Here is a 142,433-nt window from a genome sequence, read left to right on the forward strand (position 1 = left end):
CTTGTTTCACTCATTTCGGACATCCGGACATTGACAGACAGACAGACAGACCAAAAGTGGCCTAGAAAAATTCATGTCTGGGGTGACGTTGGCGCGTTTTTGGAAAAGGAAAAGTCGTTAATGAAGTCGAGCGGTTGGCGTGCCTTCAGCGCGTTTCTTTTCTTTGTTTCACAAATTTCGGACATCTGGACGAACTTTACAGACAGACAGACAGAAAAGAAATCATAAACTTTTATGTCTGGGGTGACGTTGGGCGCGTTTTTAGAACACCGAGATATTCGAAAAATCGTTAATGAAGACGAACGGATGGCGTGCCTTCAGCGCTTTTTTTCTTGTTTCACACATTTCGGACATCCGGACCAGGGCTGTGCGAAAAAAAGTTTCCGAAAAACTTTTTTTTCGAAATCTTGGTACCGAAAAAACCGAAAAACTTATTTTTTTCGAAAACTTTGGACCGAAAAAAATCGAGAAACATTTTTTTTCGAAAAAATTTGACCGAAAAAACCGAAAAAAAGTTTCCAGAAAACTGTCTGAAAAATGTGTTTTCGGAGGCAAAAATCTTGAATTTGTGTGAAAACTGTAAGTATTTCGAAGAAAGACTGATAGAAACCTGTTTTTGAGTACAGAATTTCAGGAAAAATCGAAAAATCACTATTTCTGTAACTTAAATTTTGAAATTTCAGGAGAAATTTCCAACATTTTTCGAACGGTTTTTTCGAAAATTATCCGAAAATTTTTCGCCCGAAAAACTTTTTCGAAAAGTTTAGACCGAAAAATTTTTCGCCGTAAAATTTTTCGGAAAATTTGGCCCGAAAAATTTTTCACCTCAAAATTTTTCGAAAACCACCGAAAAAACCGAAAAAATTTTTCGTCCGAAAAATTTTTCGCACAGCCCTGATCCGGACATTGACAGACAGACAGACAGAAAATCAATCATAAAATTTTATGGCTGGGGTGACGTTGACGCGTTTTTAGAACACCGAACACATTCGAAAAATCGAGAATTTCCGAGTTTTTTTACACGGAAGTCTGAAGGATTTTGAAAAAGTTCGCAATTTGTTGTAAAATCTAATGCATTTGGTGTTTGCAAACAATTTGAAGTACAGTAACCCATTAGTATTGAGAAATCTTTCCAAATAAAACTATTGAGATTACTGTAGTTTCAAAAAAAATTCCGAATTTTCAAAATATACCAGATCTTGCGACAAATTGCAGAATTTTGAAAAACAAACGATTTTTCAAACGAAAAAAGCTGAATAGGGGTAAAAAACTTGAATTTTTTTTGGACATGATAGACACGAATTAAGTGAAAATTTGGATATCCGGACAAACAGATACTGGGAAAAACGGACATACGGACAGACATACATTTCGATAGACATCTGGACACATGAAAATGGACAGACAGAAATCCGAAAATTCAAGATTCTGATACTCGGAATCTCACCTCATTTTCGTATTTTTAGATAATTAGATAGCAGATTCTGAATCCCCAGAATTTCAGCTTCCGATTTCATCTCGGCTTTAACCGGAATTTATGATTTTTTCAAGTTGAAATTGAGAATTTTTCTAAAATTAAAAATTAACAATTTCAGATCCTACTCGACGCCGTTCCATACACCTCACTAACACTCGACGAGATAGTCACCGCCCGTGATCTCCAAAAAGCCGAATTCAAGACTTTGATGCAATCGATAACCTCCAAGTTATTCTCGACATACTGTAAAGTCAGCGACATACGACTCGGCTCGGATCGTGCCTATCGTCGATACATTGTAATCGATAAACTGTCGGCGATTCTTGTGGAGAATCCGACGTCTTCTGAGCTCAGAATCGAGTGTGATGAGCCATCGGTTCTAGAAATTTCTGAGGATTCTGAATCCCATGACGTCTTCAGATGCACGGGACATCTGGAGTCATGTGAGGTCCACGGCGCCGCGAGAGACTCAAAAACCCGCTGGTCCTATATCAAAAACCGCGAGCAATTCGATGAATTCGTCGGTTCGCTGAATGCACGTGGGCTCCGCGAGCATGAAATGCTCGAAGAGCTTCAAGAATACCGTCTGAATCTTCTGGAGCTTCTCGAGGATACAGAAGACGCTTTGGGGGACGCCACGTGGCAGGAGAACCTGATGACTGAGGAGACGGACCCGGCGGATAGCTATAATATCGATTGGGACGCGGAAATTCGGGATTTGTTGCTTGATTTTGAGGAGAAATTGGATCAAGGACAGATGGGATCTATTGAGAAGAAATTCAAGATTTCTAGACCGGCATGGCGGGAAAAATTGAAAGAAAATGGGGATGTTAGCGCGGTTTTGACGGAGAATCTGAAGATTTTTGATGAAGACGTTGTGGAGATGAATGACGTCATCGGGATGAGTGACTCCAGAAAATTGGCCATCGCTTTCTTTATGATTATCAGAAGTATTCAGTTGAAATTCATCAAACCACCGTTTATTAGTCCGAATAGGGATGAACGTGAGTTTGAGGGGAAATGTTCGAAATATGACTTTTTTCATTAAAAAGAGACTGAAATTGCTCGAAAAAGTGCTAATTTTCAGTAAAAATCGAGGTAAAATCACAATTTTTGATCAGAAAAATAGGCTGAAAATGTGAGAAACTAGAACCTATTTTCAGAACTATTTTGCTTTGTAATTTAGGTTTTTTGAAGTTTTGAGAGTCATTTTGGCTGAAAATGGGAAAAAAAGTAGCTATATTGAAACGAAATTGTTCGAAAATTGGTTGTTTTTAGCTGAAAATGCTGAAAAAAATAAGAAATTTTTCAATTTTTAAGGATTTTTTCACAAGAAAAACTCATGTTCTCCGGATTTTTTTGAAAGTCGTATGTTTTTTGGTTGAATTTTTTTAAACTCATCATTTTTTGTGATAAATTTTCAAAAATTGCAAAAAAAAAATTTGGTTACGGGACGTTTCGAAACCGAGACATTTCCAAGGTTGCCAAGCGTCTCGGTTTTCAAACGTCTAGTTTCGAAACGTCACGGAGCCAAAATATTACTTTTTTGACTCCAAATTCGGAAAAAAACTCAATTTTTGAGTAAAAGTCGTAAATTTCGCATCAAATCTGTCTGACTGGAAAACTGACGTCATGCGGATTCTGAATCTGTATTCAAATTTTGTCTACGGTCAAAATGAATTGAGTTACAGCGATTTTTAGACTGAAATTCTTGAATTTCGATTCATTTCTATCGTTTTCCCACAGTTCGCTATTTGATTCAATTTTAAATTTTTTTGTCAAAAGCTATTAGCACGACAGGCTTCTTACAACTGCGCTCTACCGAAACCGATGAAAATAGTGTGTGAAATTGAGAGACTCCGAGAAAAAGAGACATTTTTCAAGGGAATTTCGGTGGAGCGTAGTTGTAATCACTGAACAGAGCTAATATACGTTTTTTCAAAACTTTCAAAAAATAATTCAAAAATAATTTTTTTTTCGGCCTGATCCGTGACAAGTCTGGAAAAAATCACATGGTACCCATCAGGGGTGTGCGGACAGGAAAATTTCGGAATTTCGGACACTAAAAAATGTCCGAGTTTCAAAATTTCGGACTTTCGGAATCTCGGACTATTCCGAATTTCGGATTTTCGGAATTTCGGAATTTCGGAATTGTCCGAATTTCGGATTTTCGGACTTTCGGAATGTCGGAATATTCCGATTTTCGGACTTTCGGAATTTTTTTTCAACAGATTGTCCCATTTACCCATATCGAATGCTGAAAACCGTTTTTTGTTTGAAAAAAACACTGCGAAAAGACGAAAATTTAAAAAAAAACCGCCTGAAAACTGCGGAAAAAAATCTGTTCGAGACCCGTCATGAAAAGTGCGCATGCGCCTTTAATACAGTACTTTCTCTTCCATTCCGAATTTTTTTCGGAACGTTCCGATCGGAATTCCATTCCGAAAATTTTTTTTCGGAATATTCCGATCGGAATTCCGTTCCGAAAATGAGCCGATTTTCGGAATTTTTCGGAATTCCGAATTCCGTTCCGCACACCCCTGGTACCCATAGACTACTGTTACACCATCTGGCACTCTCTCTCATCTTCTGTTTGGTGGGTAGATATAGAAAGAGAGAAACAGTTAGAGAGAAGAGGGCGCCTCCATGGCTCAGTCGGTTGTAAGTAGTGCCACCAGACCGCAATGCGGTAAATATCCTCCCCTCCGACTCCCATGTGCGTCCTATTTTTTTTCTTTTTTAAATCCGAAAATTGATAATTTTTGGAACAAAAAAAAAAGAAAATTTCTTGAATTTTCTCACAGTTAACTGTAATTTCCGTCCAAAATTACACTTTTTTAAGCGAGAAACATCGAGAGAAACCCAAGCTCATGAATTCTAAATTTTTAATTTTGTCTACGGTCAAAATGAACCGAGATACAGCAATTTTTAGACTGAAATTCTTGTATTTCGGTTCATTTTGATCATAGACAAAATTTGAATACATATTCAGAATCCTTGTAATTTTTACATTTTTTGCCTTTTTTCTGATCAAAAACTGTGATTTTACTTTGATTTTCACCTGAAATTGGCATTTTTTGAGTATTTTCAATCTTTTTCAAGTGGAAAAAAAACACAATTTTATCGATAAATCGTAGATCAAAAAATGAAAAATTCTTCAATTTTCTCTCAGAAAACGTTAATTTATGTCAAAATTTCTCCAATTTCCGATTTCCAGACGGCAATCTGAAACCGTCGGAGCTCTTCATCCGCTGGCAACGTGCTCTCCTCCAAACAGACTCTCACTCCGCCCTCTCCCTCTTTATCTCCACATTCGAAGGCGCCATCAAATGGGACAAATCACGTCTTCAAGGCAAATGTAAGAGTTGTCGTCGAAAAGCGGTGGCTCACGAGCTCATCTTGTGCTCCGAATGTGACAATTGCTATCATCTGAAGTGTGCGAAGCTCGCGGAGCCGGAAGACGATTGGATGTGCACGACGTGTCGAGCACAGCACCGAAAGACGGAGAACGAGGCGAAACGGATGGCGAGAGAGGAGTTGAACAATATAAGTATAAATGAGACGGACTTGTCGTCGTCGGAATCACAAGAAACACCGTCGACGTCTTCTGAATTACAACCGACGACGTCGATGATAAAGACGGCGAGTGGACGATCGGTGAAGAAGGTGCATTACTCGGAAGTACATGAGGGATTGAGTTTAAAGAGTCGCAAATCGAATGGAATGATACCGGCGGCGGTGACGGCGACGACTCCGACGACACCGTCGGAACGACCGCATCGCAATGTGACGATGAGAAAGTGAGTGGGACGGTTTGGAAATAAAAAACTAGTTGTACCGTTTAGTAACCGTTTTTTTGAGAAAAGGACGTTTTGAAACCGTTTTTTGAGAAAAGGACGTTTTGAAACCGTTTTTTGAGAGAGGGACGTTTTGAAACCGTTTTTTGAGATTAGGACGTTTTGAAACCGTTTTTTTTTTGAGAAAAGGACGTTTTGAAACCGTTTTTTGAGAAAACTACGTTTTGAAACCGTTTTTTGAATAAAAGACGTTTAGTAACCGTTTTTTTGAGAAAAGGACGTTTTGAAACCGTTTTTTGAGATTAGGACGTTTTGAAACCGTTTTTTGAGATTAGGACGTTTTGAAACCATTTTTTGAGAAAAATACGTTTTGACACCGATTTTTTTTTGAAAAAAGGACGTTTTGAAACCGTTTTTTGAGAAAAGGACGTTTTGAAACCGTTTTTTGAGAAAAGGACGTTTTGAAACCGATTATTGAGAAAAGGACGTTTTGAAACCGAGTCACTTCGAAACCCGGATGTCTTGAAACTGAGAAATTTGGAAACCGGGACGTTTTGAAACTGAGACATCTGAAAAACGGGTCGTTTTGAAACTAAGACACTCAAAAACCGGGACGTCTTGTAACTGAGACATTTCGAAACCAGGACGTTTCGAAACCAAAATATTTTACTTTTCCCGTTTCGAAACGTCCTGAAAATTTCTAGGTCACCAAATTCTCGTAAGTGAGAGTGTCCGGATGTCCAAAAAAGGAGTTCTAAAACGATCCGGACATACAGACAGACACGAATTGAAAAAAACAACGTTTTGACTGAATTGAGACATCTGGAAATCCGGAGTCTGCCTGTCCGGATATCCGGATATCCTCATCCCCCTCTCAACTCTATCCCTCTTCCAGCTACGACACCGACAACGAGAACAATCACTCGGACGACGACGAGGGCACCTTAGACGCCTCAGACGGCGAAAACACTCGAAAACGTAAAATCCCCGTCGCCGCTGCCGCCAAGTCGAAATCACTCGTCGACTCGCCACGTGTCATCATTCCGACGACAAAAGAGAAGATGTCATCGATTGAATCACTTCTGAAGGAGGCGATGCGTCAGGAGTGCTCATGGCCATTCTTGCAACCTGTGGATCCGAAAGAAGTTCCAGATTATTATGACGTCATCGAGCGACCGATGGATTTGAGAACTATGATGAATAAGATCAAACAGAGGGTTTATAACAAACCGGCGGAGGTAAGACCCGAGATGACTGGCGTGACGTTTGGCGCGCTTTTTTAGGAAGCCTGGGGTGCCTTTGGCGCGTTTTCGACATCCAGACAACTTCCCAGGTAGACAGACCAAAAGTCGATAAGAAAATTTAATGTGTGGCGTGACGTTAGGCGCGTTTTTGAATCCCGTGATATTCGAAAAATCGTTAATGAAGCCGAGCGGTTGGCGTGCCTTCAGCGCGTTTCTTTTCTTGTTTTACAGATTTTGGACATCCGGACAAACCTTACTGACAGACTGACAGACAAAAAGTCGCTTAGAAAGTTTCATGGCTGGGGTGACGTTAGCGCGTTTTTAGAACACCGAAATATTCGAAAATCGTTAATGAAGTCGAGGGGTTGGCGTGTCTTAAGCGCGATTTTTTTGTTTTACATATTTCGGACATCCGGACGAACTTTACAGACAGATGGACCAAAAAACGGTGGAAAAATTATATGGCTGGGGTGACGTTGGCGCGTTTTTAGGAAACTTTAAGAATTCTAAGCTCCGCCCACTTTTACAATTTCCCTTTTTTCCAGATTCGTGTCGATTTCGAGCAAATTCTGACGAATTGTGAAACGTACAACGAGACTGAAAGTGAGATCTATCAACTGTCACGCGAACTTCAAGACTTTGTGACCGCCCGTCTCGACGCAATCATCGATCAATAAATCTGAAAATATCGATCAATTTTTTTTTTGAAAAAAAATATTTTTGTTAAATGATTTAGCCTCTTTCTAATTGTTGATTTTATATCTATAGGATATATTCATTTTTGTTAATTTTCTTTTTCCTTTTTGACTGTAAATCCTACTTAAACTCATTCATATCTGAAATATTACCAACACTTTCGTATCTCACTTTCCCTCTTTTACTCATTTTGAGAATTTTCGCTCTGAAAATTGATTCATTCTCATATCTATCTTCCACCCCCCACTTTCCCAATGATCTTACCTCATTTCTGTCTGAAAATCTCGGTTCGAGTCGGCAGACTCCGCCCCCTTCTTCACATATTGATTATTTTGTTATTTTGTGTGTCCCTTTAAATGGATGAAGAAAAAAAAAGAAATTGCATTTTTCTGTTTTTAGAACTATTTTAGTGTATAATTACCGCTATGAATGTATTTATTTTGAAGTTTGGTGGCCGAGAAAAAGCTAGGCGACTGATTTAGGAACATTTTGAAAACCTTATATTTGGTGGCCTAGGAACAGCTAGGCCACACAATATGTGCCGTTTTTCTTATTTTCGCTTCTCCGCTGACCGCGGCCTAACTTTCCCCCACGGTGGCCTGACTTTACTGCCTCCCTCGAATCTCACTTTTCTTCCATCAAAAAATAGTGGCCTAACTTTCCTGCCATGGCCTAGTTTTTTGTTTTCAGACATGACCGCCCGCTTCACAAAATTTCTTGCCAACACATTCAAACTCGCCACCAGCGATGTGGCCAATCAATACGCCCTCCCTGTGAAATCAATGACCGGCGCATTCGTGAGCAGTTATGGAGCCAAAAAATCGAGGAGGCTCAACGAGAAAGTGGTGGAATCAATGGGAGTGGGAAGAGACGATTTCGTGTTTGAAATCGGATTCGGAAGGGGTGATGCGATGGGAATGTGCTTTGAGAAGGTTAAAGAGGGACGGGGAATGGTGAGTTGTGGGGAGTGGATTACTGTAACTGAGGGAGGAGCTCCGTGGAGTCTTTGAGTGTCGTCGGTCGCGGGGCGTACGTGCGTCACGTACAGTAGTGGCCATAATTCTAACAGCTTTGACCGCTTTCAGTAGAAAATATCCAGTTTTGAGAATGTGTCATGGTATTACGAGTATGTTGCGAGTTCAATTTGTCAAATTTTCAAATTTGCCGCCAAACCTGTCGAAGCACGATAAATCTATACCCCAACACTTCCAGATCTTCGGAGTGGAACGTTCCGGCTACATGAACGAGCGAGCCTTCAAACGATTCGTTCTGGAAATTGCTGAAACCGACAAAATCCGTATCGACTCGGCGGTCGACCTCCGCAATCTACCGTACCCCACCGATCTATTCAATCATGTATTCCACGTGGATTTGTTCTATTTCTTACAACAAGACTCGCTAGTCGATATCAATCGGGAACTTTTGAGAGTACTGAAACCAGGTGGTACACTGACATGTGGAATGCAATTTGATCGATTGAAAAAGCTGACAGAGCATCGGATTCTCGAAGAGACTCAATGGGATCCGATGAGATATTTGTGGGCGTTAGAAGCAGCGGAGTTTAGTGATGTGAAGGTAGGAAACTGCGCTCTAATCGGAAAAAATTCCAAATATTTCAGATCAACTACCACACGGATCCTCAAATGGGTGAATATCAAATAATCTCTGCACGAAAATCGACGGACCCTCTAGACGGTCAGGATCCGGAGGAATTGATGGAAAAGTTGTCGATGGATATGAAGAAAGAGAGATTAGCTGTGGCGATGATGAATGATAAGAAGGATGCCGAGGACAGTTTATAAATTGTTCTTTTGTTGTTATAATTAGTGATTTTTCATTGGATAATTGTTTGTAGATCACTTCTGTTATAGAATAATAAACTATTGCAAGATTTTCAAAAGCTTTACTATACTTTACCATGATAATTTTGAAGTTCTATATACCATTTTACATATTTTGTTTTTAAAACGTTTAAAAATGATAAAGATCATTGGCCATGCAGGCTTAGAAACTTCGCTTCACAACATTTGGCGAATGGAACTTAATGAAGATCAATCTGCAGCACGTCAGCTTTCAATAGGTTTGCATCGGCAAGAATTCAAGTAAGCGAAAAAAGACCTGATCTGACACGGAATTCGCTCCACTCTCATCTAAATTTTACATGTTTTCAGGATGCGCTTGAACTCCATCTTATTGTCAACAATCAAAAAGCGTAGAATTTATTCACTCCATATGCAACATGTGCAAAGTCTACCAAGCTATTTCTGAGATATCCATTCCAAACGCACTGATGTTTGAAACAATAACATATAATAAGATTATCTTCAACAAATTTGAGCGAATGCGGCAAGTATCAATAACAAAAGGCGTTCCGTCTACAAAAGTTAGCTATTGAGAATTCTCTCTTTTAGAACGACAGTATCAACAAATCAGGGACTGCCGTTCTTTACATCTTCTCTCTTTCTGTCGCGCTCAGTAGACCGCTTCTTTTCTAATTTTCATACCTTCATTATAATCGATCTATGCGAGTTTTGGAGCGATATAGAAGGATATAGTGCAAGGGAAGAATTGGAATGGTCCAGAAGACTGAGCCCTGAAGAAGCGATGGTGTTGATATCGAAGTTGGGATTAAGCAACATTGACGTATCGAGACTCAAATGTGACTTGAAGGCGACGAGACTCGACATTTTTCTCAATTTTAGAACGAATAAGAGATGCGCGGAGATTGAAAAGAAGCTGTCGTTGGAGTTGTTGAGTTTGAAAAAAGAGAAGCTTTCAAATCTCGATGGGAATTCAGTTGAAAAACATCCAGACTATTTTCTCACTGGTGACTACATGTATTTATGTGCTTTTCACGGTCACAAAGGACCCCCAACTGCTTATTCCCTTGTATGATTGCTATCAATCGAACAACTGGAAATGTAGTAAATAGACACTGGAGGAATGGAATTTCGAATCCATCCCAGAGCTGAGAACAATCGTCTTCCTACAAATGGAATAGTTCTGTGTGTCCGTACGACGCTTCTCCCTGAATAACTTTTTTCTCTCTGAACCGTTTCACGAGCAAACATGGTTAGAGTGTGTAGAAGAAGATCTGAAACTCCCACAAATAATTCTAGACATTTGGAACACCTCTTTTGAAACGAATCTTTTTCATACGCCTCAGCCTGAATACGGTTGTGATAGCAGGTTTTGTCTAAGAACAGAATTATTCATGCGTGGACACCTGCAGTCCCCCCGGTTGCACTGGATGCAAAAAAGATTTTCAGTTGGAGTGTTGTGGAAACACTTCGAGATCTCAGAAAAATGAAGCAGAAGAGAAACCAGAAACAATTGTTTGCTTCTCATGTCGCAATTTGAAATTTCACTTCCATATTCTGCTCACTGTCCAGAATACTTCGAATTAAAAAATCAGACGATCGGAACAATTGAGAACATCGAGACAAGTATTAAAACTTTGACCAAAAATGATCCTCCCAAAGGTGAATGTTGTCAGAAATTGGATGAAGTCATATATGGGGATCTAAAACTAATCAGAAAGTCATATCATGGCGGCACTTTCAATCGAAACGACGTCAGAAAACTTCTTATTCCAGCAAACATCGACAAAATAATATCTATTTTCGAGACGAACCCTAACTTGCAAGCGCCTGATTTTTAATCAGCCATAGGTTCTCTGAAAATCATAATGAAATGTTTGAGTGGCATTATGTCAAGTTCTTCGTCATCTCATCTTAGTAAGACTCAGATAGATGCCCTACCCGACACTATATCGCTAATGATAAGAGAACTTTAAAAGTATAAGCCTACTGAGACAGTTACTCCAAAGCTACATATGCTGGGTACTCATGTCATTCCATTTCTCCGAAGACATGGAGCATGGGGAAAAATGTCGGAACATTCCATTGAGCATTTTCAAAGCGAATTCTAACTTTTAGAACGACAGTATCAACAGATCAGGGATCCTAGGATGAGGTACAATGCTATCGCTCGGTATCACGTTATCAGGAACTTCTCACACGACTGCCGCTCTTCACATCTTCTCTCTTCATGTCGAACAACATAGTTTTCCCTCGTTTATTAAAATGTTACCTCTGCTTTTTTTTGAGCTCCTCTAACAGACTTTTATTTCTTCAGAAAACGGACGCTACCATCTTCGTTTTCTCCTCATCTTATTGTTGATACAGATATATTGTCTAATAAATTATTTTTGCACTCGATGCACGTCTTTTCAAATTTCCCTCATATCTACAAATGCAAGAGACTCCTGACCCAAACTCACACGTTGCATACCAAATAAGAAGTTTCGAAACAAGTAGAGAGAGGCTGAACGTCAAACGTTTGTCATGTAAATTGAATTTTAAAGTTCCCTTTCTTTTTGAGTTCAACTCGACAAGTGTATCAAGGTCAAACTTTTTTTTTGTTTCTAAGAAATCAATCGATAGTTATATTGTTCATCCAAACGCACTGGAAGTCATTTTCTTTTTTATTTCCTTCGTTTCCAAGTTTGTAACAAAGAAGAACCAAGTTTGGCGAGACAGCAGTTAAATAAGCAGTGGAGCGGCTCGGCGAGCCGTTTGGAACATGAACATGACATGACACAAACTTTGTATATTTGTGCACATTCTTTTTTGTTTCGTCATCTTTTTTCTCTTTCTGCATTTTTCTGTCGTTTGAAGAATTCAGATGCTAGTTATTTCCGACAATGGACACATTTCGATAACGGATTCGAAATAATTAGGATTTCAGCTTTCCAGCTGTATATAATTTGGTGGTTACTACACAGGTTTAAATTTATGCTTGCTTCGCCTTTCCTTTCTTCCTTCAAAAACTTAAGTACATTCGTTCTCTCTGTCCCTCAAGTAAACGAAGTGGTTGTTTCAAAAAGTGTGATGATGCATCCCCCCTCCCCAACAAACATTTTTTGCGTGCAATATCCGAAAAAAGTTATGAAAATTCTTCCCTCTACAACTGCTCTACAACTTTTTCATGCAAAACCCGGAAATGACGAATATTTGAGGAGTGGGGATAAAAGTGCAGTTTTTTTTAGCTTTATGCTGAAACTGATGAGTTTTCGGGGTTTGAAGAAAATATGCAGTGACAGTTGTGATTTTTAAAGGTTTGAGTTGTTTTTAAAGAAAAAAACCAGTCTGCTAAAGAATTTTTTGTGTTTTCTGAAGCCAATAGAGGAGAGGAAGAAGGGAGACTTATAACACTTTTTCTTTTGAGTTTCTAGATCAGTGTTGAAAATACGGACAGCAAGTTAGCAAGGTACTAGCCTATGAAAAACTTGGCGGCGCGGGTCGCTCTGGTCGGCTCGGATAAAAAATATCCGCAAACCGATAGTAGTCTTGGAAAATGATTTTTATAAAAGCCGGTTAAGCCTGATCTGACTTGCAACCAATAATTTCAGACCTATCTGTTTTTTAAGTCTATCTGTTTTTAAGGCTGTTTTCCATGGAATGTTGCATAGTTGTCAAGGCCCAGGCCGGTAGAAAATTTTCAATGCCCGGCTTCAAAAAATGACCCTTTTTTCCAATTTTTTTCGAAATTTTTTCAATTTTTCATCGAAGATGTGACCAATTTAGACTATTTTTCAGAATTTCTTCTAATTCTGACTGATAGTCAAAAAATTACTTTTTCGCGAAAAAATTCAAAGAAATTTGAAAAACTTGAAAATTTGACTTTCGCGCCAATTTGCCCGGGCCTTCGGGCCGGGACGGGCCGGGCCCTGATTTTGCTGACAAGGCCCGGGCCTTGACAACTATGGAATGTTGTAATTTAATTTTACATGGATCGCGGAAAATGTCTCATTTTTCAGCAGATTTTTTTAAATGTCCCTTTTACAAAATGTTCTGGAGTCTACTTTGAAGTCTTTTTTGAAAAACATCCCAACTTTTTTTCAATTTCTGACCTTTTACAATTATAAAAACCCACTCAAAGCGCAACTTGCTCTTTCCTGATTGACCACCAGCCAGCCCATTGTCCCCACTACAAGGCTATCCACTTTTTTGACTGCTTCGTCATCTTTCAGAGCAATTTTTTCTATTTTTTGTGCTCTCAATCCAACAATAAAAAGTCTAGTTTGTTTCCCCCAAGCAAGAACCAATTCAATAATATCTGCCTCCAGAAGAGTAGTTCCTCCTGAATGTTTCCCCCCTCCTCAAAACACATTTCTTGTTTTTAGTTTGACACCCTCCTTCTTTTCTTCTTTTTTTCGAAAAGAAACTTTTGACCGGAGGGGGTAGAGGGGATAGACAAATGACCAAAGGGTGTTACACTGCTTTTCCTGATTTTTCTCTTTTCTTTGAACTCTTTTTTCGTATTGCGAAATGTAAAAAAAGTGGTCTTTTCATCTGGTGGCCTAGGTTTTCAGTATGGGGATTTCTAGGCCACTGCTTTGTTAGAGCGGTGGTCTAGCTTTTGATTTCTAGGTCATCTCCTGTTAAATTGAAGAAGTACACAGAAAAAACACGATATTGAGATTCTCGGGATGGTGGCCTAGCTTTTGCAAATTTTGGATTTCTAGGCCACCAAAGAATCTTTGGTCGAATCGGCTGGTGACCTAGCTTTTATGTTATTGGTTTTCTAGGACACAAACCGAAAGTATGAACTCTTTGGTGTTTTTCACGTATTCAGGATGGGTGGCCTAACTTTTGCATTTGGTGGTTTTCTAGGTCACCTCAGAATCTTTGGTCGTATCGTGTCGTGGCCTAACTTTGCATGGCTTTGGGTTTCTAGGTCATCAATCAAAATTTTTGGAACCGCCGCATTGGAAAGTTAGGCCGTCAAAGTGAGGCCACCATTTGGAAGCCTAGGCCACCAAAGTTTGACCACGTTTTTTGAACGTTGTCCCACTTTTCCTCCAGTTTTTTTTTGATTTTTAATGCTTTCTCTCTCGATCATTGTGAATTTCCAACCTCAGCCTCTCCCTTTTTCCTCCATTAATCACTTTTTTCTTCTTCTCTTTTTTGAAATTTCACGCAGAGCACTATTTTGCTCTTTTCTTGCTCTCTCTCTCACTCCAATTCAAGCGATGGGAACGGGAGAGAGGAAAAGCAAAAAGCAGAAGGAAAAAGGGGGAATCGCTTCTCTTTTTTGTTTTTTGGATTCAGAAGATTTTGGTTTTTTGCTGGGAGAAGAAGAAGAACGTCTTCTGATGCAGAAGACGTCGTTTTTTTGGAATTGGATTGAATTTGGGATTTTGTTTCTGCAAAAAAACCGTTTAGGACGTTTCGTAACACAACGAACATGAGGTGTCTGGTTTCAAAAAGTCCCAGTTCCAAAGTGTTCGGTTCAAAAACGTCCCGTAGCTAGCTACTGGCATCAGGAAGTTTTGAAACCATCCACTTTGGAACTGAGACATTTCACAATTTTCCCGTTTTGAAACCATCACATTTCGACACTAATTTTCCTCATTTTTCAGTGATTTTTTTCATGATAAGTGCCGAAATGTCATGGTTTCAAAACGGCCGGTGTCGAAATTCCAGGGTTGCCAAATGTCTCAGTTTTAAAACGTCCCGTTTTCGAACCGTCCCTACCTTCAACTATGCAACCCCTACAGCAATGTAGCTGCAAGAGTAGTAGATCAAATGACGAATTTTATTTCCCGAAAAAAATTCAAGGATGTCCAAAAAAAAAGAGAAAAATGGATGTCCCTTTTTCCTTTTTTAGTACGTTATCTGATGGAGAGAGAGGTACTTTGAGACTTCACTCTTTTTTGTTTCTATTTTTGAATTTTTTCTGAATTTTCAAAGTTTGTCACAACTTCCGTGTGTCCGGATGTCCAGGCTCCCGATTTAGTAGATTTCCGTAAATCGGTGTGACTAGATGTCCAGATTTCGAGAAATGCATAATATACATTTCTGAAATTAGACCTATTTTTCTGAAACGCTTACATCTCAAGGATTCTGAATCTGTTTTCAAAATTTTTCTAGCGTCAAAGCGAGCAGAGCTACAAGACTTTAAGTTTAGGGGATTTTAAACAGCTTATTGTTTTCCGGCTTCAAGCAACACTAATTCGCGTAATTTAAACCCTGGAAAAGTTTCAAAAACAGATTTAGAATCCTCACGTCTTCAGCTTTCCAGTCATATAAAATTTGACCTACCTTGTGATACGGTATCTGACAGAAAACACTAAAATTGGCAAAACCCCAATGTGATAAGACCTCTTTGAAGGGAAGAACCGTACGTGCTGGAATTGGGTTACTGTAGCTGTGAGAGGGTACTGTAGCTAAATGAGGTACTGAACCCTAATCTAGCTACAGTACCCCAAGACACTCAGGGTAGCGATATATGCAGTTACCACTTGTGCGAATTACTGTAGCCTGAGGTAATGTAGGTATTGTAGCTTTGAGATACTGTAGCTACTAGTTAGAGGTACTGTAGGTAGAAGGGAGTATAGTACCCCCATTTCAAATCCAAGACACTTCAAAGCCGGACGTTTTGAAACCGTGTCATTTCTAAACTAAACGTTACCATAATCACTGGATTTTTCAGCGTCGAAATGTCGATTTCAGAGTCGAAATGTCATGACGGTTCTGAAATGAGTTGGTTTCCAAATGTCTAGGTTTCCAAACGTCCCGGAGCCAATTATTCTGCTCAAGCTAGGGACGTTTCATAACCTGATAATTTTCACTTCGTTACAAAACGTCCGGTTTCGAAACGTCACCCATTTAGAGACTATTGGTTAATGCGAAAATATCTGAAATGCGGAAATATATCAAGCTTTTTTATCACTCTGTTTGTCCGGATGTCCAAAATGCCTTTTTCATAAAGCAAACCACTTAAAAACTTATGTTTCCTACTCCCATAGTTAGTTATTTTTTCTGATTTCTGGTTTTTGGAACACTCCTTTAAAAAAAGAATAAATATTCCCTACTACTACTACCCCAAAGTGGCGGGGGCAGTCCGTTTTCAAATGTTCCCCATGAGAATTTTCAAGTGGTCCCGGTCCCCTTTTTTCAACTTTTGACTGGTGCTGACTCAACTTTTTATTTTGAAGTTTACTGAGTGGCAGTAGGAATGATGGCCTAGGATTTTTCTAGGCCACGGAGTGAGGGGACTAGTCTCCCATTCCCCCTTGCCATGAGGGACATTTCGAAACTGGGACGTTTTGAAACCAATGATTCAACGGGACTTTAAGGCTTTTAGGCTTAAATCTTATCTACATTACTTACGTTTCCAGCAAACATGGCTCAGACAGGACTAATATGTAACCGTGTGGTTTTAAAACGTTCGGTTTCAAAGTGTCCCGGTTTCAAAACGTCCCAAGTCCAGTTCCCTGTGTTCTGACCCTTTCTTCTTAGACAAAACGTCATTCCTAAGTCTCTGAATCATTTTTTCATTCAAAAAAAAGGGGGGGGGGGCTCAGTGATCCGTGAAAATATGTGGCTCTTCGTTCCCTTTTCTCCATTCTTTTTTTCATTCCATTCCATTCCATTTATTGTGGAAACACTTTAAGTTACTTTAGTTTGTTTCAATGGTCACTTTTTGGTTTGAAGATGAGGTTAAACAATTTTATTGATAGGGTTATATGGAAAATGAAGTGGTTAGTTGAATTCAGGGAGTTGAGAGCTTTCAGAAAAGTATAATCATGACTAGGTTTGAGGTAAGTTGGGTCTCACCACGAAAACTACAGTAACCCGAAATTTTGAAGATTTCGCGTCGTGACCCAATATTCTTTAAACTAGTCTTGATTATACTTTTTTGAAAGCTCTCAAGGAGCTTGTTTCGATGGTAACCAAAATTTTCAAAAATTTCTCGAAAAACAGTTTTTTGGAATTTTTTCCATTTTTGTCACAAACCTATAACTTATCATTTCCATGTGAAATCAACTTAATAGTGACACCCAGCTCACCGAGATCTTTCAGAAAAGTATAATCATGACAAGGTTTGAGGCAAGTTGGGTCTCGACGCGAAATTAGATTACTGTAGTTTTGGCGTCGAGACCCAACTTGCCTCAAATCTAGTCATGATTATACTTTTCTGAAAGCTCTCGACGCGCTGGTTATGAAAATAACATTTATTTCTGAAAAGGGGAAACACCAAAAATTTTGGGTCAAGTCTGTGTGAAAATTTTCCTGACCCCGCCCAAACCACATCCCCTCTCTGTTTGTTGCTATTTTGTGGATTTACATTCATCTCTTTCTAAGAAATGGATAATGATTCACTATTGTTGTGGTGGTCCAAAAGACAGGCCCACCAAATTTGGCGATGTTTTCAATTTTTTGCTTCTCTTTTTTCTTCCAGAGAAGCAAAAAGCACATCTCTCTTTTTGACACCCCCTCTCTGGATGTAGTGGCCCAAAAAAGGGGCGGAGCTTCTTGCTCGAGTGTTTTTCGGTTTGGACACTTCTTTTTTAGAAACACTTGAATTTCTTCAGTTGTCTGATTACAAATTAGGTATCGGATTTCTTATACTAGAGGTTTTTGAGGGATTGAAAACCAGTTGGACGTTTTTTTTGAAGTCAGGGTTAGTTTTTCATATTGTGCTCACTGAGAGCTCTCAGAAAAGTATATCATGACTAGGTTTGATAGAAGTTGGGTCTCGACGCGAAATCGGGTTACTGTAGTTTTTGTGGTGAGACCCAACTTGCCTCAAACCTAGTCATGGTTATACTTTTCTGAAAGCACGTGACTTTCTGAATCTGAATAACCGTGTCATTTTTCATAATACCCTAACAATAAAAATGTTCATCCTCTGGCATCTTTAAACGTGCCGCAATCTTTATATCCCAGTTTTGACCTTCACAACTCAATTTTTTTTTTGGTTTTCCGTTAAAAAAATGGTGTCAGAACATTTCAGTTTTTTTCTCTCGCCTAAGTGTACATACACAGACATAAATGTCATGGCGACAACTACTATTATGTGCCTTTTCACCTGCCACGGGTACCCAGCGTGATTTTTTTCTTTTAAAATGTTATTTTCATGATACAAACTATATATGACTCGAATGCTGAAGACGTGAGAATTCTGAATCTGTTTTCAGATTAAAAAAAAAAAGGAAAATGGGCGGAGTTACATTGGTTTGAAGATTAGTGATTGTTTTTCAGCCAGGGAATCGACTGTGCTGGCTAAAAACAATCATAACTCGGTCAATTTCCACCCAAACTGAAAAATTCAAACGAATTCAGAATCCTCACGTCTTCAGCTTCCATATTCCAACTATTTCAATCCAAAAACCGCTTGACCTACCCCAGATCTCCAGAGACCCCTCTCCTCATTTTTTCTTCGTTTCAAACTCCACGAAAGAGGGGACATATCAATCATTTCGTGCCATCTTTCTGTCTTTTTGAGCTCGAGAAGAGCCATATTTCGCGACTTCTGACCTTTTTTTGGAATATTTTATCGATTTTGGGAAAGCCACCAGTTTGGAAATTTAGGCCATCAAAGTTATTTTTAAGGTTTTAAGAGTTATGGCCTAACTTTTGCAGATGATGGTTTTCTAGGCCACCACATAAATTTCGATCAAATAAAAGCGTGGCCTAACTTTTCACAGTAACGGGTTTCTAGGTCATGCACGCAGAGCTCCAAAGCAACATATTTCTCGATTTTTGAACTTTTTGGGAAATTGTATCGATTTGGGAAGTCAGGCCACCCAAGTTAGGCCACCAAAGTAAAGTCATCATTCTAAAAAATTAGCACATTAAAGTTAGGCTACCAATTATGGAAGTTAGGCCACAATTTAAAAAAAAGTTAGGCCACCAAAGTTAGGCCACCCTTTGACCTTCTGACCTACCCTCCCAACCCACCTTTTCAAAAATTCCAAAAATCCGAAAATACTTTTTCCCTTTTTCAAAAATCTGACCTCTGTCCTTTCCGTCTCCTTCCCCTTTTTCCTTTTTTTCTTTCGAAAATAGGTGAACTGGAACAAAAAAGAGAATGTGTATGTGTTTCTCCACTCCTTTTTCCTTCGGTTAATTAATTTTGTTTTGTTGAAAAAAAGGGGAGAAAAGGGAGCGACTCTTCCTCACACTTTTCAATTTTATCCTTTTCTTTTTTCTCCATTCGCATTGTTTCAGAGTTCGAATAAATAATGAGTTTTTTTTAATTCGAAATATTTATTGACAAATTTTATCGACATTTGAAATTTTTCGATCTTTGTCGATAAAACTTCGATTGACAAAGTCTTTGAAAATTGTCGACAGACACATAAAGTTTCGGATTATTGACATTTATCGACAATTATCGACAAATATGGAATATCGATAGTTATCTATGAAATGTCGACTGTTTATCGAACATTTATCGATAAAACTTGGAGCTGGTCAAATATTTATCGACAAAAAATTTCAACTCTCAGATTTTCACGATTTTCACGATTTTATCGAAAACTGTCGACAAAACATCGATAATTGTCGATAAAAATTCAAAATTGTTAGCTTGTCGACAGTTTTTCAAATTTGTCGATAATTGTATTTTTGCGAAATGTTAATGGTTTTATCGATAAAATGTCGACTTTCTTGAAATTTATAAATAATTACCGATAATTATCGTAAAGCACACGTTTTGTTCGTGGCCTAACTTTCTTCCATTCTAGTTTTCTAATCCCCTCCCGGTTCTTGATCCTCCTCCATTTTATAATTAACTTCCATTCTCTCAATTACACTTACATGGAATGTACTTCTGTTGCTACCCCTAAAGTACCGATTTTTTTTGCTCATTCGATGAGTTTTCCAGAGAGAAAATGACCCATAATGGGTTTTCCTGTGACGTGACCTCGTTTTTGAGAAATTGAGATTTTTCAAAAAATGCAATTTTTCATAAAAAAATTTTCATTAATTTTTTTCATTATTTTGCCGGATTGTTCAGAAAAAAGACTTTGCACATATTTATTGCAAATTTTATGTAGTTTTTGACAAAAATATGAACTTATGAAAAAATAATTTTTTGGTCCTGAAAAAGGTAAAAATGTGACACCCTCCAAAAAAAAAATTTTTTTTTCGAGAGCGGCAGAGGTGACATATATAAGGTAAAAAGTACAACTCATCTGGATCATTTTTCTATATAGCACTATAGTCGCTCCCTGGCAAAAATTAAGGAAAAAATTGGTCTGAAAATTTTCATTTTTCGAAAAAATGTGACATGTCAGAAATGAGTTCGAATTTCTAATATTGAATACGTTCCAATTAAAATCTTTCTAGAATAAAGATTTTCAAAATGTGTTCTATAATTTTCAAATAAAAAAGTTCATCCCAGTTGACTTCTCTTGTCATAGCACTCGTTCAAATATTGCAAGTTTTCTCATATGGTGGAAATTCAATTGCTCATAACTCCTCTAAAACTGAAGCAAACAGGCTCAAAAACGCAGAAAAATTTAAAAATAATTTATGCTTCTCAAAAATCATATTTGGGCTGTTTTTCGAAAAATTATTTTTTTCGACTTTTGATAAGGGGGGACCACATGAAATTATTTCCAAAAACTTGAAAAAAAATTTTTTCGAAAATAAACAGAATCAATAGTTTTTAGCTTTTTTGTAGCTGAAAAACTAGTTTTGAGTTGTTTTCGACAAAAAAAATTTTCAAGTTTCTGGAAAAAAATTCATGTGGTCCCCCCTTATCAAAATTCAAAAAAAATAATTTTTCGAAAAACAGCCCAATTATGATTTTTAAAAAGTAATAGTTATTTTTAAGTTGTTCTACGCTTTTGAGCGAGTTTGCTTCAGTTTTAGAGGAATTATGAGCAATTGAATTTCCACCACATGAGAAAACTTGCAATATTTGAACGAGTGTTCTGACAAGAGAAGTCAACAGGGATGGACTTTTTTATTTGAAAATTATAGAACACATTTTGAAAATCATTATTCTAAAAAATTCAACTTTAACTTCTACTATCGAATATATCCTATACTATATACTATTCTGTACTCTGAATTTATTTTATGGTTTTTAAACCTATGGTAACGGAAGGTAAGAATATCGATCGTCCTCTTAAAAGAGGAAGCCGTCCATCTCCGGAAATCGATCGCAAGCGGTCTAAATCCGTATCTTTCTCTGCCAATATGGATGACTCTGCTGTTTTTACGTTGGATAACGGTCTGTTTGACCCGTCTATCCTTTTGGACCTCAAGTCGAAGAACCCGGATTCACCCAGTGAACTCCTCGTAGTGATCAAGTGTATGGCGAGCGCGCTAACCGAGATCCACAAACAGAATTTGTCGCTGCTCTCGCAGAACAAAGTGTTGAATGATAAAATTGTCAAGTTGGAGAATATTATGGACAACCTTGTTGAGAAAGTCCAGTCACCCTCTACCATCAACAAGGTTGATGAGAAATCGTATGCCAGTATTCTGGCTAAATCTATTCAAGCTCCAGCCACTCAAGTGGCTCTCATTCAGGCGGCTCAATTGGCAAACTCCTTGGAGGAACGCAAGCATTCTGTTATTATCAAAAACTCCAAATTATTGAATGACCCGAATACCGATATGGACACGTGTTCAGCACTGACTGAAGCTTGCAATGTCACCTCTGCATCTTCGGTTTTTCGTCTGGCCCAAAAAACAGGGCCTCCGCTTTTAAAGCTGTCATGGAGCTCGGCGGCGGACGCAAACAAGGTCCTGGCAACCTTCGAAAAACGCAAGGCGGAGGTAACATTCTGCAAAAATGCCTCCATTCGACCGGATCTGTCAAAGCCGGAATTGATCAAGTATCGGAATGCTTGGAAGAAAGCCATCGAACTGAACAACCAGGAAAAGCAAAGAATTTACACCGTTCGAAATCTGGAAGTTGTCAAGATAACCTACAAAAAAGATCAGGTGCCATGGGCTTGGGAAATCAGAGAGCAAAAGGCAAGCCCTGCTCATTAGCTTATGCCAACTGCTTCGCTATCTCCAATAAAATATCCTATCTGAATTATCTTGCTTCTTTCTATTCATTTGACGTCATTGCACTCACAGAAACCAAACTGAACGATACCTTTCCCGATGCTATTTTGTCCCTTGACAACATGTTCACCGTTTTCCGCAAGGATAGAACACGACATGGTGGTGGCGTGGCCCTACTTATATCAAAATCTGTGAGATGCTCTCTTATTACTATTCCAGAAGCCTTAAGTGCTGTCGAAATTATTGCTGTGGATGTATTTATCAATGGGAAGTCAACCCGTATTATATCATGTTATCACGCCAATCATAGTTCTGATATCGGTCCAATCATTGAAGCGCTGGAGTTCTTATTGTCTACCCACAAACAGACTATTATTACTGGTGACTTTAATATGCCACACATAGATTGGTCGAGTATGACGGCATCGGACAGCAAGTGTAATGAGTTTTTAAGCTTTGTACTTCGGAATGGATTATGTCAACACGTCCACTCTCCCAACCGCCTTAATCCAGACCATATACTTGACTTATTGCTGACAAATACTCCGAGTGTACGTGAAGTGGTGGTAGGGGAATTATTCAGCGATCACAAGTTGATAAGAGCAACCCTGAATTTATCGCTAAAGAAACTACCCAATCATAAAACCTTGCTTAATTTCCGGAAAGCGGATTATGATAGTATCAATTTTGTATTGAGCAATACGAACTGGAACTCTATATTTCGGGAACTATCGGTCGAGGAGATGTACAGTCAATTACTTGAGATCGCCACTAATCTTATCAATACTTATGTACCTACTGTCACCCGAAATTTCTTACTGAAGAAGTATCCTGCTGAAGTTAGACGGTTACAAAAGTTGAAGCTATATATATGGAGGAATGAGGGTAACACTGAACGTTACAAGGCCATTAGTGCGTTATTGAAAAAATCCCTCACTGATTATGATACATCGGAACTCGAGAAAAAGCTTACTACTGGTTCATCTAAAACCTTCTTCAGATTTATGAAAGACCACATGAAACCGTTTCATGAGGTCGGTATCATCAAGAACAATGGCGAAATTATCTGTGATGACATAACCAAAGCGGAGCTGTTTGCTGACAGGTTTTCGGAAGTGTTTACGCATGATGATGGCAATGTTCCATTCTTCAAACCAAGGTCCAACTCTATTATCGATGGCTACGAATTCGAACCGTATATAGTGGAAGCCGTGTTGGCAAAGCTCAAGCCCAGACATAATCGAACTCCGGACCAGATTCCTGCTATATTTCTGAAGAGAGTTGCCACCGCCATCGCGTTCCCACTCACTCTAATTTACAACAAATCACTGTCAACTGGCAACATACCTCATATCTGGAAAAAAGCCATTGTTGTACCGTTGCACAAAAAAGGTCTTAGATCAGACTGTAACAACTACAGGCCAATTGCACTTACGTCCAGTGTCTGTAAAACTATGGAAACCATTCTGAGAAGAGTTTTGGTCCAACACCTGAATGTCAACGGCCTATTGAATGGGAGTCAATACGGTTTTCGCGCTTACCGAAGTTGCGAATCTCAACTTATTCATTATCAAGGCTCTCTATTACAAGATCTGGAAAGGCACAAAGCCAACTTTGCCATCTATATAGACTTCAGTAAAGCGTTTGACAAAGTACCGCACAACAAATTATTGACCAAACTCGAAGGATATGGTGTTCAAGGAAACCTTCTTCGTTGGTTATCCACGTTTCTGACTAATCGTAATCAGGTAATTTCTCTAAATGGAATTTACTCGAAACCTATGGATGTTATTAGTGGAGTGCCACAAGGCTCTGTCCTTGGTCCTCTTCTCTTCCTCCTATACATCAACGATATTAGTGACAACGTGGAATCCATTGCGTTCAGACTCTCGACACGCAACCTCAAAAGCAAAACTTCCCCGGATTTCCATATCTCAGGTTTGAAACTCCCTTTTGTCAGGCATATTCGAGATCTAGGAATATTCTTTTCGGACGACCTGTCATTTACACATCATGTCAATATTATTTTAAGGAGATCTCAATTCAGAGTGAATATGCTTTTCAATATTCTGAAGAATTCGACTATGGAAGTGTTTATTAGATGTTATATTATATATATTCGACCTATCTTGGAGTATGGATGTACTATTTTCTCGCCCTATCTCAAACTTCACATTCGGAAGATTGAATCTATTCAGAAGTCATTTGTTCATCGAATTTTCAAAAAGTTTGGAATAGAATATACATCCTATTTCAACGCTCTGGATATATGTGGACTGGACTCTCTGGAGCTCAGAAGATTAGTTTTCGATTTGGTATTCATATATAAATCAATTATCAGCAGAGAGATCTATTGTGCAAATGCCTTATTTACATTTATTCCATCTGTTAAATCTCTAAGAAGACACCCATTTTATTTGCGTTGTAATATTAAAAATAGTCACAAATCCAGCTCCCAGTTCTTGACCAACCGTACTTTAAACTGTTGGAATTCTCTACCCGTTTCTTCTTTCCCGGTTAAATCCTCCTCCCGTTCGTTTAAAACTAACTTGAAACATGTTGATTTGTCTAAGTATCTAACTCTTTCTCCCCTCAACTATTAATGTTTCTACTTGTCTCCCCCCTCCCTCTCTCGTTTTTGGCCTATTCACGAGGTAGCAAAAAAAAGGGCAAAACTATTTTTCTCTTTTTTACTACTTCCAAAGGGAAAAATAGTTTTTTACCACCTAATTTTGCGTCCTCCAGAATCGGCCCATCAAATATTTATTTATCTTTTTGAATCCTCTTCGGTTGTATCAGTGGCTCCTTGCCCTTCATATCGAATTAAAATAAATAAATTAAAAAGATTTTAATTGAAACTTATTCAATGTCAGAAATTCGAACTCATTTCTGACATTTTTTCGAAAAATGAAAATTTTCAGACCAACTTTTTCCTCAATTTTTGACAGGAAGCGACTATAGTGCTATATAGGAAAATAATCCAGATGAGTTGTACTTTTTACCTTATATATGTCACCTTTGCCGTCCTCGAAAAAAAAATTTTTTTTTTGGAGGGTGTCACATTTTTACCTTTTTCAGGACCAAAAAATTATTTTTTCATAAGTTCATATTTTTGTCAAAAACTACATAAAATTTGCAATAAATATGTGCAAAGTCTTTTTTCTGAACAATCCGGCAAAATAATGAAAAAAATTAATGAAAATTTTTTTTCGAAAAAATTGCATTTTTGAAAAATCTCAATTTCTCAAAAACGAGGTCACGTCACAGGAAAACCCATTATGGGTCATTTTCTCTCTGGAAAACTCATCGAATGAGCAAAAAAAATCGGTACTTTAGGGGTAGCAACAGAAGTACATTCCATGTTAATTGTACTTATAATCACCTTTAAATGATGTCACCCTTTCCCGTTTTCTCTGCAAAAACTGAAAAAAATTGAATTTTCAGACCGGCCTTCTCAAATGTGGATGATACTAATTTTATGATCTACGCCCTCTGAAAAGTTTCAGAAAAAGAAAAGAAGCGATGTCTTCAACTAACTTATTTCCCCTATTATTCATCTCTACAGTATTATGGTGAGTTACCGTAATCCGAGGGGTACTGTAGTTCTGGTAGGGTACAGTACACCCCTCTATCTACAGTAACCCGAAAACTGCTACCTTTAGCGTCTTCAGGGTTACTGTAGACGGCTAGGGGTACTGTAGCTCTGGAAACAGTACCCCCTCACCGCTACAGTAACCCAATTCCAGCACGTACGGTTCTTCGCTTCAACGAGGTCTCATCACATCGGGTCCATGCACATTTCCACTGCCGACTTCCGCCAATTTTAGTGTTTTCTGTCAGATACCGTATCACAAAGTAGGTCAAATTTTATGAATTTCATATGACTGGAAAGCTGAAGACGTGAGGATTCTGAATCTGTATTTAAAATTTTTCTAGGGTTGAAATTACGCGAGTTATAGTTGTTTGAAGTTGGAGAACTTTTCCGCGTGAAATAGCCAACCCTGCTTGAAAGCTTGTAACTCGGTTTGTTTTAACGCTAGAAAAATTTTGAAAACCGATTCAGAATCCTCGCGACGTCAGCTTTCCGGTCATATGTTTTATTTTCAAAAATTATGCACCTACCACTATTTCCAGACCCCATACGTCTGCGACCCGGGCGGTATCCTCTCCAGGACCGAAGTGGAAATGCTTCAAGCAACCGCCACCAAGTTAAATATGACTTCATGTTTCTGTAATAAATTTGGAAATTGCCAACCTGGTATTCGGATTGCCGTCGTTTTATTACCATTTGTTAGTTGGAATAGTATTCGAGAATGCGATCCGACTTACACGTCTTCTTCGATCTCCACGTCAACTATTCTATATGCACAATTGTTGTCGGTGAGGTGGCAAGGTAAGAGGGTTTTGCGAATTTTGAATTTTGAAAAGTAGTATGACTAGAAAGCTGACGTCGTGAGGATTCTGAATCTGCTTTCAGATTTTAGCTATTGTAAGAATGAAGAGAGTTACAAGACTTTTTGTGAGAATGACTTTTTGAATGCGAAGGTCGGGAGCGGTTTTCTAAATCAGTTTTGGGACATTAACCTCACAATTTTTATATATCTGAAAAGCTGAAAACGTGAGGATTCTGAATCTGTTCTCAAAAATTTTCTATCATCAAAACAAACCGAGTTACAAGCTATCAAGCTGGCTAGGCTGTTTCACGCTGAAAAGTTCTCCAACTTAATACAACTCTAACTCGCGTAATTTCAACTCTAGAAAAATTCCAAAAACATATTCGAAATCCTCACTTCTTCAGCTTTTCAGTCATATATAATTTGACCTACCTTGTGATTCGGCATCTGACAGAAAACACGAAATCTGGCAGAAGTCGGAGTTACAGGCATGCTAATTTTGGCACTGTTTTTTCAACCGGGCTGAAAAGATCACTATTTTCAAATTGGTGTAACTAAATCAATTTTGACCCAAAAAACTTATGAAAACAGATTTTAAATGCTCATAACTTCAGCTTTTTAACCTTGCAAGAGAGTTACGAGACACTTATAATGCGGAACAAATACTGGAGACCACAAGTCCTTGGCTAGTATTTTTACTCTTTTAAGAATATTTTTATTACACAAGTTGTATACCAATAAATAGCAGAAAATACGAGGATTCCAAATATGTTTTTAGATTTTATCTATAACAAAAACTAAGCGAGTTACGACGCTTTTAGCTCCTCCCTATCCTCCCCCAGCTGTAAAAATTGTCAATGATAAAGGCGTTCAAATTTCCGATTCCGAATTTCCGACCCTGAATTCCAACTTAACAATTTTAACATATCTGAAAAGCCAAGGTTATGAGGATTCTGAATCAATTTTTGGAATTTTTCTAGAGTTGAAATTACGCGAGTGAGCGTTGTTTGAAGATGGGTAACTTTTCAGCGTGAAACAGCCCAGACAGCTTGATAGCTTGTAACTCGGTTTTTTTTGATGATAGAAAACTTTTGAAAACAGATTCAGAATGCTCACGTTTTCAGTTTTTCAGATATATAAAAATTGTGAGGTTAATGTCATAAAGCTGGTTTAGAAAACCGCCCGTCACCGCCGACCTTCGCATTCAAAAAGTCATTCTCACAAAACGTCTTGTAACTCTCTTCATTCTTACAATAGCTAAAATCTGAAAGCAGATTCAGAATCCTCACGACGTCAGCTTTCTATTCATATAACACATACCACTAAAAAGCCAATGTTATAAGGGTTCTGAATCTGTTTTCAAAGTGTTTCTATCGTCAAAACCAACCGAGTTGCGACACTTTAAAATAGCTGTATTTCTGTTCAATTTCATTTTTTTTTGAAATTTTAAAATATATTCTGAAACCTCTTATTTTAAGCTTTCGAACCATATCAGTTTCATTTTCACATCCTCAAAGTTACATCCTCCCGAACACTATTTTCAGAGTACTGCGACGCCGATGTCATATTCGTCTATATCCAAAGTTGGCAGACCGAGAGACTTCGTACTCCTCTATTGATTCCATTATTTGGGTAACCAGCAAACGCGCTCTATTGACAATTCTCAATTCCTTATATATTCCAGTGACCAATGGCCTCATCTCCGTCGATTTTCCATTCCAATCGTCACAACCGCTCGAGAGACCACTCTCATTTCTCTAGAAAACGCAATGTCCCACGCCAGTCGTCTTATCCACGTGGACTTATCACCAGTGAGTTTTCTAGGCCACGCTTTGGGTTCCTAGGCCATCGTTTTAGTTTCAGGCGCACGCTGCGATCCCTCGTTGGGCGCTGGCATTCGGTGGGATAATGTTGTCTATTGTGGCGGCGGCGATGTACGTGGCAAATTGTATCAGCCAAAAAATGGGACAACGGCGACAAAAATCGTTGGTACCGAAACGTGGAAACGAGAAGTTCCGTGCCGGTTTTGGAGGCGGAGTCATGATGAACAACTCGGGAAGTCAGAAGAAGAAATCGGTGATGATGTTCAGAACGTTCTCGAAAAGTAATCATAATAACAATAATAATCGATTATAGTTTTGACTCGGGTTCTAAGAATAAATTATTTTTCTTCTGAATTTGTTTTCATATTCATATTCAGCTCGTTGAGAGCGTTCAGAAAAGTATAATCATGACCAGGTTTGAAGTGATTTGGGTCCCGACGCGAAATTTTAAAAATTTCGGATTACTGTAGTTTTCGCGGTGAGACCCAACTAGCTTCAAACCTAGTCATGATTATACTTTTCTGAAAGCTCTCAAGGTGCTGGAAACGTTTTAGTTGTAATTTAGAAATGAAAATGGAAAAAAGTTTAAATTTGAGTTTAGAATTTAAAGCAACATGGACTGAACTCTTTATCGCATGTCGATGACTACGCAGCCGGTTACTGTAGATGTTGGCACCGTGCCAATTTTCGAAGAGCTTTCCATGAACTCCTCTCGGACAAAATTTCTGTTCAATTCTTCGTTTTCTCACTTTTTTCCAACACATTTCGTAGTTTTCTCCTATTTTTTTTGGATACAAATGTTAGAAATATGAAGAAAGGCAGCGCGGAAAAACTCTTCCACCAAAAGTTTATTTTTAAAGCATCAAATCCGTAAGTATCGAAAATCACTTTTTTTCGAACTTCGACAATAATGAAACCCCGGAAAATGAAGTTCCTTGTGTGTCGATTTGTTTCCCGTTGTTTATCAGAAGATGACAATAATTCGTGTCTTTTTTCATATTATTCATTAATTCGTGAGAGAAATTGAACCGTATAAAACATGAGGGCATCTCGAACTTCTTCACTGCATTGGGTGACAATGCATCTCTCTTTTTGTCTTCTTCTCTTCGCAAGTCTCTTCGGAGCAACAGTCCAAAGTGAGTCGAACTATTCAGTCAGTCAACCCAATTCTCAATTTCAGAGTGCTGTCAATATCCTCTTTATATTCCACCAAAGATGCCACTTGATTACCAACCGTTCACCATGCCCCATAAGGTTCAGTGGAATGGTTGTGATCAGCCAATGATTATGGGATGCGCCATCAATGGAGGATATTCTAAATACTGGTTCAGAATATTAGGAAATTTCTCAAGTATACCCGATAACATCGAATCGTTTTTTCCTAAGATGGTATGTTTTGGCATGCGGTGAAGTGCATTAATAACAATAATTACAGCTCTTGAACCACGAAAAAAAGTTCGGTAGTCCTGATTACATAGACATCAAATGCGATACACAAACTGGATTGTGGTATTGGGATAATCCTTATAATACATGGTTTAAAACCCGTCAATACAAAGAATTCTGCTGTAATTGGGCGCGGGAAGTACATGCTCCTGGATGGCCTACTAAATTCTCGATACCTCAATCGAGTCCGGATTTTCCTGAAAGCTCTTTGGTGTCACATTGGAATTAATTCAGTGACACCTCTTCTCGACGAATAAATCATATTCATTGCATTAAACTCTATTCATTTTGGCACATCAATATTCTGAACCATCTCTGCAGATACAGGTGTACAGACCATCTTAAAGAAGGACTGAAGGCATATTTTGTTTCTTGTGCAGGGTCCGATACTTTAGAAAATTAAAACCATTTTCATTATTGGAGCATACAGTGCGCGTCATAAGTTTGTGCCACGCCACAGGACAAAGTTCCCGGTTGATAATATTCTGGTTTTTGAACTTTTGTGGCTTTCCCGTGAAAACTAGAGAAATTGAAAAGAGTTCATTAAAAAAACACACGGAATTAAAAGAAACAAAACATGTTTTTTCGGGAAAAGTCGCTTAACCCGAGCCGACCAGACCAGCGGTGGGACCCAACTTGATTCGAAAGAGTGATAATTATACTCTTACGTACCGTCTCGATGAACTCTGTCTATAGGTGATACTCAACAGCCGATAAAATCGAAAATTTATGTTTCAGAACCCAAAAACCAATATTTTCTTACTATTTTTTCAGAGAACGCAACATTCGACATTGGCTTTGCTATGTATTCTTTCAAATGCATTACAAATTTGAAGACAGTGATGAAAAAAAGTGTATTAATTTTGAAAAATAGAATCTTTCAAATAATGACTATGTCTAAAAAACAGGTTTGCTGTCCAAATGTCAGTTCGCAAGTTTTGACTGCTGTTTAGTGAGATTGGCTCAGTTTCCAGTCCAGGCTCATCTAGATGTGATTTGGCCATTTTCAGATATTTAAACTCAGTTTTGAGCAATTTCACTTTGTATTTTCTAAGTTTTTTTTTCGACAAACAATAGAACCAGACTTGCAAAATATCGGCCCTGCCCGGGCCGGGCCGGGCCGGGCCGGGCCGGGCCGGTAGAGAAAGTTGCCGGCCCGGCCCGGCCCGGTCGGCCCGGAGTCAAAAAATGAGCACAATTTTTTCACAAAATTTTTCGAAATTTTTTGAAATTTTCATCAAAAATAGTCAAAAATCCTATGTACACTCGAGTTTTATCGATATGTAAAAACATAGTCGAAAATTCGACTTTTTTGCGAAAAAATCAAAAAATTTTCAAAAAAATTCAAATTTTCAAATTTTTGTACTGTGACCCGGGCCGGTGAAAATTCTCAAATCGGCCCGGCCCGGCCCGGCCCGGCCCGGCCCGTTGCAAGTATGAATAGAACTGTTTCAATCTATTGATTTTTAACTGATGTTCTCGGTGTTCCGTCCCAAAGACATTTTTATTCCGTTAGTTACTACTTTTCCTCTCTCATTTCTATCTTTATTCTAACTCCAAGCGAGAGTTAGTTGACATGTGAAGATGGGGTTACGACATGTGTTGTTTGTTCGCAATGGGAAATAATAATAATAATAATACTAGGGGTCAGGGAAAAAAAGAGAGCAAACAACCATAACTTATACCGGAAACCAAAGATTTTAAAACATTTATCATCATTAAAGTCGAAACTTAACAAATCGAACTTTGAAAGTAGATTTATATTCTCATCAAGCTCAATCTTACACTCCTTTTGTCAACCGTTGTTTTTATTTAATTTATTTATAAACTCACAGTCTCCCAGACTCCGAGTAAGAACTGCAAGGAAATTTTTGATCTATCCTCATGAAACGAAAAATTTGAGAAATTAGCAGGTCTAAAACGTTATTACTTTAATTTTTTGCGTAAAGCTCAAGGTCAGAAGTAAGAAAATTTCAGTTTTAGAATTATTCTGAGAGCATTATCCAACCATTCAATCCAAAAAATCCTGGTTTCAGATACTTTTTCAAGTCGAAAAGGCAATTTTTCATTTTGATTTTGGAAAAATGTACGGGATTTGTTCATTTCTCAACATTATCCAACGAATAATAGCTCAAATCGTGCTCCGGAGATTTTTACACATTTCTGTAGGACGGTTTTTCAATTTGCTCATTAGTTTTCGAGAAAATAACAAAAAATTGAAAGAAATTCGGAATTTGATCGATTTCTCAAAAACTAATGAGCAAATTGAAAACCCGTCCTACAGAAATGTGTACAAATCTCCGAAGCACGTTTTGAGCTATTATTCGTTGGATAATGTTGAGAAATGAACAAATCCCGTACATTTTTCCAAAATCAAAATGAAAAAATGCCTTTTCGACCTGAAATAATATCTGAAACCAGGGTTTTTTAGATTGAATGGGTGGATAATGCTCTCAGAATAATTCTAAAACTGAAATTTTCTTACTTCTGACCTTGAGCTTTACGCTAAAAATTAAAGTAATAACGTTTTAGACCTGCTAATTTCTCAAATTTTTCGTTTCATGAGGGTAGATCAAAAATTTCCTTGCAGTTCTTACTCGGAGTCTGGGAGACTGTGAAACTGGAAAAATAATCAAAAAGTATACAGAAGACCCGATTCAGTCCCTCACGAGGCGATAGACCTGATAAGAGGGAGAAATAAAAGAAAGCAAGATAGTATGTCAGAAAATATTAGGGGAAAAAATGGGGGATAGGGCTTCCATCCGGGGGGCAATTTACCCGCCATTACCCGCCCGGGGGGCAGGCCCCCCGCCACCCGCCCGCGGCCCCCCCTTGACATTTACGCGTAAAATATTCAGAATTTTGAAAACGATAATTTCTACATTTCTTTAAACAATTTTGTGAAAAAAACAATAGTTTCATTTCCAATTTTTTCAGAAAAATATACGTAGAAATCTTCATAATGAATTTTCTGAATCGCAGAATGTTTTTCTTCTATGACCCCGGTCACGCATAAACGTGAACCGGGGGGAGGGGGGGCGGGGGGCGCCCCCCGGGCGAGTAGCGGGTCCCCGAATTTTACCCTGCCCGGATGGAAGCCCCAATGGGGGAACTGAAAAAGCAGTGAATTAATTAATTAACAGAGGTTGTTTTAGTCTTAGCGTAAAATGCTTTTTTTATCAATAAAAATATATAAAAAATAGATATAGACACTCTTTTAAACACGTTCTCCTTTTCTTTTTTTAATTTTTTTGTTCCCTGACCCCTAGTATTATTATTAACTCCCATTGCGGTAGAATGAACAAACAACAGATGCCATAATCCGATGTTAACATGTCAACTAATTTTCACATTGTCTGTCACTTGGCCATTGTCGGATTCATTTTTCTCCACCTAATAACATCTGCCCCCGTATCTCCTTGTGACATCTTCCCGGAGGCAGTAATTCAGTCAGTTGTCCCTTTTACTCCCTCACCAAGCAGTCCTCTCTTTTTGGGCCCGCATTTTTCAAAACTTCTTTCATCCCAGCATGTCTTTTAATTTTTTCTCTCTTTTGTACCAGACACTCTCATCCCCTTTTTCAGCTTGATCAATAAATTCCTGAATTGAATTCCTATTTCATTGTTTCATTTCATTCAAGTGTTTATGGCATGATTGCCTATCTTGAATCATTGATATTTCTCCTTTATTTTATTTTTCTTCTGATGTTTCTCATTTCCTGCAACATATTTCATCATTCACGCTTAGCGGTCTACTAGAAGAAGAATCGATCATAAAAAGTTTGATTTCGATTTATTGATGAAGAATTTCAATTCGCCAACTCTTAGCCCCGAGTAGAATGTTGATATATTTTCCAGAGAACCGTTGATACAATTGTTGGTAGATATGTCAATTGAAGTGATGTCGGCAGGTGCGCACACAAAGGATTTTTTTATCCTCTGCCGCTAACGCTCGCACCAATCTCTAATCTCCATGGGAAATCAAATTAATGACAGCAAATAGGACACGCCCTCTGACAATATGAGGTTAGGCATACGAAATACAGTCAGTTGTTCCTTTCACTGCCACACTGAGCAGTCCTCTCATTTTGGGCTTTAAATTTTTCAAAGTCATTAGGTTCAAGGTCTTTAGGGTTTTTTTCAAAGTCATTCAGGTCTCTATGGGAAATGCCCATAAGACGTCTCCAATTATATCTCCAAATAAATATGCTATATTTGACTCCGCCCACCCTTCCTTTGCGTCCCCATCTCATTTAGTTTGGTCAGTGGTACCTTATCTCTCCGTTCATGATGATGAGTATTGTCTTTTTTTTTATTTCACTTTCACGAGCGTTGTAGAGACATCAGCATAACCGTCGTCATTCTCGTAATTTTATATATGAATTTTCATAGAATTGTTTTATTGAAATTCAAAAAGATCAAATGGAATCAATTCGTCGAGCACATTCTACACACAGAAGTGAGTTTCTCCTCTGTAGATATCATAAAAATTTTCATTAAAAGATAAGAAATAAACATATAGGCCAACTGACACGTCATTTAGTCTTCTCCCCTCCAGATATCATTAGATTTCTTATCAAAAAGATAAGGAATAAACATATAGGCCAATTAACACGTCTGTCGTGGAGAATTTAGTCTTCTCCCCTGCAGATATCTTTAGATTTCTTATTAAAAAGATAAGAAATAAACATATAGGCCAATTAACACGTCTGTCGTGGAGAATTTAGTCTTCTCCCCTGCAGATATCTTTAGATTTCTTATTAAAAAGATAAGAAATAAACATATAGGCCAATTAACACGTCTGTCGTGGAGAATTTAGTCTTCTCCCCTGCAGATATCTTTAGATTTCTTATTAAAAAGATAAGAAATAAACATATAGGCCAATTAACACGTCTGTCGTGGAGAATTTAGTCTTCTCCCCTGCAGATATCTTTAGATTTCTTATTAAAAAGATAAGAAATAAACATATAGGCCAAATAACACGTCTGTCGTGGAGAATTTAGTCTTCTCCCCTGCAGATATCTTTAGATTTCTTATTAAAAAGATAAGAAATAAACATATAGGCCAATTAACACGTCTGTCGTGGAGAATTTAGTCTTCTCCCCTGCAGATATCTTTAGATTTCTTATTAAAAAGATAAGAAATAAACATATAGGCCAATTAACACGTCTGTCGTGGAGAATTTAGTCTTCTCCCCTGCAGATATCTTTAGATTTCTTATTAAAAAGATAAGGAATAAACATATAGGCCAATTAACACGTCTGTCGTGGAGAATTTAGTCTTCTCCCCTGCAGATATCTTTAGATTTCTTATTAAAAAGATAAGGAATAAACATATAGGCCAATTAACACGTCTGTCGTGGAGAATTTAGTCTTCTCCCCTGCAGATATCTTTAGATTTCTTATTAAAAAGATAAGAAATAAACATATAGGCCAAATAACACGTCTGTCGTGGAGAATTTAGTCTTCTCCCCTGCAGATATCTTTAGATTTCTTATTAAAAAGATAAGAAATAAACATATAGGCCAATTAACACGTCTGTCGTGGAGAATTTAGTCTTCTCCCCTGCAGATATCTTTAGATTTCTTATTAAAAAGATAAGAAATAAACATATAGGCCAATTAACACGTCTGTCGTGGAGAATTTAGTCTTCTCCCCTGCAGATATCTTTAGATTTCTTATTAAAAAGATAAGAAATAAACATATAGGCCAATTAACACGTCTGTCGTGGAGAATTTAGTCTTCTCCCCTGCAGATATCATTAGATTTCTTATTAAAAAGATAAGAAATAAACATATAGGCCAATTAACACGTCTGTCGTGGAGAATTTAGTCTTCTCCCCTCCAGATATCATTAGATTTCTTATCAAAAAGATAAGGAATAAACATATAGGCCAATTAACACGTCTGTCGTGGAGAATTTAGTCTTCTCCCCTGCAGATATCTTTAGATTTCTTATTAAAAAGATAAGAAATAAACATATAGGCCAATTAACACGTCTGTCGTGGAGAATTTAGTCTTCTCCCCTGCAGATATCATTAGATTTCTTATTAAAAAGATAAGGAATAAACATATAGGCCAATTAACACGTCTGTCGTGGAGAATTTAGTCTTCTCCCCTGCAGATATCTTTAGATTTCTTATCAAAAAGATAAGAAATAAACATATAGGCCAAATAACACGTCTGTCGTGGAGAATTTAGTCTTCTCCCCTGCAGATATCATTAGATTTCTTATTAAAAAGATAAGGAATAAACATATAGGCCAATTAACACGTCTGTCGTGGAGAATTTAGTCTTCTCCCCTGCAGATATCTTTAGATTTCTTATTAAAAAGATAAGAAATAAACATATAGGCCAACTGACACGTCTGTCGTGGAGAATTTAGTCTTCTCCCCTGCAGATATCTTTAGATTTCTTATTAAAAAGATAAGAAATAAACATATAGGCCAATTAACACGTCTGTCGTGGAGAATTTAGTCTTCTCCCCTGCAGATATCTTTAGATTTCTTATTGAAAAGATAAGAAATAAACATATAGGCCAATTAACACGTCTGTCGTGGAGAATTTAGTCTTCTCCCCTGCAGATATCTTTAGATTTCTTATTAAAAAGATAAGAAATAAACATATAGGCCAATTAACACGTCTGTCGTGGAGAATTTAGTCTTCTCCCCTGCAGATATCTTTAGATTTCTTATTGAAAAGATAAGAAATAAACATATAGGCCAACTGACACGTCTGTCGTGGAGAATTTAGTCTTCTCCCCTGCAGATATCTTTAGATTTCTTATTAAAAAGATAAGAAATAAACATATAGGCCAACTGACACGTCTGTCGTGGAGAATTTAGTCTTCTCCCCTGCAGATATCTTTAGATTTCTTATTAAAAAGATAAGAAATAAACATATAGGCCAACTGACACGTCTGTCGTGGAGAATTTAGTCTTCTCCCCAGCAGATATCTTTAGATTTCTTATTAAAAAGATAAGAAATAAACATATAGGCCAACTGACACGTCTGTCGTGGAGAATTTAGTCTTCTCCCCTGCAGATATCTTTAGATTTCTTGTTAAAAAGATAAGAAATAAACATATAGGCCAATTAACACGTCTGTCGTGGAGAATTTAGTCTTCTCCCCTGCAGATATCTTTAGATTTCTTATTAAAAAGATAAGAAATAAACATATAGGCCAACTGACACGTCTGTCGTGGAGAATTTAGTCTTCTCCCCTGCAGATATCTTTAGATTTCTTATTAAAAAGATAAGAAATAAACATATAGGCCAACTGACACGTCTGTCGTGGAGAATTTAGTCTTCTCCCCTGCAGATATCTTTAGATTTCTTATTAAAAAGATAAGAAATAAACATATAGGCCAATTAACACGTCTGTCGTGGAGAATTTAGTCTTCTCCCCTGCAGATATCTTTAGATTTCTTATTAAAAAGATAAGAAATAAACATATAGGCCAATTAACACGTCTGTCGTGGAGAATTTAGTCTTCTCCCCTGCAGATATCTTTAGATTTCTTATTAAAAAGATAAGAAATAAACATATAGGCCAATTAACACGTCTGTCGTGGAGAATTTAGTCTTCTCCCCTGCAGATATCTTTAGATTTCTTATTAAAAAGATAAGAAATAAACATATAGGCCAATTAACACGTCTGTCGTGGAGAATTTAGTCTTCTCCCCTGCAGATATCTTTAGATTTCTTGTTAAAAAGATAAGAAATAAACATATAGGCCAACTGACACGTCTGCCGTGGAGAATTTAGTCTTCTCCCCTGCAGATATCTTTAGATTTCTTATTAAAAAGATAAGAAATAAACATATAGGCCAATTAACACGTCTGTCGTGGAGAATTTAGTCTTCTCCCCTGCAGATATCTTTAGATTTCTTATTAAAAAGATAAGAAATAAACATATAGGCCAATTAACACGTCTGCCGTGGAGAATTTAGTCTTCTCCCCTGCAGATATCTTTAGATTTCTTATTAAAAAGATAAGAAATAAACATATAGGCCAATTAACACGTCTGTCGTGGAGAATTTAGTCTTCTCCCCTGCAGATATCTTTAGATTTCTTATTAAAAAGATAAGAAATAAACATATAGGCCAATTAACACGTCTGTCGTGGAGAATTTAGTCTTCTCCCCTGCAGATATCTTTAGATTTCTTATTAAAAAGATAAGAAATAAACATATAGGCCAATTAACACGTCTGTCGTGGAGAATTTAGTCTTCTCCCCTGCAGATATCTTTAGATTTCTTATTAAAAAGATAAGAAATAAACATATAGGCCAATTAACACGTCTGTCGTGGAGAATTTAGTCTTCTCCCCTGCAGATATCTTTAGATTTCTTATTAAAAAGATAAGAAATAAACATATAGGCCAATTAACACGTCTGTCGTGGAGAATTTAGTCTTCTCCCCTGCAGATATCTTTAGATTTCTTATTAAAAAGATAAGAAATAAACATATAGGCCAATTAACACGTCTGTCGTGGAGAATTTAGTCTTCTCCCCTGCAGATATCTTTAGATTTCTTATTAAAAAGATAAGAAATAAACATATAGGCCAATTAACACGTCTGTCGTGGAGAATTTAGTCTTCTCCCCTGCAGATATCTTTAGATTTCTTATTAAAAAGATAAGAAATAAACATATAGGCCAATTAACACGTCTGTCGTGGAGAATTTAGTCTTCTCCCCTGCAGATATCTTTAGATTTCTTATTAAAAAGATAAGAAATAAACATATAGGCCAATTAACACGTCTGCCGTGGAGAATTTAGTCTTCTCCCCTGCAGATATCTTTAGATTTCTTATTAAAAAGATAAGAAATAAACATATAGGCCAATTAACACGTCTGTCGTGGAGAATTTAGTCTTCTCCCCTGCAGATATCTTTAGATTTCTTATTAAAAAGATAAGAAATAAACATATAGGCCAACTGACACGTCTGTCGTGGAGAATTTAGTCTTCTCCCCTGCAGATATCTTTAGATTTCTTATTAAAAAGATAAGAAATAAACATATAGGCCAATTAACACGTCTGTCGTGGAGAATTTAGTCTTCTCCCCTGCAGATATCTTTAGATTTCTTATTAAAAAGATAAGAAATAAACATATAGGCCAATTAACACGTCTGTCGTGGAGAATTTAGTCTTCTCCCCTGCAGATATCTTTAGATTTCTTATTAAAAAGATAAGAAATAAACATATAGGCCAATTAACACGTCTGTCGTGGAGAATTTAGTCTTCTCCCCTGCAGATATCTTTAGATTTCTTATTGAAAAGATAAGAAATAAACATATAGGCCAATTAACACGTCTGTCGTGGAGAATTTAGTCTTCTCCCCTGCAGATATCTTTAGATTTCTTGTTAAAAAGATAAGAAATAAACATATAGGCCAACTGACACGTCTGTCGTGGAGAATTTAGTCTTCTCCCCTGCAGATATCTTTAGATTTCTTATTAAAAAGATAAGAAATAAACATATAGGCCAACTGACACGTCTGTCGTGGAGAATTTAGTCTTCTCCCCTGCAGATATCTTTAGATTTCTTATTAAAAAGATAAGAAATAAACATATAGGCCAATTAACACGTCTGTCGTGGAGAATTTAGTCTTCTCCCCTGCAGATATCTTTAGATTTCTTATTAAAAAGATAAGAAATAAACATATAGGCCAATTAACACGTCTGTCGTGGAGAATTTAGTCTTCTCCCCTGCAGATATCTTTAGATTTCTTATTAAAAAGATAAGAAATAAACATATAGGCCAATTAACACGTCTGTCGTGGAGAATTTAGTCTTCTCCCCTGCAGATATCTTTAGATTTCTTGTTAAAAAGATAAGAAATAAACATATAGGCCAACTGACACGTCTGTCGTGGAGAATTTAGTCTTCTCCCCTGCAGATATCTTTAGATTTCTTATTAAAAAGATAAGAAATAAACATATAGGCCAACTGACACGTCTGTCGTGGAGAATTTAGTCTTCTCCCCTGCAGATATCTTTAGATTTCTTATTAAAAAGATAAGAAATAAACATATAGGCCAATTAACACGTCTGTCGTGGAGAATTTAGTCTTCTCCCCTGCAGATATCTTTAGATTTCTTATTAAAAAGATAAGAAATAAACATATAGGCCAATTAACACGTCTGTCGTGGAGAATTTAGTCTTCTCCCCTGCAGATATCTTTAGATTTCTTATTAAAAAGATAAGAAATAAACATATAGGCCAATTAACACGTCTGTCGTGGAGAATTTAGTCTTCTCCCCTGCAGATATCTTTAGATTTCTTATCAAAAAGATAAGGAATAAACATATAGGCCAATTAACACGTCTGTCGTGGAGAATTCAGTCTTCTCCCCTGCAGATATCTTTAGATTTCTTATCAAAAAGATAAGAAATAAACATATAGGCCAATTAACACGTCTGTCGTGGAGAATTTAGTCTTCTCCCCTGCAGATATCTTTAGATTTCTTATTAAAAAGATAAGAAATAAACATATAGGCCAACTGACACGTCTGTCGTGGAGAATTTAGTCTTCTCCCCTGCAGATATCTTTAGATTTCTTATCAAAAAGATAAGGAATAAACATATAGGCCAATTAACACGTCTGTCGTGGAGAATTCAGTCTTCTCCCCTGCAGATATCTTTAGATTTCTTATTAAAAAGATAAGAAATAAACATATAGGCCAACTGACACGTCTGTCGTGGAGAATTTAGTCTTCTCCCCTGCAGATATCTTTAGATTTCTTATCAAAAAGATAAGAAATAAACATATAGGCCAATTAACACGTCTGTCGTGGAGAATTTAGTCTTCTCCCCTGCAGATATCTTTAGATTTCTTATCAAAAAGATAAGAAATAAACATATAGGCCAACTGACACGTCTGTCGTGGAGAATTTAGTCTTCTCCCCTGCAGATATCTTTAGATTTCTTATTAAAAAGATAAGAAATAAACATATAGGCCAACTGACACGTCTGTCGTGGAGAATTTAGTCTTCTCCCCTGCAGATATCTTTAGATTTCTTATTAAAAAGATAAGAAATAAACATATAGGCCAATTAACACGTCTGTCGTGGAGAATTTAGTCTTCTCCCCTGCAGATATCTTTAGATTTCTTATTAAAAAGATAAGAAATAAACATATAGGCCAATTAACACGTCTGTCGTGGAGAATTTAGTCTTCTCCCCTGCAGATATCTTTAGATTTCTTATTAAAAAGATAAGAAATAAACATATAGGCCAATTAACACGTCTGTCGTGGAGAATTTAGTCTTCTCCCCTGCAGATATCTTTAGATTTCTTATCAAAAAGATAAGGAATAAACATATAGGCCAATTAACACGTCTGTCGTGGAGAATTCAGTCTTCTCCCCTGCAGATATCTTTAGATTTCTTATCAAAAAGATAAGAAATAAACATATAGGCCAATTAACACGTCTGTCGTGGAGAATTTAGTCTTCTCCCCTGCAGATATCTTTAGATTTCTTATTAAAAAGATAAGAAATAAACATATAGGCCAACTGACACGTCTGTCGTGGAGAATTTAGTCTTCTCCCCTGCAGATATCTTTAGATTTCTTATCAAAAAGATAAGGAATAAACATATAGGCCAATTAACACGTCTGTCGTGGAGAATTCAGTCTTCTCCCCTGCAGATATCTTTAGATTTCTTATTAAAAAGATAAGAAATAAACATATAGGCCAACTGACACGTCTGTCGTGGAGAATTTAGTCTTCTCCCCTGCAGATATCTTTAGATTTCTTATCAAAAAGATAAGAAATAAACATATAGGCCAATTAACACGTCTGTCGTGGAGAATTTAGTCTTCTCCCCTGCAGATATCTTTAGATTTCTTATCAAAAAGATAAGAAATAAACATATAGGCCAATTAACACGTCTGTCGTGGAGAATTTAGTCTTCTCCCCTGCAGATATCTTTAGATTTCTTATTAAAAAGTCGGTGAGAAAATTTGATTTCGCTGCTTAACTATAGAAATTCGATACGGAGTTTAATAGTAACTGCGATTTCCCATTGATTCCACTCTTTTTTCTCGGATTTTTTGAATTTCGGGCCAAACTAAGTGCAGTGGTGCGTAATTACAATATAGATAACTACTAAAAGTAAACATTTTCAGTAACCTAACTCAACTCATAATGCCGGAAAATTGATCCTTCGATTTATCGATTTTTTTGAATAAATTAACTTTAAAACTCTTTTTTTTAACTTGCAATGTTTTCAGGGACATTCTGAAACCAAACTGAGACTTTTTGAAACCACTAACATCTTTTTTCCAGTCAAATTTCCAGTCGATGCACCATGTTTCATGTTTTTTTTTTCACTTTTTCAGACTTTTTTTGCATTTTTCTCCTAAATCCCCTATAAAACCGTACATATCTCTTGTTTCATGATCTATCTTGCATTTCGCAATACCTAAGCTCCGCCCCTTCATATTTGCGGAACACCCGCCTGCCACTTGCACCCTCCGCGGCGTATAAATACTACTATTACGAAATACACGATTTCGCAACACCTATTATTATTTTTAGGAATTTGGTATGTCTTTTTACATATTTTCTTCATAAAAACTTTAGAAAATCCGATAAAAACCGGGATTTTCGATTTTCTAAATAAATTAATTTAAAATCTCATTTTTCAAACTTCCCTCCAAAAAACGCGGCGGTCGTGGCCTAGAAATCCCCGTGGCCGCGTAGTACGACGCTCCGAAATCCCGCTAGAGCGTGTTGTTTAGCGGCTCATAAAATATTAATTTTTCGTCCTATTTTTCGGATTTCCAGCGTTTCTCCAGCGTTTTTATCGGTTTTTTGCAACGTGGAATTGATAAAAATATTGATTTATTTGATATATCCTTGATTTCGACCTATTTCAATCGAAAATCCACCAAACATCCATCGAAAAACACGTGTCAACAGTTTCAGACTAGTTGGGTTACACAAATAACGACAATTATGGTCGAAATTGAATTTAATAAGGAGAACGAGGAGGATTTCTCCGATCCACCAGATTTTGTCGACGATGTTACCGATGAAGGTAGGTTTTGAGCGATTTTTCTTGATAAAACGGAATTTTTTGCAGTTCTCGTGCCCGATATGCTTTACAAGCGTCCAACAATCGAAGAATTCGAAGACAACATCGTATTCATCGCCGGTATCCCAGTCGTCGGTGCCGATCGTATTGGTAGACTTCAAAGTGTGCTGAAGAAGGTTCTGGAGAAGATGGATCCCGCTGTGAAGCTTTTCATTCCAACAAACTCGGAAGGAGGCTCAGTGGTAGGTTTTGAGTGCGATTTTTGACATTTTTTAGCGAAAATTGATGTATATTTTTCATTTTTCCAGGGAGTCCTTCTCACCGAGTGGCCGGACTACCGAGCCGCCGCGTTCGCCGTCAAATCTCTTGAAGGATATTCTTTTGACAAGAACCATCAGTTCTCCGCTCGTTTTTTCACTGATATGAAGAAGTTGCAGGCGCCGGCGGAAGACTGGCAGACACCCACCAAATCAGAGTACGCTGACGTCGGAGATTTGTGGTGGTGGTTGCAGAATGAGCGTTGTCGTGATCAATTCGCGATTTCTCACGATAAATTGGGCGTTCCGACTGTCGGAATCTTCACCAATATGAAGGGAAACGATCCGGAACTCGCTGGAGACCCGGATAAGGCTGAGAGAGCTGTAAGGGATCAGAATTGGAGATTTGGGTCGAAAATTATGAAGAATTCTTGAAAATACATTGAAAACACTTTGAAAATCGGTGTTCTCTTTGAATTTTTGCTCTGAAATCGATTTTTCAATTGTAGAATGAGATTTGCTGTCAATTCGACGAATTTTAGCTGCAATGTGCTGCTCTTCGGTCAATTTTAGAAGTACAGCAACCAGTTTTCGGAATAATTTTCTTCCCGAATGATTTTTAGCAAAATTTTACGATTCTACCTGGAAATTTCAGATTTTTAGCGCATTCTATCCTGTTTTGGCAGTAATTCAGTTATTTTTGCCAGTTTTCAGTCGGTTTTGACTTGATTTTCTCGGAAATTAGAAGTTTTCTTTAATTTTTCGCGAAATTTCGAAGTTCCGGGAGTGTGAATCTGTGAAATTCATCATTCTCTGCGATTTCAGCTTGAAACTGCCAATTTCCATCGATTTTCATCAAATTTCGCCGTTTTTTGAATGCGAATTGCTCCAATTGCTCCAACTCGAGAAAACTGAGAAATCTAGTGAAAATTGGGTCGAAAACCACCAAAAATTCATGATTTTTCCGATTTTTCTATCTATTCTCTGAATGTCAATTTTTTTTCCAGAACTGGACAGAAACCGTGTTCACCTGGTCACCACACGGCTCGTACCTCTCGACAATACACAAGCGAGGAATCATTCTTTGGGGTGGAAGAGACTACGCTCGTGCGCATCGTTTCGCCCACGAGAACGTGCAATACATTGACTTTTCGCCGTGCGAGACGTTCCTCGTCACCTACGCCGCTCCAGAAGAGACGAACAGTTGGGGAGACTACGAGAAGGACAGTGTGAGAGTTTGGGACGTTCGAACCGGCGAGTTGAAGAAAGCCTATTCGACTTTCGAGCTGACAGGAAGAACTCAGTTGCCAACGTGGCCGTTCTTCAAATGGTCGTTCGATGAGAAGTTCTTCGCGTGTTTGAAGGCTCCGGAGAAGGATAAGCTGGAAAGAGAGCGAAAAGTCGACGGAATCTCAATTTTCGCTTCTGAAGACTTTGAGCTCGTCGAGCAACGAAGCGTCGTTATTGAGAATATCAAGCACTTCGACTGGTCACCAACAGCCACCATCCTTGCCTACTACTCTGAGTGTACTGACGCCGTGCCGGCTGAATTCGGTTTGCTGCAAGTGCCATCTATGCAGAGACTTCGTTCGGCACGTGTGCACAACGTGGCGGACGCTCAGATGTTCTGGCAGAAGAGTGGAAAGAGATTGGCGTTTTATACGATGAGATATAAGAAGAAGGAGTTCAGAGAGACCGGAGAGGTCAAGTATGTGGTGAGTTTCAGTGGTGGACATCTGGACGCGAGGAGGGCGGAAAGACATGTAGATTATAGCTGGACATCCGGACACAGATTTCTAGTTTCTTTTTCGTAACCATTCAAGAAAAACGCATATTCATCTTTTTTTCTAAAAAAAAAAACCAACGTGGCTTCGTTTTTTCAGAAATTTAGAAAAAGTGGACATCTGGAGTCTCGGATACACAGAGTTTTGAGTCTATTTCGAAGTTTTTTCGTTAAAAAATTCGAAATTTAGGTGAAAAATGCGATGAAAATGTAACATTTCATGTAAAATTTGCAATTTTTCAGCTTTAAGTTCGGTATTTTAGGCGATTTTCACAATTTTTCAGTAATTTTCGAGGTCCTGACGATCAAGATGAATCTGTATACTTTTCAGTCTGAAATATCTGATTTTTCGTCGAAAGTCTGAAAAAATTGACTCCGACTTCATCAAATTCAACCTTAAAATCTAATTTTCTATCCAAAAAAACTTGATTTTCAAGAATAACCGTTAGAATTCTAGAATTCACTCAAAATCGACATATTCTGAAAGTGGGCGGTGCTTATTCTCTTACACTTTCCCCTCTCAGTTCCCAATTTCTCTCCCAATCAATCCAATTCTTCCAGGGCGGTTGCCAATGCCACGTCGACATCTTTGAAATCGACAAGAAGGACGTCTCCCTTATGAATCTCCCGCTCTCCGAACCATTCATCCACTTCGATTGGGATCCAGAAGGCGACAAATTCTGTGTTCTCGTCGGAAACAACGCCAAGGCGACACCGCAAGTCTACAGAATCGAAGCGAACAGCCACGCTCCCAAGCTCATCAGCAAATTGGACGCCGGAGTTCACTTCAACGAGGTTCAATTCGCACCGAAAGGAGGGTGGTTGGCAGTTCTTGCCAAGGTTTCAGCCGGTGGAAATGTCTATTTCATTGATACCTCACTGGCAGAGGCCAAGAGAACCAACGTCATTGAGCATCCACTCTTCAACAAGGGATACTGGGATCCAACTGGCCGTTACTTTGCCACTTGCTCCACACTCGGAGGCCGCGCCGGAGCAGATCTCGGCTACAGAATCTTCACATTCCAAGGTCGTGAACTGTGCCGGAAAAACTTGGATCGTCTTGCACAATTCAAGTGGAGACCACGGCCACCTGTGAAGCTCAGTGAGCAGAAGCAGAAGGAGATCAAGAAGAATTTGAAGAAGACCGCCGCCAAATTCATCAAACAAGACGACGATGAGAAGTGTCGTGCCTCCCAAGAAGTCGTTGAGAAGCGTCGCAAGATTATGGCCGCCTTCGATATCATTAGAAATCGGAATCGCGAGCAGTTGGAGGCGACACGCGAGCAGCGTATCGCGTTGAGAAAAGGAGTGGACACCGAGGCGCCACTCGACGAGGACGATTTTGTGGATGAGGAGATTACCATCGCGTTGAGCACCAGTAAAACACCGGCACCTCTCACTGAGGAGGAGGAGAGAGACTAATTATTTAATCAATTTTTCCGTGTTTTTCACCGCTTTTTGCTCTGTTGAGAAGCGGTTTTCCCCCCTGTTTTTTTCCAATTTTTCCCGTATTAAAGCTGGAAAATGTTCTACTCGTTTTCTAGTAACTGCTCGGTCTGTTTTCGCTGTCTCAACGACGCCTTCTTTTCGGTAGATTTAATTTTATGATGCCTGAATGGAGTAGGTGGTCACTTTTTGATTTGTTATAACTATTTCTTTTATTTTTATTGGTTTAATATATTCTAAATATCTCTTTCGTTCGTGGTGTCTATGCCAATAAAATGTTGATGAATTGTTTAGTGTCAATTTTTTTTAGGTTGAACAGAAAAATACAAGTTTTTCTCATCAAAAACCTTCCAGAAATCACCAAAAACCGAAAAAATAAATAAATTTCCGCCACGAGTTTCGGTTTTCTGTGCATTCTGACGTGACGGTGTTTGCGTCCAGTGCATTTAATTTGACGACACAAAATTCTATTACTCATTTGACATTTTCCAGCTCGTTTTTCATCATTTTCTTATCAATTTTTCTCGATTTTTTTCTGAAATTCTAACAAAACATGTCATATTCTTCAATTCCAGCAATTAACCTACCCATGCACTCGTCGTTTTCCGAGCCAAATTCACCGCTGAAAGAGGTGCTCGGAGAGAAATGGCAGACCGCCTCATGCAGCGATTTGGGCGATAATTACGTGAAAGTAGGGGTAAAAATAGGCGGGAAATTCGAAAAATCGAGTGATTTTTAGCCAGGACCGCTGGCAAAGGCGAAATTCAACGCGTTGCGAAATAAGAGAGAAGCCATCGATCGGTTTTTGAAGAAGCATAAAAAAGAGGACTTGAGTCTGTATATTGGTGAGTTTTTGGTGTTTTTAGAGTGAAAAATCGAGAAAATTTTGGTTTTTAAGGTCCGAAATCGGTTAAAATAAAGAAAAATTAGTTTTTAGGTACAAAATTTGCTAAAAATCGTGAGTTTTCGTGAAGCTATTTTGCGCTCAAAAATGGACTTTTCTGAATGAAAATTGACAAAAAACTACACTTTTGCTTTCAAGTTCATTTCTTCGCTGAAATTTCGATTAAATTCGAAAAAATAGCGGTATTTTAAGAAAACTCATATTTCAGACTGAAAATTTCAATTTTTCAAACCAAAAACGTGTCAAAATCCTCATTTTTTATATTAAAAGCTTAAAAAATCGATTTTCGGCCGTCCAATGCCCATTTTTACTCAAAAACTTCAGAAAACGAACTTTTTATAGTCAAAAACCTGCTAAACTTGACTTTTTCTTATCCGGAGTTAACAAAAATCCTGATTTTAGCACAAAAATTCAAATCTCCAGCAAAAATCCCAATTTCCAGACGAACTCCGTGACTTCGCCATCAGTTCCGGTGGGCTCGTCGATGACGAGTTTCGAGCGGCGATTTGGCCAGTGTTGGCGGCGAATTTGGTGCAAAATGACGATTTAGGTATAGTTTTTGGCTGAAATTTGGCTGAAATTCGGCTGAGATTTGGCTGAAATTTGGCTGAAATTTGGCTGAAATTCGGCTGAGATTTGGCTGAAATTTGGCTGAAATTCGGCTGAAATTTGGCTGAAATTCGGCTGAGATTTGGCTGAAATTTGGCTGAAATTCGGCTGAAATTTGGCTGAAATTCGGCTGAAATTCGGCTGAAATTTTGAGTTTTGAAAAAATGTAATTCAGATGACGTCTCATCATCTTACGACTCGGATTTCGAATCGGCTCAGTCAGATTTCGATGAGGAATCGCCGATTTTTGAGGTAAAATAAGGGGAAAACGTCAAAAATCTTCTTTTTTTTAATCGATTTTTACTCGATTTTTACCGATTTCTACAGATTTCCGTCTAATTTCGACAGATTTTTACCTAGTTTTGGCAGATTTTTACCAAATTTTCCCAATTTTTACCAAATTTTGACTGATTTTTACGAAATTTTGACTGATTTTTATAAAATTTTACAGATTTTTCCCAGTTTTGACAGCTTTTTACCAAATTTTGGCATAAATTTACCAATTTTTTCCAAATCTTGATAGATTTTTACGTAATTTTTGACAGTTTTTGGCCAATTTTGACTGATTTTTACCATTTTTTACCAATATTTGATAGGATTTAACCACATTTTGAACTTTTTTTGCTCAATTTTCACAATTTTTGCTCAATTTTCACAATTTTTGCTCAATTTTCACAATTTTTGCCAAATTTTTACAGATTTTTAGCCAATTTTGACATGTTTTTACCGAATTTCTACAAGTTTTTACCCGATTTTTACTGAGTTTTAAAGATGTTTACCCAATTTCGACAGATTTTCAACTTTTTTTTCCACAGGAACTGACGGAACTAACGCTGGACGAGCTGAAAGGACACAAAGAATGGAATCAAGTGGAATTGGATGTCCATCGGACACTTTCAAGGTTTCCACCGAATATCTCAGATACGCATCGAGATGTTCTTCAGACTGAACTCATTCCTCTGATTGTACGGGTGTTGAGTGTCAATCCAAGGTTTAATTATTATCAGGGTGAGGATTTTAGAGAGGGAAAAATGTAGATTTTGTAGTTTGTAGTTTTCAGATTTAAAAAATCATTGAAAACACCGTTGGAAAATTAAATACAATTCATTATTTCCATCAGATTTCTGAAAAATTTGAAATTTTTTATCAAAAAATTGAGCTAGAATTCCTGATGTATGGTTTTTTTGGCCACCAATTGAATTTCCTGCAAAATTTCCTTTTTAGTTAAAATTTGGCTAGAAATTTCAAAAATAGGATTTCAAATTTTAAAGCTATTTTCATGAAAAATCTCCATAATTCTGTCAAAAAAACCAGTTAGTGGTCTAGATTTTTATAAATTTCAGTTTTTCGGAGTTTTTAGACGATTTCTTAGATTAAAAAAAAAACGCTGAAAAACCATGAAAATCCCTAAAAATAGTACTCGAAATTTGAGTTTCCTCAACTTTTTTTTTGATAAATTGCAATAAAATACCATTTTTGAGCTCGAATTTTGCTTTCCAGATGTCCTAGAATTCCAAAAACTGAAATCGCAGGCCACCAGGTCTTCAAATTTCGATCACTGGTGGCCTAGAAACCCCAAATTCGAAACTAGGTTCTCAAAAACTCATTTTTCTTCAATTTCCAGCGGTTTTTCCTAAATTTTGTATGAAAAATCGAATTCCAGGCGGCCTAGAAACCCAAAAGTGAGAAAATTAGGCCACATGGGTTCGAAATCGCCAGAAAATCTTCGCGCCAAGGTGCAGGTGGCCTAGAATTCCAAAAACTGGAAACCTAGGCTACCAGGGTTTCAAAAACTCTTTTTCCTCAAATTCCAACAGTTTTCACCAAATTTTGCATCAAAAAACGAACTCCAGGCGGCCTAGAAACCTCAAAAGTGAAATAATTGGGCCATCAGAGTTCAAAATCGCCAGAAAATCTTCGCGCCAAGGTTACAGATGGCCTAGAATTCCAAAAGCTGAAAACCTAGGCCACCAGCTTCAAATTTCTATGTCTTGTGGCCTAGAAACCACAAATTTGAAGTCCTAGGACACCGGGTCTTCGAAAACTCGTTTCTCATATTTACAATTGTTTTTTTTTCCCAAATTTTGCATCAAAAATCGAATTCCAAGGGGCCTAGAATTCCAAAAACTGGAAACCTAGGCCACCAGCTTCAAATTTCTATCTATCTTGGCCTAGAAACTTGAAATTCGAAAACCTAGGCCACTAGGTGTTCACAAACTCGTTTTTCCAAAATTTTGGATCAAAAACCAACAAAAAAACCCTGAAAATGAGATAATTGGACCATTTAAAATCGCGAGAAAATCTGAAAAAAAAGTTGCGAATTCCAGGATTCCACGACATTTGCCTGACCGTCCTGCTGGTTTGTGGTGAGAAAGACGCCCTCCCAGTGTGTTCGAATCTGGCAAAAAACGGCGCATTCAACAATTATCTGCTGAAAACACTGGAGAAATCAGTTGTTCGAGAGTTGGATCTTCTCTATGTAATACTGTCGAGAGTGGAACCGACATTAGAGAAAGTGATGAGATCTGTCGAATTGGGAACAATGTTCGGTCTCTCATGGCCGTTGACATGGTTCTCGCATTCGTTGAAACAGTATCAGCAGGTAGGGAGAGAAGGAGAAATCGAACATTTTACGGCGAAAATTGGAAAAATCGAAAAAAAAACTGAATTTTTTACCGAAAAAACCAAAAAAAATCGAAAAAAAAAAGTTTTTCGGAGGCAAAAATCTTGAATTTTGAGTGAAAACTGAGGGTCCGGAGCAGGGACGAGCGGCAATGCCGTTGCCGCGTTGCCGACTTTTTTTCGGCAATGTTTTTGTCAAAATTTATTCAATTTTCAAGCTGAATTCGACAAAAGTAAAACAAAAAGTGAAAATTCTTGCTTTCTCGATCCCGCGCCAAGACCTGGAAAGTTTTCCGAGCATGTGTCTTTGAAATTACCGTTTTCAACTTCGATATTTCTTGCTTTTTCAGAAAAAAATTCAAAAGATTTTTTGATAAAATGGGTAAATACTCTCATTTATTTAAAGCAAATGTCACTGGAAAAATAAAGTGCTTTTTGTGCAATTTTTCTCTCCCGACAAATAAAAAATCCTTATTATTAAATGTTGCCGAAAATTGCCGAAAATTGCCGATTTTTGAAGTCGGCAATTGCCGGATTGCCGGGTTGCCGAAATTTTGCGTTGCCGCTCGTCCCTGGTCCGGAGTCGGTGGGTTACCCTATTTGAAACCGTCCCATCGGCACTTCCTTGACCGTTAGTTTTGTTATTTCAGACAGTTTTTATCCGGAATTAAAAGTTTTTGTGGAAAATTTCGAGTTTTTCGGAAATTTTGACCAAAAAAAACCGAAAAACCGAAGAAAATGTCCAATAAACGGTCTGAAAAATTGAGTTAAACTTGATTTTTTGTTCAATTTTTACAATTCCAAATCCCTTGACGTCGTGAGGACTCTGAAACTGTATTCACAATTTTTCTACGATAAAAATCAATCGAATTATAGCGATTTTTTGTCCTCATTTTTTCAAAATCTCCCAACAGATTCTGAATCGCCACGTCTCCATCTTCCAGATCGTCCGTTTCTTCGACGTCTTCCTCGCCTCGTCTCCACTTCTTCCCATCTACGTCTCATCTGCAGTCGTTGTCTATCGAAGAGCCAGTATATTGTCATGCGAGAGAGAAATGCCATTCCTCCATCGTCTTCTGACAGAAATGCCATCCGAGCTGCCGATCGATGCGATTATTAAAGATGCAGTGTAAGGGAATAGGCGAGATTTGGCTGAAAATCGACTGAAAATCGGCCTAAAATGAGCCTGAAATAGATTTTTTAAGCGAAATGTGATTTTTCCAGATATCTATCAAAACTGATGCCTCCGTGCCTACTCAAAACCAATTATATGAACGAGTATCGCAAAATTGTGAGTTTAGTACAGGAAAACTTCAAATATGGTGGCCGAGAATCTTCCTAGGCCACCGAAAATTTCAGGAATTGTGGATGGACTAGAAATGGCAAAGTGTCGGAATCTAGGCCACCGATGAAGCTGGAGATCTGGTAGCCTAGGATCCGACAGTGTTGGCTATCTAGGTCATCATAAAAGCTGTTAACTCAGTGACCTAGAAAACCAACTTTGTCGGATTTTAGGTCATCATAAAAGCTGTAAACTCAGTGGCCTAGAAAACCAACGTTATCGGATCTTAGGTCATCATAAAAGCTGTAAATTCAGTGACCTAGAAAACCAACTTTGTCGGATCTTAGGCCACCATAAAAGCTGTAAACTCAGTGGCCTAGAAAACCAACTTTATTGGATCTTAGGCCATCACAAAAGCTAAATTCTGTGGCCTAGAAAACCAACTTTGTCGGATCCCAGGCCATCATAAAAGCTGTAAATTCAGTGGCCTAGAAAACCAACTTTGTCGGATCTTAGGCCATCACAAAAGCTAAATTCTGTGGCCTAGAAAACCAACTTTGTCGGATCCCAGGCCATCATAAAAGCTGTAAATTCAGTGGCCTAGAAAACCAACTTTGTCGGATCTTAGGCCATCACAAAAGCTAAATTCTGTGGCCTAGAAAACCAACTTTGTCGGATCCCAGGCCATCATAAAAGCTGTAAATTCAGTGGCCTAGAAAACCAACTTTGTCGGATCTTAGGCCATCACAAAATATCTAAATTTAGTGGCCTAGAAAACCAACTTTGTCGGATCTTAAGCCATCACTAAAGCTCTAAATTCAGTAGCCTAGAAAACCAACTTTATCGGATCTTAGGCTACCAAAATGCTCTGATGGCCTAGAAACCGCCAAACCTAGGCCACCAAATTTTCTCATTTTTTCAGGTCGCCAAACCTCACCGCCCCACCGTCAAAACCATTCCTCGCTACGCCCTCCAATTCATGTTTGTCGCCGGAACCGTTGGCGCCGCCGCCAGTTTCTTCTTCTTCAAACAAATTCATCCGTTGTGATTTATTCCCGTTCTCAGATTACTGTATTTTTTTGTATTTTTTTCCCATTTCGCTTTGTCTGTACAGCACCCCGCCTTCTCTCGAGCTTTCCTTTTCTTTTTTAATTTTTTTGTTGAAAATTCGCTCTATTGATAAAATCTAGTCCGATAGAGCGCATTTCCATCATCTTTCGCGAGAAAATACTCGGTTTTAATAGTACTAATTCTAGATTCTTCGTCTCTCGCTACATCATCATTCCTCCCTCTTTCTAGTATTTTTTTGATCTGCCCTCAAAAAATTTAATTTCCATAAAAAACAGTTCTATAATTCGATTCTTCAACTCGTCTTCGTTTTCACAGCCAAAATTGTCACCGATTGTGGTGGTGGTGCCTTCTCAAAGTTATTATTGTCAATGATTTGTCGAATTGCAGACACCGCGTTGAGGATTTTTGCTGAAACAAAAAATAATACATTTTTAAAATTAAAATTAAAATGGCAAAACTAACAGTCAAGGAAGTGCCGATGGGAGGGTTTCAAATTTTGAGTAACCCACCGACTCCGGACCATTAGGCGAAAATATTAGAAGGCGAGGGAAATCATATACTAGAGGCAATCGAAGCGGCCGACGTTTCACGGGCGATGGCGGAGTCGGTGGAGCGCGGTTGCATTATTGTACTTTTTACGAGATAAATGTATTTTTTAAGTAAGTGGATTTCAGTGGTTTTGAATAGAATTTTTCGCTATTTTTCAGATGAATAAATAGAGAAAAATTCAAAAAATTATTTAGCGAAAAAAAATCAATAAAAATAGTGTCTGACATGCTCAGGACGCTTTTAAACTTACTGTAGGTAGCAGCCAAGACCGGAATCCTTGTGGAAAGACACATCGACATGAAAATGAGTCGGAGAAGACGGAGATCCCAGTGAATCAATCTGGAAAAAATTTTTTAACAAGAAATTTCTTTAAAATTGTTATCCAAAAAAAATATTTTCAAAAATTAAAAGTTTTTTCAATTTTTCAAATTCCAAATCCCTTTTATCAAAACTCACGACGACAAAAACGACTCCACAGTGAGAAAAACCGCGTAAACCGTCCAATAACGGACGAAAAGTCTTGATGATCCTTCAGAAAGCTGGGATTCTCGTAGGAGGCTGAGGTGGAGATGGCGGTGACAGTCATGAATGTGGGCAGGATGAGGGTCTGGAAAAATACTAATTTGAGTGGAAAATGACCAGGATTTCATCGGAAATAATTGCAAAAAAAGAAAAAAAGTTTGGCGTGGTTGTGGGATCGAACCAAAAAGCCTTCGTCTACCAGTGGCGCCATCTACCACTAAGCCACTCGGGGTCTCTCACAGCATGGGAACACGAGGCGGTGATAAAAGCGGGGGAAATCGTCGCTTACCATGAACGCCGTGATGGCTCCAATTGCGTCATGGAGCAGTACAAGAACCAGAATAACCGATAGAACTCCGTAGAAGCAGTGCTCACGTCTTCTTCCAACCACACGTTCGATTTCGGTGATTCTGAAGAAAAAAATTAATTAAAAGTTCAAATTTCCCTCCTACTGCAAGTACGCTCCATCGAAACTCACAACGGTTCATAGTTATTCTGATCGTAGAGAACATTGCAGACCAGTGAATTCAATTTCACAAAATCCACGTCATTCCATGACGTCATCAACGGTTTTCGTTGGGTCACTGAAAGAAAGTGTGTCTGTCTGTGTGTCCGGATGTCCCTTACCAGGTTTCGGGTCACTTTTAGCGGTGGAGGTCAAGTAGCTGGCTAATGTCGACAAAAATCCATTTTTTCTGGTATTCGGCGGGGAGGATCGCGGAGCAGTGATCTGCAAAAACGCGCTCTATTGAGAACGGTGAGCGGTGGAGCGCACTTACATTTTGATGATGCATCGAACGTTCTGGAGTAGCGATCGTCGATAGGGTCATGCTAATTGGTAAATGATGGGAAATGGACTTTTTTCGGAGAAACGTGAACTAATTTTTATTTTTATTAAAAGGATTTAAAATCTTGCGGTAGTTCAGTTCACGTCGGTCATTTTCTGTTCCAAGTTGCAAGTGCGCTCTATTGGCCGAGATATTCAAAACGTGGAAAGTTAGGCCACCTACGATTTTTAAGCTGCCTTGGTGTTGTGTGCAGCCACTTCGTCCAGGTACAGTAACCTAGGGATCGCCCGTACAAAAAAGTTGTTAACTACAAAAATAAAGGTCAAGACATGAGCTTTTTAAATAATCAAACAAATTTCAGAAAAATTGGTTTCAATGCTATAAAAACGGAAAGAGCAAAAGCAGCTGACAAGAAAAATTTGGTAATTTTGAGGAACGCGTAGCTAATAGTAAGCCAAATTTATTTCTAATTGATCAAATTTTTGATATGTTATAGTCCAAACCTAGATTTTCCTTTTTGTAGTTGACAACTTTTTGATACGGAGCCTCCGCTGGGGTACTGTAGTTCTTGGAAGTTGTTTAATTGTGGCTGTTGAGTTCAAAACTGAAATTTCTCTGGGTTCTGAGGTGTCCAGTGTAAAACCAGGACATCTCGAAACTAAAAAAAGGAGCGGTCAAGTGGATATCGATTGAAAATGTCATCTGCTTGATTTTATGTGATAAACCACTATTTGCTATCCATTTGAACAGCGCCGGACCGTCTCATGCCGACGTGCCACGTGGCGAGAGTTTATCAATTAGAGGGTAATGAAGCGTCCGACGTTTCACGGGCGATGGCGCGAACTTGAAATTTCGGATAAAAACTGTTTGAAATTGCAAAACCAACGGTCAAATGGGTGCCGATGGGAGGGTTTCAAATTGTGGTAACCCACCGACTCCGGACCATTTGGTGACAGTAGTGGAACGCGAGGGAAATCATATACTAGAGGCATTCGAAGCGGCCGACGTTTCACGGGCGATGGCGCGGCGAGATGTAGGAGTGAACTGGGCGGTGTGGTGGTACTGTATCTTTCTGGAATATTTAACGATGGTGATTATCGATTTATGGGGAAGAAACGATGAGTCATTTCGGGGGTCAGATTTCTATAAAAATGTAGATTTCCGACATTTCCAGAAAGCACTCCGGGATTTCTGGAACACAGTTCATTTCTATTTTCTGCAAATTATTTTTTGATCGTTTACTGCTCTCTCCATTCCCTCCACTCTTTTTTCCTACCTCAAACATGCTTTTTTTCTCCCAATTTCTCTTGTTTACCTGGAAGCTTATCCTCCGTCGCCCCATTCGGCACCTTCTTCGTTTCAAAACTTCAAATTGATTTTCTTCTCCAAAACTATTGTATTTGACCCTAATGGCTTCCACATATTCCCTTCCATCCGACTACACCGAGGATAATCCGTTCACAAAGCGGGAAATGTCTCTGTTCATTGTGATCTACGCGTTCTGTGTTATTATGTTGATTATCATGTATGAGACGTTGATGCCAGTTATCAATAATCCTACCTATCCACATTATAATAAGGTGCCGTCGATGGAGTTTGTGGGTGGAGGAGGACAGCCGGAGATCACGCCCGGATTCTGAATCTTTGTCACTTTTATAAATTTCTTTTTTTGTCTCTTTTTTGTTCGAGTTGTATTGTGTTATATGCTGGTATCTTCCCAATAAATTGTTTTCCTTGAATAAACAAATTTCATCAAAACTACAGTAACCACACCGCCCATATCACTCCCACGTGCATCCACGCCATCGCCCGTGAAACGTCGGCCGCTTCATTACCCTCTAATTGATAAACTCTCGCCACGTGGCACGTCGGCATGAGACGGTCCGGCGCTGTTCAATTGGACAGCAACTAGTGGTTTATCACATAACATCACAGTGCTACCGTACCGACTATTCCAAACCGATCCGATAAACCACTTGACCGCTCCATTTTTATTTTTTAGAAATATTACAATCGGAATTTTACAACATTTTGTTCGACTACATTTTTGGAGTAGGTACGAAAGAGGTTACCTGCGTCGAGACAGTTATCAAAACAGTTAGCATTACTATTTTTATACTTCGAAAAAAATTTCAAACTGAAAAAAACATTAAAAAAGAGCGGTCAAAGTGGTTTATCGTCAGAAGTACCCGCACCCATCCATGTTTGATAAACCAAGTACGATAAACCACCAATTGCTGTCCATTTGAACAGCGCCGGACCGTCTCATGCCGACGTGCCACGTGGCGAGAGTTTATCAATTAGAGGGTAATGAAGCAGCCGACGTTTCACGGGCGATGGCGCGGCGGTGATGTGGGAGTGAAATGGGCGGTGTGGTTACTGTAGTTTCCTGGAACTATTTTTTTCGAATAGATATTTTTGTTCAGCATAGTCTGTTAAGTGTGGCTGTCAATTTTCAGTGATTTCCTTTCTTATTTTTTCGGAAAGTACAAATCTTTCGAAGGTGGGAAATATCAAATCAAGAAATATTTCAGTGGTAAATATCTCACGTAATTGATGGGCGAACTGCGCTATCATTGGGCAGTTTGCGGGGCATTTGGGCAGCCCTGCGGAGTGGCAGCGGCAACCCGCCCATTTGAGGCGCAGTTCGCCCGATCCCCGCGCATTGCCTGCCCAGTAGCTGCCCATTCCTAGCGCCGCCAGCCCCAACTCATGCCAGATCTCGCGTCACAGCTGCCCACCTTCGCGCATTGCCTGCCCAGTAGCTGCCCATAATTATTGATTTTCTCAAAAAAAGTTTATTATAATAAAAAGGGGCAAATAAGAAAGGAAAACACCACAAAAATTAATTAAAGAAATATGAAATTAACAGTGGTTTTGGAGGTTGTCGACCGTCTTGAGCGCATTGTATGCTTAGACTTTCTAGGTGTTGGATTCCATGCGGAGAGCCGTCCTTTTACCGTTTCGCTGGAAAAAAGTTGTTGGTAATGCATGATAAGGAATAATGAAAACTGCAACTCACATTTCTCCTTTTGAATGCTCCTGAGGAGCCGTCTGGCGTGGAGATATAATTATTATGAATAATTGAAAAAATGCGGAAAAAAAACTTTTAAAACTTGAATAATGCGGAATAATTAAACGGGCGGTTCGTTCCATCCACGTGGATTCCCATCTCCGCGCACAAGCTGCCCATCTCCGCGCATGTCCTGCGCATCTTCGCCCGACCACACCATGCGATAGTGTCGAGCTCGCTCGCGCATCGGCTGCCCATCGCCGCGGATTACCTGCCCAGTAGCTGCCCATCACCTGCCCATGCGCAGATTGCCCAAAACCGGCGCGGTCGCCCAAACCACTGGGCAACTGGCGCACTAGCTGCCCATCTGCTGCGCAAAATCATGTGAGTAGGCTAACTTAAAGAAGAGATGATCCTAGTAGATTCGTCCAAAATCTCAGAAAAAATTCCAGAAAACTACAGTAACCACACCGCCCATCTCCCTCCCACATCCCGGCGCGCCATCGCCCGTGAAACGTCGGCCGCTTCATTACCCTCTAATTGATAAACTCTCGCCACGTGGCACGTCGACATGAGACGGTCCGGCGCTGTTCAATTGGATAGCAACTGGTGGTTTATCATATAACATCAAATCTTCCAAGGCTGCAGATAAACCACTTGACCGCTCCTTTTTCAAAAAATTTAGAAATATTCAAGACATTTTTTTGTAAAAAAATAAAATGCGTGACAGTTTCCATAAATATTTTTTTTTCAATCTAAAAAAAGGAAAAATTCATTCCTATTAATTACTTCCACACTCAAAATCGTTGTGAACAATGATGCTTTGTGGATCAGAAATTTTACTCAAATCTCTTCAAATCGCTTTCATCACAACCTTCATTCCCCTGATTCTCCACGCGTGTTGTGTAAGTGATGGCCTAGAAAAAACCAAGATTGGATTTCTAGGCCAAGAAGCAGAAGTCTAATAAGCCAAAAACGCCAAAGCAAGTGCCGACACCAACCACTCAAAGTAAGACCGTGTCGAAGGAGAAAGAAGAGGAAAAAGAGGAAAAAACGGAAAAAACGCAGAAGGCGACGGAGAAGGAGGGTGAGTTGCACCCAATCATTATCTAAAAAATTTCTGAATTTGGTTACAGTATCCGATGTTCAATTCAATATCGATATGAAAAAGGCGGATAAGAAGTTTGACGAATTTGACGATGACGAGGAGAATCCGTTGGCTAAGCTTCCAGTGGTGAAGCGGCCAAAAGCACCGATTCAGAAGGTTAGTTTTGTTGGGGGTTAGGACTATTGGGAACTGGGACGGTTTGAAACCGTGACGCTTGGGAACTACATTGAATAACAATCCCTCAAAGAGTTGGTGCCATGGTTTCAAAATAACCCAGTTTCAATAGTCACGAAACGGGGTGCTAACGGATGGACGGGTTGCGAAATGTCAAAGTTGCGAAACGGCACAATTAACTAAACCAGAAATTTTGGAACCCAGTTTCGGTACATTGTGGTTTTGAAACTTCACGGTTGTAAAGCAGAACAAGTACATGTGACCGTTTCGAAACCGAGTCGTTTAAAAACCATTTGGTTACGAAATTTCAAGAGTTTTCATTGAGATCGCTGGTTTCAAAAAGTTCTTCCTTAGGCGCAGGACGTTTCAAAACCAGGACATCTCGAAACTAAAAAGGAGCGCTCAAGTGGTTTATCTGCTGTTATGCCCTGGAAGATTTGATGGAATATGATAAACCACTAGTTGCTGTCCATTTGAACAGCGCCGGACCGTCTCATACCGACGTGCCACGTGGCGAGAGTTTATCAATTAGAGGGTAATGAAGCGGCCGACGATTCACGGGCGATGGCGCGGTGGCGCGTGGGAGAGAAATGGGCGGTGTGGTTACTGTAGTTTTGATGAAAATTTGAAAAAAAAAGTTTCTTTGTTCATCATAGTCTGTTGTCATGAATGCGTGGATAATGAAGAAACCGACGTTTCACGAGAGACTACGCAAGAACGTTAGAGCGCACTTGCACCGAGACTCACTGAATCCTTCCTTCCCAGAGCCCCGTGAATGGCGGAACCCGTGAGACGTCGGATGCCAGTCTACGAGTGGGTATTTAAACCGCCCGTCGTCTGTCCATTCACCAGAAGACGGTCCGAAGTCGATGTCCCTGAATGGGGGTTCTGGGTGGGAGATGGTTAGGAGTCTACGGATTCCATCAGATCCTCATCGATGTACACTTTGACTGTCTTCTTTTTGGTAGATCAAAATAGGAAAGAGAAAACGAGGATTTTGTAATAGAAATAACATAATCATGGAATAAATAGTTTGTTATGAAGATACCAAACTACAATTTTTGGGCCATGGCGCAACGACGCCACGGTAAGAATGATGGGAGGAGAAATTGTCAAAAACATAATACATTTGAGGCCCAGGTAACTTCTTTCGTCACTACCTACTCCAAAAATGTAGTCGAAAAACATTTTGTAAAATTCCGAGTATAATTTTAAAAAAAATGGAGCGGTCAAGTGGTTTATCGGATTTGTTTGGAATCGTCACTCTGATGAAATGTGATAAACCACCGTTTGCTATCCATTTGAACAGCGCCGGACCGTCTCATGCCGACGTGCCACGTGGCGAGAGTTTATCAATTAGAGGGTAATGAAGCGGCCGAAGTTTCACGGGCGATGGCGCGGCGGCGCGTGGGAGTGAAATGGGCGGTGTGGTTACTGTATTTTATGGAATTTATTTTGGAATAGATATTTTTGTTCAGGATGTTCTATTTAGGCCAATTTTCGCAATTTCCTCTCTTATGTCTCTCTTCTCTGCGTCTCTCGATTTCCCACACGATTTTCTTAACAGTGAGCGCACAGTGCAGTAGAGCGCAGTTTGTGGAAACCACATATATTTTCCTTATATTTCAGATATCCAAACAAAAATCCGTGGCCACCACGCCTGCCACCACCGCTCGTTTAGGACCAAACATGGATCAGCCGGAAGAGAAGAAAATGCAATCCGAACGACCACTATTTCCAGTCACCGGCAATGGAAACGGCTCTTCTTGTTATGTCAATTTGAAGTGAAATCGTTTTTTTTTTTGAAAAAAAAAATTTTGAAAAATTTTGAGGTTTAATTTTTTTCGTATCTATTTCTAAATAAGCACCCATATTATCCCTAACTTCGCGGAAATCCGTACATCCGGACACACCGACAGACATATAACACACGTCCCTTGAAATCCCTAATATCCGGATATCCGGGAAGCCAAACATGAAGGAAAAAAACGTGATCATGACATTTTCCTCATTTTTCTTAATCCCCCTAGAATTCTTATTAGCTTCTCGTCATATTGTGGGATTTCCATATTTTCGATTTTCCAGTCTAGCCTTGATTTGGCACAAAATTTTACCCGCGAAACGTTTTACAGTGTCTAAAATTTGTGTCATCGACAATTTTTAGTGAGAAATAGTCTTGTTTGCGGAGTGTCCCATGATCAGGTATAGTCCCAGTAACTTCAATTTTTGAGATGTTATAGTCCAAGGCTAGATTTTCATTTTTGTAGTTGACAACTTTTTGATACGGTGTCTCCCTGGGGTACGGTAGTTTGACGACTGCCTTAAAGCTATTTTTCAAAAGGGGAACACTTCAAAACTGAAATTTCCCCGTGTAAACATCTCAAAAATAAAAATGGAGCGGTCAAGTGGTTTATCGGATTTGTTTGGAATCGTCAGTCTGATGAAATGTGATAAACCACTAGTTGCTGTCCATTTGAACAGCGCCGGACCGTCTCATGCCGACGTGCCACGTGGCGAGAGTTTATCAATTAGAGGGTAATGAAGCGGCCGACGTTTCACGGGCGATGGCGCGGCGGGGATGTGGGAGTGATATGAGCGATTGAATGGGGGTTCTGGGTGGGAGATGGTTAGGAATCCACGGATTTCACCAGATCCTCATCGATGTACAACTTGACTGACTTCTTTTTGGTGACCGCGAAAAAGAGCTGACTAGCTAAATCTCACCTCGCAATGTTTGTTCCATGATCATTCAATCTCAATCCCTATCTATTTTTGAATTCGAAATTTGATCTACATCATTATCCCATTCACGTCAATACCGGGTTATAACCGAGTGGTAAGAAGGGATAAGTTTTGTATCCAGCTCTCTCTCCAGAGTCCATCTTTCACCTATATTCCGGGTTATCCATTTTTCAAAAAATAACTATAATCCAGTGCAGATTATCTGTGTGATCTACACAAATGTATATGGATTCAAGTCAGGTGATGATGATGACCTGAAAATCGTAATTTTCATGGTTTTCAAGTCAAAATAGTAAGTTTTAAAGATATCCGGCCTACCAAAAAGAAGTCAGTCAAACTGTTCATCGATGAGGATCTGGCGGAATCCGTGGACTCATAACCATCTCCCACCCAGAACCCCCATTCAGGGACATCGACTTCGGACCGTCTTCTGGTGAATGGATAGACGACGGGCGGTTTATATACCCACTCGTAGACTGGCATCCGACGTCTCACGGGTTCCGCCATTCAGGGGCTCTGGGAAGGAAGGATTCAGTGAGTCTCGGTGCAAGTGCGCTCTAGCGCTCCAGCGCCATCTCTCGTGAAACGTCGGTCGCTTCATTATCCGCGCATTCATGACAACAGACTATCAAAAATATTGTTTTCCAGAAAAAATTCCATAAAATACAGTAACCACACCGTCCATTTCACTCCCACATTCCCGCCACGCCATCGCCCGTGAAACGTCGGCCGCTTCATTACCCTCTAATTGATAAACTCTCGCCACGTGGCACGTCGGCATGAGACGGTCCGACGCTGTTCAAATGGACAGCAACTAGTGGTTTATCATATTCCATCAAATCTTCCTGGCACAACAGCAGATAAACCACTTGACCGCTCCATTTTTAATTTTGAGATGTTTACACTGGGAAATTTCAGTTTTGAAGTGTTCCTCTTTTGAAAAATAGGCTTAAGGCAGTCATCGAACTACAGTTCCCCAAGGAGACTCCTTATCAAAAAGTTGTCAACTACAAAAATGAACATCTAGGTTTGGACTATAACATATCAAAAATTGAAGTTACTGGGACTATACCTGATCATGGGACATACCGTCAAAGTAAAAAAACTGATTTGGAAATTGTCGATGGCAAGTGCTCTTTACAGTAGCTGTGCCATCAACCGTGAGACAGTATGATTTCTGTATAAAACCATGGCCTAGAAACCCTCCTAGGCCACCCGCCAACCACTACATTACCTATCCTCCACTATTTACCCTAGAGCACAGGTTAGTCTATTTGCTCAATCCCAAGAGTCTCCCTCGAAAAAATTGAGCAGTTAACTTGTTCCCATATTTCTTTTCTGCCCCCTCCCTGCGCCTCCCTGTTCTCTGTTTACCCTCATTTTCCCCCATTTTTTTTGTGCTGTGTGCCACGGGGTCGGAAGGAAATGACGGAGAGTGGGGAGGAGGGGGGCTCAATTTTCCCACTCAGCTCCCTTTTGCTCCTGGATTATTTATGGAGAGTGGTTGGTGGTGTGTTGCCAATTTCATGTGGAAATAGTTTATGTATATACGTATAGATATGTTTAGATTAGTATTAGGTATCAAAGTTTATTAAACGTTGGTGTTTTAAGTGTTCAGAGCTCAATTTTCTCATAATTTTTAGCCAAAACCAACGCGCCCATCAGATTCCCCGTGAAATTTCAGTCTATTTTCAAAAAAATTTGAATCGCTAGCTCAAAATGTCGTAAGATCTGGTGTACTGTACGGTGTTTGCGTACAATGCACTAGATTTTACGACAATTTGAGCTACCGTACTGAAAATTGGTGGATGGGGGTAAAAAGACATGGGGATTCTGGTCGTCATGCTGATTTTTTGGAATTCGATTCGGAAAATCTAGAAAATGTGAAAAAATGACAATTTTTTTTTGAAATTTGAGTACGTAAGCCGTGGGTGTCGAATTTCTACCGCTTCAGTTCTCTGCTCCAACTAAATTTCATATTTTCCAACTTTTTTAAAAAATTTTAATTTTTTCGATTTTCCTGGTCGAATTCCAAAAAAATAACATGACCACCAGACTCCTCATGTCTTTTTACCCCAATCCACCAAGTTTCAACTCGATATCTTAAAGTGTCGTAAGATCTGGTGTATTGTACGCAATTTAGTCGAAACGTGTTTGCGTACAACACACAAAATCTTACGACACTTAGAGCTAGCGATTCAAACTTTTTTGAAAATAGTCTGAAATTTTAAGGGGAACCTGATGGTGGCATTGATTTTCAATGATTTTCATATTTTCATTGAGAAAAATCAGAATTTTTGGATTTTTTTCAGATTTTCTGAACTTCCCGAGTTTAAACTGGTGAATCCTTGTTTCCATCAGGTTTCCCATGAAATTTCAGTCAATTTCCAAAAAAGTTTGAATCGCTAGCTCAAATTGTCGTAAGATCGGGTGTACTGTACGCAAACACTTTTCGACCAAATTGCGTACAGTACACCAGATTTTACGACACTTTGAGCTAGCGACTCAAATTTTTTTGAGAACAGTTTGAAATTTTAAGAGGAATCTGATGGTGACATTGGTTTTAGACTAAAAATATGAGAGACTTCAGAAAAAACACGACAAAAAAAAACAGAACAAAATTTTTCGCTCAAAGTTTCATATAAGTCATAATTTTTCAAAGTCACAACCAGAAAGCCACACCAAAAATTGGTTTCTAGTTGTGACCTCAACTTTTGTGATTTACTAATGTTTATTTATGATCTACACTAAGCCTACAGTAGCACCTGCCACGTCACCTCTGACTTGTAGTGTACAGACATCAGGTGCCCCCCCCCCCCCCCTACCAACCTGACTCATTTATGTACATGTATGTGTCTGTATACATGTATACAATGTGTCTCTTTTTTCCCTTTTTTTTGTAGCTTTTTCTCTGCGTCTCTCACTATTTTCTCTGCCACACACTCTCTCTCTATCTCAACACACCGTTCCACTTTGCAACTAGTGTTCATCTGGTTTTTGGTTTTTTTTTCTTTCACTTAAGCGGTTTTTACTAATCGCTACAGTATTCCTGATAGGGTTACTGTAAATTTTAATAAATTACCGCAAAAAATGAAAAAAAATTCCAGTTTTTCTCTTATCTCTCCCTCCATCAAAACTTGATGAAAACCTGCCTTTTAGTGTTACAATTTTTACTTTCTTTTCCTCTTATCGGACATTTTTTGAAATAAAAGAAACACCTTCTTTTTCGGTTTAAACTTAAAAAATCATTTTTCGAAAAAAAATTCTAATTTCCCCCACTTTTTATTTTCAAAAAAGTTCGAAACGCTACTGTCGAAAAAATAAAGTTTCGACAAGGATTTTCAAAAAAAATTTCGTGGGCTGAAACACGCAAGCGCATGAAGTTGTGGGCGGAGCTTAAACTGCAAGCGGCGCGGTTCTTAATTTGGAAAAAAACAACTGGAATTAGAACCGCGCCGCTTAATTAAGCTTGCAGTTTAAGCTCCGCCCACAACTTCATGCGCTTGCGTGTTTCAGCCCACGAAATTTTTTTTGAAAATCCTTGTCGAAACTTTATTTTTTCGACAGTAGCTCAATCTGTCGTAGAATCCGGTGTACTGTACGCAATTTGGTAGAAAAGTGTTTGCGTACTGTACACAGGATTTTACGACATTTTGAGCTAAAAATTCAAACTTTTTTAAAAATAGACTAAAATTTCTTGGGGAATCTAATGGCAACAAGTTTTCTTAAAACTCTGGAAAAAAAAATTCAGAAAATCTGAGAAAATCCTAAAAGTGCAGACTTTTTCTCACTGAAAATTTGAAAATCACTGAAAACCAATGTCACCATTAAATTCCCCATGAAATTTGAGATATTTTCAAAAAATTTGAATTTCTAACTCCAAATGTCGTAAAATATGGTGCACTTCTCAGTGCTTGCGTACAGTACACCAGATTTTACGACATTTTGAGCTAGAGATTCAAACTTTTTTGAAAATACCCTGAAATTTCGTGGGGAATCTTGTGGTGACAGTGGTTTTTAGTGATTTTCAAAAAGAAGGGAATGTTGACTTAGACTTGTTTTAGGAATTTTTCAGAGTGCAAATCACCTGGGTCATACATTTTCAAATTTCCGCACTTTTCTTCCGGTAGTGTCACCTGACTCCTCCCTAGTCCCCACTACCAATAACATTCCCCTTTCGTTTACTCTATTCAACCACCCCACCAAGTTTTTTTTCTCCATCTGACGACGATTTTTTGCTCTCTCTCTAAGTCTATATTTGCTCATTTCGCAAAACGATTTATGACTTTTTCGAAAAGTGACTCATAGAACCGTTTCTTCCTAATAAGGTGGAAGAAACCACTCCCCACAAAAACACGGTGTTAGTCATGGAGCATTTTTTGTGCTCTTGTTTCGAAATTTTTGATTTTAAAAAAAATTTAAAATTTCTAGCTCAAAGCATCCACATTTTGAGCTAGAAATTCATATTTTTGTGATAGATCTACGCCTAAAATTCTAAAATTCCAAAACGCCCTTAACTAAAAAGTTAGTCACTCGAATTCCTAGAATCCTTATCTCTTAATAAGTTTTGATTGATATTTCTCTTTGTATTATCAAAATGTGTTCTCTTATCATAAGTGACCCGTACATAAAAATGCTAAAACCAGCCCAAAAACTTTCATTTCTGAATCGTATGATGACTGGTTTTCGACCTTTTTTGCTGAACTCAATTATAATTTTTTTTGTTGCGTGTTGCATAGTTATCATCATCATATAGTTAGTGCTGACAATTTATGTGTCTCTTATCACAATCTCTCCATTTTCGAAACAATTTTCAAAAAAAAAACTTGATTTATTTCTATTTCCAGCCATGGCAAAGGAGCACGGAGCGATGAGGTCCGTCCTGAATCTGGTAGGATCTGTGATGCTACCACAGGACACGTCGAATTGTTCGGATAGGCATGATACACCGTCAGCACCGGAGTTTTTGAGTCGTAAGTGTTTTTTTTGTTAGAAAAACTGAAAATCGGGTAACTTTAAAATTCTGTGTCTCTGCTAGACATAATCCTAACGTTTCAAATTTTCGATATGTCAAAAAACCAGTCTCTATTTTTCATACTTGCAAACCGAGCCGACACGGGCCGGCGCGTAACTCGCTTAAAACTCAATATTATGAGTTGAAAAATATACCAAAATGTAGATCTCGGCGTGTTCTATATCTGTGACCCACTGCGAACCGGATGGAAATTCGTTAATGTGCCGCGGGCCGAGCTAGAATGGATTTTTCGGCCATTTTCACGTTTTTTGGCACTTTTCCCGGCCCGCGGCGTATTACCGACTTGACATACGGCCCGTAGTAGTTCACAGATATAGACCTCGCCGAAATCTACATTTTTATATATTTTTCACCTCATAAAACTTAGTTTTCAGCGAGTTACGCGCCGGCCCATTTGCAAGTATGCTATTTTGTAGTTGTTCAGTTTTTGTAAGTGCTGCTTTTGGATTACTGTAACTAGGTACAGTAGTCGAGAAAGAGCTAGTTATCTACCACAAAATTGGAGATCTAGGTCGGCTAGTCTAACCGACTGCTCTTTAGACATCCGTAGTCACAGACCAACGTTTCAGACCTCCAACCATTCCAAACCGTACTCCTCTCCATCGCCAGTGTCTCTACAATCATCGTACTTGTCCTTTCGCTAATCCACTGGTTTTATGTGTACAAGTACGTGTCAATAGAGAAGCGAAGGAACAAATTGTACTGGCTGATTGCCGTGTTTCCAGTGAGTTTTTTGGAGACAGTGACCGACAGTTTCCAGAAAAAACAGACAGTTTCCATATTCCAGGTCGCTTGCACATGCTCTTACATCGCCATGTGTGTGCCACGTACCGCTGTCATTCTGACATGCATTGGGGTACTGTACTATCTGATGTGCCTATTCGTCATCGTCTCTCTGGCACGTCATCTGTTCGGCGGACGTGAATCATTCTCCACGTGTCTACAGTATGACGACCGCCCGATCGACTTCAGATCACCACCGTTTTGTTGCATCATTCCGAGGCTTCCGACAGCGCGCTCGACGGAAAAGAACATCCGACGCCTCGAATGGTGTGTTCTGCAAGCGCCAATCGTTCGCTCCATCATCATTTTTCTTGATGTTGTCGCTGTGGCAGAAATGAGAGAAGAAGCGACACCATACATTCGGTACTCTGATATGGCATCGCTTTGCTCACTGCTTTTAGCGATTTTTGGAGTTCACACGCTGGCTAGAGTCACCTCGGTATGTCGAAATTCAGAAAATTCCGATTTCGAATCAGAAAAATTGCAGAACAAACTCTCCGCCTACTGTTTCATGTCAATGTTCCGTCTTGTAGATATCTCGCTGCTCTTTTTCTCGGCTCAACAACCAATGATATTCCAGAATGTTCTGCTTCGTTTTAACCTGATTTCGTGTGGACCCCTTTTGAATGCTCAGGAGAATGCTTATTGTGAGTTTTTAGCTGATTTTCTGCGATTTTTTCCGAATTCTGAGTAAAATTTCAAGGAAAATATTGAATTTGAGCTCAAAAATAAGATTTTAAGGTAGAAATTTTCTGATTATAATTTTTTTAGTTGAACTTACCTGAATTGCGCGATTTGATGCGAAAATCTGCTCAAAACTGAGCATTTTTGGTTTTTTTTTTTTAATCACAAATCTGATTTTCTGTGATTTTTTCCGAGTTTTGCGTAAAATTTCACGGAAAAGACAAAAATTGAGCTCAAAAATTAGATTTTTAGTCATAATTTCTGCATTTTTTTGTGATTTTAAGCAAGAAATTTGCTGATATTAGAACGTTGCACCCAAAATTCGGCTAATAAGTCAAAAAAGTTGCGTTTTTAGTGAAATTTTCCTGAATTGAGCGATTTCGATTTTTTTTTAAAAAACTAGAAAAAATTCGTATTTCCGATAGATTTTTAACAAATTTAGCTCAAAAATGATGTTTTCTGACCAAAAAAAAAACGAATTTTTCAGCGAAAATGTACATTTTTCCAATCTAAAAACGTAAAATTACCAATTCCAGTCGTCTGCAACTTCATCATCACTTGCGAAATGCTCCTGCTCAGTCTTCTCGCCACGTGGCTCCTCGCTCCACGTCACAACGCCATGTTCGACGCGTACCGCTCATCAATGGCTCTCTCGGAGACTACCGCTTCACTCAACGACACGGAACAATCAATTATAATCGATAATTAGACACTTTTTAGCAGTTTTTCGAATTTTTTGATCTCGATTTCATGGTTTACTGGTATTTTGGTCGATCTAGTCATCACTTTTCAAATTCTGTGCATATTGCTTATGGTTTTCATGTGATTTTTCTAAAGTTTGTGCTATTTTCCTGTTGTGACATAAGAATTTTGTAGTTTTATTGCTTGAAAATTTGTGAAATTTTGCTAAACGTGCTCAATAAATGTTTTCTGAACTAAAAATCCTGTTTTCCATCAATTTTAGGTGAAAAATAATAGAAAAGAACTCCAATTCATTCAGAAATGTAATTTTTAATGATTTTTAGACAGAATTTCTATAATTTTTCACGAAAAATCATCAAAAACCGCGAAAAATTCACTAGCCGCCTTTCCGATTCAAACGACCGCGCATATTTGTTTAAAGGCGCATGCTATTTCGGCGACGGGTCTCGCCACGACCGTTTGCCTCCGCCGTCTTCGCCGACTGAATCCTAAAATTTTTTACGTTTCTTTTCGCGATTTTTGCTGTTTTTGTATGTTTTTTCGCTGAAATTTTACCATTTTATGATTTAGAAAAATTCTACAAACAAAAATCAACATATTTCACCTAGAAAATGTCAGTTTTCATCGAAATTTTAGACTGATTTTTGAAAAATAGGTTTTTGATTTTGTAAAATTTAGTTGGCAAGTTCTCTTCGTTGATTTTTCTTCATAATCAAAATTCTGGCGACTCTTCAGTTAGTAAGTCAACGTTTATTAATTTTGAAATGCGTCATTTATCGATTTTTTGCCGTCCACCTATTGTTTTTTCTCCGTTTGTCTCAAATTTCCCCAATAATTTTTCCATTTCTTCCAGGTATGACTAAGGGTACCCAGGCCTTCGGAAAGAAGCACGTCAAGTCCCACACGCTTTGCAAGCGTTGCGGACGCTCGTCGTTCCACATCCAGAAGAAGCGTTGCGCTTCATGCGGATACCCAGATGCTAAGAAGAGAACCTACAACTGGGGAGCCAAGTCCATCCGTAGACGCACTACCGGAACTGGCCGCACTCGCCATTTGAGAGACGTCAACAGACGCTTCAGGTAATTTATTTTGGAATTCTGAAAGCAGTAGATTCAGCGGACGTTGATGAGAACACTATCTTATACGAAATTGTTTATATGGTCAGAAGAACGCAAGTTTCTCTTTCGGTTCTGAAGGTATTCTGAACATTTGAACCGTATTTGCTTTTGAAGATAGTAATTATCATCAAAAAATGCTTATTTTCTACTTTTGAAAACAATATTTGCAAAAACTTCCGCATTCTGTGATTGATTTGTCAAAAGCTAACGATTTATTCCTGTTTTTCGCAAATAATGCTCCTTCAGTTTCATTTGAGGTGGTTGAACACACTTTAAGTGATTTGAGTGATAAATCGGCACGAAAAGCTTTCAAATTTTGATAACACTGCAAAATGCGGTTTCACGAATCATTCGTGACCGAATATCGCTCAATCATAAGGTTTAGTGCTCTCACACCATTCTGTAATTGCGACTTTTGAAAATCAGTTGACTCGTCGAAACTTTCTTATTTTTCAGAAACGGATTCCGCGAGGGAACAACTCCAAAGCCACGCGCCCAACCAACCAACTAATTTGTTGCTGTTAATTGTTGACAATAAACTGTCTACGTTCCAAATATAAGTTTTTGTTAACTCGTTTTCACACATTTCCCTGAAATAAGAAAGAAAAGAAGACAACAACGAGTGTAAAGCTCAATAATTTATTAAAAAGTGATTATCATCTTATGATCAGAAATTTTATTTCAAAATTGTCTTCTATACCGGTGATCCCTAAGTTCCGTAGACCAGTTGCCAAGATCAATAACGTGTAAGACGTCGGAAAGTTGAATATTATCAGTTGACAAGTGTACCAGCTCCTGAAATTCAAACTTTGAAAAATGTTGAAGATGCTTGGGCGTTTACCATAATAGATGCAACAAATAGAACCATTTTTGATAGGCGGACACCTTTTTCTTGCTCCGGGAGATCTATACAATGCGTGAGAAGTTCCAGGTAAAAATCTCTAGCTTCTGCTAGCACTTTTTCAGTTTTGGGCGACACATTAGGCACAGCTGAAACAAGAAATCGATTGAAATGGACAGAACAAGAGACCAGGAAACTCACGATCCGCCAAAATCACCATAACCGCTCCCACCATTCTCTCCTCATCCGACAATTTCATTCTCTTCAATGGCTCCACCAAATTCTCCAAACTCTTCTGCGACACGCCGTTGTAGCTGAAATTTCAGAGAGGATTAGAATAATGAATCGTCGCGGCCTATCCCCGTACTCGACGTACTCAATTCGAACTCCATGTTTGCCTTCTGTTTTCGGCATATCATTGACGGCGGCCGGGTGATACGATCCATTGGCATAACAGACACCGTTGCAACCAGCTTCGGCACTCCACGTGGAGCACAACCACCAGTAGAACGCGGCGAATCGAGATTTGGCGATTCTCATCTTATCCTCTTCTATCACATTTTCTAGTTGATCAATCGATTTCAAAATATCTACAAATAGCACGAAAGCCCTTCGGAAGTCATTCACCACATCAGTCAACGTGGCGATTCGCTCAGCTGTCGGCGTTAACGGTGTTCGTGGCGAGACCACTTTAGTATTATAAAATGCGTATTGAAAATCATATTGTCCTGGATAACTGACTTTCCACAGCTCCTCGGGGTCAGTTCTCGTGTATATCCCTCGTAGCCTATCGATTATTTCCTCTTTTAACATTTCACTCTTCGTTTTTTCCACTTCTGTCTGTATGCCAAACGATATCGTCTCCGGAATACTAACTTCATCCCATTCCAACGTGTCTTCTACTGTTTCCCCTTGCACCGCCCGTGGATTCATACCGACGAACAGACATCTGGCGAGACGACACGAGCGACAAGCGTTTCGTTGTTCTGCAAAATTGGAGGTTTTATCACTGGCGGTTGTGGCGAGCAGTGGAAAGCGACCGCATGGTGTAGTGGTTAGCGCTGTTGTTTGAGGATCGCGGGTTTTTGGTTCGAGTCCACACCATGGCAACTTCTTTTTGTTTTTGTTATTTTTTCAGAATTTTCAGCTCACCTTTTCCCATCTGACATTTCCCACCATGCCTACACGCATACGTCCTATTCTTCCATATACTTCTGCGAAAAAATCCTTTACACCCGTTGCACGCGTTCACTCCGTAATGTTTGCCGAGCGCCTGAAAAAAAAATAGAAAATTATAATTCTGGAGGGAAGGGAAGATCTGTCTGTGTGTTTGGATGTCCTATTCGGATGTTCTTGTGAGCTCTTCTGTCTTTATGCGAGCGAAAACAACGCAACTTTCCGAAAATGTATTTTTAAAAATTTACAAAGTTTGATAAGGTAAAACTGGGCCAAACTTTGTCAAAAATTTTCAAAAATTTCAAATTTTTTAGAACAAGTCTAGATCTTCATTTTTGTAATTGACAACTTTTTTGTATCTTTTCTCCCTGAAGAGTTACAACCAGTTAAAGACACGAAGCGTTTTGGCTGCGCAGTGAGGTAGGCAAGCTTCGGGACCTACAGTAACTCAGGGAACTACCGTATAGAAAAGTTGTCAACTACAAAAATTGAGATCTAGACTATATCAATATTTTGGTATAGATTTGTTTGAAAATGACTGTTATTTTCAAAAGTTAGGAAAGGTTGAAGTTCGAGAAAATTTTCATTTTTGAAAAAAAGAACTAAAGTTTGGAAGCTTGAATTTCTAGCTGAAAATGATATTTGCTTAGCAAATTTTATATGAATCAAACGTAAAAATTTTGAGGATTCTGAACATGTTTTTAAATTTTTGATAGCGTCAAAACTGACAGAGATACACAGGTTTTGGTCTGGACGATTTTTTTCATTTTTTCCCTGGAGAACATTGACTAAAAGTGGCGTATCTCTGTCAGTTTTGGCGCTATCAAAATTTTGAAAACATATTCAGAATCCTCATGATTTTTGCTTTCTATTCATACAAACTTCAGTTCAAAAAGTTTAAGTTTTCGGAAAATTCTGAGGCAATCTAGCAGCTAGTGTTCCCTAGAAGGCTAGGCTCCCTTCAATGTATGTCTGTTGTTGGTCGTTCCTGATGTCTAAGTGTCCGGATGTCCACATGTTTCCAAGAAGCGTTTAGCCTTTGACCCTTACCAAATCTCCACACACGGCGCACTGAAGCGGCGATTTCCTCGGCGGCGACGGTGAAGACGTCGAGGCCGTCGATGAGCTTATCGAGTCGACTATCATCTGGAAAACGGCACCAATTCATTCTTTCCTTATTTTCGGAGATCGATATCGTTTGTTGCGGATCGAGAAAGGGGGAACTACAGTTTAGTTGTATGGGTGGGTGGGGGTGAGAGAGTGTGGGGAATGGAGAGACGTAGAGAAACGAGAGAAACGGTAAAAGAATAAGGAAACAGGAGAAAGGAAGAATACGAAAAATCCACCGTTTTCGGTGAAATGGAAAAATGATATCTTGGACCTGATTTGTCTACGAAAATTAAAATTTTCTTTCGGTGGCCTAGAATACCAAACTATAGATTTTCTAGGCCAGCTGACCTAGAATTCCAAAAACCCGGAGGTTCTAGGCCAGCACCATAACAAACAGCATTGCAAACAGCAGTACAAGATAGGTTTTTAGAACAGTTTTAAAAAATTCCAAAAAATTTCTTATTGCTGAAATTGACCAAGTTTAAGAGCCCATCACAACCTCAAATCTCACTGCTATTATATAAATTTTAGATATATTATAGAACACATCTAGAACTACATTTTTGCTGCTGACAATTTTTTTGTATCTCTTCACCGTAAAAAGTTATACCGTGCTGAAGTTGTGGCTCTCTCACTCCATGGCACGCAGGCTTCCAAGAGCTACAGTAGTCCAGGGAGGGTTCGTACAAAAAAGTTGTCAACTACAAAAATATAGCCCTAGGTTTGATCTACATAATACAAAAAATTTCAGAACAGACAAGTCAGATTTCGAAAAGTTATGGTAGTTTGAATTATAACTTAATTTTCATTTTTAGAAAAAAAATTGAAAAAAGTTTCGAAATTTTTCTAAGCAAATTTTATATGATTAAAAAGCCCACATCTTCTACTTTTCAAAACAGATTTTAAACCCCACCTATTCCAAAACCCTACCAAGTTAGACCCTACCAAAATCCCCCCCACCAAAGCACATCAAGTTCAAAATGAATCGAGATGTTTCCTCTCTCGCAGGGGGTCCAAATATACCGAAAGGACAACCGTGAAAAAAAGGGGGCGTGGCTTGAGAAAGAGAGATTCAGAGAGTGAGATAAGGAATCCGTCGGTTCGGGTATACGGTATTTTTGGGGAATTTTCACGTCACCCGGAAAATTTTCGTAGTTTTCGATTTTTTTGCATTTTTTAAGTGTGAATGTCTGTCCGGATGTCCAGATGTCCAATTGAGACTCTTGGAGATCCGGACATCCGGATATCCAGACAAACAGACAGACAGATAGACAGAGCTATGTATGAAAACGGTTACTGTAGCTACAGTAGTTCGACAGTACGGGTTTCTGACTGTGTGTTTGTTTGTCCGGATTCCCACTTTGGAAGTTTGGACATCCGGACAGACAGACAGACAGACAGACAGACAGACAGACAGACAGACAGACATCCGGACAAATGAACGAAAACATGAGATATCATAACATGATTTCGTGCCTACAGTAGTCCCAAACTAATGTACGTCTGTGCATCTGTCTGTCCAGATGTCCAGATTTCCGACACACAGACAGACCAAAGAGCCAAAAAAAACTTCTGACGTCAAAACCCAACGAAAAAAAAGAGATTATCCGTCACATTCTATCCAAAAATCCTAATGAATAGAGCCGGCGGATTTGGCACAAAAAAAAGATCACCTGCTCTCGATGTGATCTTTCAATTCATTGACGACATCCGGACATCAAGACACACCGACACATGCTTCCTCTTGTGTATCCGAACGGTAATCTAGATGATCATCTTGAGAAATTTTTCTTTGAAAAAAACATCTGGGATACTGTAGAGATGGGTTAATTGATGTCTCCTACGCTATCGGAATGTTTGTGTGTGGACTAGATTTTTGTTGGGGAAAAATATTTGAAGGAAAATCGAAAAGATGAGAAAAAAGAGGAAGATCTCGACCGAAAATTTTGTAGATTGAGATCCTGGTGTGTCTGTCTGTGTGTCCGGAATGTCCGGATGACCACATTTTAAAATTATTTCTTACTAATAGCGTAACAATTGCTTTAACTGTGTAAGCTGTTTTCAAAAAAAAAATTTTTTTTAATTAATTAAACACATTTTCAATGCTCTATAACTTTTCCGGGAGACACTGTAGCAAAAAGTTGTCAACTACAAAAATAAAGCTCTAGGCTTGTTTTATAACATATCAAAAATTGAAAATTACAGAATCATTTCTGGCACCGTACCGTAATCTTAAAGCTGGAGTACTCCCACTTTCTCTAGAAGACTCGTTCACCACTGACTTCTAAGACCTACAGTACCCTAGGAAGTGACGATACAAAAAAGTTGTCAACTATAAAAATGGAGAACTAGGGTTGATCTAAAACATATCAAAAATTTAAATAAATACAGTTTGATTTGGTAGCAAGGTAGAGTTGCGAAATTTCCAAATTTTCGAAAATTTCAAATTTTTTTTTAAAGTGACATCACTTCAACTGATCATAACTCTTTAGGGAAAACACCTAGACAAATAATTTTAATTTAAAAACAAAGCCTAATCTAAAGTTTACGACACATCAAAAAATCAATGTTATAGGACATAACCAGTCCCAGTGACACCATCTCAAAGTTTACCAATTTTTGAAAAAAAACTGCTTTTTCTTTTTTTTGAATTTTCATAACTTCTCCAAATCAAATCACTATTTTTTTCCAAAATTCTTACTGAAAATCTTAATAACCAAATCTAAACCTCCATTTTTGTAGTTGACTATTTTCTGGTACCGCCCCTCCCTGGGGTACTGTAGCACCAAGAACCACGGGTGAAAGGTGCACCAAAACGCTCTTCTACTTCAACGACCTATATCTGCTTAAAGACGGCTTGTACAAAAAAGTTGTCAATTACAAAAATGTAGATAAAGATTTGTTCTACAACATATCAAAAATTTGAGCTACTGGAGCAACAAGAGCTCCGGGTGACACCTTTTCAAAGTTGCTCACTAGGAATCTTGACCGAAAACTAATATATTTAGTGTCGACACGACTAGACTGCTTTTTCTTTTCTTTTTTCTTGCTGCAATTGCAATTTTTCTGGTCAACGACTCATTAGAAAACGGGAAAAAGGAGCAAAAACATCTCTGAGCTCTGCAATAAATTGAATGAAGCATTTGTGCTCATTGAGCTCACAAGCCAAAACTTTTTTTCCGAAAAAAGAGTTCAGCGGGGTCGCATTGCCCGGAAAAAAGAAACTTTGAGTACTAGACAGAGAGAGATGAGAGAGTGTGTGAAGTGGAGAGACGCAGAGAAATTGGAATCGAGAAATGGGGAGTGCAAAGAGTTCAAAAATCTGAACGTCTGGGGAGAAAGGGCAGCGTAAACAAGTCAATTTTTTGCGGGATTATGAATCAGAAAATGTTTTTTTTGTTTCAAATTTTCATAAATTTTGAATGCGTCAGAAGTACAGTACCTCCTAAGTCGTGGTGAGACCCTAAAATGGATTACTGTAGGACTACAGTAGAAGTGGAAATCGCGTCTGAGGCGCGCCATTTAGAAAAGGAATGAGAGAATGGCGGTTATCCGGCAAATTTAAGGTTTCGGAGAAAATCAAAAAGTAAAAGGCGTCAGAGGCGCGCCAGCCTTCGTTTCTAAAACTCGGAATTTGGGATATCTACTCACAGAAAAATTGGTTTTTCAAAAAATTGGGTTCCTGGACATCCGGACATGCAGACACACAGGCAGACAGGTTTTTGCAAAAAAATAAGAGAAAATTTGGACATTTGGACAGGTGGACACACAGATAGTCGGCATTTTAAAAATTAGAATTCTGGATATCCGGACACCTGGACACACAGACAGACTAGTTGTTCTAATATTGAGAAGTTCAAAAAATGCGGACATTCGGACATTCGGAAACGTTTTTTTTTCGAAAATTTTCCGATTTTTTTTTCTAAAAACCTCTTACGACTGATCTTTTGTAGGTTTCAAAGGTTTTACTTGAGAAAAAATGTGCAAATTTTTCACAAAATAATTTTTTGCAATCAATTTTTTTTTCTAAAAATTGTATTTTGGATCATAATTACTATCCGAAGATAGCTGAGGAGGATTCTGACACAAAAAGTGACGCCGTCTCCCATCTAAATTCTAAAATTTCCCCCATCCAGAAGTAAAAGTAGAGTGAAGTGTGAGAGAGAGCAGACTACGGACACTTTTTTTGTTGAAAAGGGCACAGAAATAGTGTGTGAAGAGGGGAGAGTGGTTAGAGAAGGGGGAAAAAGGGCCCAATGGGATCAAGTTGCACATATAGGGGGCAGAAGACGTATATATACTTCTTGAGCTTTGAAAATGGACCGAGAGAATGTCGGCGCAGGAAATTATGAATGCGCTGGATTAACATATAATAGCACTCTAAACAAAACTATATTGAATTATCTCAATTTTGTATACTTTCCCGTTCTTATGCTAAAAACCAAGTTTACCATACGATTCCCCGTGTCTTATTACCCATATCCTGCAATTTTCAGCCTATTATCTCAAAGTATCGTAAGATCCGGTGCACTGTACGCAATTTGGTCGAACGGTGTTTGCGTACAATACACCGGATCTTACGACACTTTGAGCTACCGTACTAAAAATTTGAGGGATATAGAAAATGAAATATGAAGAATCTAGTCGCAACAAGGATTTTTGGAAATTTTGCAAAATTTACACGTTTCTGGGAGTCGAAAGTTTTTTCTTCGATTTCTCATTTTTTCCAGATTCCTACCCAAAAATCAATGCTGCCATTCGATTCCCCGTGTCTTATTACCCATATTCTGCAATTTTCAGCCTATTATCTCAAAGTGTCGTAAGATCTGGTGTACTGTACGCAATTTGGTCGAATGGTGTTTGCGTACAGTACACCGGATCTTACGACACTTTGAGCTATTGTGCCGAAATTTGGCGTATAGAGGTAATAAGATACGGGGAATCTAGTGGTGATGATAGTTTTTATAAATGTTGAGATTTTCCCTTTTGTTTTGGGAGATTCCGATTTTCTTCCTCTCAAAGTAAAATATTCGAAACACCAACTTCACCACTGGATTCCCCGTGTCTTTTTACACCAGTCCACCATTTTTCAGACCTTTAGCTCAAAATGCCGTAAAATATAGTGCATTGTACGCAAACACATCTCAAACAAATTGCGTACAGTACATCACACTCTTACGACACTTCGAGCTACCGTACTAAAAATTGGTGGGTACATCAAACCAGACACAAGGAATCCGATGGTATCCTTAGTTTTTCGAAATTCTACTGTAAAAGTTTGGTTTTGGTCCCCAAAGACAACTTTTTGAACCGAAAAAAGTGACGAGTCAAAAAAAAGTCAACAAAGAATCAAAAAATCATAATGTTGTCGTGGTTTCTATGGAAGTTCTCTCTCTCTTTTTCTCTGCGTAGTCAGAAGAATAGAAAAGAGCCGATCGAAAAACAGCTGGCGACGTGTCTGGAGAGACTCTAGTTCTCTTCTGATTTATGCCGACATCATGTGGGTTTCAGTTATTTTTGTTCGAAGAAGAGAAACTCTGATAGAATTTTCAGAATCCTTGTAAAATTTCATACTATACTCAAAAAAATTGAGTCGCTAACTCAAAGTGTCGTCAAATCGGGGGTACTGTACGCAATTTGGTCAAACGGTGTTTGCGTACAATGCGCAGGATTTTACGACACTTTAAGCTAGAGGGCTGAAAATTGGTGCACATAGGTAAAAAGACACGGGGAATCTGAATCCAGTGACAAAACTAGTTTTTTTGAAAATTGGACTGGAAAATCAAGAAAACAAGGGTCAAACTTTTGACACATGATGAAAATCTAAAAATTTACAGAAACCATTATTACCAATAGATTTCCCATATCTTTTTACCACTATTCACGAAGTTAACTCAAAGTGTCGTAAGATCTGGTGTATTGTACTCAACTTGGTCGAAACGTGTTTGCGTACGGTACACCGGATCTTACGACACTTTGAGATATCGAGCTGAAAATTGGTGAATAGGCGTAAAAAGACATGGAGAATCTCATAGCACCCTTAATTTTATGTGAAAACAAAATGTTCATAAAGTTTCCACCGCTCAAACTAGAATTTCTATTTCTAGACATTTGCATGTCATTTCTACTTTAGAATCTAATTATGTGTTAACACCTGCTTATTTCATAAAATCAAAAACTAAGCCCTAGAATTAGATTTGGAAAGAAAAAGTGTGAAAGATCAAACTAAACTATTTTAGATATTCCCTTGAGTCAATGGATGGTGATTTTCAAAAAGAAATTTTTTGAAAATCGAATTATCACGAATATTCGTAATCTCTTCTATTCTAATCAGCGATCTTTTGATTTTCCGAAAGATTAGAGGTTCTGAGAAAGTGAGAAAAAGTTTTCTGAAAAGAAATCAAATTGCACAATACAACATACGTACGGCGGTGGGTGGCGGAATGAATGGACACTCGTTACGTCAATGATGATTTTTGAAAGAGGAGAACAATAACTACAGTGTATTCCGGAAAAGTGTATGATATGGTTTTTGATCTGCTGACAAAAAAATTTGAAAACGTGTTTATAGTTTGGAGTTTCTTGCTAGAACTCTTTTTTGTCGGCTCCTCGAGCTCTGGAGCTCAAGACTTTCAACAAACAAAAACGTTTTCAGATTCCCCATGTCTTTTTACCCCTGCTCACCAATTTTTACTTCGATATCTCTATTGTCGTAAGATCCGGTGTACTGTACGCAATTTGGTTGAAAAGTGTTTGCGTACAGTACACCGGATCCTACGACACATGGAGCTACCGTACTAAAATTGGTTTTCGAAATTTGTGTTCAAAAAATTGGAAACAGTGCAGGTACAGTAACCCAGATTTCGAAAAATAGAAAAAACCGACAATCGCGAGAGCGTCCAAGACACGCCAGACTCAGAGAGCCAACTTTTCAGAAAATGAAAATATGGACATCAGGACATTCGGACGCACAAACAGACAATTTATTCAAGAAAATGAGGTAGTTTGGACATCTGGACATGTGGACACACAGACAGACGGAATTTTAAAAATTTGAATTCTAGATATCCGGACAAACTTTTTGAAAAATGAAAAAAAAACATGTGGACATCCGGATAACTTGACACACAGACAGACAACTTTGCCAATAGTTGAAAAATCTGGACATCCGGACGTACAGATCCACCGACAGACTTGACTTCTTGTCGAAATGATACATAAAAGGGGTTCTCATGGTCTTTTAACTTTTTGTTTGAATTTTAAGCTCCGCCTCCAAAAATGGTCAGTGGCACACTTTTCGAGTACAAAGGTTTGTATAGACAGTTTGAGAGGCCTTATTTTAGGGTGGGATCTAAAATTGTATTAATAATTCTCGACTTTTACGGTAGAATTTAAAAAAAGGACACCACCGGATTTCTCGCGTTTTTTTACCCCTACCCACCAATTTTCAGGTCAATATCTCAATTGTCGTAAAATCCAGTGTACTGTACGCAATTTAGTCGAATGGTGTTTGCGTACAATGCCTCAGACCTTACGACACTTTGAGCTACCGTAATGGAAATTATCTTACAGTAAGTCAGAAGAGAGGCCACCAGTTGAACAAGGCCACCCAATAACCCAAACAGATACTAATCAGCCGCCAGACACATTTGCATCAAGATGGATGCGAAGGAGGTGTTCACGAAGAGAATGGTTTGTCTGTCGATGTGTCTGTAGGGTCCGGATGTCCAGGACCTACAGTAGGACCTGCCAGGGCTCTGACAGGGCCTTGACATCCTGCTGCTGAGTAACTTCTATTTAAAAAAACACAAATACGAAATTTGTGTGATCAAACGTTACCATGCACATAATATTCAACTTCCTCGAACAGAAAAGTTCACACAAACAGAGATCAAAACATAACTCCGCCCCCATTTCCGCCATGTGCTCTAATCTCCTTCCCCCCTTTTTTTCATTTTCTGAGATCTCTATTTGAACCCTGAGAGTTTAGTTTCACACGCTCTCTCTCTCTTCGTGATGTTATTGGGGACAAGAAGATTCGTAACACCAATGCAAATATTTTTTATGACCCCATTTGTTTTTGAGTTCAGTGGAGCGCGGTTTCTGACACCTAGAGAGGCGTGGCGTCATGATGGTCAAAAATCTTCGAATTATGACAAGAGGGAGGGGGTACTGTAGGGTACAGTACTATTGGGGCACCGTGAAAAACATAAAAATAGTGATTTTTCGAAATGTTGAACTTTTGAGGCCCGTCACGAGAACGTATTTTTTCGCAATTTTTAAATATTTCAGTATGTTATAGAACAAGACTAGATCTACATTTATATAGTTAAATATTTCTGTATACGGGTATTTTTTTGGATAATTACAGCCTGTTGAGGTAAAGTCATTTTTCAGAAAAAATAAAAAATTTCAAAAATTTGCAAATTTTTGGAGCCTGTCACGATGACAGATTCAAACTGAAAATATTGAGTTTTGGATATGTTTTAGAACAAGACTAGACCTATATTTTGATAGGTAAATCACTTTTTTGCAATACTATACGAAGGAGTTATGATCTTTCGAATAGTTAGAAAAAAAGTAAACCTTGAAAATTTGAAAATTTTTGAAATCCCGTCACAGTTTCATATTTCATTTTTTCAATGTGAAATTTTGATATGTTATAGGACAAACTTAGCTCTTCATTTTCACAATTGACAACTTTTCTGTACCGTCGTTCCCTGGACTACGGTAGCTTGGCGAAGGGGGGGGGGGGGGGAAGCTAGAAATGCTGCCTCCCCTGGCTGCATACTTTGGGAAGCTACAGTATCTCAGGGAGGGGCTGTCCAAAAAAGTTATCAACTACAAAAATGGAGATCTAGTCTTGCTTCAAAACATATTAAAAAATCATATTGATGTATCTTTATTTGCGAGCAGGACCTGCTCTCAAAGTTGGCCAATTTTTACAAAAAGTGCGAAATCAAAAATTTCAATCGGAATTGAATTTCTAAGTTGAAACATTCAAAAACGGATAAAAACACACATCTAGAAAAAGTGCGCGAGGCTAGTTAAGATTTCGATCAGAGCGAAAAAAAACAGGAATAAAAGAAAAAAGATGATCAGGTCCAAAACACAGGCAAGTGAAGATTTCGGATTCAGATGGGATATATTTGGCCCAGGAACCCAAAAAGTTTCTATTTCTAGGCCACACGTTCCAACTGACCTACAATTTAAAAATGAGATTCAAAACACTCAAAAACTTGAAACAATTCGTTTGCCTCGCTCGCAACATGGGCATACATAGACTATACATAATAGAGGAAAAGAAGAAGAGGAAAGAGGCAAAGACCTTCCTCTCCCGCGCGCTCTCTCTCTCCGCCGACGATCTCTGTGTCAAATAATCGGACTGTTTGATCGTCGAGAGAATGAGTGTGGAGAGACTAGAGGAATTGGAGAGACACAAATGGCGAGGAAACATTTCGAATAGAGGGAAGAGATCAAAAGATCAACAGGACATGGCGGAGAGAGTATTTTGTAGGCAAATAGGGGAGAAAAAGGGGGGGGGGGGGGGAGAAAGGGGGAATGATGCTCCAAATTAGTTTAATTACTTAATTACATGTTGTTTAAAAATACTCTAGAAGTTTCCAACGTAACGGTAATGATGGAAATCGACTAACTTTGAGAGCTCATTCCTGTTACACATAAATGTTTTCCCAAAATTTTTTTATTACTATATTATGATACAAATTTAAATCTATATTTTTGCAGTTGACAACTTTTTTGTGCAAGGTTTTCTTAGAAAGTTATATGTAACTAATCAAAAATATCAATTTTCAAAAAACTTTTTTTTGTTGAAAATCTACTGATTTTGAATCCGTCTTACTGTATTTTCATTCACCCCACTATTTTGAATTTTTGATATGTTATAGAACAAATTGAGACCTTCATTTTTGCAGTTGATAACTTTTTTGTACGAGTTTTAATTAGAGAGTTATAACCCGTTGAAAACTGTAATTTTCACAAAAAAACATTTTTTTTTTGCAAACTCTTATCCCTTTTACGGTAGCCCAGTAGCTCAACTTTTTGACATGTTATAGACCAAGTCCATTTCTCCATTTTTGCAATTGACTATTTTTCAGTACCGCCGTTCGCTGGACTACGGTAGCTTGGCTCAGCGCATGCGCTCTGGCTGTACACTTTGGGAAGCTACAGTATCCCAGGCATGAGCGGTGCAAAAAAGCTGTCAACTACAAAAATAGAGAAATAGACTTGGTTTATAAGATATCAAAAAGTCAAATTGTTGTAGCTTTGTTTGAGACCAAGACGGGCTCTCAAAGTTGGTCAATTTTCATAAAAACGGAATTCTCACATCTACGTCTAAACTAAAGACTTAGCGAAAAATTCTTGGTATTCTGAAGAAGTGGGCGGAGCTTCAAGTCTAAAATTTTGATCTCCACGAACTAAGCAGGTATATCAGGCCCAAAGATCAGGCCCAAAGCCCATCTGGGCCGCCCTTGACTACGGTAGTTCAGTGACGCTCTTACTACTGTAGGTGATAATACAAATACCTCTGAATCATCACAGAAACCACCTCATTCAAAAACCAATATACCAAAAGAGAATCAGCTGTCCATTGTGGTTTGCACTCACTTTTTGATAACAAAGGGCAAAACCAAAAAAAGAGAGAGAGAGAGAGGAACAGAACAGACGCCAGACATCTGAGATCAGGTGAAAACGTGAAGATAGAAGAAGATAGAGATGATGAAACTTCTTCTCTTCTTTTAATGATTGAGGCAGTTGTGTCTAGGGATCAATATTTGAGTGAGTAGTGGTCCAGGAGGTTCAACTTGTCAGGTGTAGCTGACTGGTCTTTTGAACTCAGTGATATTTTGTGGGTATATGAGATTGAATAAAATTGGCAAATTTTAGAAATCCGTCACTATGACAGATTCAGACTGACAATATTGAGTTTTGGATATGCTATAGAACAAGACTAGCCCTACATTTGAATAGTTAAACCAATTTCGTGCGGTACTTTACGGAGGAGTTATGGCCATTTGGCGAAAGGTAAATTTAAAAAAAAAAAACTTAAAATGTGAAAATTTGACAATTTTTGAAATCCCGTCACCACTTCAATTTTTTATCTTTTTTGAGTGAAATTTCAATATGTTATGAAACAAGACTAGATCTCTATTTTTGCGATTGAAAAAACTTCTGTACCGCCGTTCCCTGGACTACGGTAGCTTGGCGAAGTGGTAGCTAAAAGTGTCGGCTCTACCTGCCTGCATACTTTAGACAGCTACAGTATCCCAGGTAGGGGCGGTACAAAAACGTTGTCAACCACAAAAATAGAGATCTAGACTTGTTTCATAACACTTCAAAAATTCGAAAAATTGTAGCCAAATTTAGTGATCAAAATTTGCAACAAAAAATTTCAACTTTTTTGTTGTTGAAAAATTACAATTTTTCAAACTGCTGTAACTTACTAGGAAGTGTAGGTACAGAAAAGTTGTTAATCACAAATATGTAGTTCTAAATTTGATCTACAACATGTTAAAAATTCAAAAAGACACAGTAATATTTGAAGTCTTGACGTGCTCTCAAACTTTGGAAAAAATAGTTTTTAACTTTTATTTTCAAACAACTGTAACTTTTGAACAAAAACTTGTACCAAAAAATGGTCAACTACAAAAATTAGGTTCTAGACTTCATCTACATGATCCACGAAAAAATTTTGCAACTATTCCAATTTCAAGCCCTCAAATGTGCTCAATCCCAACTCACAGTATTCCAGAAAAGCAATGCGGACATCCGGACGTACAGACCGAAAACCTCTAAACGTGTGCAAAATAATCGAAGAATTGAACCTTGAACGAGGTGGAAATCAGGAATTGTTGATTCGAAAGAAAAAAGTGGGCGTGGTCTTGGAGTTGATCGGAATGATCTGAGGGGAGGGGAAGACGGGAAGCAAGTGGGGAGATCAAAACACAAATAGAGTATATTAGATGAGAGAGAGAGAAAGAGGCTGAAAATGTAAATAAGGGGCTGGAAAAGGTCTCAGAGTCATAATTACTTGGAAAAAAGAAAACTTCTGAAAATCGGATAGAAAATTACGTGGAGCTCAAAAAAATTGAGTTTTATGACTTTTCTAGCCTAAATTTTCAGATTCAGTGGGTCTAAAAACCAATAAAAAGAACAATTTTCCAAAAAAAAACTTTCAAAAAAAGTTTAAAAAAAAGTGACTCTCTGCTATATATGCAAGGGGGGTACTGTACGTTTTAGGTTCAAAAAGTGGGCGTGGCTTCGGTAGATGAAATAGTGATAGGATGTACAGGGCAGATGGGCGGTGCTGAAAAATTTTCGATTTGGAAAAAAAGTCGCCTATTCTGAAAAAGTTGTCGTGAGATATGGTCCATTACGGTGAAGACAAGGGTTACGGTAGAATGCATTGAAGAAAATTACGGTGCTCTTGAAAGGTTACTGTAGTCTGGATAGGGTTATTGTAGCTGACAAACTCTTAGAACTACTATGGTTTCTACTGGATTACTGTAGTTCTATAATTTTTTTCCCGAGAAAAAGTTTTGACAAGTTTTCAGACATGACCCTCTATTAGTCACAAAAAACATCAAAATGAAAGTGGAGCAGAGATCTTAAATAGGCCGGCCCCGAGAATTTGATCTCATTGAGCTGTCTTATTTAGGCTCCGCCCACTTTTTTTTGACGGAGAGTGAGGGATCTTTTGATTTCGTATAGTTTTCTTTGCGGGCGGTACACATCGTTAAGCAAACAGAATGGATTTTCGAATAGGGGCAAAAAGTGGATGTTAGAATACTGGGGGGAGATGAACAGATTTACCAGAATTAGCAACCAAAATAAATTTTTCAGCAAAAACAAACATTACCACAAGATTCGCCGTGTCTTTTACCCCTATCCACCAATTTTCAGCTCGATATCTCAAACTGTCGTAAGATCTGGTGTATTGTACGCAATTTGGTCGAAACGTGTTTGCGTACGGTACATCGGATCTTACGACACTTTGAGGCAAAGAGCTGAAAATTTGTGGGTAGAGGTAAGAAGACACGGGGAATCTAATGGTAGCATTGATTTTTTGGTGAGAATTTCGGAAAACTGGTGGAAAGAGAAATTTAAAAAAAACACACTTTTGACTCCCAGAAACATGTAAATTTTGCAAAATCACAACAAAATCCTTGTTGTCACTAGATTCTTCATATCTTATTTCCTATATGTTCAAATTTTCAGCTCGCTAGATCAAAGTGTCGTCAAATCCGGGGTACTGTACGAAATTTGGTCGAGAAGTGTTTGCGTACAGTACACCAGATCTTACGACACTTTGAGATAAAGAGCTGAAAATTTAAAAATAGATGAAACAGGACACGAGGAACTCGAAAATTTTAGAATTTTTGTTCAAAATTTTTTGCACTTTCCAAAATACCCTAGGAAACTCAAATCTTCCTGTCTGAGTCTAAAACATACAGAAACGTTGAAAAGAGGAGGAACCAATAAAAAATAAGTGTACAAAAAGATGAACAACAAATACGACCAAGCAGGTCGGTCTCCTCTCTTTCCCCTCCATTCGTCATCACTTCGCGTACACAATTCGATCCGATTGATCGTTGTGTGATCATTTGAGTGTTTGATCTACACTCTCGCTTCCTGCGTCTCCGCGTCTCTCGTCTTTTCTATGATTCTCTAGATATCTCGTTCCTTATCATATCATCTTTTGTCTGTCCGCATGTCTGACTTTCTGATCGAGGCACGGGGTACTGTAGTTATCACAGTGTTACCTTTCTCGAGGAGTAATAACTAGATTTTGGGAAATTTTCCGGGAAATTCGAAAACTAAAATTGAAATTAATGAGACCAAAAGACTTGTCTTGTCTTTTTACCCCTATCCACCAATTTTCAGCTCGATATCTCAAAGTGTCGTAAGATCTGGTGTACTGTACGCAATTTGGGCGAATGGTGTTTGCGTACAGTACACCAGATCTCACGACACTTTGAGCTAGCGATCTGAAATTTTGGGGCTATAGGGAATGAAATGTGAAGAATCTAGTGACAACAAGGATTTTTGGAAATTTTGCAAAATTTACACGTTTCTAGGAGTCAAAAGTTGTTTTTTCTCAATTTCTCACTTTTCCCGGATTTTCACCTTAAAACCAACACTACCACTAGATTCCGCGTGTTCTATTACCCCTAATCACCAATTTCCAGCTCGTTACCTCAAAGTGTCGTAAGATCCGGTGTACTGTACGCAATTTGGTCGGAAAGTGTTTGCGTACAATGCGCAAAATCCTACGACATTTAGAGCTATCGTACTAAAAATTGGTAGACAGGGGAAAAAAGATAAGGGGAGTCTAATGGTAATATTGGTTTTTCTCAGAAACTTTAAACTATTCACAAATTTTCAAAAGACAACTTTTCCAAAAAAGTTGACCTTTTTGATCAAAGTAAATCAAGTTAATATTGACATACTCAAAATAGTAACCATTGCGAAGAAAAAAACTTTCAAAAAGTTTCTAAAAATAGAAACGGTACGGGTGGTCAAGTGAGAGCAAACTTGACCTAGTGAAAAGAAAGAAAAAACGGAAGTAAATGACGGAAATAGTAATCGGAATCTTCTTTCTCTTTTCATAAAAATGTAAACATGTATGTACTAAATCATTGGAAACAAAATAGTGCGGAAATTCGATTATTTGCCGGATTAAAGGGGAAGATTTATTTATTTTTTCCTTTTCGGGATAATCTAATTTTCAGATGAAAGATTAGAGGCTACTTTAAGGGTACTACGGTACATGGAGATCAGAAGTCTATATGGACATCCAGGCAAACAGACAGACACCTCACAATATATAACTTTTAATCAAAATATTTTATTTCTGTCTCTCAATGACCAATTCTGATCCTTCAGATCCAAAATTAAAGTTCGAGGAGATGAAAACGGGATAAGGCTTCTTAGTATTTATACATCTCACAGAAAAAAAAAGCGTAACATCACTTTTCCCCATAAAAATGTTTCTTTAGAGGGACAATTACTGTCACCACTGGATTTTTTCGGGTCCTTTTACTGTTATCTACCAGTTTTCAGCACGGAAGCTCAAAGTGTCGTAAGAACTGGTGTCTTGTACGCATATTGGTCGAGAAGTGTTTGCGTACAGTACCCCGGATTTGTAGTCACTTTGAGCTAGCGAGCTGAAAATTTGGACATATAGGAAATAAGATTTGAAGAATCTAGTGGAAACAAGGATTTTTGGAAATTTTGCGAAATTCACACGTTTCTGATAGTCAAAAGTGTGTTTTGTTAAATTTCTCTTTCCACCAGTTTTACAAAATTCCCACCAACAAATCAATGCTGTCATTAGATTCCCCGTGTCTTCTTACCCCTCTCCACCAATTTTCAGCGGGCTGTCTCAAAGTGTCGTCAAATCCGGTGTACTGTACGCAAACACTTTTCGACCAAATTGCGTACAATGCACCAGATCTTACGACACTTTAAGCTAGAAAGCTCAAAATTTCACGCTATATCAAACCAGACAAGAGAAATCTAATTGCAGTCTTGTCTTTTTTTTGCTGAAAATTTCTTTTGTTATATTCTGTTTTTCTTTTTTTACAAAAAAACGTCACATTCTAAGATCACAAAACTTTGAGACTCGATCTTCTGATATTTGATTTCTTTACTTATTCACTCACATTTTCAGCTTAGTCCTTAAGCCTAAGCAGCTGAAAACAAGGTGAATAAAGCAACAAAAAGAAACACGATTCTCTATTATTCAGCCTAATCTCATTCGTTTTCGTCACCCAGTGAGACATTTCTAATTTAATAAAGAAAATAAGGTTTCTTGCGATCAAAAAAAGGGCAAAATTTCATTAATAATGTGTGGTTTGCTGCGATATTATACGTTTACTAACTTTTGGTTCTGTCGAACTATTGAACTTGAGTAGTCTGGGTGCGAAAAAGGGAAATGTTTGATAAAATTTGAAATTTTCAGGTCGTTGAATAGGATAAACATGGAGGGAGCAAAAAGTGGATATTAGAAGATAGGGAAACGAGCAGATTTACCAGAAATGACAACTAAAATAGATTTTTCAGCAAAAACAAACATTACCACAAGATTCGTCGTGTCTTTTTACCCATATCCACCAATTTTCAGCTCTCTAGCTCAAAATGTCGTAAGATTTGGTGTTTTGTACGCAATTGGTCGAACGGTGTTTTGCGTACAGTACACCGAATCTTACGACACTTTGAGCTAGAGAGCTGAAAATTGGTGGAGAGGGGTAAGAAGACACGGGGAATCTAATGGCAATATTGGTTTTTTAGTGGGAATTTTGTGAAAAATGGTGGACAGAGAAATTGAAAAAAAGCACACATTTTTGACTCGACGAAACGTGAAAATTTTGCAAAATTTCAGAAAATCCTTGTCGCCACTAGATTCTTCATACTTTATTTCCTATATATCCAAATTTTCATTTTCAATCCTGCGCATTGTGCGCAAAACACCATTAAACCAAATTGCGTACAGTACACCAGATCTTACGACACTTTGAGCAATCAGGCTGAAAATTGGTAGTTAGGGGTAAAAACACACGGAGAATCTAGTGGTCAAAGTGATTTATTTGAAAAATTTTATACTGACCTCAAAAAAACCCGCCTCCACCAGATGCATACATTGTGGGCTAACGTGACTAACCAAGAATACAAGCGCAAAAAAAAAGTTTTGCAAAAAAAGGAGCGAAAAGTAAACTGTCTGTGCAAATAGTGGGAGGAGGGAAGGAGAGCAAAAGTGTGAAAAACTGGGGGAGGTCAAAAACCTTTTTTGAGTCATCGGACATCTGGACAAATTAACAAATCTACAGACAGACATGTGGACATCAGGACACACGGAAATTTGAACAACCTATCATTTGTCGACCAATCGTGCGTTGAAGTGCAAAAAAATTGTGAAAAAAAAACAGTATTTGATTTCAAATCGGAACATTTTCTGTCTGGCGACGAAGAAGAAACCAAAGACTATGTTTGCGAGTAACATCTAAATTTTCGGGGTGATAATGTGAGAATTGTCAAAAATAAATGGTACCATGAGATTTCCCATGTCTTCTTTGATGTACCCACAAAATTTCAGCTCGTTAGCTCAAAGTGTCGTAAGATCTGGTGTACTGTACAAAATTTGGTCGAAAAGTGTTTGCGTACAGTACACCATATCTTACGACACTTAGGGCAATCCTGCTGAAAATTGGTGGAGAGGGGTAAAAAGACACGGGGGAATCAAGTAGCAAAACTAGTTTTCTGAATATTCGACTGGAAAATCAAGAAAACAAGAGTCAATCTTTTCGACACTCTGAAACACGGTGTAAACCCACATAAGAACTCGTAAATCTACACTGACGTGGCACTCCACCAACCTAGAGATATTATAGAAAAACCGAGAAACCGATTAGATTACGTCGTCGAAATTGGATTTTTCTTAATACCTAATTTTCAGATTTTCGACCAAAAACTATTATGAATTTTTGATTGAAAAAGAATCATGGAGACTAGACTAGTTTCTTGGAAGCTGTTATATCAATTGAATTAGATATGGAACGTGAGAAAAAAAATGGTGGCAAGGGTTCAGTAGATCAAAACACGGAAAAAAGTATACCATCAAATTTTTAGTAAGGTAGCTTAAAGTGTCGTAAGATCCGGTGTACTGTACACAATTGACCGAAAAGTGTTTGCGTACAGTACACCGGATCTTACAACACTTTGAGATACCACACTAAAAATTTGTGGGGAACGTCGTGGTACTAACTATTTAGATTTTCTAAATTTTTTTAATCTTGAAATATTTTCAAGATATTCTTCTAGAACTCTAGTTGATAACACTTCACTCTCTGAGAATGCACTTTCCGATTCTTCAGAATTCTTGACCACTTCCCCCATAATTTGTATGTCTCATAAAGGGGACGTCAACAGATCTTTGCTGCCTATTTTTTCTGCCGTTCGGTCGTCTCACGCTTCATTTCGGTGTCTTTTAGTCAAGGGAATGTGAACGAACTCAACATTTTTGCGGGAAGTTCAAAAATCAGTGAAAATGTCGTAACTACAGTACGCAATCAATCAAAAAGTGTCTACGTACATTACACCAGATCTTACGAAAAGATGAATCTTCACAACTTGAAAAATTAAGGGATACTGTCGTAAGATACGGTGCATTATACGCAAACACTTCCAAATTTTGCGACAATTTGAAAATTATTTAAAACGGAAACAAATCGCGTACAATCTAGTTACATTGTAGCAGGAACAAGAACAAGTAGATCAAAAATTGCTACACAATATATATTTCCCCTCGTCGGTCAAATAATGCCTCCCACGCCGCACCGTCAGTCTTTGATCACCTGCTCTCTCTCCAGCGAAAATCAGATCTCGTTCAATAAATCGTCCGCGATGTTTGAAGACATGTAGATTTACGAGATTCTAGTGTGGATTTACGACGAGTCCACTTGGCTCATCTTTTTGCTCTCGGAGCAAATATTCCCCCCCCCCCTTCTTAGAAGGCTTCTTGCTCATCTTCTTGTAAAAGTAAAATAAATTGCAACCCAGCTTATTCTATACGACACGTAAGCTATATCATTAGTCTGTGGTTAGTCAGTGTACGCCCTTGTGAACCTACAGTAGCCCTCCGTAAACTAACACAAGATCTCGTAAATTCACACTCCACCAACTTAGAGTTATCATAGAAAAACTGAAAAACCGATTAGATTACGTCGTCGAAATTGGATTTTTCTAAATACCTGATTTTCAGATTTTTGACCAAAAATCATATTTATTTTTGACTCAAAAGAGAACCCATAGCGACTAGACTCAATTCGTGGAAGCTTTTTTATTATCAATTGGATTATATTTTGGAACGTGAGAAAAAATAGGTTGCAATGGTTCAGAAAATCAGGAAGGATTTTTGAGTGAGAAAAATGTTCACCATCAGATTCCCGTACTTTCTTTGATCTACCCACCAATTTTCAGGGCGCTAGATCAAAGTGCCGTAAGATCTGGTGTACTGTACGCAATTTGGCCGAGAAGTGTTTGCGTACAGTACACCAGATCTTACGACAATTTGAGCTATCGAGTTGAAAATTGGTGGATAGATCAAATAAGGTACGGGGAATCTGATGGTGATCTTATTTTGATGAATTTCAGAGCGGAAAATGCAAAAATTCTCACAACAGTCTCAAAAACCAGGAAGATACAAAGTTAGGCCAGAATATTGGGAACCTCAAAGGTTATCAACTTTGGCTGTTTTCAGTGGAAAATGACCAACTTTGACAGTGTATTTCGGTGTCACCTGAATATCCGAGAATTTTTATTTTGTATGGGCAGGAAAGAACAAAAATAGCACATCATTTTTGTAGTTGACCATTTTTTTTGTATGGACACTATTGTGAAAGTTACAGATCATCAAAGCCATTTCTCCCCGAAACCGACTTATTTCAGTGCATATTAGCGAAATTTTTGAGCTTTTTACTTTGACAACCTGTAACTTTCATAATTGTGTCCCTACAAAAAAATGGTCAACTACAAAAGTGATGTACTATTTTTGTTCTTTCCAGCCCATACAAAATCAAATTTGTCGAACATTTAGGTGACACCGAAATACACTGGCAAAGTTGGTCATTTTTCACTGAAAACAGCCAAAGTTGATAACCTTTTGAGCGGTAATGTTAGGTCACTTAACCTAGGCCACCAATTCGGAAAGTTAGGCCACCAAAACTAGGCCACCACCCCGACCACCTCAAATCACGCCTCGAGACCAAAAACTAATACATATATCAGAATGTCAGAAAAACAAAAGTGACTAACCAAGGAGAGGCCATATAAACCGAGAGGTCTCCTCTGCATATTTGCATGTCCACATATATTTATGACACGATGAAAAATTTGCGCTATTTCTCTTTCCAGGAGGGGGTCTTAGGGTTCAAGTTTGGAAAGGAGAAGAGAGACGGAGAGTGAGAAAGAGAGAGAGAGCGGCGAACTCAATGAACCCGGTGTGCACTTAAAATGGAAGTGGGAAGGGGGGACCAACGAGAAGGGGTATCAGAAGTTTATGAGGTTAAACTACAGAGAAGCTCGTAAATCCACATCTGTTCTCGTAAACCTACACAAGAATTCGTAAATTTACACCTACAAAAAGTTTCGCAAAGCTTGTAAAGGCAGTCGAAGACAATAGAAAACTCGTGAATCTACAGTACTCTCTGTGTAAACTGACACAGTACTCTTCAGTAAAAAGACAACCTCGTAAATCTACATTGGAGCTCGTAAATCGACAAACGTCAAAATTTAGCATTTCGTGAATCTATAGTAATCTGCGTAAATCGGCACCAGGCTCCTTAAATCTATGTAAGACCTCGTAAATTTACACTAAGTAACTTAAAAATCCACAATGAAGCCCGTAAATCAAAATTTGGAGTTTTTTAAATCTACAGTAATTCTTGTAAATCAACAAATTAGCCTATCGTGAACAAACAGTATGCTTTATAAATGAGCAGCTGACAAATTTTGAATCTACAGTAATCCTCGTAAATCTACAATAGCCTTCCGTGAATTCATACTACACACGCTCTATTCAGCCGGCAGAAAAATGACGCCGTCCCCTTCGTAAACGGAGACCCTTTTTGGTCGGAGAGCACCAAGGTCAGGGACTAAAAGACGAGAGGAGAAAGAGGAGCAAGCAAAAAAAAACGAGATGCGGAACAAAAAAATGCAGGAAGACGACGCTAAAGAATTTGTAAGGAGAGAGGAAAGATGAGGAGCAAAAAAGGAAAGTGATGATGACGAGGAAGGTGATCTATGAAGAAAAATGGTGGCCTAACTTTGGTGGCCTAACTTTGGTGGGCTAACGTCCCAAGACTCCAAAACTCAAAACATCCCCCCCCTCTTGTAAGCTAAGCCGGTGTGTTTTGTTCCGTTTTGCCCACTCACGTACACTTGTCAAAAAAGAAAGGCGGGACGCGTTCTCATGAAAAATTCACCGAGATCAAAATACAAGAATTTTTCGGAAATCGTATTTTGTGTTATTTTTTGTTAAAATCGGAAAAAAGGTGTTTGTTTTAGAAGTGAGGGGATTGGTTTTCTGTCGAAAGGTCGTTAAAGAATGGTGGACTAACTTTGATGGCCTAGTTTTTCAGATAAGTGACTTAACTAGTTTTCCAAAGGGTGGCCTAACTTTGGTGGCCTAACAACACCTGCTCACCTACCTCGATCCCTTATTAACCGTTCTCAGTATCCCCCCACCCCCCTTATCCCAGGTAACACCATGACACAAATATCTTTTTTAATTTCAGAGAAAGGATTATATGTTTTTTTCCCGATTTATAAATCATTTTTGATCTTTAAGCTAAAAAAAATTATAAATGAGTCAAGGGATCAAGAGGAATCAAAACAAGTCGTTGTTTTTTATGGGGATTGGTCGGGATGACCGGTTAGGGACGTTTTGGAACCGGGACGTTTGGGAACCGGGACGTTTGGGAACCAGGACGTTTGGGAACCAAAAAAAACCATGAAGACGTATGTCCTGTTTTCTCAAAAAACAAGTTGGAACGCTTATTAACAACATTTTTGCCCGGTTTTAAAACACCCCGGTTCTAAAGCGGCTCAGTTTTGAAATTTATCGGTTTCAAAACGTCTCGGTTTTGAGACGTCAGGCTTTAGAGTGTCTCGGTTTTAAAACTTCCCGGTTTTTAAATGTCAAAAACTTTTGCAATTTGACAGCCTGTCCCGGCGTCGGCTGTTTCCAGATTTATCTGATTTTTTACTATGTTATAAAACAAATCTAGGTCATCATTTTTGTAGTTGACAACTTTTTTCTATCCCTCTTCCCTGGGTTACTGTAGCCCTTAGAAGGCGTCTAGGGATCCATCCCCACTAAACATGAGCTACAGTACCCAACAAAAACAGAGTTCAAAATTTCTACTTCACATCAAAAACTAGAACCTAAACGTGAAATTTTCCACATTTTATGTATATCTGTACCCGATCATTTTGAACCTGTTGGTCTCTGACCCATGTTGATCTTGATAATATCTTCAACTTTTTTTTATGGAAGTTTAGAAAAGAAAGAGGAGGAGAAAACGTTCAACGTTCAACTTTCAAATCGAACAAAAAAAAAGTTTGATCGGAACGGTCTGTATGAGAACTCAGAGACGGAGAGTATTGGGGGTTCAAAGATAAATGTGGGACGACAAACAAATATGTTTGATAAGGAACTATTTACAACCATCATGACAAAAATGTATCTTGAATCAGGAGAATTTTGACAATGATGGCACAAAATGGAGTGCATAGCCTTTTTGAGCGTACTTCACAGTGTTAGGTATATTTATTTTATCATGAACACGTAGAACTGGTCTGGATCTCCATTTTTGTAGTTGACAACTTTTTTGTGAGAAGTCTTCCTGGGGTACTGTAGCTAGTTGAAGTTCTGGAACGATTCGAACGAAGACGATGTAGGCGAGCGCTCTGGAGCCTACTACAGTATTCCAAAAAGTTGTCAACTCGAAAAAAGGAAGCCTAGATTTCACCGGTCTTCCGCCTTTCCTAATTTTCAGATTTTTTCAGTCTTCCGCCTCAACTTGAAAAATTTGTTCGCCTACTCGAATTCACTAATATTTTTAGAGGTTTTCTAAAGCAAAGCTATCAGTTTTTACCAAAAAAAAAAAAATTTTACACAAATACAACCATTTCAGGGTGTTTTCCCGCCTTCCGCCATTTCAAAACTCTGTTCTGGAAAAAATGGAAATTATCCCGTTAAACCGGCCTAGCTTTTTTAATACTTTTCAGTACCTGTCCTAGAAACCCCCAAAGAAAAAAAAAACTAGGTTCCAGCTACAAAAACCATAAAATATTTCCATTTTCAGCAATTTCAGCTAGAAAAAACTCAAACCACGCCCCCCCCCTTTCTTCTGTTTCCCTTTAAGCCCAAAGTTCAAGACACTAAAATAACACTAGACACCCCAGACAAAATTTGATCGGGTGTTGTATGTACATGTTGACTCGGACCGATTTATTTGCTCCTTGTTCGGTGGTAGACTCTCTTTCTTGCTCTTCTTGTTTGCGCCCTCCTACGTTATTTCGAAAAAAGAAAGGAAACTTGCGTCGGGAGTTTAGGGATCAAGGGAGGAGGTACTGTAGCAAAGGGATGTCTGAATGTCTATCAAGATACTATATACAGTTAAGCCTATCTGTGTGTCTGTATATCCGGATGTGATGCTCGGATTTCAAAATTTTGCAAATTTTATAAAAAAAATTAGACCATACCGCTTCTATTTGCTCACTGGGTAAAGGTAGAAAATGATTTATCATTTCCAGCTCCGACCACTCCGGTCAACACACACAATTGTTATGCTTGAATTCTGACTGTTATTTTGAAATGGGAAGCCTAAAATTAGGAATGAATACATAAATAGAGGATTGGAGTTTATGTCGGGATTAGGAGGATACAGACAGGGATCATCTTGCAGATCCCAGAACCCGTGAATTTTGGTTTTTATAAAAAGTCGAAGTTATAGTTCCTAGTACAATGTACATAAATGTTTCGACGGAGGGTTTTCTATTGGTTATCAAGTTTTTTTTTATTGTTGAAACGTTCAACAAGATCAGAACACAGAACAAAGTACAGTGCACAGCGTACTTTGTACCTCTACAATATCTGGTAAAATGGCTAAATGGATATGGAAAAATGAAACGGTAATTATGAACATAGTTGAGAACAGTTTCATTCTTTTCAAAAAGTCAGTTTGTAACACCCGATTTTGAAAAAGTACCATGATCTCCAAAAATACTGCAATATTTTCAAATTTCGATATGATGTGAATCAAGTCTAGATCTTTATTTTTGTAGTTGACAACTTTTTTGTGAAAGTTAATCCTGGGGTACTGTGCCCATTGTAGACAGGGGTGGCTTAAAAGGATATTGAGATGTTTTTTTAAAGTCGTCCAGGGAAGATTTATACAAACATTTTGGTAATAAATTAATGACTAAAAATTATACTAGAGGACTGTAGGCCATACTGTAGTCATAGGTTACATGAAGCTATAGAAATTCAGGTAGGGCCATACAAAAAAGTTGTCAAAAAGGATATCTACAAGGTGAATACTACTGTAGGTGGATACTACTGAAATACATTTTTTTAAATAAAAATTTCATACTGGGAGCTCTCGGATGTCACTTACTATAATCATTGTTTGCAGAGCGTCATTGTGCCGCCTATTTAAGAAGCTACAGTAGTCCAGCGAAGTTCTATACAAGAAAATGGTCAAATACAAAAATGGAGAACAAAGATTGTGTCATCGATTGATATAAAAATTATAGAGATTTAACTATTCCTGGCATAACTATAGGACATAATCATGGCTTTAAATTGAATCTTCAACGAGCGTACTATTTCAACAAAATTAATGTAAAGGTGATTGACCACAGTAAGGTCCAAATTTTGACCTCGTATTCTTGGATACTAAGCCTCGAGGGCAAAAACTGAATATATATTTGAAATCAGCGTGATTTCAGCTTTCTAATGTAATAGGCCACGTCAAGAACTCCACCCGGAGGCTTTCACTAGTAAGAAAGTGTAAAAAAGATTGTAAGAAACCTTTAAAAAACCATCCTGACCAACAGAACCATGACAAAACTCCAGGATATTTCCTCCACGACCTAACTTTCCACGGCCTAACATTCTCCATACCAGTCCACACAACTCTCTAGTCTACCTCTCTTATCACTATCACCTATCAAGGAAGCGTTGTGCCTGCCGAGACCAATGTGATCAGACATCAGTGACCGTCAACCTGTCTTCCACCCGGTTTATGTATGTAAACTACGATTCTGTTAGAGAGATGATATTTTTCTTTTATCAAAAGTCTTGCAGCGACAGACTGATCTTTTCATCGAAATATGACATACGTACACGTGGTGTGGTTTCTGACAGTTGGGGAACGATAGGGTAAAGTTCATCTCTATCCGTTTTTATAGGGAAAATAAGAGAAAACGTGAGGTTTTTGAACGGGTTGGTGGATGAATTGTTGTCGAATAGGAGATGGGTGATAAGGGGAGAAAGATGACATATATATTTTAATAGAAGGGGGGGGGGGGGGGAAGGCCATATTGAACTATAACTGGGGTAATATTTTGAAATCGTTTTTTTCTAACGGAGACATCTGGACTAAAAGACACACTTATGGACAATTCTACGCGATTAAGGGACTCTGTACCCTCTAAGGTCCTGTCTTCCTAGAAGCGGAACCCATCAGATGCCATTCTGCGAGTGGGTATTTAAACCGCCCGTTGTCTATCCATTCACCAGAATTCACAGTCCGAAGTCGATGTCCCTGAATGGCGGTTCTGGGTGTGAGATGTTTTGGAGTCCACGGATTCAGATCAATGTACACTTTGACTGCATTCTTTTACAAATCGGAAAGGCTAACTCTGATGGTCCTTCGTCAGGTATTTCCAAATTTTGTTCAAACGTTGATATGTCGACTTTTTTAAGCGTGGTGGTGACTAGTACTAGAAAGCTGAACACGTGAGGATTCTGAATCCGTTTTCGAATTTCGAAAAATGTCAAAACGGGCAGAATTATGGCAAGTTAAAAGGGATAGACACAATATAATGTATGTGCGCTCTACTGCACTACCACTTTTTTAACGTTAAACTGAAGGATTATGGCAGATGGCATGCTCAGTATTCCAAGCCACGTCTCCTTTTTGTAACGTTTTTTGAAGTGGGCGCAGCTGGGGGGACATCACTGGCAGGTGGTGACTCTACTGGGGTCGGGGCAACTTTTTTTGGGTTAATTGAAGTATGTATACATAACATGGAGTGGAGAAATGAGTCATGAAATGTGAGGGATTGGAGGGATCAACCATATTTTCGGGGTCTTCCAGGAAACCTTCCAGGAAGTATAACTCTTCGGGAGCGCTCGTACAGAAATGTTGTCAACTACAAAAATGGAGTTCTTTGTTTCTTCCATAACATATCTTAAAAATAATTAATTATTCGCCACCTGGAATCTAGAAGAATACGTAATTTGAATACTGACTCACATAAGACAAACAAGCAGCGATATCGACTTTGAAAAAGTGTTACAGTGTCAAACGTTATGATTTTGGCTCATCCTAGGTCACTGTAACTCCAGGCTGGTCCAAGCAAATGCAACCTCTTCTTCTAACTACAGTACTCCAGGATAAGCCCGCACAAGAAAGTTATCAAATACAAAAGTGTAGATACATATTATACTGATTTATAACACACTAAAATTTCAAACACTATTAATTTTGGTAAGACGGCGAGACCAGTTTACTCAACATCACCAGATCAAAAACTGATAGAGTTATTGGTTTTTGAAACAATGTACATATCAAAAATCATCATAAACTATCATAATTAATCGGTTAGCGGTGATGTCAATAGTGAATGTTTCGAAAGTTTTTGACATGTGGGCGCGGAGTCTTACACAACTTGATTTTGTGGATCTGGGGAATTCGAAAAGCAATAATTTTGAATCAGAGACATTTCAGAACCGGATAACTAAAAAGCTTGACGTTTCGAAACCAGACAAATATCTTACCTGGTTTCGAAAAGTCCATCGAAACAGCCATCAAAAAAACTGAGCGCTGAATCATAGACCGTTAAAATGGTTAGTGCACCAGCTGCAAAAACACTGACAATTTTTTCCAACATTCTGACTCAACCAGACCAAAAAATCAATCTATTTCCAATAATCACAATCATCATTTAATAATTCCCACTTGAGATCCTTTACATACATATGTACAGACTCACCAGTGCATAGTGTACCCAACTGAAAAGACGATCAGGTACAAAATGAGAACATTATGGAGACAGAAAGGGAGAGAGAGAATGAGTGATCTTTGTTTCAATATTTTCGGTGATTCTTGTTTGATTAGACTGCGGGGCGTGAGGAAACATATAGTATACGAGATCATTATCTGTATTCATTATGGAAAACTTGAAGAAGAATTTGACTATGTGACACAGAACGGGGGTTGTCAAAATCGGTAGCAGACTTAGGAGAAAATTTTGAAACTGAGAATCAGGGAAAGGGCGATTTTACACATATTGCTCAACTTCTGCAAAATCAGGATAAAAAACAAGTTACTATGAAAAAATTCGTGTTTCATGGGGGTTATTCAGGTCATGTAAAAATGTATTTTAATACATATTTTACCTTATTCACGAACGGTGGAAAATGTTTTTTTAAAACACATTTTTCCCCTTTTTTTTTTGGTTTTTCTACATTTCTCCCCCATTTTTTGACAGTTTTTCTACATGCGCATGTCGAAAAATGCAAAAAAAGGGGAAAAACGCTGTTTGACCAACGCTAAACTGAGATTTGTGAAAAATAGTTTCTCGACGGTCGTGAATAAGGAAAACATGTATTTAAATACATTTTTACATGACCTGAATAACCCCATAAGAATAATATCGATTAATAATATTGGAACAGTGTAAAAACTTGAAACAACATGAATTTGGATGAATGCCGAACAGCTATAATTCGGTATTTATAAAAAAAACTAACCTCATCATGGTCACTATCCTCACGAGCATTGACATTCATGTTGAACATTCGGTGAGGGAGAGAAGTTAGGCAACGCCAGAGCTGCGACATAGTAATTGTTCGATCTGAAAATAAAATTACCCATTTAGAGTCAACAACAGTTTTGGGGTGCTCAAGTTCAAGAGAAGGTGAATATCGGGGAACATGATTGAATTATCATAGCGCCGTAAAATAGTGAAAAACCCTCCAAAACCGTCAAGTCTATTCTTAGTAAATCCGAAACTCCCTGATGTGTTATTATGAAATGCTAAACTACTTAAATTTGTCAATTTATTCGAATTATTGCTCGAAATGCTCCAAAACCTCCTTTTTCAAAAATTACTGTTGAAAAACACGTTTTACGGGAAAAAAGTCGCATCACCCGGGTCAACCCGAAAGGACCCAGACCAGCGGAGATTTGAAATTTAATGAATTTCGGTTATTGAAAGATTTTGGTTTGAAATGAAAGTCACCTTCTTAAAAAATAAGATATTAGAGCCAAAACATTTTTCAAATCTACACATTCAAAAAAACGGCTCCGCGACAATTCTCAACTGCGACATTCCGCAACTCACGTAGGTTTCGCAACTGCGACACTTCGCAACTGTTCATTTCGCAACTGCGACATTTCGCAACTACGACGTTTCGCAACCATAGAACTAGCAATAGTTTAACCTAGTTTTGTCTAAAAATGGGTCAGATAACTTTTTCTTCTATTTAATGTTTTCAAATATGTTCCCAGACCCTTCGGTTTCAACATTTTCAACTGACCTAAATATGCAAATGCGGTGTGGTTGCGAAACGTCGCAGTTGCGAAGTGTCGTGCTTGCGAAATGTCGCAGTTGCGAAGTGTCGCAGTTGCGAAATGTCGCAGTTGCGGAATGTCGCAGTTGCGAATTGTCGCGGAGCCAAAAAAACCTACATAATTTTCCACTTTCAAGCTTCTCTTTATTTCCCTGATCTCCGTGAACCTCTTGTTTGATACTGAATGTGAGAAAAAATGACTAACCCGCTACAACTACAATTAATTTGCAAATCTCTTTCAAAATGTCACCTACAATTTTCTTGTTATTCAGACAAATTGTTACCACAATAAAAAAATAAGTTATTGTTTATGATATTGGGATGGATTGAATTCAGTGGTCAACAAACTAATGTCTATTCAAAAATCCATTGATTAGACAACAGCTCGGTGGTAGGTCAAACTAAAAAATGTCCAGAATCTTTAAGTTTTCCAGCCATTTCAATATATTATCTAACGACAGTAATTGACCAGGGAAAATAGCTAGGTCTATAATTGTGGGACACTAAAACTCAAACAATCATCCACCCCTTCTTTATATGAATCTTCTAGCCTACCGTAACCCTCATCCCATGATGACAATTATCTTCATCACTGCTTCCTCCCTTAGTTCACAGATCTCCCCGCCGGTAATAACACCACGTGGCTGTCAGAACAAGATGTTTGAGTGCAGAGTACGATCACCACGAGACAAAGTTTCCATTTGCATCATTAAGGTTCAGAAATCCTTACAAAACGACTTTGCCCTCTGATTTCGTGACGTCAGGCTAGTTGTTCGATGATACTGTTCTCTAAAAATCGGATAGTCATGAGTCCTGGGAAAAATGAGAAACAATAATACAGATGACGAGATGTTTGGGCCAGTTTGCATCATGGAGGGGGTACAAAGTGCTAAGAATGGGGATTAGCAAAGTGTCAGATATCATAACGGACAGACAAGGATTGTACACAGTAAATATACCGACGCATTATTAGACGTGTAGATATTGTGATGTCAGGGTTCTAAATGTACAGAATATCTAATCTTTAAAGCTATACCAATTAGAGCGTTGCCTATTATTATGCAGTTGTTCCATCAGGATTGCGCATTTTAACATTCCAACTCTGTTTTTTTAAAAGTAAGGGTTATCAGGGGACAGATTATGAATATTTAAGACTTTATCTGTGTTTCAAATTAACGGAAATACTATATTATAACGGCATGCCGTTATATTTTCAACTGCCTCCGAGAGAAATGTTTGATTTCAGAAACTCATTAAAATTAAACGATTGGGCGTTCTATTTGCTAATCAAGACACAACTAATCCCGTTGATTCTAATCAAAACCACGAAAAACACCGGGGTGATCATATTCATGAATTCTGAGTATAGATGGGTGCCGTTATAATACAGGTTCTTCAGTGAACATAACTTTTCCACCAATTATATTTTAGTTCTACTAACTGAATTTGTAATTTTAAATATGCTACCTTAAAATAATTTAATTTTTGATTTTTGTAGTTTGCAACAATTGTTAGGTCTTTTTCTGCTTACAATTAGCTATGTTTTGTTTGAGGGATGTACTTTTTTCTGCAAAAATGCGTAATGAGAAAATTTTATCTAATTTGAAAGTCCGCCTCGGGAGTCATTTTTGTCCGACTGATTTGAATTTTTGATACACTATAAAACAAATCCAGACCTTCATTTTTGTAGTTAACAACTTTTTGATAAGCAATCATCGAGTACTGTAGCTCTTGCACGCGGGCAGTACGCCTTGTCAGGTTCTTGGTTCCGAAAATTTTTCGGATAGTTTTCGAAAAAACCGCTTGAAACATTTGGTAATTTCTCGTGAAATTTTCAGAAGTAAAGTAACAAAAATTGAGATTTTTCCTGATTTTTCCTTGATTTTTTTCTAATTTTGTACTCAAAAACAGATTTATGGAGGTCTGTTCTTGAAATACTTGTAGTTTTCATACAAATTCAATATTTTTGCCTGTGAAAAAGTCATTTTTGTTCAGACCGTTTTCTCGGAATTTTATGTTGAACTTTTTGAAATTTTTTTTTGTACATCTCTGATCAAGATGTTATGTCATTACAACATGTCATTTTCTCAAGTGAAAACTCAATAATCTGGAATACTGTAACTTTAAGCGTCATCGTGTCTTCCTCCCTAAAATTAGTGGTAAGATATTCCAGAATTATTTAGAACCGCTGTTTTCAGAATGTAACCTAAAAAAACCAAAAACACCTCATAGACATATATTTAGTTGTTTTAGTACCTTTTATGAAGTGAATACATTTCCTGAGTATTGCAGAGCTAGAAAACAGCGGTTCTATAACGGGACAGTTCTGATTAGTCGGCTGACCACCGTGGAAATGTAGTTTTTACTAACACATTTCCTAAAACTCCCTGTCATCACATTAAAACTTTCTTATTATTCCCCTAAAACCTTCTCGAAACATTTCTTCACTTTCCATTCCATTCCCAACCTCCAGTACAAAAACAATCTCCGTTTCAACCCAAAACCCCTCTCTCCCTTCCAGATACCGATCTCCCTCTCAAAAATTCAACTTCTTCCCTTTTTTTTCTACCAACTGCCGATGTGTCTCTTCTCGATTAGCCTAGTATCTGATCGCTAGATGACCTATTTCAAATGCAGCCACCGCATCACCCATCCTTCTCTCTCTCTTCCTTTACCGCCCTTGTTTTTTTTTGTGTCTCTGTTCTGCAGTTCATCTTCTTGTCTTCTTTTGGAGGTAATCGGTATTGAATACGAATAAAAAAGAGTAAGAAAGGAACACCGGGAGACCGCTATGCGGGAAGTCACTACTTTATTACTCATTCTGCAGCTTCCGATTGCGGTTTATGGAGGTGAGGGTTCTAGGTTTTTTTGGGTACTTAGATGTCATATTGTTATGTGTATTAATTTCTATAATAATATTTAACGATTACTTTGAAATTCTTGTAAAAATATCGAATTCCGGATTTTTTTTCGATTTCCAGCAAACAAATAAGCTGACATTGAGACCCCTGGGTCAGAAGTTGTTACAGCAAATCAAATTTTACATACATATGTTATAATATTTTTTTGTACTTGACAACTTTTTGTACGGACCCTCCCTGAAGTACTAGCAGGTGTAAAATCTGGGGCGTTGCGCCCTGCAACATTTTTTACGAGAGCTACAGTACTCTAGGGGGAGTCCTTACAAAAAAGTTGTCAACTACAAAAATGAGGCTCTAGGTTTGATATTTATGTATATAATGTAAAAGGACATTCAGTGACACCCTCAAATTCTGTAATCGTCATCTGTCAGTGCAGACTTATTTTAGCTACAGTCACACTTTTTTTTTCGCAAAAACGTGAACTTCTAATGTAACTTAATTCTGATGATCCTCTTCAATTATATCACAATTAGCTATTTATTTAATTGAGCCATCACTTTATTTTCTAGTCTGGCACGATACAAGCCACAACTTGACAAAACTCTGCTTACAAGTTGTATAAACTGTATAAACTCTTTTAACTCTATGTTCAAAATTCATTAATAAAAGTCTTTACATCTAGATTAGCAAACAGAACGTCTAGAACAGTTTTCGGCTTTCTTTCTCTAAGACGTTTGTAAAATATAACGCAAGTAAAGTCCTTATGGACCTACCCACAAAGAAGACTTGTCTACTCACGAACGCATAGCAAATATAGCAAAAAAATGCATTAAATTGCATTCGTGAATAGAAAAACGTGTATTAAATGGTCCAAGTTTTCTTCGTGGGTAGCATATTATGTATTTGTGAACCCTCCTTTTCATCGATGGTGTCATATTTCATTCTTTAAACCCCAATGTTCCAGATCTCCTCTCAATCCCCTCCACCACATTCAAAATCCCTCGGAACGCTCAAGAAGGTGATCTGATATTTGGTAATGGTTATATCCGGGCGTCCAAGGTAAGCAACATTCCTGCTGGCGCGCCTGGGCAGCGTCATCAGAAGTCCAACTAATCCAATTGACCCTATTATGCAATCAAAATCACTTTTCTTGATTATCTTTTCAACCCGGTGATTGCTGGGGGGGAGGCAATAATCATTAATCACCTCCGCTTCGCCATTCTTATCAAATTTCTCGAGACAAGAGACAAAAAAAAAGAGAAATTGGGTCAACAACAAGTTTGTATGTATGGATAGGTATTAAGAAAAGAAGTGGAGGAGTAAAGGGGTAAAGATTATCAAGGGATGACATATATAAAGTAGGCTAAGGTTATGTAACAGGTGTGATATGGGGGACTAGGAAGCTGAAGACGAGAGGATTCTGAATTTTCAGTTTTCATACTTTTCGAAAATTGAAAATGACTTGAGATACAAGGCTGTCTATTTTTGATGGTAGTGCTCCTTCAATGACCTCGTATCTCAGCTCATTTAAATCCTGTTCAAAATCTGAAAACTGATTCAGAATCCCCATGATGTCAGCTATTCAATAATGTACAGTAGCGAGCATAGGTGAGGGCAGATTCATACTTTCATGTGTAACTCAGCTGAATCATGTCCGTTTTGAATAAACTTTTTTTTGAAAGATTGCTGAAATATCCAGTAACAAGAAAATAAGTTTTTTGTAAAAGTTTCAGTTCTGATTTTTTTCAGTAATTGATTTTTCCTGATCGTGATTTGAAAATTCGAAAAAAAACTTTTTATTTTTCTCTTGGAGTTATTTAGTTTTTAATGTCAAAATGATGGAAAATGCTCAGATAAACAAAAAATTATGTTGAAATAACTTCTGAAACCCTGAGCATCGTGCCAGAGCTCCAGAAGTCAAAAGTAACGTCCTCAGGAAAACCATCATAACTCATCAAAAAATGCTCCAAATTAGCCAAAACATGTACCAAAAGACGTGTTTTGAGTTCTTCTACAGACCAACATCAAAAAATCAAGATTTAAAAAAAAATAATTTTTCAAATTTTTTTCAGCCAAAAATTTTTCATTCCAATTTTTTCCTGGATTTCCGATATTTTCTGGCTATAAAACGGACATACGTTTCAAATACTGCATGCAAAGTGCTTTATCACAAATATTAAAACACATGTTTGTGTTTTTTGTTTGTTTTATTGCCAGAAAATATCGGAAATCCAGGAAAAAATTGGAATGAAAAATTTTTGGCTGAAAAAAATTTGACAAATTATTTTTTCTAAAATCTTGATTTTTTGATGTTGGTCTGTAGAAGAACTCAAAACACGTCTTTTGGTACATGTTTTGGCTAATTTGGAGCATTTTTTGATGAGTTATGATGGTTTTCCTGAGGACGCTACTTTTGATTTCTGGAGCTCTAGCACGATGCTCAGGGTTTCAGAAATCAGTTCAACATAATTTTTTGTTTATCTGAGCATTTTCCATTATTTTGACATTAAAAACTAAATAACTCCAAGAGAAAAATAAAAAGTTTTTTTTCGAATTTTCAAATCACGATCAGGAAAAATCAATTACTGAAAAAAATCAGAACTGAAACTTTTACAAAAAACTTATTTTCTTGTTACTGGATATTTCAGCAATCTTTCAAAAAAAAGTTTATTCAAAACGGACACGATTCAGCTGAGTTACACATGAAAGTATGAATCTGCCCTCACCTATGCTCGCTACTGTACATCAAAATCCCAAATTCTTTATTCCAGGACCTCGACGAAGCGCTAAATCTCGAACTCGAAGGAACTAACCCATCTCCCATTGCTATCAATGGTTCAATTATTGATGCCGGGAAACCTGTGAAGTTTGTGTTGGTGAACAAAAATGCGTTTGAGAATGGGAAGAGTCGAGTGAAGGTGAGTGAAAGACCGAATGAAAATAGATGTTGACAAAAAACGTTCGGTGCTTTGCAAAACTTCCACTGCGTATCAGACTTGTCTAGTTTTTTGTTTACTGCGTAGCGACTCAAGTAAGTACTTGGTGATACGGAGTCTGCTGGATATGCCAAAAGTGTTGCGCCAAAAGGGTTTGTAAAGTCAGGAACGGCTAAGTTAAATCAGGCTGCAGCTTTAAGCCTATTGTTAAGCTGACCACGACAAAACCATTGATGAATTTGATGCTTTTCCACATAAAGATAAACGCTGACGTTGTGAGGATTCTGAATCTGTTCTCAAAATTTTACTACAATGATAATTAACCGAGTTAGACGACCAAGTCTTGAGCAATGGAGCACAGCGTATTATCGACGATAGAAAAAATCTTCACTTTTTAATGTCCTCTAACTCGGCTCTTTTCTACATTATTTATCTTAAAAACATTTTCAGAATTCTCATAATCTCAGCTTCCAATTCCATTTACTTAGTAATACCCTCCCCAATCAACCCTGTATTTCCAGCTCCAAGCAATCGGTGTGATCTCCGGCAAAGTACAAGAAGAAACCATCAATTTCGAAGTCGAATCCTCCTCGGACCTGCCCACAATCCCAGATATTCCTAATTTCGTGGTGAAAAGTGATTTCCAAGACAAAGAGACCGCCATCGTCAAAGTCTCCTCTCTAATCCCACCAAATAGTGATTTGGAAGTACTCGGTTCGTACGCTGAAAGAGTTCAAGCCACGTTTCAAGATGACAATATCATACTGGATACTGTACCATGTCAAGCAGATGTTCCCTGCGAAGTTACTTTTCCGTTTACAGTAATTTTGGTGTTGAGGAACGGAGAGAATCATGTGGAGGCGCTGTTGACGTTTGAGGAGGAGAAGGTTAGTTTCAGCTTTTTTTGTTGAAAATTTGTGGGGCGGGGTAATAAAACACGGGAAATCTAATTTTGTAGGAATTTTGTAGGAATGAATTTCTTTGTAGGAATTTTGAAAAATTCAAAATTTGAAGAAAAAAGACAACTTTTGACTCTTAGAAGCGTAAATTTTGCCAAATTTTCAGCCTGTTATCTCAAAGTGTCGTCAAATCCGGTGTATTGTACGCAAACACTTCCCAGATTGATTGCGTACAGAACAACAGATCTTACAACAATTTGAGTGATTTGAAACTTAGCTTACGGTAAACTAAAACATTTTCAATGTTTCCAGAAATCCTCACTAAAAATGACTCAAAAACTCTACCAAACCACCATCGAAGAACACACCGGCGAGCAAGATCATCTCGTGAAAATCACCGCAAAAGGAGCCACATCAGAGATACTGTATTCGTTGCGAGACTCCAGTGGACTATTCTCAATTCATCCGAAAGAAGGAATACTTTCTATATTGCATCCCGAATTCTTGACAATTGCCTCTTTCGGAAATTCTGTAAATCTTACTGTAGTGGCGACGGATGGGGAGAAGACGTCGGAGGCGACGATTGTTGTGAATATAGTGCCGGAGGTGGAGAAGAACGTGATTTTTGGGTTTGAAAAGGTATGGTGTTTGCGTACAATGCACCAGATTATACGACAATTCATTCCAATTAAAATTTTAGGAATCCTACGAAATCATTGCCGAGAATACTAATCCAATCCTTGGAAACATCAAAGCCAAGTCACCAACTCCTGTGATCTACCGTATCACAGAGGGTCGTGGGGATTTGTATAAAGTTGAGACGAATGGAGATTTGAGATATGTTGGGAAGCTGGTGAAGGAGGACAGGGAGGATGAGATTACTGTAAGTATGGAGGAACGAGTGTCTGTCTGTGTGTCGTGGGTCTCCGGATGTCTGAACTAGAGTTTCAAGAATCATGGACCATTCATTGGTGTTCTTTTCAAATAATACATTTTGAGGCCTTACTTGAGGTTAGATTTTGATTTTAACACCACCGAATTTTTTATGATTACTGTATTTTCCCGACTTCAAAATCCTCTCATTAATGCAGTCTGAGTGTTTTCAACCGGCTCAAAAACTGAGATATCTTGTAACCGGACGTTTCAAAACTGTTGACATTTTAGAACAGGTTCTAATCAGACATAGAACCAGGACGTTTCGAAACCGAGAAAACTCAAAAATCTAAATTTGAAACTGGGAAACTTTAGACATTTTGAAACGGTAAAACTTAAAAATCATGGATGTGAACAAGATTTTGAAGCACCACGACTTTAAATGTATTTCCTTTTTAATGTCTATTGTCTGTAAGTCTGTCTACCTGTCCGAAACCCCTCCTCCCATTTTCCAGGTCGCCGTCCAACAATCCACAGGCGGTCTCAAAATGGCATCGACCAAACTTCAAATCCATCTCAAAGGAATCGGCTCCAACCCACTTCTTACCAAAGACCCCCTGGAGCAAATTGAGTTGATCTCTTCCGAAGAACCAGAAGGCGTCGTGGTAACCTCCATTCAATTTGAGGATGCCGATCAGGATGCTACTCTAGAATACACCTTGGAGCAGCTGGAGCCGAAAGATGAGAATGGGAACTCGATACATATCTCTGAAACCACGCCCCTATTTTCCGTCAAGTCTGGCGAGGACAAAATGGCTCATCTAGTGGTGTCCGGTGACTTAAAGCCCTCTTCCGTCTCCACGATCCGCCTGAAAATCACCGCTAACGACACCGCTCATCCACGGGAGCCCGTTGTTACAGTAACCCGAGTAGTGGTAATCCAACGTGAGAAATCCGATGAGCCAGAGGCTGGACTAAACCTAATCCCGATGCCAACCAACATTGTTGTACCATTTGGCGCCCCTATTGGAACATTTGTCTATCGGGTTACTGTACTTCCAGCCAAGAGTGACGTGAGCTACACAGTGGAGCCGGAGCATCTTTTCAATGTTTCTGCAAGCGGGGATATCACTACAGCAAAGGAATTGACTGGAGAATCTGAAAATGAATCTCTAAAAATCCACGTCACCGTCAAAGATGCCACTGGAGCCACCCAGACCTCTGAATCGACTATCACCCTCAAAAAAGTCGCCCGTCCCCACTTCTCCGAGAACAATTACTCTGTAAATCTGCCACGTGGAACTCCAGAAGGCGCGGTGCTTACCGTAGTCTCTGCCACCAATGAGCATCTGGAGCCAGCCAAGAGTTTTGTGATCCATGGAGGTCATGCAAAATACTTCTCGATTGATGAGAATGGAGCAGTTCGTACCAAGGAGCCACTGGATGAGCTCGGCGACGAATTCGATTTTCTGGTGGGGCTCGCTGAGAATCCGCATGTCGACGCTCTGGTTCACGTGGAGCTTCAGAAGGTTAGAGAGCCGTCAATTGTGCTCAAAGATAATCAAATTTTTGCGACGGTCTACGACAACCTTCCAATCAACTCATTTGTCGGAAAAGTTGAGGTGAAAAACGATGAAAAAGTGAAGTTTGAGATGAATTCGGATGAGAAGGGAATGATGAACTTGTTCACGATTGGGGAGGATGGAACGATTCGGAGCATGGATTGGTTGGCAGGTGAGAAAAGTTTTTGAATTGTACGTAAAGAGTGTTTGCGTACAATGCATAAGATTTTACGACAGTTGAAATAACCGCTAGCTTTCCAGGTCGAAACGTCGTAAATTTTAGTGCATTGTACGCAAACAGTCCCGAATCTTACTGCGTACAATACGCCAGAGCTTAATACAATTGTTTGGCTGAAAATTGCAGTAATATTGTAAAAAAAACACGGGGAATCTGATTCTGCCATTGGGGTTGCCTTCAGTTTCCGTCTATTCTCTCGAAATCTTGTCACACTGTTCGAAGTTTTCAAAACCTAAAGGACTCCTCACTTTTTCTTGTTTTAGTCAATAATTTAAGTTTCTAGCTCAATGTGTCGTAAAATCCATTGTACTGGAGGCAATTCAGTCAAAAAGTCTGAAAATTTCAGAACAGCTCGTTTCCTGAAAGTGTCGTAAGATTCGGTGTACTATACGCAAACACTTTTTACCCCGCTTATCGAAAAATATCAAACTCAATATTGCAGGTTCCGTGGGAATGCACAAATTCTCCGTGCTCGCCTCCAACATCGACCAAGCCGGTGTTCGATCCGCCAACGCTACAGTAATCATAGACGTGATCAAGTCGAATGAGTGTACGCCAAGGTTTAAGCAAGATGATAATTTGATATTTTATGTTCGCGAGGTGAGTGGACATCTGGATTCCTGGATGGGAGGACAGCCTTTTTTCAGAATACTCCAAAAGACACCGTAATCGGAAAAGTGTCTGCTGACGTGCTACCAGGGAAATGTGATCTGGAATATTTCGTCACCGATCCTGGCTCTCCAGACCAACCCCTTCTAACCATCAACCCAGCCAACGGAGAGCTCAAGACCGCCCAGGAATTCGATTTCGAGAAATCCAAGTCTCATCTGCTCACCCTTAAGCTAGTAGCCGGAAAGCACAACTCCGTGGAGATGGGGGCGGAGCTTCGAGTCATCGACGTGGATGACCATGAACTCAAGTTTGATCTACAGGAGCAGACAGTAGAAGTGGCGGAGGACGTGGAGTTGGGTACTGTAGTGGCTACTGTAGCTGCGAAGGAGGACGATGAGTCTCAAGAAGTGTGGTATCATTTGAAGGCTGGCGCGCCTCCGCAGTTTTCACTGGATTCTAGAACAGGGAAAGTGATGGTGGAGCAAGCATTGGATAGGGAGGAGATGGATCGTTTTGTGATTGAGATAGGAGCCTCTAACTCTGAGCCGACGAATACCAATGCTGCAGAGGGACCATCTACCAAGCTCATTGTAAAAGTGAAGGACGTCAATGACAACGGTCCTCGATTTGATCTACCACACTACTTTACAGTAACCCCCAAGGATACTGTAGTAGGCACACAGCTGTTGGAGCTTACCGCACATGATCCAGATATAATGGATCAAGATAAGAAGTTGGAGTATACGGTAACTGGAGCAAGTTTTGAGTATAGAGGGATGAATCGCAATGTGGAGGATATATTTGATGTGCAGAATCAAAAATTGATCCTGATGAAGTCCCTAATGGATTATGTCGGTGGGGTGTTCAATGTGCAGTTGCAAGTCCGGGATACTGTAGACGGTACTATTGGGAAGGCAGGTCTCCGAGTGTATGTTCATGACTCCAGTGACCTACTGAGCCTAGAGCTACCGTACTCCCCAAGTACAGTATCACAGGCAATTGTTCAAGAGTTCGCGGATCAACTCAGTAATTCTACTGGACTCCAGGCAATACCGAAGACCGTTTTGTATAAGGCTCCTCATGGTATAATGTCGACAAATTCTGTGGATCTCCAGATGATTTTCTTCAATAAGAGTATGTCAGAAATTGTGCCGGCGGAGAGGATTCTGGCGATGCAAGAGATGAGAATGGCTTCCCAACAGGACACCACAGCCAACAGAAATGCTCCAATCCTCCGAAAACCGTCATCCCCATACCTTCTTATGGAAAACCAGCGATCCGATACCTTCATCCAGCCCGAACTATTTTTCATTGTCCTTGGATTCCTTGTCCTCTTGGCTATTGTTCTAGCGCTATGTGGATTGATGGCTTGTTTTGCTCGGAGCAAATTTTTGAAACAGAAAAGAATTATGGAGAATGAGATGGCGATAAAGGATGCGATACAGTTCCCGGCGAATAGGAGTCCTGCGTTGGTGTGAGTTTTAGGGGTAAAAGTGCAATAAGGTTTAGTGTGTTGAGCGAAATCGTGTTTGCGTACGATGTCTCAAATCTTACGACAATATGAGCTAATGGGCTGATAGCGTGTGGGTTTTACGACACATTATATTAAATAAAACCCGGGAATCTAATGGTGCCATAGGTTTTGTACAATTTCGAACCTTTTGACTGTTTTATATTGGCATTTCGGTCCTAAGTTCAAAGTTTGAAGGTTTCAGTCAAAAATGACGTCATTATCGAATTGTTGCCGTTTTACTATCCGATTTTTAGCTCTAATTGTCGTAAGATTTGGTGTATTGTACGTAAACTCTACAGATCCTGATTGCGTACAAAAAATCGAAGTTTACGACAATTTGAGCCAGCAATCTGAAAAAAAAATCGTTCAAAAACGATTTTCCCAGCAGATTCTGAAATTTTCAGCCTATTAGCTCAAAGTGTCGTAAGATCCTATGTATTGTACGCAAACATTTTTTTTAACTGACTGACATACAGTGCACCATACCTCACGACACTTTCAGCTAACAATTGACAACTAAATCGTTTCCTTCCAGAAGCTTCAAACACTTTGCCCCACCGATCACCGCAGAAATGTACCGTAACCACGAGGAACACATGTACCGATCGCCGAATCTCAACGAGAAAGTCGGTAGTTATGCAGTACAACAAGCGACGATTACTGTAGCCGAGCATGAGGAGAAAATTTGAATTAAAAATGATTGATTAAAAATGTTTTGTACATTTCCATCCCCCTTCCCCACACACAATACTGGTAACTTTTATTTATTTTTTGAAATTGTTGTTATTAATTATTTTCTCGCCATAAAATTGTTTCTTTTTGAAGTTTTTCCCAGAGGGCAAAAATGCAAACGCGCTCTACCGAACATTACGCGCTGGTAGAGCTGCTAGATAGACTTCCGAATGTTTACTTTTTAACAACTCCTTTTCACATTTTGCAAAATTTTCACTTCCGAACATCTCTGGTTATATGCTTGCTCTACCGTCAAGTGCCGTTATCCCAGGAGCATGAATTCAAAAGAGCTCTAACATACAGTAGTTCTGGGAAAATATGACAGTCATAGACCTATTGATTCCTCCTGCTTTCCCACTCATTCGTCGACATTTTTCTTCTACAACAGTGAGAGAAAAATGTCGTCGACTTCTCCTCCGTTTCCATTACTTCATTTACCCTACTTGCCTCTGTATAAAGTGCTCAGCAACTTTGAATGTGAAGAGCTGTAAGTTAATTTATAAAAACGTATTTTAAAAACTCATAAAATTTAGAATCGACCTCTCAATTTGTTCAAGAAGATGTCAGCTAGCAGTGAGATTGACCAAAAACAAACTCACTGGAATGAATGCTTGCATCGGAAGCCAGTTATTCTCCTTTATGGTGTATAGTGGGAGAAAACTAACATCTTCTTGGACATCTGGCTTAAATGAGTGTACAGAAAGTTTTTTCAATGTAGGGTTAAAAGGGAAATCGGTTAAAGTACGGTGAGTGGAGGCTTTTACTATTTTACTATCTTTAACCATATTGAATCCTTCGAAAAGCCAAAGTTCAATAAATTTCAGACACTACAATAACACTCTCCAATTTTATCCTCTACCCAAAGACCGAAAACTCATCATAAAAGCTCTTATCGATCATTTCTCGGAAACTTTCAAAATCCCGATAACCTTTGTGGAGTTCATCGCGAATGACTTCGTCGACTATCTCAGTTTTGTTCCTTGCATTTCAGAGAGCGAGGAAATTGAGTTTTACGGGAAAACAGCAATTTCGGAAAAAGATCAGGAGTATATAAAACGCACTGTTAAACCAAAGACAAAATTATCATTTTATCCTAGAAAGGATGAATAAGTCACTAATGTTTGTGTTGTTGTTCTGAATAAATGTCTTGCAATGTTTGACTATTATCTTTGAAGACGATATTTTATGAAAAACTGGAAACTTAGAGCGCAGATCTGTGCGACCAAATGTCTACTACCCAAGGCTGTCAAAAATATCGTGACGCAATTTTGTATCAAAGTTCCCAGTCATTGAAAATTTTCGCTACTTCAGGCGGTCTTGAGGGGACAAGAAGATTAGTCAAAAATTCAGTCCATTGGGTAAATCCGCGGCCGGCCGTACGACCGCTTTGATACAACCCACACGAAACCATACAACATTAAACATTAAACTATCCCAGGAGTAGGAATGCAAACGCGCTCTAATCGACGGGGTGAATTTGGGGAAATTCAAACAGAACACTTGCTATTGATTCTTGCTGCCTTCTTAACCAATTGTCGACGTGGCGTTTATTATGAACAAATGACGTCGACTTCTCCTCCGTTTCCACTATTCCGTTTACCCTATTTGCCTCTTGATAAAGTGCTTCGCAGTTTTGAATGTGGAGATTTGTGAGTTAGTTTATTATAGCTCGTGTTGTAAACACTGAAATCTTTAGAATCGAGTTTTCAACTTGTTCGAAACGATGCAAACAAATAGTAAAATCAACTAGAAACGAATTCACTGGTATCAAAATTCAAATCATGCGCAACTTTTTTTCACTTATGGTGGATAGCAATAATGGGCTTGAATCAATGTGGATGTCTAGCGAAAACGACTTCGATGAAAATGTCCGTTATTTTATGTTAAGTGGAGAAAACATAAAAATACAGTAAGTTTTTAAGCGATAGGGTATGCATGTATTATCAAAAACCACTTTTCAGAGGCGTCAACAGTCTCTTCCATGTCTTCTATCCCCCACAGAGCCGGAAGCTCATCTTCACATCCCTGGTAGATCACATAGTGGAGATTCTTCAAATTCCCATAATTTCTGTGGACTTCACCACCGACCAATTCGATCGCTTTCTCCAATTTGTCCCTTCTGTCTCGAACAGCAGACGGATAAGTTTTTACGGGGACACTGCAATGTCACGGGGAGATCGGGAATTCGTGAGAAACATTGTAAATCCTGATTGTGAATTGACATTCTGGCCTCCAATTTGAGAATAAAAACGTGCTGATCTGATTGTTACCGTAAAAACTGTATTATAGGCGCATGCCACTTTATTTTTCAACCCCCCCCCATTTTTAAAAGCGCGTCTCTATTACAGGGGCGGCACTGTTTTTGTGATTTTCGATTCCTGTTCTTTTGGCTATTTTTACAACTTGTTTTCTGAATAAATGTTTGAAATATTTAAGTAATTTGTTATAAAATATTACAAAACTGGAGAATGAGTGCTCGTTCATTGCAGGGATCGGGTGCGGAACATGCTCGTGTTTTGAAGTTTGGTGAGAGAGTAGTAAAGACTAGGTGGCCACCGTAAAGACTGTTTATACAATTCTGTAGGAATTGAATAACTTTTCTAAAAACTTTTCTAAGCATTCTGATTGCGGAACGAGTTCATAATCACAAAATGACGTTGATTAAATATCTGGTAGCTGGATACTTATAGCACGCCAAAACTGGCTCTAACAGGATAGAACTCTTTGAAAAAGTAGTGTGGTTGATGGTTTTGCTTCAAATTACATCTGATCAGAATCGGATCTTGATGATTCTCATTTATTATAGATACATTTATGATGTGAGGGGTGGTTCTGGTGTTTGTCGAGATTTTCCTTAGGTCAATTAGAGCGCGTTTGCTTATTGGCTCCTGGGGTATGCGGGTTTTTTTAAACGTTCGAAAAACCCGCATACCCCAGAAGCCAAGAAGCGGACGCTGGTTAACTGACCAACCTCTAAGGGACATCTCGACAAATAACACAATCATTGTCCAGCATACAAGTGTATGCCTCAGAAAGAACATTTGAGAACTCACATACCCCAGGAGCCATTCCTCTCCGCACACAGCGAGGAAAATGACTTCTCTAGTTGGTTCGGGTAATGCTCTTTTCCTGGACTTGACCAAATGGCGAGCCTGTTACAGCGGCGGGAGTCTACCTCACGGTAGGTCCGCTAGCTGTGATGTAAGAAATCATTAAACTCTTCATCAGTTTGGTTCATTTGTACAAAGTGGGTTTGTGCAGATGGGTCGAGTTCAGGAAACCCCAGGGTCTATGTGTTCATCACTACTATGCTGTTCAGTAGCTGCTTTAATGGTTTCGGACCAGGGACGAGCGGCAACGCAAAATTTCGGCAACCCGGCAATCCGGCAATTGCAGATTTCGAAAATCGGCAATTTTCGGCAACTTTCGGCAACATGTAATAATAAGGCGGTAACTGGCCAAACGTTTCGGATGTTGCAAAAATGACTCCGCCAATATTCCATGGAATTTGCAGTGCCTCATATATCCCAGGAGCCAACAAGTGGATGCGCGCTTGCAGAACCTCTAAGGGACATCTCGACAAATACCAGAACCATTGATTTTCTTTGTCTTCGCAGTCGACGTGACTCTATTTTTCACTCTCCACGCAGAGAGAAGATGACGTCAAATGCTCCGAAATTCCGGCTCCTCCACCTACCTCGCTTGGCTTTAGAACACGTACTTAGAAATTTCAATGATGGAAATCTGTGAGTAACTATTTCTTTTTTCAAAATCCATTATTTAATAGTGTTTCAGGGTTATGTTCTCACTTTGCTCAAAGCGTTGCAATCTAGTGGTGAAATCGTTCAGACATGGTTTTACTGGGATTCAAGTCACTCTTTCGCGTGACACTCTTGCTCTCAGTTTAAGGGTTCAAGACATTCAACAAATGGGATTTGAGATCAGCAAGGAAGTATTTCAATTAAATGATTATCGAGTTCTTATACTGGATGAGCGGGCATTTTGGATGGGGTAAGTATTTTCTCTTTGTGTACTTACTTTACAGTCAAACGTACTTTTTTACAGAGAGGGGAATCCAAATACTCGTTCCATCTTCACTTATTGGAATTGGGCACTCGACGTCAAAGCTTTGGTTGATCATATGGTTGAAACTTTCCGTGTTCCATTTGAAACAGTGAAATTCCTTTTGGATTATTTTGATCACTACCGCGACTTCGTACAATGTTTTCCAAAGTGCGAAAATTTGAGAATTTGGGGAGTGGGGCCAATCTCAGAAGAAGACATCGCCTATTTCAAAAAACATGTGGAACACAAACATTTTTACATAAATGGCAATCTTCAATGAAAATATTTCTGCTTTTATTAAAAAATGATGTCATGGAGATTCTATATCTGTTGTTTTATTCTACTGCTTACTTCAAGACCATATTTCAATTTCCCACCAATATAACACTAAACTTCTTTATTCAAATAAAATCATTCGTTAAATCAAAAATCATGATAACATATCAATAAGAGACGTAGACTTGCACTATTAGTTGCAAACTAAATGCAAACTATCTTATCTAATAGTAAAGCGAATGTGTCATTTTTCGTTGATTGTTCGAAGAATATTACAATCGAAATGGCAATTTTATGTATGAGTGCATTCAGAGTGAGAAGGAGACTTGGTATTCCTCGAATCAGAAATGTATCTAAACCTGAATCATCTTTGAACTCATAACTATAAGATAAACAACCGAATAAATAGTTGTTGTCAGCCGGGTGATTGAAATTTGAACAATTGCACTGTTTAGCTCATAAATACATGTTGTCCTTTGAACAAACCTTCAAGAAGTCGTCTCTATTACGTTAAAGCCGTGAAAATGATCAAAGTATAGATATGTTTGTCCAGATGTCCATCATAAAAATGTTTCTTTCTCACATACCCCAGGAGCCAAAATACAAACGCGCTCTAACTGACCTATGATTATTCTCGACAAACATAAGAACTATTAATTTTCTGTGTTTTCGCAAGTCTATACAATCTTTATGAAATTCAATCATTTACTTTCCAGATTCGAGTTTTCAACTTGTTCGAAGCGTTGTAAGCGAATTGTGGAATCACTCAAACATGGCTGCACTGAGATCGAAGTTGAATTATTTTATGATCTCACGTCCGTCACTGTCCGTCACTGCGTCACAGGAATTTGAAGGAATATACCGTAAAAACTGTATTAGAGCGACACCTTTAATAGAACGACACCTCTAATAGAACGACAGCAAAATTAAGCTCGAAAAATAGAGCGACAGCCTCTAATAGACCGACACCCTCTAACAGACCGACACCCTCTAATAGACCGACACCCTGTTTTTGGGTATTTTCGTTGTTTTTTCATTAATTTTTCATGTTTTTTCTTCCGATTTCACTTTTATTCGCATAAATCGAACCTGACTGACGTTTAGAACTTCGTTCGAAAAATAGAGCGACAGCCTCTAGTAGAACGACAGCCTCTAATAGAACGACAACAAAAACCTGTTCGAAAAATAGAGCGACATGTCGCTCTAATACAGTTTTTACGGTACTCGGTTTCATCTTTTCAAGTCACCTACACGCGGTAATCACCAGTTTCGAACATTTAATGGACGGACAGTTCAAATGAGGTCAGTGTCTTTATCTAGCAGAGTAGTTATCTTATAATCATATGATTTATTTTCAGAAAAACTCATGGAACCGTTTGTATCTATTGTTCAGAAGGATTGACAGTCAAAGCTCTCGTCGATCATTTGGTTGAAACTTTTAAAGTTCCGATTAAAACATTGAAATTCTTTTTACATGGTTTCGATGACTACCGCGACTTCGTACAATGTTTTCCAAAGTGCGACAATTTGAAAATTTACAGAACGTGACCAGAAGAAGACATTACCTAAGAACATGTGGAGCACAAGAATTTTTACATAAACGGCAATCCTCAGTAAGAATATTTCTACTTCATATGTTTTGGCGTCACAAAGATTCTAAATCTGTTGTTTTGTTCTACTGTTTACTTCCCATCAAAGTAACACTAAACTTTTATATTCGAATAAAATCATTCATTAAAGCAGAAATCACGATAACATATCAATAAGAGACGCAGACTTGCATTATTAGGCGTAAACTAAATGTATGCTATCTTATCTAGAGCGAGTGTGTCATTTTTCGAGATTGTTCAAAGCACATGTCAATCGAAAGTGCATTCAGAGTGAGAAGGAGACTTGGTATTCCTCGAATCAGAAATGTTTCTAAGCCTAAAAATCACCTTTGAAAAATACTGTGAGACAAACAACCGAGTGATTAGTTGCCAACTGGGTGATTGAAATTTGAAAAATTGCACTGTTTAGCTCATAAATACATATTGTCCTTCGAACAAACCTTCAAGAAGTCGTCTTTATGACGTTAAAGCCGTGAAAATTATCAAAGTCTTGATATTTTTGTCCAGATGTCCAACATTCAGATATCCGTCCAGATGTCCAACAGATTTGAGACACCACATACCCCAGGAGCCAATATGCAAACGCGCTCTAATTGACCTATGGTTATTCCCGACAAACACCAGAACCATTGATTTTCTGTGTTTTCGCAGTCAACGTGACTCTATTTTTACTCTCCAGGCAGAGAGAAGATGACGTCGAATGCTCCGAAATTTCGACTTCTCTATCTACCCCGTTTGGCTTTAGAGAGCGTACTAAGCAATTTCGATCATTTAGAACGGTAAGTCTATACAATCTTTATGATTTTCAATCATCTACCTTCCAGATTCGAGTTTTCAACTTGTTCGAAGCGTTGTAAGCGAGTCGTAGAATCACTTAAACATGGATGCATTGAGATCGGTGTTCGAATAAATCATCGCCTCACATCCGTCACTGTGATTAGTGGCAGTACGTTGAAGGCATTTACTTGGTTTCATCTTTTCAAGTCACCTCCAAGCGGTAATCACCAGTTTGTAACATTGAATGGACGGACGATTCGAATGACGTCAGTATCTTTATTTAGCAAAGTAGTTATCTTATAATCAAATGTTATATTTTCAGAAAAAATCCTAGACGCGTTTCTTTCTATTGTCCAAGGGAATTGACAGTCGACACCAAAGCTCTCGTCGATCATTTGGTTGAAACATTCAGAGTTCCGATTAAAATATTGGAATTCGAGATGGATTATTTCAATGACTACCGCGATTTTGTACAATGTTTTCCAAAGTGCGACAATTTGAGAATTTCTGGAGTTTGGCCAATTTCAGAAGAAGACATTACCTATCTCCAAGAACATGTGGAGCACAATCACTTTTACAAAAACGGCAATCTTCAATAAAAACATTTCTACGTCATATGCTTTATTGAAAACTGGAATCTTATTTCTGAAATCTGTTCTTTTATTCTACTGTTTACTCTGAGACTCTGTACTCCCCATCAATGTAGCACTTATATTTTTTGTTTAAATAAAATAATTTGTTAAACCAGAAATCACGGTAACATATCAATAAAACTTTAAGAGAGCAGACTTGCACTATTAGGTGCAAACTAAATGTATACTATCTTATCTATAGCGAATATGTCATTTGTCGAGATTGTTCGAAGAGGATGTCAATCGAAAGAGCAACTTTGCGTATAAGTGCATTCAGAGTGAGCAGGAGACTTGGTACTTCTCAAATCAGAAATATATCTCAACCTGAATCATCTTTGAATTCAATACCATTATGAGGCTAACAACCGAAGGAATAGTTGTTGTCAGCTGGGTGATTGAAATTAGAACAACTGTACTGTTTATCTCGTAAATATTTACAGTCCTTTGAACAAACCTTCTTTATGACGCTACAGCCGTAAAAATGATCAAAGTCTAGTCTAGATCTGTTTGCCCAGATGTCCAACATACAAATATTTGTCTCAGAAAGAACATTCGAGAACCCACATGCCCCAGGAGCCAAAATACAAACGCGCTCTAATTAACCTATGGTTATTCTCGACAAACACCAGAACCATTGATTTTTTGTGTTTTCGCAGTCGACGCCACACTATTTTTCACTCTCCACGCAGAGAGAAGATGACGTCGAATGCTCCGAAATTCCGGCTCCTCCATCTACCCCGGTTGGCTTTAGAAAGTGTATTAAGCAATTTCGATCATTTGGATCGGTAAGTCTATACAATCTTTTTGATTTTCAGTCCACAACTTTCCAGATTCGAGTTTTCAACTTGTTCAAAGCGTTGTAAGCTAATTGTGAAATCACTCAAACATGGCTTCACTGAGATCGAAGTTGAATTATTTAATGATCTCACGTCCGTCAATGTGATTAGTGGTAGGCATTTGAAGGAATATACTCGGTTTCATCTTTTCGAATCACCTGCATGCGGTAATCACCAGTTTCGAACATTTAATGGCCGGACAGTTCGAATGAGGTCAGTGTCTTTATCTAGCAGAGTAGTTGTCTTATAATTATATGATATATTTTCAGAAAAACTGATGGAACCGTTTGTATTTATTGTTCAGAAGGATTGACAGTCAAAGCTCTCGTCGATCATTTTGGAGAAATTTTTAAAGTTCCGATTACAACATTGAAATTCTTTTTACATGGTTTCGATAACTACCGCCACTTTGTACAATGTTTTCCAAAGTACGAAAATTTGAGAATTTGTGGAATGTGGCCAATCCCAGAAGAAGACATTACCTATCTCAAAGAACATGTGAAACACAATCACTTTTACATAAACGGAAATCTTCGGTAAGAATATTTCTCCTTCATATGTTTCGAATCATCGAAATTTTGAATATGTTGTTTTATTCTACTGTTTACTCCCATTACTGCAACACTAAACCTTTTTTATTCAAATAAAATTATTCATTAAACCAGAAATCACGATAACATATCAATAAGAGACGCAGACTTGCACTATTAAGTGGTGCAAACTAACTGATATGATGTCTTATCTAGAGAAAATGTGTCATTTTTCGAGATTGTTCAAAGAGGATGTCAATCGAAAGGGTAGTTTGTGTATAAGTGCATTCAGAGGGAGAAGGAGGCTATGGACTTGAGAAAGTTGCATCCCTCCAATCAGAAATGTATTTAAATCAGAATCATCAAAATCGGATTCTTAACAGGTGTCACTTGGAGCAAAAACGTCAAGATACGTTTTCAAAGAGTTCTTTCCCGTTTAACCCCGTCTTTGCGTGCTAAAATTTTCCTGTTGTCAGAATTTTGACCGGCTTCGACAATTTTGTGAACCCGTTCCCAAGCTGTGCAGAAGTTCGTCTATCAATCGCTTACAAGGGATGTCTTTGGAGAAGCAGCTATCAAACGGTGTATACATTTTGTCATAGGTACATTCGACTGCGGGGAGTCTATTTCAGTCAAAATCGATTAAATGTCTCTGCGAGCCGAGTTATGAGTAATAAAAATGTTTTTGTCCAGAAAAAACTCCGAGAGTTCATATATCCGAGGAGCAATGAACCAACAGATTCAGAATTCCTCTCTGACACCAGTTAAGAATAACATAAGAAGTAAAAATATTTTCATTGAAGAGTGTTATTTATTTAAAAACGAAGTTTATGTAACAATGCTTGTGCTCCACATGTTCTTTGAGATAAGTACTGTCTTCTTCTAAAATTGGCCATTCCTTACAAATTCTCAAATTGTCGCACTTTGGAAAACATTGGACAAAATCGCGGTAGCCATCGAAATCGTCCAAAAAGAATTTCACTGTTTCAAAGGGAACTCGGAAAGTTTCAACCATATGCGCAATCAAAACTTTGACGTCGAGTACCCAATTCCATGTATTAAAAATGGAACGAGTATTTGGACTCCCCTCTCTGCAAAAAAATTACGTTTGACTGTAAAGTAACTACACGAAAAGAAGATACTTACCTCATTCAAATTGCCCTCCCATCCAGTATTAGAACTCGATAGACATTTTCAACTCCCTGGCCGACCTTAAATGGGAAATTTCGGCTGCCTTTAACACTCAAATTGAGACTGAGATAGTCATGCGAAAGAGTGACTTGAATTCCAGTGAAACCATGTCTGAACGATTTCACCACTAGATTGCAGCGCTTTGAGCAAAGTGAGAACATAACCCTGAAACATTAATTGATAATGAATTTTGAAAAAAGAAATAGTTACTCACAGATTTCCATTATTAAAATTTCTAAGTACGTTTTCTAAAGCCAACCGGGGTAGATGGAGGAGTCGGAATTTCGGAGCATTCGACGCCATCTTCTCTCCGCATGGAGAGTGAAAAATAGAGTCTCGTCGACTACGAAAACACAGAAAATCAATGGTTCTGGTGTTTGTCGAGGTTTCCCTTAGGTCAATTAGAGCGCATTTGCATATTGGCTCCTGGGGTATGCGAGGTTTTTATTTTCGAACGTTCTAAGAACCCGAATACCGCAGGAGCCAATATGCATGCGCGCTCTAATTGACCTAAGGGAAATCTCGACAAACACCAGATTCATTGATTTTCTCTCTTTTCGCAGTCGACCTTATCTTTCCCTCTCCACGCGGACAGAAGATGACGCCGAACGCTACAAAATTCCCGCTGCTCTATTTACCCTGCTTGGCCTTAGAAAACGTATTAAGTAATTTTGATCATTTGGATCGGTAAGTGTATACAATCATTTCAATTTTCGATCAGCGAATTTCCAGATTCGAGTTCTCTACTTGTTCGAAGCGTTGTAAGCGAGTCGTGAAGTCACTCAGACATGGTCGCATTGAGATCGATGTTCAACTAAATCATCGTCTCACATCAGTCACTTTGAGTAGTGGCAGGAATTTGAACGAATATACTTGGTTTCATTTTTGTAATGAACCTGGATGCAGTAATCACCAGTCACTAACTCTGAATGGACGGACAATTCGAATGAAGTCAGTATCTTTATCTAGCAAAGCAGTTATCTTTTTATCAAATGCTATATTTTCAGAAAGGCTTCTTCAAAACTTCTGAACAATTCAAAATGCGTTTGTTTCTATTGTTCAGGGGGATTGACAGTCAATACCAAAGCTCTCGTTAACCATTTGGTGGAAATTTTTAGAGTTCCGATTAGAATATTGAGATTCGATATGGATGGTCTCGTCAACTACCGCGACTACGTACAATGTTTTTCAAAATGCGACGATTTGAGAATTTGTGGAGTTGGAGCAATTTCAGAAGAAGACCTCACCTATCTCGAAGAACATGTAGAACACACGCATTTTTACATAAACGGCAATCTTCAATAATGCATTTGTTTTATTGAAAACTGGAGTTATGGAGATTCTAAATATGTCCTTTTAATCTACTGTTTACTCTGAGACTCTAAACTCCCCATCAATGTAACACTTATATTTTTTGTTTAAATAAAATAATTTGTTAAACCAGGAATCACGATAACATATCAATAAAACTTTAAGAGACGCAGACTTGCACTATTAGGTGCAAACTAAATGTATATTATCTTATCAAGCATGAATATGTCATTTTTTGAGATTGTTCAAAGAACATGTCAATTGAAAGGACAATTTTGTGTAAAAGTGTATTCAGAGTGAGAAGGAGACTTGGTATTCCTCAAATCAGAAATGTATCTAAACCTGAATCATCTTTGAATTTAATACCATTATGAGGCTAACAACCGAAGGAATAGTATTTGAGTGATTAAAATTTGAACAACTGTACTGTTTAGCTCGTAAATCTTTACAGTCCTTTGAACAAACCTTCATGAAGTAGTCTTTATGAAGTTACAGTCAAAAAAATGATCAAAGTCTAGTCCAGATTTGTTTGTCCAGATGTCCAACATACAAATATTTGTCTCTAACATACCCCAGGAGCCAAAATACAAACGCGCTCTAATTGACCAAGGTACATCTCGACAAACACCAGAACCATTGATTTTCTGTGTTTTCGCAGTTGACGTGACTCTATTTTTCACTCTCCACGCAGAGAGAAGATGACGTCTAATGCTCCGAAATTTCGGCTCCTCCATCTACCCCGGTTGGCTTTAGAAAGTGTATTAAGCAATTTCGATCATTTGGATCGGTAAGTGTATAAATCTTTTTGATTTTCAGTCCACAACTTTCCAGATTCGAGTTTTCAACTTGTTCGAAGCGTTGTAAGCGAGTCGTGGAATCACTTAAACATGGATGCACTGAGATCGAAGTTGAATTATTTTATGATCTCACGTCCGTCACTGTGATTAGTGGCAGTACGTTGAAGGAATATACTTGGTTTTATCTTTTCAAGTCACCTCCAAGCGGTGATCACCAGTTTGTAACATTTAATGGACGGACAGTTCGAATGAGGTCCGTGTCTTTATCTAGCAGAGTAGTTATCTTATAATCATATGGCATATTTTCAGAAAAACTCATGGAACCGTTTGTATCTATTGTTCAGAAGGATTGACAGTCAAAGCTCTCGTCGATCATTTGGTTGAAACTTTTAAAGTTCCGATTAAAACATTGAAATTCTTTATACAAAATTTCGAAAACTACCTCGACTTCGTACAATTTTTTCCAAAGTGCGACAATTTGAGAATTTGTGAAGTGGGGTCAATCTCAAAAGAAGATATTACATATCTCAAAGAACATGTGAAACACAAACATTTTTACATAAACGGAAATCTTCGGTGAGAATATTTCTCCTTCATATGTTTTGAATCATCGAAATTCTGAATATGTTGTTTTATTCTACTGTTTACTCCCATTACTGCAACTCTAAACTTTTTTTAAATTCAAATAAAATCCTTCGTTAATCCAGAAATCACGATAACATATCAATTTAAGAGACGCAGATTTGCACTTTAGGTACAAACTAAACGTATACTATCTTATCTATAGCGAATGTATCATTTTTCGAGATTGTTCAGAGAACATGTCAATCGAAATGGCAATTTTGTGTAAAAGTGCATCCACAGTAAGAAGGAGACTTTGAACTTGTGGGAGTTGCTTACTTGACATCCTTCAAACCAGAAATGTACTTAATTTAGAATCATCACAATCCGATTCTAATCAGGTATAGTTTGAAGTAAAGTCATCAGGATAATCTTCAAACAGTTTTCTATTGTTCAAGTTTTATTGTTCGGTTTTTGACGTGCTATGACTCTCCAGTTGCCAGCTTTTTAATTGACACCATTATGTAATTATGAACCCGTTCCCGAGCTTAACAGAAATAACTCACAATTCCTTAGACAATTAAGAATAACAAATATATAAGGTCACGGTCATATCGGACTTGTTTTCTCAAATCGGTTTTGGAACGTAACAGGTGACATTCAAATCAGGGATGTTCTGATTAGAGAATTTCTTATCCGGAAGTAGAAAGTCGGAAGTCAGTAGTCGGAAGTAAATTTTTTTATCTGTAAGTGGGAAGTCGGAATTCCCAACATCTCTGATTCAAACATTGTAAAGCCTGAAATAGAAGAGCAGGTCCCTCCATTTTTCAAACATCCTGAATTCAATCTTTGTGATTTCTGAAATACCTTATAACTCGAAGTCAGTAGAACTATTCGACGGTCTAACTATGAAAAAAAAAACTTGAAAAAAAGAGTTTTTAATATCAAAGGGCGTCAGGGTGTTCCGATTCCAAAGTTGTCGTCTCACGTATCTATTTAAATGCCTACTGTAGCAAGTTTTTACCTATTTTTATAGTTTTGTACATTTCTGTAGTTGAAAATTTTTACAAGTGCTCTTTTTAGAATTTTACGGATCCAAACACTTCTTCCTCTAGGCAGAATGATTCTTTCGCTAAATCATAAAACCGATTCTTTGATGTCTTCTATCATCAAACAAACATTTCCCCCAAGAATATAATCTTCTCTATTCTCTGATAAGGAAACGTGCCTACTATGCAGTTATACTAAGAATAGTATTACACGGAATCGACGTAAAGAAACAAGAGACTGTGGGTGAGGGAGAGAGTGCCTGGGGGTGCATCGGTACCCCCAGTATCTTCTTCAGGGGTCATACTAAATGCAATCGAGTGTTATCAGAAAGAAATGGAGTACGACTTGAAATCATTTCCACTATTCTTACAACGTGTGTCAATCAACTATCTTCCTTCTTTAAATTTTAAATTTTTTTCTTACCGTAACCTCGAAATTTGTGTGAGCATGAACATATGAAAACATTATGTATCTTTTTAGCTAAGCCTTGTACCGAAAATTTGTCAACTACAAAAATTGAGCTGTAATAATGTTTGATCTACATGCAAATGTCAAAGACCATAGAGTAATTAATAAAATCTTTCTTAACTTATGGTTCTAGTTAATTTCAATAAATTCAAACTCGCAAATGATTTTTGTTACCGTCAGATTCAAAAAAACTAGAGAATTCCGATCGTGTCGTCCGTTTCAAGATTGATCCACGTCATAAAAAGATAGAGACTGTTTCCTAAAAAGTGACGACGTGAAAGATATTTTGTTACCGTCAGATTCAGATAGAAGATTCCGGACGTGTCATCTGTTTCAAGATTACTCCGCGTCATAAAAAGATACGGGTTGCTTTCTGAAAAAAGCACGACGTGAAAGATTTTTTGTTATCGTCAGATTCAGAAAAAGTAGAAGATTCCGAACGTGCCGTTTGAATTCCACATTGATCCACGTCATAAAAAGATAAGGGCTATTTTCTAAGAAGTAGCAACGTGGAAGATTTTTCGTTACCATCAGATTTCAAAAAATAGAAGATTCCGTTGCTCCATTTCATAAAATGATACATCCTATTTTCCTAAAAAAACGCGACGTGAATGACTTGGTTCGTCAGATTCAGAAAAAATAGAAGATTTCGATCGTGTCGTCCGTTTCAAGACTGATCGACGTCATAAAAAGATACGGACTGTTTTATCAAAAGATTTTTTGTTACCGTCAGATTCTGAATCGACTGATTTCGGTATATTCTCCAGCTCATATCATAGAGATTAAATTGGAATATTAACCTATTACTTTTTTCAGAGCTCAAAATGGTTGGCTACATATTCAGAACTGCTGAACCATCGGATTACGATGCCATCATGAAGTACATGGATGAACACTATTATCACGAGGGACCTACTATTAGGGTGAGTTGTTAAGACATAATTGAGAACCTAATTAAACATACTGTATTATCATAAATTAAATTATTATCATTATTAGAACGCTGGAAGAACAGTAACTCTAAACCAGGTTAAAAGATTTAGTTAGATTGAAAATTAGCAGAGATACAGTACTTTGAAGAATAATTTTCATTCCGAAAATCAATATTCCAGGCCACCAAAGCCAGCAAAGAAGAATGGCTACCAAGATTTGGAAAACTAGTGGAACGATGTCTCATTGCACCTTTATCAATCGTTGTCTCCACTTATGAAGGAGACGTCGTTGCAGTTTCATTGAATTCTGTCTGGAAAAGAAAGGAAGATGAGAGGAATAGAAAGAGAGGAGGACATCATATGGCTTTGAGTAACTACTCGGAGACGATGCAGAAGTATTGTAAGTTTTCGCGCTTTAGCTTTCGCGCACTACTGAAGTCTCCTTGGTTGATAGAGCGCGGTTGTAAGAACTATATTCTGCTAGAGTACGGATGAGGTCGGTGTGTCGGTGTGTCCGGATGTCTTGCAGAATCAAATTTACTGTGTTTTCAGTGAACAGCCTAAATTCTGGAAAGACTTACCACTGTGTTTTCTCTAGTAATAGGCACGCCTGCCAATTTTTCAACGTAGGCATTTTAGACCCTGTTTTGGAAGAACCATGTGTTTTAAAACCGGTGAAATTCGGAATTTGTTTATAATTCCTCCCAGTCCAATTTTCACTCAGTTTTTTACATGGACTGTTTGTGCTCTCTAATGTCAAAAACCGCTCTTTACAGTAACCATGCTCCAAAAATGCCACGACGAATTCTGGAGCCTCGCGCCATCCGATACCAACATCGTCATCTACCGTGAGATCTCCAGCGTCGGCGCCCCATGGCAACGTCAAGGAATCGCTTCAAAAATGCTTATTCGCAACTTGACAGTTGCTGAGTTATTGGGAATCGATGGTATCGTGTCTGCAACAACTTCTCATGCGAATCAAGTGCTTCTGGCAAAACACGGATTCAAAAGTTTGAAAGAATTTCCGTATTCCTCTATTGTCAGTGAAGAGGGGACTCGGTTGGTGGAGACGGATGATGGATCGAAGGGGATGAGGATTAATTTTAAGAGAATTGAAGAGTATGAACTATGAACTTATTTGGTGGAATTGAATAAATCCATTTTGCGTCAACGACACCCCAGACACCATTAAAGCAAAGTCTAAGCTACAAAATACGCGTTCAAAACTTTAAGTTCAAACCATCAAAACTATAAAGCACGACTTGAAAATCTCCTATATAATGTATTTTTCTCTTCGCCTTCTATTTCTCAAATTCTCCCCTTTTGATTTCATTTTTTTCTCAGTCTTACCAATAAACACTTGACCGCTCGCATGCCTTCTAAATAACAGAAGAGAGAAAATATTGTTTCTTTTTTTCTGCCGAATCGTGGTTTTTCGTGTCGGCCATTATTTTTTGTCATGTTTTTTTTTGTTGAGTCGTATGATTTCTTTGAGAAGACTGTTCTAGAAAACAAATAAATATGACATTTTCTGAACGACGCCTTCTACATATTGATGTTAAAATATTGTTTTTTGTTCTCCTGTAATTTTTACCAGTATTTTAAAAGTTTAAGGTTTTTTAGTCTTTGTCCGCAATTGATACATAAACTTCAGAGATTTGTAACAATGTAAGAAGGAAAATTCATGTCTCTTTTTTTTGTTGTATTTTTAGTAAATTTTCTAATTTACAGTTTTGAAATAAACTAATCTATCCAGCCAACACAATAATAGTAGAAATAACTTAAGGTAGAAGAAAAATTCTCAATGTAAGCGCCGCTCTTTTACATCCTTTGAAATTGCAGTACCAATCAGAAGTGACTCAAACCAACTACTTTTAGTGAAAAATAATGCATTTCTTTTTCATTTACATATTATGTGTGGTAGTACTGTGTGGTGGTACTGTCATAAAATATGTAGATCAAACATAAAACTTCATTTTTGTAGTTGTCATGTTCAAAATCTTATTAAATAACAAAATGAAACTATTTCAGTGGAAAATAGTGCAATTTTCTGAATATGGGAAATCCGTGTCAAAAAGTTGTCAATTACAAAAGTGAAGTCATGTATATTGATTTACCCACCTGTCCTGTAATATAACAGAGCTCGTGTGGTAACGGAGCTCATATCTACAAGACGAAGCTCAAATCAGCTTATTTTGAACTGAAAAATGCATATTCTGTGAATTCAAGGTGAACTTTAAAGTTTTGTAGCAATATCAGATTCCTGTCTCAAAATAGTTTGCATTTTTTAGTATTTTTTAGATCTCTGGACTACTTTTTGTCCTGGATTTATCCGGAAATGGTTCCTGAGATAATCTCGGCCTTTTTTTTCACAAACAACTCACAGAAATAAACAAATCTCTTGTTATTCCAGATGCCCAACTACGTATTTGAAACCGCTGAGCAATCTGATTACGACAGGATTCTCAAATTTCTAGCCGATCATTTCTATCATGAAGAGCCGAGTATCAGGGTGAGTTTTACATATCTTTTGACATTAAAATTTTCGGCTTAAATGGGTATTAATTGCCAGCTGAAACCTATTCCCAAATTATTCCAGGCCACAAAAGTAGGCATCGAAGAATGGCTTCCAATATTCGCTGAAATGACAGAGGCCAGTCTTCGTAACCCATTCTCCACTATTGTGACGAATGAGTTAGGGGATACTGTAGTTGGAGTTTTGTTGAATTCCGTATGGAGTCGAGAAGAAGATGAGAAGAAAAAGAAAGAGACAGGGAAGGCTGCAGATCACGATATCTCAGGATTCTCGGAGACTATGCAGAGATTTTGTGAGTTTTTAGAAATTATGATGTCAATTATCTATTTTTCTTAGTAACCGTCCTTCAAAAATGTCACGATGAGTTCTGGAGTCTCGCCCCACCTGACATCAACACTGTGATCTACCGTGAGATCTCGAGCGTCGGTGCCCCATGGCAACGTCAAGGAATCGCCTCGAAAATGCTGTCGAGAAATATGAAATCTGCTAAAGCCATGGGAATAGACGGTGTTGTGTCTGCAACAACTTCTCATGCAAATCAGACACTTCTGGCGAAAAATGGGTTTAAGTGTTTGAAGGAGTTTCCATATTCGAAAATTGTCAGTGATGATGGGGCACAGTTGGTAGAGACGGATGATGGATCTGAAGGGATGAGAATCAATTTCAAGATAATTGAAGATTTCGAGTGAATTTTGACTGTTTTTAATAATATTCAAATATTACCCTTGCAAATTTCTCGTTTTGTTCTGTTTTCACAGTTAGAGATCACTGAAATGACATCTTTGTACTTTTAACGTTTAATACAGTATTATTAAATTCTTGTATAGTTTCCTCGTCTAGTATGGTGAATTTAAAAAGGAAAATGTGCTGAAATTGAACTATGCACGGTCTCCCACACGGCGAAAAAGAACTGCAAGAAACGTGAAGCCGATTTTTTCTGGTTTTAACTCAATTATTTTTTTTTTTGCACTGAAAATGCAGTATTTTTCAGGTTTTCAAACGTCGCAATGGATGAAAAAAGTGTCCCATCCATAAGAATTGTGAAAAATTATATTTTCTATCTTATGAGCCGAAAAACGTAAATTTTGGAAAGAAATTGACTTTTTTGATACAGAAAAAATGATTTTCAGAAAAATGAGATTTTCAGCTATTTCAGCCAATATACATATTTTCTGAAAATTTTAACGGTTTCTGAGCCTCCTCAAGTACATTATGTGCAATTTTCGTTTGAAACAATTTTCTGCCAAAAAAATTATACATATTTTTCTGAAAATTGGTTTTTCTGTATCAAAAAAGTCAATTTCTTACCAAAATTTAAGTTTGTTGGCTCATAAGACAGAAAATATAATTTTTCACAATTCTTATGGATGGGACTTTTTTTTCATTCATTAAGACGTCTGAAAACCTGAAAAATACTGCATTTTCAGCGCAAAAAACAAAAGAATTGAATTAAACCGTGAAAAAATCGGCTTCACGTTTCTTGCAGTTTTTTTTTGCAGTGTGGGAGATGCTATGCTAAACTAAACTTTTGCGAGAATTTCATTTACTCCAAGGCTGTCAAAAAGGCCGTGGGGCGATTTTATATCTCAGTTCCCAGCCATGGAAAATTTTCGCTTCTTCAGGCGGCCTTGTAGAGGACCAAAAGATTAGTCGATATGCAAAAATTCAGCCCATTTGGTTAATCCGCGGCCGCGACGGCCCTGAAAGCCGAGGGCCGCGGCCGGCCGCGGCCGGCCGTGCGACAGCCTTGATTTACTCTCAAAAAAGATCTGAAATTAAAATTTCTTGATAATAGATTCCGAAAAGGTTTCGAACTGAAATGTTGTTGTTTTCAATATTGAGCTTTACGCCAAAAATCAAAGTAATAGATTTATAGACTTATAATTTTTTCATTTAGGCAGAATAGATAGAAAATTGTGGGAGAACCCAATACATTGACTATACAAACAATTAAACAGCAAATTTAAAAATTATAAAATTTCCAACAAAAAATCAGAAAATCAAAAATAAATTTGCCTTTGAATCAACCATTCACGGCCGTCCCACGCATCGGATCTTGGTTTTGCAGCAATTGCATCTGGAAATGGCTCATTCCAGACAAAAAATCTAAACTCTGTATTTGAAATGACTACAGTGGCCAGCCTTCCATCACTAGCTCTTTGAATATCCATTTCATTAGACAAGTCGAGAATATCATTCTCCTCAGATACTATTGATCTGAAAGGAAGAATAAATTTGGTCTATAAAATAATAATAACTGAAACTCACCCATCTGGATACGGGAATCTTGCAGCTCTTTTCGATGGATCCCATGGTTTTAAATCGAAATTTTCCAAAATTGTATTCCTTGAAAACGTTTTCATATAGGAAAGGCTGATCCATATTACTTCCAACTTTCCGTATGAACCTTGTTGCCATCTTCTGATAAATTCAATAACGTCATCTGATCTTATGTGTTCTGCCATTAAGAATCGAGCACTTCTACCATTAAAATTCAATAAATGATCCCTGGTAAGCCATCGTGAATTGATTATATTAATATGATCAATTGATAATAATTTACTTTCTGGCTTAAAATAAGGAGAAGGAAACGCATACAATTTCGCGGAGTTCTTGATATCAACTCTCTCGAAAAACATGGCATACTCTTCTCTGTCTCCCGCAGGACCACATTCAAAAATGTTATCACATCAGGAAAATCTGATAATCGATTCATTCTGCATTTAATTTGGAGAATTGGAGAGATTTTGAAGACATCGCAAAATGAATAGTGAATTGCTAGTGGTATCACTTTTTTGTGCTTGTTTTCGCTGCAGAAGATTGGAATATGTTTGATAGGGTGATAGGAGATTCTGGAAAATGTAGTGTTCATCTGGTTTATGTGAGAACGAAGATTTTAAAATAATATTGCTAAATGTAAAGAAAGCTTTCAGACTGTTCAGAACCTTTTGAATTCAGGAAAGAAATTAAAATTTCGACAATCAAATTCAGGATTCAGTGTTCCAAATTTGAGAATTGAGATTCAAGATTCAAAATTTAGGTTTCAGAATTCAAGATGCATGGTCAAGTGGCTTGGGATTCCAAAATCAGGATTTCCTAACTGATTTTGGACTCGGAATTTTTATTCAAGATTATAATTTTGGGACTCCGAAAGAAAAATTCATATCTTTGAATTCAAGATTACACGTTCATCATTTAAATTCTGGTTTCTGGGTTCTAGATCCCGAACTAAATATATTTTTGATTCGTTTTCCATACAAAAATGAAAACTCCTCACCTGCAATCAATCTTCAGTTCCTTATACATTAACTCAATCACTTTATCTCCACTCACATTGACCACCTCCTCCTTTTCTCCACAATTATCATTTAATGTCCACATCACCACGTCCTCCCCTCTAACTCCGGGTTTCTGTACTTGTATACAAGAGGAACATAGATTAATCACAGTTGCGTCGTATCTACGGGGCATTCTATAAATGAAAATTTTGGCTCTGTTGGAGCAGAGCCCCAAGAAATATTGCTCGTAAAGTTCCATTTGTTGGATTACGTTAGTTTGAACAACATATGGGAGTTTGAATATCATTGAGAATTTTGGAAAAGAAGAACGAAATGATTTAAAAATAATATCGATTCTTTAGAAAGAAATTACGCAAACAAGAGGTTTGCTTGGCATGTCTTGAGGGTTACTGTGCCCTGGGAAAAATCAAAACCTGCTAAATGTCTCTGCGAGCCAAGTTATGAGCATTTACAGTGTTCACAACATCTTCGCGGATATGTAGGGGGTCTCCGTAGATCGCAACAAGTGACCTCCTCTATTTACTCCCTGTGTGACCATCATTTGTGACGTCTCCCCCCGTCTCCCCGTCTCTTCTCTCAGAATCAATATTACTCTGTGGGGTCGCTCATTTTCTTTTGTTCTTTTGTTCCTCTCTCTCTCTGTCCATTTTTCTAAAGTTTTCATTCCAGATCTCTCCAATGAACCTGTTCAAAATCCCCTACCTTGCTCAACTCAACATTGTCAAACAACTCGAATTCCACGAGCTATTCTTACTAGGACTATGTTCGAGAAGGTCGAAACTTCTCTCTCAATGTGTGAACCATAAATTCGATGCAACTGTAATTGATGTCATCGATGGTTGCTTACAAGTACAGAATACCGGACTGGAAGGAAATGATGTGGTAAAATGGGCGTCGATGGATAACCCGGGAGATGACGGATGGTTGTACGATGAGGTGACGAATTGGGAAAGGAAAATAGAGTTTGAGTATCGGGGAGCCAAGATTGATTGCAGGTAGGTATTTAAGTATTGAATTCGGTATTCAGAATCTAGAAACCAGAATTTAAATCTTAAATTCGAAGATGTGGATTTTTCATCCGGAGTCCCAAATTTATAATTCTGAATAAAAATTCCGAGTCCAAAATTCCATACTTGCAACGGGCCGGACCGGGCTATGACGAAAACTTTCACCGCTCGGACGGCCCGCGGTTTGAAATTCAAAAACTATATTTTGAAGTAAATTTTGAACGAAAACTTGAAATTTTTTGAATTTTTCCCCGAAAATGTCGAATTTTTGACTATACTTCAGAATTCAATCAAAAGCTTATTATGCATCAAAAAATTAGATTTTTAATGTAAAAATTCAAAAAATTTGGTTAAAAAATAGGTACTTTTTCTTGAAAATGTAAATCGTAAATTTTGAATCTTGAATTGAAATCTCGAATTTTCAACCCTGAATCGTGATTTTTTTTTTCTGCATTCAGAATCTTTAATTTGAAATCGAGAATCCCAAATCTCGAATTCAGAATCTTGAAAATGCACGGGACTTAAGCCCAGCCCGAAGGCCCGGGTACTTGGCGCCAAAATTCAAGTTTTTTGAATTTTTTTGCCAAAAATTCAAATTTTCGAGTAGTATTTAGAATTTGAAGAAATTCTGAAAACTCATCAAAAAACGTTTGCATTTTCGATGAAAAATTTCGAAAATTTCGAAAAAATTGTATCAAAAATTTGGTCATTTTTTGAAGCCGGGCCTTCGGCTTTTTCTGGGTCTTGCGGGGCCGGGCTGTGCCTTGACAAGTATGATATTTATTTCTTTTCCAGAATCTCCTTCCACCCTGAAAAGGAAATCCCAATAATTTGGTGTAAAGAAAGATTCAAAAAGAAGATATCCCTTGCAACACACTCCGCTCTCTGTGACATTTCCAACATCTCTCCAATTCTTCAAGTCATGTGTAGCATGGATCGTCTATGGGAGTTTCCAGATGTAGACGAAATTGATAACTTTTATGGATACGGAACTTCCAACGATATACAAGAACTATTACAGTTCTTTAATAGAGTCACAATCCGGAACAGTGTTCGACTAACCGATTGGCCCTCTTTCTTCTACGACATAAGTTTCCCATTGGCTTCCGTCGACCATCTTTATGTTGAGAATTCACGAGAGCTTGCGGGTCGTCATCTGGAATTTTTCGATGTTCGAAGCGCATTATTCTGTAAAGCTAGAGGTGTGGAAGACCATCACATTATCAATTTCATAAGACTCTGGTTGGATGGCTCATTTGAGAAACTGGAATCAATGTGGATTATGATGGGTGCAACACAGTTATCCCAGGAGTCGCTCACTGAAATTTTTGGCGCAAAGCATTGGGATCCGACAAGAAGAGCAGCGAGGTTTAAGTATCCAGATGGGTTAGTTTCACCTTTTTTATGGGCTCTGGGGACGTTTTAAAATTAGACATTTGGAAACCACGAAAGTTGCTTTTTTGTACTTTTTTCATTCCGCCCAATATTTTTTCCGGCGACCCGGACGTCTAACAACGCGGACAGAAACCAAAAATTGGGGTTTTCGATCATTTTTGGTCTAATTGGGTAGGTTTTAAGCAGACTTGTCACGGGCCGGGCCGGGCCGAGATCAGGAAAAATCCCGGCCCGGCCCGCTCGGCTCGTTTTTAAACATTTTGAGTTTTTGAATTTTTTTTGGAATTTTTTGAAATTTTCTGAAAAATGTGAATATGTATGATAATTTAAGCATTTTTACTCTATTTTTTCTAAAAATTTCAAATAAAATTTGGTAAAAACGGGTTCCCATTTTTGAATCCAAGCAGACCGGGCCAAGCGAAATTTCGGCCCGGCCCGGCCCGGTCAAGAAAAATCTCGGCCCGGCCCGGGCCGGCCCGATTTTTGACAAGTCTGGTTTTAAGTTTTCACCAGTAATTAGGTAAAAATTTCACAGAATTTCAACCAATTTTCTGTCAGAATATAGCAAAATTACAAATTTTCACTAAATTTTGGACGAGTTTCAGCGAATTTCAGTCAAATTTTGGCTGTTTTTGTCACATTTTCAACTGATTTCGGTTTTAATCAAAATTCCCCGCGCTTTTAAACAAATTTCAGCCAATTTTTAGTTTATTAGAGATTTTCACTAAATTTTAATTAAATTTGAGCCAAGTTCAGTCAAACTTTCGTAGTTTTAGTCAGATTCTCAGTAATTTTTCTCAAATTCTGGCTATTTCCAGCAGATTTGGATCATTCTTTCAGCAGTTTCAATCAAAATTCAGCTGCTTTTCGGTTTTTTAAGCTGAAAATGACAAAAATCCCGGTTTTTAACAGATGTTGCCTCGAATCAAAACTGGCCGAAATAAAACTGGTACGAATCGAGAACTGTCCGATTCGAATTTGGGCAGCATCAACTTTTACGTAGATCACAAAAATATTTGTCATCTTTCGGTGGTTTTTTCCAAGTTTAGTGTCGAAATGTCTCTGTTTCAAAGCGTCTAGTTTCGAAACGGCGCAGAGTTTTACTTATATAAATTTCAGCCTCAAACTATTATACGAAGACGATATTTTGGATTTGAGGAATGGAGTGGATATCGAGAGACCTAGTGATGGTAGACTGGCGACAATTGTCTTCGAAGGAGAACAATTTCGATTCTTCGTCTGGAAAGAGTCTCGCTTCCCTGAGCAATTAGAGCCGGTCACCCTGAGAATGGAAGTGGAAGGCCGAGAAAAGAGTGTTTTTGTTCTGGGAAAGACCTATTTCTGATTTTTTATACAAAAATTATATCATAACTGTAACTTTTCCTTTTCCCCCCTCAATTTCTACGTTTCCCGACTCCAAAAGTTGCCCTGATACCTTGTCAAAACTGATAAGAGATGTCAAGAAAAACGAAGAAAAAAAGTTTGGCATCGAAATGGAACCATCTAGAGGTGATAACATGTCGCATGACAGACACAGAACAATTTCAGATGATAATGGGAACAGAAAAAAAGAAGAATATGATACGTGGAATAGAGAGAAAGATAAGGGGTGGTGGAACCCGGAGATGGAGTTTTTCTTTATTTGTGTGTCTGTGAGGAGACAAAAAAACAGTTGACGAATTGGTTTAGTTGGGTCTGAAGTTTATGACTTTTTGAGTTGAAAATAGATTCAGTCTGAGAGATTGCGAGACTGAAATACGTACCGGACAAAAAGGTGTCAACTTTGGCTGTTTTCAGTGGAAAATGACTAACTTTGAGAGTGCGCCATAATAATTCTGGATGTCACACCATGAAACTTTTAATGAATCATATAGATTGAACGTAGAGCTCTATTTCTGTAATTGACAACTTTTTTGTACGGACGTTTCCTAGAGAGTTATCGTTATTTTAAGACGACAGCTCAAAAATCGCACTAATTTGCACTGAAATTGGTCGATTTGAGGAGAAATTACTTTGTCAATATGTAACTTGCTTGGGAGTGTTCGTACGAAAACGTTGTCAACTGCAAAAATAAAACTCTATTTGTGGTCTGTTTGATCCCATAAAAAGTTATTTTGTAGGACAATCAGAATTACAATGACACACTCTCAAAGTTGGTCATTTTCCACTGAAAACAGCCAAAGTTGATACGTTTTTGTCCGGTATTGTAGCTCTAAAATATATGTATTGGGATTAGCGACTATCTGGAAGTTTAGGTGTTTCGGAGCGGCGACGTTTTGCAACTAACGTTGGTTTCGAAACTACACCGTTTCGCAACCACAAAACTACCAACAGTTTAACCTAGTTTTGTCAAAACGGGCAAAATAACTTTGTCTTATATTTAATTGTTTTCAAATATGTTCCGATCCCCTTTGGTACACTCAACATTTTCAACTGACCCAAATATGCAAATGTGATGTGGTTGCGAAACGTCGTGGTTGCGAAACGTCGCAGTTGCAAAGTGTCGCGGAGCCCACTATAAAGTACAAACCAACATTTTCATTTTTTTTGTATTTAGTTGACAACTTTTTTGCGCAAACTGACGGTAGAAAGACATTGAAATGATCACTTATGACTCCTTGGAAAATTCAGAAGTTCAGACATCGGGACCTACCGACACACAGACAGAATACTGACCGCCCGGATCTTTCTCTCGAAAACTTCCAGATGCTATTGCTGTGTTCGCGTATAAACAGTTAGAAAAAGAACTTAGCATTTCAAAATGAGAATTGGTCCGCAAAATAAGCACTTGGTCCGCAAAATAAGCACGGTCATGTTAATTGCGGGTCTGTTTCAAATTCCGAAAATTTTCAAAAAGTAGTTCTACGTCTGGCGGCACATTACGGATTTGCTATCCGGTACGGAATGAGCGAAAGACATAGAGCTGATTCTTTTGAGTTTTGAGCAATTTAGGCGCTTTAATGTGTTGGCTCGCGGACAAATGGTTATTAGGTAGACGTTGTAGGCTCTGACACATACATCCCATCAAGTGGTGCTATCACTAATCAAAACTGGCCGAACAAGTTAGTCGGTTCTGGACCGTACCAATCCTTTTCCGGGAAGTTACTGAGCGGTCTACAGTACCGCTCAAAAGTATATTAAGTTTTGGTTTTTCAGTTGAAAAGATTCGAATTTGAGAGTGTGTCATGGTTATACTTATTGTCCCATCAAGTAGATTTTTAATGCATCATACAGATCAAAAGTGGAGCTTTATATTTGTAGTTGACAACTTTTTTGTACAAACACTCCCTAGAGAGTTATGGCCATTTTAAGGGGACAGCTTAAAATTCGCACTATTTTACAATGAAAATGGTCGATTTGAGGGAGAAATTACTTTGACGATATGTAACTTGCTAGGGAGTGTCCGTACAAAAAAAGTTGTCAACTACAAAAATGGAGTTCTATTTTTGATTTGTATGATTCATTAAAAATCTACTTAATGGGACAATAAGTATTACCATGACACAATCTCAATGTTTGGCGCTTTCAACTGAAAAAGGCAAAACTTAATATACTTTTGAGCGGTTCTGTACGTAAAAACCCCTGAAGACTTCATTGTTACCACCCATATTCCCCATTGATAGACAGTCACAACAATCTATCTATCATAACCTGAAAATGAATGAAACAACAGAAAACTAGTCTGCCCACTTGCACTTGTTATCATCCATCAAAATGCACTATCCTCCTCGGAGGCCAACCGGAGGTGTAGAGACTAAAGAAGAATTTCAGACCATCTCCTGATTAACCTTGAGAAGGTCTCGAATCCTTGTTTTCAATTGTTTGTAGGACTGGAACCCTTGTTTGTTTTTATGAAATTTGGTCTCATCTCTTAATGAGAATCATAAGTTCTTCAAAAAGTTCGTCTGGTGTCCATACATATTTTTGACGAAACAAAAGATTGAAAACATCTAAAACAAATAGAATAATACGTGCGAAGGAAAAGAAGAACGTGAACAAAATAATAGTGACGAAGACGGAGGAGAGGTATGATTCGTGGGAATAATATGTATATAGGCGAAGAACATGGCAAGGTGGTGTTTTTAGTTTTGAATTTTTTAGAACTGTTGTTTTATATTGGTTTTTTTTAAAGTGTTTGTTCATTTATTCAAAATAGCCAGATCGCTCAAAATAGTTCAATTTTTAGATATGAAACTAAAATTTGCTAGTTTTCAGAATGTGTTACTGAGTTAGGTGTAATCACCTTGTTTACATTTTCAGAACGTTGGACGTACAATGAATTCTGATTTTTGTATATGTGTCGTAAAAGAACTGTTTTAACAAAAAAGTTGTCAACCACAAAAACTGAGTTCTAGGTTTGTACCAGAGTTGCATGGAATTCCGACTTCCGAGTTCCGCATAAGAAATTTCACTTCCGACTTCCGACTTCCGGATAAGTAATTTCACTTCCGACTTCCGAGTTCCGCATAAGAAATTTCACTTCCGACTTCCGACTTCCGGATAAGGAATTTTATATCCGACTTCCGTCATTCCATAACGGTGGAATTCCGGAAAAGTAAATTTTGCAGAAATACATGGAAAAATGGTTTAAAAGGACAGAAAACAGGCTGTTCTTCAGCCAAAAACTAATTTTACACTGATTTTCGGCAAATTTATGATTTTTCTCTTGGAGTTTTTGGAGATTTGCGAAAAAATCTAATTCCGACTTCCTACTTCCAACTTCCGGATAAGAAATTTTCACTTCCATGCAACTGGTTTGTACTATGTGTTGAGACAGTAATATTTACAACCTATTGTTTTGTGAAACAGTGGCACACATCTGAAATTGAAAATTTTTCTACTGATATCAAAAAAACTGCAACATTTTTAGCCCGGTGCTGCAATCTGCGTTGCTTCAGGATATACAAAACCGGATTTTCTAAATAGTTTTTCAGACAGAATTAGTTTATTTTTGAATACCGTTTGATTCTAGGCATGATCAGACACTTTTCCGGTTACTGTGCGTTGGCAAGGATTACTGTACATGTTTTGAGGACACCAGTAAAATGTTTTAATTCTGCCAGTTAGTTCTCTGGTTGTCCGGAAGTTTTGATATCCAAATTCACAGTTGTAACTAATCCAGGTAGTTGTAAAACAATTAAAAACATAGAATCAGTTCAAAGTAATTTCACGCGTAGGATTATGTTTAGAACCTGTGGTAAAAGAATACTGAGAACTGACCCAAAGTACGTCCAGGCAAACCAACGTTTAGTGAATTATCAACTTCAATCTTTATCTTCCCGACGAGCCGGATTTGATAAATTCTTCTTCGGTAAATTATTAATAGGAAAAATAGATATTGACTATACCAATTATTTTCAACTTTCATCTCACAATACCAGACGAGGCCACCTCTATCATTGGAAAACTCCAAGATCTAAAATTCGTGAGCATTTTTTCACTCACCGCGTCCTCAGTAAAATAGTTAGTCCTACGGCTCCATAAAACATTAAGC

The 142,433-nt window shown here is 38.2% G+C and overlaps 21 protein-coding genes across 21 annotated transcripts; 18 read left to right on the forward strand and 3 right to left on the reverse strand.

Moving 5' to 3' along the window:
• Nucleotides 1-7,906: 7,906 nt before the first annotated feature.
• Nucleotides 7,907-9,016, forward strand: GCK72_004616 (uncharacterized protein; the record flags this gene model as incomplete). The annotated part of the gene is made up of 3 exons (XM_003104257.2): nt 7,907-8,167; nt 8,427-8,789; nt 8,834-9,016. The coding sequence occupies 3 exons, from the start codon at nt 7,907-7,909 to the stop codon at nt 9,014-9,016; spliced, it is 807 nt and encodes a 268-aa protein (XP_003104305.2).
• A 20,279-nt stretch (nt 9,017-29,295) lies between these two features.
• Nucleotides 29,296-29,931, forward strand: GCK72_004617 (uncharacterized protein; the record flags this gene model as incomplete). The annotated part of the gene is made up of 3 exons (XM_003104293.2): nt 29,296-29,392; nt 29,437-29,645; nt 29,692-29,931. The coding sequence occupies 3 exons, from the start codon at nt 29,296-29,298 to the stop codon at nt 29,929-29,931; spliced, it is 546 nt and encodes a 181-aa protein (XP_003104341.2).
• A 12,724-nt stretch (nt 29,932-42,655) lies between these two features.
• Nucleotides 42,656-46,196, forward strand: GCK72_004618 (uncharacterized protein; the record flags this gene model as incomplete). Its single annotated transcript, XM_003104176.2, has 5 exons — nt 42,656-42,737; nt 42,783-42,976; nt 43,043-43,375; nt 43,999-44,706; nt 45,336-46,196. The coding sequence occupies 5 exons, from the start codon at nt 42,656-42,658 to the stop codon at nt 46,194-46,196; spliced, it is 2,178 nt and encodes a 725-aa protein (XP_003104224.1).
• Nucleotides 46,197-46,773: 577 nt separating this feature from the next.
• Nucleotides 46,774-52,685, forward strand: GCK72_004619 (uncharacterized protein; the record flags this gene model as incomplete). The annotated part of the gene is made up of 9 exons (XM_003104280.2): nt 46,774-46,911; nt 46,960-47,065; nt 47,567-47,674; nt 47,909-47,985; nt 48,549-48,741; nt 50,061-50,335; nt 51,300-51,484; nt 51,580-51,646; nt 52,560-52,685. The coding sequence occupies 9 exons, from the start codon at nt 46,774-46,776 to the stop codon at nt 52,683-52,685; spliced, it is 1,275 nt and encodes a 424-aa protein (XP_003104328.2).
• Nucleotides 52,686-53,000: 315 nt separating this feature from the next.
• On the reverse strand, nt 53,001-54,609 carry GCK72_004620 (uncharacterized protein; the record flags this gene model as incomplete). The annotated part of the gene is made up of 7 exons (XM_053724796.1): nt 53,001-53,116; nt 53,508-53,596; nt 53,746-53,864; nt 54,069-54,189; nt 54,258-54,363; nt 54,407-54,509; nt 54,559-54,609. The coding sequence occupies 7 exons, from the start codon at nt 54,607-54,609 to the stop codon at nt 53,001-53,003; spliced, it is 705 nt and encodes a 234-aa protein (XP_053588990.1).
• A 1,367-nt stretch (nt 54,610-55,976) lies between these two features.
• Nucleotides 55,977-56,207, forward strand: GCK72_004621 (uncharacterized protein; the record flags this gene model as incomplete). The annotated part of the gene is made up of 1 exon (XM_003104198.2): nt 55,977-56,207. The coding sequence occupies one exon, from the start codon at nt 55,977-55,979 to the stop codon at nt 56,205-56,207; it is 231 nt and encodes a 76-aa protein (XP_003104246.1).
• A 1,269-nt stretch (nt 56,208-57,476) lies between these two features.
• On the forward strand, nt 57,477-60,650 carry GCK72_004622 (uncharacterized protein; the record flags this gene model as incomplete). Its single annotated transcript, XM_053724797.1, has 4 exons — nt 57,477-57,551; nt 58,526-58,667; nt 58,717-58,844; nt 60,492-60,650. The coding sequence occupies 4 exons, from the start codon at nt 57,477-57,479 to the stop codon at nt 60,648-60,650; spliced, it is 504 nt and encodes a 167-aa protein (XP_053588991.1).
• Nucleotides 60,651-66,453: 5,803 nt separating this feature from the next.
• On the forward strand, nt 66,454-68,815 carry GCK72_004623 (uncharacterized protein; the record flags this gene model as incomplete). Its single annotated transcript, XM_053724798.1, has 5 exons — nt 66,454-66,577; nt 67,209-67,363; nt 67,427-67,861; nt 67,910-68,069; nt 68,643-68,815. 5 exons carry the CDS (start codon nt 66,454-66,456, stop codon nt 68,813-68,815), a joined length of 1,047 nt encoding a protein of 348 aa, XP_053588992.1.
• Nucleotides 68,816-69,663: 848 nt separating this feature from the next.
• Nucleotides 69,664-69,891, forward strand: GCK72_004624 (uncharacterized protein; the record flags this gene model as incomplete). Its single annotated transcript, XM_003104197.2, has 1 exon — nt 69,664-69,891. The coding sequence occupies one exon, from the start codon at nt 69,664-69,666 to the stop codon at nt 69,889-69,891; it is 228 nt and encodes a 75-aa protein (XP_003104245.2).
• Nucleotides 69,892-70,607: 716 nt separating this feature from the next.
• On the reverse strand, nt 70,608-73,111 carry GCK72_004625 (uncharacterized protein; the record flags this gene model as incomplete). The annotated part of the gene is made up of 5 exons (XM_053724799.1): nt 70,608-70,721; nt 70,768-70,916; nt 70,969-71,081; nt 71,144-71,753; nt 72,994-73,111. The coding sequence occupies 5 exons, from the start codon at nt 73,109-73,111 to the stop codon at nt 70,608-70,610; spliced, it is 1,104 nt and encodes a 367-aa protein (XP_053588993.1).
• A 31,120-nt stretch (nt 73,112-104,231) lies between these two features.
• GCK72_004626 (uncharacterized protein) lies at nt 104,232-113,623 on the forward strand (the record flags this gene model as incomplete). The annotated part of the gene is made up of 10 exons (XM_053724800.1): nt 104,232-104,289; nt 105,266-105,360; nt 107,073-107,219; nt 107,759-108,124; nt 108,449-108,775; nt 108,837-109,019; nt 109,525-110,743; nt 111,252-111,409; nt 111,457-112,895; nt 113,470-113,623. 10 exons carry the CDS (start codon nt 104,232-104,234, stop codon nt 113,621-113,623), a joined length of 4,146 nt encoding a protein of 1,381 aa, XP_053588994.1.
• A 1,603-nt stretch (nt 113,624-115,226) lies between these two features.
• On the forward strand, nt 115,227-115,907 carry GCK72_004627 (uncharacterized protein; the record flags this gene model as incomplete). Its single annotated transcript, XM_053724801.1, has 3 exons — nt 115,227-115,315; nt 115,363-115,575; nt 115,628-115,907. The coding sequence occupies 3 exons, from the start codon at nt 115,227-115,229 to the stop codon at nt 115,905-115,907; spliced, it is 582 nt and encodes a 193-aa protein (XP_053588995.1).
• A 1,416-nt stretch (nt 115,908-117,323) lies between these two features.
• On the forward strand, nt 117,324-118,011 carry GCK72_004628 (uncharacterized protein; the record flags this gene model as incomplete). Its single annotated transcript, XM_053724802.1, has 3 exons — nt 117,324-117,412; nt 117,462-117,677; nt 117,732-118,011. 3 exons carry the CDS (start codon nt 117,324-117,326, stop codon nt 118,009-118,011), a joined length of 585 nt encoding a protein of 194 aa, XP_053588996.1.
• A 2,296-nt stretch (nt 118,012-120,307) lies between these two features.
• Nucleotides 120,308-120,993, forward strand: GCK72_004629 (uncharacterized protein; the record flags this gene model as incomplete). The annotated part of the gene is made up of 3 exons (XM_003104214.2): nt 120,308-120,396; nt 120,442-120,660; nt 120,717-120,993. 3 exons carry the CDS (start codon nt 120,308-120,310, stop codon nt 120,991-120,993), a joined length of 585 nt encoding a protein of 194 aa, XP_003104262.2.
• A 729-nt stretch (nt 120,994-121,722) lies between these two features.
• Nucleotides 121,723-122,402, forward strand: GCK72_004630 (uncharacterized protein; the record flags this gene model as incomplete). The annotated part of the gene is made up of 3 exons (XM_003104238.2): nt 121,723-121,811; nt 121,857-122,075; nt 122,132-122,402. 3 exons carry the CDS (start codon nt 121,723-121,725, stop codon nt 122,400-122,402), a joined length of 579 nt encoding a protein of 192 aa, XP_003104286.2.
• Nucleotides 122,403-124,181: 1,779 nt separating this feature from the next.
• Nucleotides 124,182-124,888, forward strand: GCK72_004631 (uncharacterized protein; the record flags this gene model as incomplete). The annotated part of the gene is made up of 3 exons (XM_003104192.2): nt 124,182-124,270; nt 124,316-124,534; nt 124,591-124,888. 3 exons carry the CDS (start codon nt 124,182-124,184, stop codon nt 124,886-124,888), a joined length of 606 nt encoding a protein of 201 aa, XP_003104240.2.
• Nucleotides 124,889-125,592: 704 nt separating this feature from the next.
• GCK72_004632 (uncharacterized protein) lies at nt 125,593-126,271 on the forward strand (the record flags this gene model as incomplete). Its single annotated transcript, XM_053724803.1, has 3 exons — nt 125,593-125,681; nt 125,726-125,944; nt 126,001-126,271. The coding sequence occupies 3 exons, from the start codon at nt 125,593-125,595 to the stop codon at nt 126,269-126,271; spliced, it is 579 nt and encodes a 192-aa protein (XP_053588997.1).
• A 2,323-nt stretch (nt 126,272-128,594) lies between these two features.
• Nucleotides 128,595-129,834, forward strand: GCK72_004633 (uncharacterized protein; the record flags this gene model as incomplete). Its single annotated transcript, XM_003104241.2, has 3 exons — nt 128,595-128,693; nt 128,883-129,102; nt 129,479-129,834. The coding sequence occupies 3 exons, from the start codon at nt 128,595-128,597 to the stop codon at nt 129,832-129,834; spliced, it is 675 nt and encodes a 224-aa protein (XP_003104289.2).
• Nucleotides 129,835-131,115: 1,281 nt separating this feature from the next.
• Nucleotides 131,116-131,927, forward strand: GCK72_004634 (uncharacterized protein; the record flags this gene model as incomplete). The annotated part of the gene is made up of 3 exons (XM_053724804.1): nt 131,116-131,214; nt 131,302-131,530; nt 131,575-131,927. The coding sequence occupies 3 exons, from the start codon at nt 131,116-131,118 to the stop codon at nt 131,925-131,927; spliced, it is 681 nt and encodes a 226-aa protein (XP_053588998.1).
• Nucleotides 131,928-133,238: 1,311 nt separating this feature from the next.
• GCK72_004635 (uncharacterized protein) lies at nt 133,239-136,728 on the reverse strand (the record flags this gene model as incomplete). Its single annotated transcript, XM_053724805.1, has 4 exons — nt 133,239-133,455; nt 133,507-133,584; nt 134,516-134,710; nt 136,607-136,728. The coding sequence occupies 4 exons, from the start codon at nt 136,726-136,728 to the stop codon at nt 133,239-133,241; spliced, it is 612 nt and encodes a 203-aa protein (XP_053588999.1).
• On the forward strand, nt 135,216-138,284 carry GCK72_004636 (uncharacterized protein; the record flags this gene model as incomplete). The annotated part of the gene is made up of 3 exons (XM_003104259.2): nt 135,216-135,532; nt 136,340-136,930; nt 138,059-138,284. The coding sequence occupies 3 exons, from the start codon at nt 135,216-135,218 to the stop codon at nt 138,282-138,284; spliced, it is 1,134 nt and encodes a 377-aa protein (XP_003104307.2).
• Nucleotides 138,285-142,433: the final 4,149 nt, after the last annotated feature.

Source organism: Caenorhabditis remanei, chromosome II (genome assembly GCF_010183535.1).
Source record: "Caenorhabditis remanei strain PX506 chromosome II, whole genome shotgun sequence".
NCBI classification, from domain to species: Eukaryota; Metazoa; Nematoda; class Chromadorea; order Rhabditida; family Rhabditidae; genus Caenorhabditis; species Caenorhabditis remanei.